Source organism: Schistocerca piceifrons, chromosome 8, assembly GCF_021461385.2.
Source record: "Schistocerca piceifrons isolate TAMUIC-IGC-003096 chromosome 8, iqSchPice1.1, whole genome shotgun sequence".
NCBI lineage: Eukaryota > Metazoa > Arthropoda > Insecta > Orthoptera > Acrididae > Schistocerca > Schistocerca piceifrons.
Genome location: NC_060145.1, coordinates 494,202,337 through 494,346,515, shown reverse-complemented (window position 1 = coordinate 494,346,515; position 144,179 = coordinate 494,202,337). Strand labels below are relative to the sequence as shown.

General features: G+C 44.4%; 1 protein-coding gene across 1 annotated transcript; it reads left to right on the top strand.

Annotated features, from left to right (window-relative positions):
* The first annotated feature begins 53,070 nt into the window (after positions 1-53,070).
* LOC124711216 (dual specificity protein phosphatase 14-like) lies at positions 53,071-131,627 on the top strand. Its single transcript, XM_047241172.1, has 3 exons — positions 53,071-53,600; positions 103,864-104,104; positions 128,434-131,627. The coding sequence occupies exons 1-3, from the start codon at positions 53,485-53,487 to the stop codon at positions 128,758-128,760; spliced, it is 684 nt and encodes a 227-aa protein (XP_047097128.1). The 5' UTR covers positions 53,071-53,484; the 3' UTR covers positions 128,761-131,627.
* The last annotated feature ends 12,552 nt before the right edge of the window (positions 131,628-144,179 follow it).

Sequence of the window (144,179 nt, the reverse complement as noted above, 5' to 3'; positions counted from 1 at the left end):
CCTCATGTCAGCACGTTGTAGGTGTCGCCACCGGCCCCAACCTTGTGTGAATGCTCTGAAAAGCTAATCATTTGCATATACATCATCTTCTTCCTGTCGGTTAAATTTCGCGTCTGTAGCAAGTCATCTTCATGGTGTAGCAATTTTAATGGCCAGTAGTGTAGAAAGAGGTCGGTCCGTGTGCTTCTTCACAGCCCTCTCTGCTCTAACGTTGCCTACAGGCGTGCCGGTGGTTGACTTCTACGCCGGAACAGATTCCAACTTTTCCAGCAGTTTCCGTCACAGATCGGGTAGTCTCGGGTTTTGTTCCACCTTTTGATCGGCCTGCTATCTAGTGTGTTTCGCTGGTACTATGATAATGACCTGTCTCGGCCTTTTTAATGCAGTGTGGACTTTAACAATAAAAATAACTGAAACGCGGATTGAAATAGCTTCTTGCGTGCAGGTTACGCGTAGCAATCACAATTACTTAATAAATAAAAGATGGAAATCGTTATTCTGTGCGATGCTCGAGCTTTTGCTCGTTCCACGGGCTTTTTAGTTGTGTCGGTACTATGTGGAAGACGGGTGAATCCGCTGCAATTTATTCTCTCGACAGAAAGTAGTCAGTTTATTACGGTACATTTTCTATCTTCCGCATTTAATTCTTGAGTAATTGTCTCAACTGTTTCACGTGAATGTTGCCTTCTTGTTTTCAGACTGATTAAAATCCGGTAAAGATTTTATCAAATATGTGAGCAGGGATTGAATTGCTCAGTAACCACCGACTTCGTAAAGCCTGTCTTAAACGAACGAAATATTATACTGAGTTCAGGTGAGCAATATTCTTTGGACGAAATTTTTGTCTTTGTCTGTTACCTCCACTTACAATTCAGCATAAACGTTTATACATCGATACATAACGGTACTGTGTGAGAACTCGCAAATTTGCTTAACGGCAACAGTATTTGCTGTGTTAGGATTTAATGCTGTTTCCTCCACAGTTTCACCAAATCGTCAAAGTTATGCAGCGCCATAGCGTATCGTTGTGGCTAGTACGTAGTTGCTTGCGCATCCTTTGCACACGTGCTACCCAAGTCAAACGTTTGATGATTGTTCGAATACGCTCTATGCTGTATCGAACGCAGTGGCGTTTCGAGAAATCTTGGGCTATGTCGAAAGCGCGTATCGTTTACGCAGCCCCAATAAAAACTGGTCACTCTGTGATGTACAACAGAACCGACGTACTTAGCCAGTCTTGCAGCTTCTGGGATTCCGTGATTATTAAAGACGCCATTGAAATTTCGACCCATGACGGTGCAACTAAGGAAGACGGCGGCCTTCCAAGCACCCAGACCAGGAGCCCTTCACGCAACCGAGAAAGAGCGCAGAGTTCCCGTGCAGTGAGGCCCGCGCTCACCGGCGATATCGAGGCGACTGGGCTCTCACCCCCACCACCACCCAGGGCCACGGCAGCCGACAGACGGGGGGCTAGCGGTCCATGTGTATAGGACGCAGTCATCAGGAACCATTGCCAACTGGGACTTAAAGAACTTTTTTCATCTTGGCAACACATTAAACCAAATTGTATCCCAACAGAGTAAACTAGTTATAGCCTTTGGGTGAAGCACTGAAATAGCCTGCCTTCCTCCTTTAGCGGAAGGAATAAACCGAGGCAAAAAAAGGGAACCACCAGAAGATGGCAATGAGTGTGCTTGCCGAGATATCGCGAGCAGCTTACGAAGTGACCCCGGTGGACATTTGACAATACTCAATTAGAAATGCGCCAGAAAAACATTAAGTTATTTTTTTAATCGAACTGTTAATATGTTTGATTTCGCAAATTGTTCGAGGTAGATATGACGCTATTGTATTAAGTTGATATCCTGTTGGGGAAAACCATTTTAGTTGGCCAAGTGAATGGTTTCGGACGTTTAATCAGTGATTTATCAGTGTAGCTCATGCACCACATACTGATAGCCTCATGCTATCAACAGTCCCACACCTCCATTGCCCAATTTTTTTTTGTAACATTAATTGTTTGTGCTTTCTAATCCAAACGAATGATACGGTTTAGTTACTTGACCAGCTTATAGAGCATTGTTACTTTCAGCTCTTCCCCCGTTTCTGCTAGGACAGTCATATCGTCAACGTATTTGATAGTTTTTATTCTTTCTCCTCCCATTGTAAGCCGTCTTTATTTTTCAAGGCGTAACTGACTACGTTTTCAGTATTTATAACGAAATATGCTTGTCACATACGCCGATACTTTCTCACACCCCTCCCTATACCCCACGCTTCAGTTTCATCGTTTTATACACTAACTGTCACTTTCTGCTCCATATAGAGTGGATGTATGAGCGCTGAAATGTAGCTCTGGATTAGTGTTGTAATGTTTTCATGATATTATTGCTAGTAATCGGGAACACTAGTCCAGCCCATAAGGGCCCAGATGACACCGGATAACCACATCCTGATTTGTGCCTCACCAGCAGACCGGCACACTGGAGTGACCTGTGACAGAATCGAGACGAAACTCGCCCCCACGGTCTGACGGTCATCAGTTCTATTACAAGACCTACTAAAAACAGCCACTCAACACGAGTGACATTTAACTATGTACTTGTTAAACAGTGGTTTTGGTTGAAGTGTAAAGAGTTAAAAAATCAGTTGCAACACGTCGTTTTCGTCTTGAATGACGTTTATTATATTGATATGATGATTAATTGGTCAAAAAACGAAGAGCGTAGCATCTACTAGTACTTGAACTACACTAGCTTAGGTCAGGTCAGATTAGTTCGCATGGGTTAAGTTAGCACAACGTACAGATGTAAAGTAATGCGTGTTAGAAAACACGAGTATGTGCATGACCCTGGAGCTCGTCCGTTGTGCCACACTAAACCGACCAGTTCCCCGTAACGGCAGATCCGGCCGCGGAAGCGGTGGAGAGTTTAGCGTCCTGCAGGCGTTCCCCTGAATGTCCCGTTGTTTCCTCCACCTACCATGTCATCTTGGATAACGAACACTTTCAACTAAATAAATTACCTTAAGCTGCATTTCACTTTTTCTTTACGAGCGGCTGGTTCCGGTGTTAAGGTGTTACAAATTACAATTTCCACAATTTATAAAAGCCGTGGGACTTTCCGTAAATTTTGGGAAAATGCACTATTTTCAGTTCTGTACGAAAGAACAGAATTATACCGATAACTGATGTAGCATACCAACAGCAGTCAGCAAACAGTCGAATGCTGTAAATTTCTTGGTTTTCGATACTGAAGAAAATTGGAAGAAGCATATTACTGAACCGCTGAAACATTTACGTTAAGCTACTTTTAATCCTCGTATAGGCCCGCCCGGTTGGCCGTGCGATCTAAAGCACGGCTTTCCGGGCGGAAAGGAGCGCCTGGTCCCCGGCACGAATCCACCCGGCGGATTTGTGTCGAGGTCCGGTGAACCGGCAGGTCTGTCGATGGTTTTTAGGCGGTTTTCCATCTCCTTCGGCGAATGCGGACTGGTTCCCCTTATTCTGCCTCAGTTACACTATGTCGGCGATTGCTGCGCAAACAAGTTCTCCACGTACGCGTACACCACCATTACTCTACCACGCAAACATAGGGGTCACACTCGTCTGGTGTGAGACGTTCCCTGAAGTGGACCACTGCGGCTGCAGCGGGGACGGAGCCTTTCCGTCGTTTCTAGGTCCCCGGTTAACATACGGTACAATACAATCCTCGTATAATTCCCATTCTTGGAAAAAAGTGAATGAACCTCCTTCAATATTTCCACTCGATAATTTCTTATATAATAATCTTCTGGGATAATAAATCACTTTTTCAGAACGTGCTGATTGCAAAAAAGCGGCAGTAAGAATAATATGGAAAATCCCCCTTGTGTGAGATAAGTGAAGTTAACTGAACTAGACCTTATCATAACGCAGACAGACCCGTAAGATTCCGTACTGCTAAAAAGGCGCATAGTGGAATTAAACGCTGTGAAAGTCGCATCTGTAGCAGTGAGGCTTTAGATGGGGGAGCACGTTGTTATTAAACAAAAGCATAAAATAGAAGTGAGGAGGTGCCTATGAACATCATTTCAAAAGCAAGTTAAATGAAGTAGTTGGTTTAGCACAAAATCTGCATCACATAAGAGAACATGCAAATCAACATAACATTCGAGTAATGTCGATCTGCAAAACAAGCACCTGAAATCATTAATGAAGCTACCGATTGACAAAGTAATTGGAGGGAATTGGAATTTTACTGCTCATTACGAATTTAAAATGTGAACGTTGCTAGTGTCCCATACACATTGTTACAGTGATTGGAAGACCGCTATAAAAAGCTATCAATGATTAATTCGCATAGGTATTAGATCTTTATTACATAAAATCCCCATCGACGTGAAAGTCGCCAAAGTCGACCTAGCGAACGGTCTACCCTAGTCACATGACATTTACATTGGGCGGCTGGTTAAATCAACATTTCTGGGGTGGGGGGGGGGGGGGGAGAGGGTGCTGAACTGTGTCTTCCTGGAGGCGTGGCGCTGGCCGCTCTTTCCATTGGCGCCCGGGTCTGGGTCTTCTTGATGCCGTTTCGCGGCGCTGCGCTGGTCAATAAGCAGTCAGTGCATTAGGACTGCACATAATGAAATCATGTGATGTTATCTACAGGAAAAGACAATGCACGTCTACTTTGCACATGCTGAAGTTTTCTCATATTGTGCAGATAACAGTGGAGTATCTAGCACACAAACTGAGTCCATCCAGCAGGAAGAACATGTGAGTCTCAACCTTCCTGTATAACAATGTGAGCTGCAGTGGGTGGAGCAACTGACTGCAGAGAACAACTAACTCCGATCGGTCTGTAAAGAACCTGTCGTCGACGAAACACTAAACCTCGACCTTCCACTACTTTTTAGAGCGTAAGTTGAAATATTCCCTGTCGAGCAGTGACATCGATTTCGATGTATTTTGTCTTATATTTTCCCAGTGTGTAACTTGTTGCTGAACAAGAATTCCTTTTTCAGCGAAATCCAAATACATCTCTGACACCGTTTCCATCTGCTCTGCAGTCGATCAACCCTAACATCTGATCTTCCCTCAATGACAGTGCCTCATACCTTTGTCCCCTTTCATCTTGTCCTTATGATGCAGTGGGTTAAGATATTCTAACAAGACCAAACTGCGGTAGTACGCTCTCAGAATAAATTTGGCACACCTAATTGGAGACCATACGTAACAGTAAGCAAGACCAACTCTAACATCTCCACCTGAACAGCGGACGTGCAGTCATTTCTTTGTCTCCTGCACACAGCTGACGCCACAAAACCCTCGCTTCTTCCCAACCACCCTTGCACTCACCTTCCATTCATGCCGATTATTCATCCAGTACTAGATCAACATTGCAACACCTCAAGTAGCCAAAGGTACTTTTCCATCAGCCCGGCACAAATACAAAGACTGTAGCATGCACCATCTACCTATACATTCCATCTCCAAGATCTTCGTCTAACAGTACACAACAGTCCACTCCACACGACTGGAGAAACTACACTGGGACAAAAACTAACTTCTAATTACCACTTAACAATTATTCAAAGGAACCCGAATGATACAGTGGAATGGAAGATGGCAAACAACAAATAAATAAAATAATTACCAATCTACTGTAATCCCCTATGGTGTCACATGCATTTCCATAGGACTCACTGGACTAAAAATATTTTCCAAATATAAATTTATTTAAATTAAAAATGTACCTCTTTTTAAAAATTGTAAGCCCTTGCTGCCAACTCTTGTGAAGCAATTGCCCATTTATAATTTACTGTGAATCATTCAACGTTAGGCCTGTCTCTACTATACAGTTTAACTCCCGTCTTGTAGGGATTCCCCTTCTTGACCGTATTAAGGAGGTTTGGGATCGACTGCCGAGATAACCCTGAAAATCGTAATAAGATATCCCATTTCACTCTGTTCTCCTTGATGTGGATACGTCGCCCAACATATGTACAAGGCTAATACCGAATCATGGTGGAATGAAAGACTGAGCCCTAGTTTGATCTTTGTGACAAAAGTACACAATGTAAAACCATGTGATGACATATGACCATATGGTGACGAGCTATTCAGCTAATATTCATTACAAATATCTGAATTTAGTGCATCTTTCGGATGGTTCTACAATCTGGCTGCCTTTCATGGGTTGACCCAAACTAATGATTAATTCGCATAGGTATTAGATCTTTATTACATAAAATTTGAGTTCAAAATAAAAGAACTATCTTAACATTGGGGGTAAGCTTTAAGTTACTATGGTTCCTGATACACACGAAAAAGTCAAAAATTAAGTTGATTAAATGGATTACCGCAAACACCTTATAAGGTGTCAACGGTATTCCCCCTTAAATAAGTCCATTTAACGTGACTATGATCACTTTGCAAGCACTTTAGGTGAATAAAAACGACTGCAGCGGCGCAATCGCGTTGTAGATAAATAGTTGTTGTTTGTTGGAGTTATACTTTCGACTACGGTGTATGAAATAACTATGGAAACGCATCGGCACGCTGGCTATGTAATACAGGCAGAATTACGCGATTCTGTAATTATCACATTTTGCGTCAATACATTATATGCGAGGCACCGCGGACAGCACTCGGCCAGCAGCCTGACGGCACGTCTGCAGGTGAGTAGCCTGAAGTGTTTACAAAACAGAGCAGTGGCTTGCCGGGCGTGCTCTCGCCTACATTCCACTAATTTTAGGCCCTCGAGTAATTGAAGTGGGGCAGGCCAGGAGTCCCTTAGGAATTAAAGATACTGGGAAAATTGTAATTGCCCGCAGCAGTGGGCCGAGTTTTCTCATGAGATTTGGTAGAAACGGAAGAATTGTGGAAAATAGTTCGATTCCCAGGCCGTACATTTGTCGGCACTGGGAAACTGGGTATTTTGAGCGTTTCTAGGGATGTGATTCGCTGGGTAATGTTTTGGTGGGGAAAACAGAGGCGAAGAGCGATCTTGCTCGATACTCTGTCGAGGTCTTCCATCTTAGGCTTTCGTTCTGAGAGGACGTGAGCCGTATCAGCTCTTTGCTGATGGGAAGATTGTCGCAATTTGAGAAGTCTACGGACAGCAGTCTGTTGTCCAAGTGTTGTAGGAGTGTTATTTTCGAGGCGCCACACCCGGATTCCTCGGCCACTCCGCCGCCCGCCAGAGACGGCAGCCCCAGCAGCAGTAGTTCGGCGAGATCGCTCCCGCTTCGGCCTGCGTTGGGGGTAGCGTTAAATAGCTGGATCACGTGCAGTTGCTGTTTCCACTGAGGTTTCACGATACTTTGGGGTGTAGTGATTCTTCTTATCTCCGTTTTGTGTCGATGTCAGCCAGTCAGCCAGTTTATAAGAGATCGCGTTTGTACCGATTTTGACACAGTTCACTGCCAATCTCAGCTAGGAGGGTAATTTGTACATAGTTCATTTGTGTTTTATTCAGCATTGGTCTGAAGTTGGTAATAAATTTTATTGATTCAGTATAGCTTTTACTTTCAGTAATTTGATCCTGAACTCACCATTTGCTATATTTTATTTCTCTGTAATTATCTGATATAATTGAACCGCCTAAGTGTACGTTATGGTTCATGTTTGGAATTAAAAATAGGTGTGATTTATCGCGAAACCACTGGAGATTAATTATGGTTGACAGGGCGACATTTAAATCTGGCGTTATCCATTCGTGCGTATATTTCCACCCCTGATTTCTCTGTAAGTTGTTTGACACGGGCGAACGCAAAATCAAGACTAGCAACAGCTGGGATGTTACTACCTCTCGATAAGACGTGACATAAGATGTCATTCATACGAGGGTATAGAATATTCCAAGTTTAACAAACCATTTAATAATTTAGTTATGCTGATAACACCAGTTCAGGGAAAGTATCACCACGAATGTGAGGGTTCATTCCACTCCGGATACCTAGTGTTGTGTAGCCAGGTTGTAGGGTATGTGTGGATAAAGAAAGCAGGGTCAGTTTATGGTAGTAAGGTTCATTAAATACAATAGTTTTCATTATAAGAGTTTGATATTATTGATATGGATATTCATTATGCTCTTAGATTCGAGTTCTCTCTGGTAGAGGGAGTTGTTAATCGTAAAACACAAGACTTCTTGCCAAGTTGTGTGCAGTACCACACAAAGGATGGACACGATTCTACCAGACATTTCGCCTCAACAAATAAAATTTACAGCTCGCATTTGAATTGTAATGGTAAAGCTCGTTGAAGGCAATGGGCAGAAGGAATAATAAATGGAACCCAATATTACAAAAAAAACGTATGTGTGTGTGTGTCATTCATGAAAGACACCAAGTCCGCTCCAACACCAGAATTTTGGTCAGTTAACTCTCCGCTAAGCTAAGGGCAGTGGACAAGCAAAGCAAGACGTGGAATGTGAAAGTACGACAAGGTGGATTGATACCATGGAAGAACAATACATGAACACAAGATCTTACGTTGCACGTGAAACTATTTGCTGATACATTCAAATCTAACAAGATCCAATCTCAGACAACACAATCCGACCAATACTAAGTCTATGTTCCAAGCGAACAACCATACGCACACCCCGGTGTCTGCAGGAAGAATGTTATGATAAATCAGTCTCTGCTCATGAGACCCCAGTTTCTACTGGTGTATACAACTTACGGATGACGTCGTTGAGAACTGCAGATATCTGGACAGCTAGCAGTTCACGCCATGCTGTTTCACTGGATGAGCAGAACTAGCAGAAAGGCTCGGGATTCACTACATGCTATATTACTGGACATCTCTGTAGCTCAGACAAAGAGGAGAGGGAGCATATATCGGTAGGTTGGTACAGCTGTTTCTGACGACCAAAAGATTCTCTGATCTACTCTGAACATTCGAAAATTCGCATCCGTGTTTCTGTGTCACACACATACCAAGAGATCAAGATCTCAAGAGAAGGTCAAGATCACAAGAGAAGAATAGGTCAAACCGCCCCCTTGTAATATTCTCTCAACTATTGGTATAAGTTGAAGATACGAAACTGAGAGCAATAAAATTGTGCCATTAGCAAGTCACGGAATCATTAAGTTATGGATGGGGGGTGGCAAGAGATGTACCGCTTCCAAAATGAGAGTAGAGGTGAAAGAAGGCGACAGATCGAGCGAGTATGCTGTATTTTCCAGTAATGTGTACTTCAAGTATCTCCTTTTTCCTGTTGTTGAGCACTTTCTTGAATGTGCATTGTGATAGGCAACACCCTTTTAGACTAGATAAAAATGATTGAGAATGTATGCAAAATTTAGTTTGGTAACATTTATTTTCCCAAAACAAAGACAGACATAAATAATGCTAAACAGGTTTTTATTGTATACCGTAAACAACTAACAGTAGGTTTAAAACCGCAGTGGACAAGGATGCTGGGTGGCAGAAGTGAGTCAAGTACCCTGGTCCTAAATATGCGGATAACGCGATCTGAATTGATCTTACACTGAGCAGACTGCTTCATAATCTACAGAAGTTTCTCAATATAGGTGCAGCTGAGAGCAAGTGACAATTGAGATCCATATGCTCTGACAAGGCCCTGTTTGCTTCGTGCAGCGATGTAACTTGCAGCTGGAAAGATGCGTGCAGTGGACACGAGACATGAGGCCGCACCTGTGAATCGATCGCGGCCACAAACTAAATGTACAAATCTCACGGTCTAGCGATCAGGCAGATGGATCGCAATTTACTCTCTACCAGAGCACTGAAATCATGGTATACTTCAGCGTGTGACACACCCGTTTACTGTTCATACCAAAGACCAACTTGGCTCACTTATACAACAGAGCGCACAAAGATACCAAACGTCAAGACTGGTAAACCAAAAACGAATAACTGTGCCGTCGGCAAACGAGTAGGCCGAGACGTTCGAAGTCACACTGTCACCACAGGCTCCCTAGTCTAAACTACTTACAAGTGAAGTCAGTCTCAAAACATGTCCCAAGCACCAACCCCACATGTCAGAGCATCGACCAGTAGCCCCCCTTCCCAGACAAAGTCCAGCAACCCAGTGCCTCACCCCTCTTCAGAAAAAAAATCCGTTTTCCCGCAAAGTGCACGAACGACACTGCCTTCTCGCCATCTTGAGCCAATCATAGGGCTATAGAGGCGCTAAATCTCCCCTCCCACATTGCAACCGAACTCACGCTCGTTTACTACCTATTTTTCACGTGGCTCATCTGCAAAGAGGGTTGGTAGTAAACGGTTGCATTTACGCCCCTATTATTGAGTCAGATATTGGCTGCCTTTTGAACAGCAGTGAATTGAACTATACACGTTCAGATTGAAACTTAATTATTCAAAAGAAACACTTTAACGTTGGGGCCATGCATTTTTAAGTTCACAAATAATAATCGGTACAATTCGTACACTGTTTGTCCCACACCCATACACTTTCACTTTGTTCCTTCGCATACACTGGCGTCCATGCTTGCACTCGCGGCACTTTGCCGCTCCCAACTAGCCACCACAACGGACAACGAACAAAGACCCCGATTTTCCCGCTCGTATCCACAGTCCTGAGTCGGGTCACATGACACCACAGTAGTCAAAATAATCGCTAAACATGGCCACAATTCTTTTACAATATTTTATAATATTTAAATACTTAAATTTAATACATTATATAATTTTACAAGTTATCACCACACTTTTATAATTCGTTGCAATTAATAGAAAACCAAAACACTATGCAACGGAAATAAAACGCCCATCAAAACACAAAACAAGTATTTTCCGGTATATTTTGCCCAGCATATTATATCTGTTGCCTTACATACCCCCACTTCATGGAGACATTACCTTAGTAATGGTAACATGAAGTAGCACCAAATGGAGCGAACCCATATTACTTTATATATTAAACACTTTAATTATAACAATAGTGGCACCAAAACATGAACAGTGTTATAGTGGTGAGTTAATCAGTGTAAGTACTGTCATCAGAAAACATACAAACATTATCCATCAATGCATCCAACTCAAATATACAATTATATAGCCTCCTATTGAGTCTGATTGGGCAAGCAAAATGCAAAGAAACTTATATAAATGCCCATGTTAGTCTATATGTAGGTTGCACACTCGCTGCGCATTAACACTTTTACTTTTTACACAGTTGTTTCTGTAAGTTGCACGAGGTTGTTGTAACCAGATCCTTGTGTTCATAGGTTTATGCATTGAAATGCAGGCTTTCCAAACTTGTGAGCCAGCAGTACTGTGCTTCCTCTTGTTAGCCAAGCCATCCTATCAACATTTAATCAAATCCTCATAAAATCTTGCCTAGACATGCTGACTCACATTTCCCAGGCGTCAGGCTATTCAAATCCTCCCTGGAACATCCTGTGTTCACTGATCAGTTCTTATTGAGGTTTGTACAAATGACAAACATGCACACAAATCAAACACAAACATGGCATAGTTAAATATATTCTATTTCACCCTTCAAATGTTCCCAGATCAGGAGCTCCGACACTTCTGCCCCCCACACCAAGAGAATTTATTCCCAGATGCAGATTCTTATTTTTTTAAGCATCCATACAGCAATATCACTGTACATAAATACGCTCAACTTTTTTCATGAATTCCTACATAAATTTTCACATAATATTTGGCAATATCTTGAAACTCATTCTTTTATGCCATTTCCATGGCTAACTAGATTCAATCATAAATGGCAAACAAACTCACCAAGGTCAAACTTTTACGAGCATCCACTTAGCCATTAGTGTTCTTTCCCTCACTACCCTCATGAACATCTTATAATAAGCAAGTTAATTATTTCCCATATGCCTCTACAATTTGCATATTTAGTGATTGCCCTACATGACTGTCCCAGCAACAATCCTACCCCCACACACCAGTATCAACACCAGGTGCCACAGATACATTAGAAATTTTTATAAAATGTCAACTATTTTTTTAAACAAACTATTTGCAGATTTCCTCCCTCCTATACTCTCCACACATTTGTACAGAAATAGAGACCATATATATATACAGTAGGTTTCAGTTCCCATATGACTTTCAACAAGGCTTCTATCACACCCACACCAGTTGTGCATATCCATTGGACAACAGATTCCCTTATTGCAAATACATACAGTAATGAAGTTTGTTGACCACCAACAGTGGCATCACAACATGCACAGTAACACAAATAATACTCCAATTATAAATACACCCCCCAATAAATTTTTTTTATAGCTGCATACAATAGTCATACCACACTTTTTTTAACTAGACAATAGTATACATGAGAATCTCACTTCCATACCCTTTATTCTTTCACCACATATTTCTTCAACTCCGTTACATTTCTCAGTCCAAATGGCGTTTTGGACACTGGATATACCAACCTATATGAATTAGGGAGTGGACAACACGTTATCTCAAAGGGTCCATGGTATAATTCAAATAACTTTTTGATTTCGCCATCAATGTCACTGGATTTTTCCTTGTTCCTCACCAGTACCTTATCTCCCTCCTTGAACTTTGTTGTCTTATACCTTTCTCCATGCCTCCTCTGTCTCTCATGCCCTTTCTTTAACATTTGCTGTCTGGCCATCTGCATCTTCTCTTGACTTGTCAAGCCTTGAGATGGACGAAAATCTATGTGTTCTGCTATTCGATTGTCTGGCTTGATATCTTTCATGAGCTCATAGGGTGAGAATCCTGTCGCACAATTCTTCACTGTGTTCATAAGATCCTCAAACACAGTTATGTATTCTGCCCAAGTACTATGCTTTTTACTGCAATGTGTCCTACATAGCCTACCCAGCTTCCTCATATACCTCGCAGCTGGGTTTCCCACAGGGTGATACACTGAAATCCTTGTATGCTTTATCCCAGATCTTTGCATAAACTTCCCCCACACACTAGATACAAATTGTGCTCCATTATCAGACAGAACATTCTCAGGTTTTATAACATTCACAAAGTAATCTTTCTCTAGCTTGTTAATTATATTCTGGCTAGTGGCCTTTTTCAGTGGATACAGCCTTACAAACTTTGAGAATACATCAACAGCTAAAAGTACATACTTTACACCCCCTCGACCTGTTGGCAGCCTCCCAAATAAATCAGTAGCCAGCAGTTCTGAGCCCCATAATGCCCATGACTAAGGTGGATGTAACTGATTAATTTTTCCACATCCTCATCTGGAAAACATACCTTCCACTCCTCTTTGTCCAAATTTCTTCGTCTAAATAAAATACCCTTACATATTCTATAATATATAGCTATTTTTTCATGTTCTTTACTTACAAAGTTTGTTTTGATAAACTTCAAGGTTCGGTCCCCATTCTGAAGTCTCCTCATGTCCTTACAGATGGATCTCATTTCCTTCTCTCCACCCACTCATTTCATATACAATATCTGTAGTTCTTTCTCGTCTCCATTCCCTTCATGTTCTTCTCCAATGAAAGGTAACTTTGATAAGGCATCAGCCACATTGTTGTTTGCGCCTTTAACATATTTTATCTCATAGTTAAACTGCTGCAGAAACATGGCCCATCTCTTGAGTCTATTATTTAACAGCTTACATTCTTGCAAATAGCTCAGAGCCTTATGGTATGTGTAAACAATCACTTCCCTACCTTCCACATATATCCTGAACTTCTGAAACCCAAAAACTATGGCTAAATGTTCCTTCTCTGAGGTATCATACATTAATTCATGTTTGGACAGCATTCTGGTTGCAAAAGCGATTTCCCTGTGATCAGTCTTCCCATCTACTACCCTCTCCTGAAATACCACTGCCCCTATCCCATAATCTGAGCTGTCTGTCCCAATACAGAAAGGCAAAGACTAATCAGGATAGAACAAAATTTTGCTATTTTTTAAGCTAGTCTTGATGGCTTTAAATTCCCTGCCACACTCAGATGTCCAGCATCAGGTTGCACTTTTCTTTAATAGTCTACCTAAGTTAGGTGAATTCGGGCTATAATCACGCATATACTTCCTGTAGAATGAACATAGTCCTATAAATGATTTCAATTGCTTCCTATTCGTTGGCACCTTGCAGCCAACAATAGCCTTGAGTTTCTCTTTATTGGGCAGAATGCCATCACGAGCTAACTGATGACCGAGAAATAGTAATGTTGCTTGAAAAAATTCACACTTACTTAACTTAAGGGTCATCCTCCAACAGCTGACAGTGCTCTTGCCAATTGCTACTCATAATCAAAATGTCATCTACATACACTATCAATTTCCTCATTAGTTCATCACCCAACACGTGACTTAAAGCCCTTACAAAATCTGCTACAGATATTTATAAACCAAATGGCACAACTGTAAACGTATAAGTCCTGCCCTCAAATAAGAAAGCAGTGTACGTTCTGCTCTCTTCAGCCAATTGCACCTGCCAGAACCCTGAAGTCAATTCAACACTTGACAGAATTTTAACATTATAAAATTTTTGCAACAGCTCATCCATGTTCTTTGGCTGATCATTTTCTTTGACTATTATTTTATTTAGCTTTCTTCCATCTAATACTATTCTTATAGAACCATCCCTCTTTTCACCACTACTATTGGATTACAATACTCACTCCTCCCCATTTCCAGAATGCCCCACTTCAACATCATCTGTATCCTCGCCCTTACAGCCTCTGTATTAGCTATTGCTATAGGATAAGGTTTGGCCCTTATCATGTGGCAATACCATCAAAACATAACTGAAATCTACGACTTTTCTGGGTCTGTCAGAGAACACATGCTTATGTTTACACAATAAATCTGTAAGCTGCACCTTTTGTTCCTCATTTAAATGTCCCAATTCATTTACTTTGTCATATATCTGCTCTTCAGTGCGCATTTCATCACCTACCTCATTTATCCTTTGTAAATGAGTAATTGTCTTACCTCCTTTTAATTCTTCTTTAAATTTTATTCTTCGTCTGTTTCCACCAGCATCAAATTCTACCACTCTGTCCTTTACAAAAATGCTACAGTCATACTTGTACAAGAAGTCCATACCCAAAATTACATTCAATGCCAAACCCTTCACTACAAAGCAACTAATATCAAAACAATACTCATTACTATTAAATTCCAGTAATACTTCTCGATTGATGGGCTTGCTACATGTCCCAGTTGCTGTCTTCATTTTGACTCCTGTAACTCGTAATTCTATTAATCCTAAACCTTTAATTTGCTGCCAGAAAGATTCAGAGATCGCAGATAAACTTGAGCCAGAGTCTAATAATGCTATATCTGTAACTCCTACCACATTGATATCAATTATTGGCTGTATCACCTCTATTTCTACTCTGTTCAGCCCTGATTCCTGTATTAAATCTCTTTCTACTTCACTCCTGCTTTCCTCTTGCATAATGCAAATATCTTCAGGTCTTTCTCCAAAACATACATCAGTATCCCCTTCAAACAGATCCTTAATAGCAAACTCAACATTCTCTTCTTCACTTAATTCTTCCGATTTCCTGGCAATTTTAAATTTTATTTTACCCCACTCTTCAGGCATCAAAGCTTTATGTAATTTTGCATAGGACACCCAATCACTCGAATAATAGTCAGCCTCCTCCTTTCCTAACCCTCTAGAATTAACATCTTTCAGGCTTGCATCATCAGTTAAGAAAACATAGGTTTCAGTTTCATCTTCTGGGCAACCTACAGCAACATTGTCCATATCATTACACATTTCCATATCCACATTGAAGTCATTATCACTACCACAGTTAACACCTGCTCCCACAAGCACAGTAACATTATGAGTAGGTAATTTACCAGCATTTTCTACATTGTCAAATACACCACTCATATTAGCCTTTACATCACTCTGAATAACCCTCTCCTCACCTTTTCCACAATTATCCACACTATTTCCAACAGACATCTCTATTCCTTTCATCACATCCATTATTACTGTGAACATTGCCCCTTAATTCCATATCCCCTTTTGATGAAATTACCTCCGTCTCTGCTACTGCTGTGCGGATTAGCAGCGACAGCAGGTAAAGCACCTACTTGGGCATCATTATTTGTTGCAGGTCGTGGTTGACGCTTCACATGTGGCTGAACATTTCCTCTCTCCTTAAATAACGTAACTATCCGGCGAACAATCCGGACGCTTGGATGATGTCGTCCAGGATACCGAGCAGCATTCATATCACACGCCCGTTGAGCATTTTGATCACAATAGCCATACATAAACAAGATATCGACCTTTTCCGCAATTGGTAAACGGTCCATTTTAACACGGGTAATGTATCACGAAGCAAATACCGTCCGCACTGGCGGAATGTTACGTGATACGTACTTAAACGTTTGTGACTATTACAACGCCATCTATCACAAAGCGAAAAAAGTGGTCCAACTATAACATTCATATTTCTTTACTTACTACACGAATATGTAATAAAAATGGTGTTTCCTATTTTAAAAAACGCAGTTGATATCCGTTTGGCCTATGGCAGCCCCATCTAGCGGTCCAACCATAGCGCCATCTGGTTTCCCCCTTCAAGGTAGACAAGTTTCGTTCTTTGTAGTTTTTTCGTTTGATGCTTATTTCGTGAGATATTTGGCCCGGTCACTATCACTGGACCACCCTATTGAAAGGGTCCTGTAGCCACCTTTCATTAGTCCGGTAGCCCATTTTCATTACCATTTCTCTTTCTTTTCCTCGTTTCTCTATTCTCTTTACTCTCATAGTAATGTGATTGAATGAATGTGGTTGTGTGTCACGTTGCTTGACGGTGGCGTAGTCTGCTGCAGAAAGTCTGCGATAGTCGTACAGATTCAGCAGCAGTTGCAGAGAATAGCCAACTCTCGCAGTGGTCAAGTCGGCAAAGAGGTTTCCGCTACTTGTGAGAAATCCACCTGCGTTAGGTTGGTGGCGGAAATGGCATCTATGGGTTTTCCGGGCCATGCGGAGCGTGGAAGAGGCTGGAGGAGCGGAAGGCAGTCTGCCGCCGGTACGGGAAGCGTCCACAGCTGTGCTCGAGTCGAAGAAGGGTGAGTTAGACTGACCGCGTGGCGCGTTGTTACTTGGCGAGGGGAGAGCTGTTAGCCTTTGGTCTCGCTTTTCAAATCTGGAAGATTGCTTTGCCTTGTCGCAGCAAGGAATGCAAACTTTGGCAGATTTTTCTTTTAGCAAATTTCTGTAGCAGACTTGGATCCGCCGGAAGAGCGCCACACAAAGGTGTCGATAAGAAGTGAGCACTCGCTTCTGTATGAATGTCTGTTTGCCTCCAGCTGTGCCTGCATAAGCTTTCACCTTTCTAAATATTTAGAGCCTTGCCTTATCGTAAATTTTCCTTGCTTTATGTGTCATTCGTCCGTGGGGAGCCAACCACGTGGTAGAACATTATAGTTGTTGGGCTACCGGCATCACTAACTGTCCGATCGCATGTTTGTTTTAGATAATGTTAACATGATTGTGTGATGTGATATTGTTGGAATTTGACACTATAACTAGAAATTGTGTCTCCACAAACCACGTGCTATCAGGAATCGTGTACATTCCTCACATCCTTATCTTAGGAATAAATGATTTTATCTACAATTTTGTCTTGTGTTCCGAGATTACGTTCTTGCGCCTAAGCCACTCACCTCGTAGCCTTCCCGTTAGCACATCCAATGCATTTCCTTATGCACAGGTCCAGTGATTAGTCTCCCATTTTATTTTATAACAAATGCTGTAGATTAAGTCTTATTTTCAGGTGTGTTGCTGGGAGCTGATCTTCTGCACAGTGTTTTTGCATGTGCTATTTTATTTTAAATGTTTGATTGTCGTGAACAGTGCACAGGGAACACTATTAATTACATCGTATCCCCTATGCGCGACATAACAACGTATGCAAGTTTGTGAGTTTTTGGTCTGTGATCAAATTAATTTATTTTCCGACTCGACCAAATCTTTGATTAGTTGTATGGTTTGAGTCGGTGGCGACCCTATTCTTCTCACGTTGATTTCATAAGCAATAAGTATTTCCATTCCCAATAATAAGGAATAACCGGTTAGTTACACTATATATGTGCATGAGTAGGAAAATCCGTCTCTTGTTGAGAAGAATATTTCTTGTGGCACTGCAGCAAAGTCAGAGAGACGAGACGGGTGGACTCGGAGCAGGTGGCTGCGGTCTGCATTTTGAACGTGCAGCCGTCCCCTGGCCGGACAGTGGACAGTGGCACCCAAGTGTCGGCCGTGTGGCGTGGTGGCTGCGAACTCCTGCATCCGTCGGCAGTATCTTTAAGGGTCTGATGCCTGCAGTCACGGCGCCTCGGACAATAGCCTTCCATTCACACTGCAGACGCTGTGAAACCGCGGCTTGTGTTAAAGAAGTGCAATGGGGAACGCCGCTCGAGTCGGCGAGGTACAGTGGTACGAGTTCAAGGAAGTCCGTCTCACGCGGCCACGTGTCGCACGGAGCGTTCAAGGGAAGTGTCCCGCGCGCGCTTCCAGCTCACGTCGATATTGGCCCCTCTGACTTACATGACAGTTCTAGAACCGGGCCGCCGGCGCGAAAGGCGGGAAGAGGTTCCATCGGTAGAAAATTTGTTGCAGAACACCTCTCTTGGGAAAAAAAAACAAACAAACAAAAGAAACAAAAAATAAATAAAAACCACCACCAGAGAAGCTGCTCGTTGTGCGGAGATTTATCGTGGTCGTCACAGGAGACGATCGTTTTAGGCAGTCTTTTGCACTTTGCGTAAGAATTTGCGTTTTCGGTTTTGTTTCGGTAAAGTCGGGATCGCTCATCAGCTGTCGCCGTGTATGGAAGCGGCAGCACGCAGAAATCAACGTCGCAGCTTCGTCTGGGAACGGTAATATACGCTGCACGGTCTTGCAGGCGTTTCCATCACGATTCCAACCTGCCGTCGCATAGCTCACGTGAAGCAGCAGACCTCCAGAGTAGCACCTTGTAGTCACAACAGACCGTAGAGGAGCCTTCGATCACTTCACTATCACTGCCAGTTGCTAACTGTCCGTTTAGATTAATAGTATGGTGTGTTAGCACCTTACCGAGCACTCGTGATGTTCATACTCGCCCAAGTAGCAATACTGCCAGTGTATTTGAGGTCTCAAAGTGTCATTATTTAATAAATTGTCATTCTAGAAAGTATTCGAATCATAACCGACTTTATGTACAGCTTGTGGAAAAACGTCGTTTCGTCAATAAATCACTGTTTATTAATGAATTATAGAATTTCTGCAATCTGCATCTGCTATTCGCTGACACTCCCACTCACCACTTTCTTTTTGGAGGCGAGAATCAATCAGGTAGGCAGTACGTAAATTAAATAACTCATACTTGTTTTGTTAAGTTAGCCAGCTCACCCAGAACTGTACTGGGAGTTAGCTGACAGTCCACATCACCGTGTGCAATAGAGGTTGTAACATTATGTGATTGCCTTATCATTTTAAATCATTCACTACTCGAGCAGTCGCTCGGCAACAGCTACAGTTAGCAAATAATGTTGCGAGAATGTAAAAGGTGAACGACCTGTGACGTAACTTGTTTATTGTCGAAGCGCCGTCAGAGATGCTGTGAGTTATTGACTTTGAAAACAGCGGCGCGAAAAACGGACAGTAGAGGAACACTTTTTTTACACATTTTTTTTGATGTACGAGATATTCTCGATGAACAGTTACTCATTCTTCTCTTGTCTCTTGTAACTTGTGTCGGACGCGCATGTCTTGCCGCCGTATTATTATCGTTAAAAATAATATTGTTTTAGTGTAAAGTAAATGTGTAATACTAAAAGTGCCTAGCAGTAGATTTATTGTGCGACGTGTATGTGAAAACGTCGAAGGAATTGTTTTCATTACGAGAAGTGCCAGTCAAAACGGCATCCATGTTAAATCCTTCATTGCAGTGTAAGTTCGTCTATTAATTGCCATAAATTCAGACTGAAATGGAACTGGTGTATGGACTATTTATTTAATATAGAATCTATGTCTCACTCCTTCATGAAGTTATTTAATTTTCTTTATGTTTCTTCCAAATAGAGAGTTCACAGTCACGAATTCTTTCGTCGAGTTCGGACGGAAGTTGCATGCGGCGAAATATTTTCTCCGCGCCATATTCTTCTGGTAAATGCATGATAAACTACGGTCCCTTAGGAAATTCATGTTGAGCTATCCAAAAATAATTATATTTTGAATAGGCATTTACTCTCTTCCGCAATGCAACTTCCGACTGATCAGACGATCCAACAAGAAACAGCCGCACACGGTCGGCGTTCGCAAATATGTTTCCACCGCTGATTATAGCTATAAGTTACAGCACAAAAGTAAACATATTGTTATAATTAGCGGCTACGAACGGGGACATTTATAACTGTATGTTTATGTATACACATTACGTAAACATATCGTTATAAGGTGCACTCTGAGTGAGTGTGGAAGGTGGCCTACAATAGCTTATACCAACAATATGCTGCATCACACCGTGGCAGGAGAGAGGGACATCCCATCCCAGCGATCGTACCGGGCACACGAGGCTCTGTCTTAGAAAACTCTGTGACTATACGTTTGGATAAGATAACGCGAGACCACATGTTGCCCGTGCTGACGTGACCTGCCTCAGTACACACGGCGTTCGACTCTTTCCATGGCCAGCACATTGTCCAGATCTCTCAAAACTACCACTCGCTTCAAGCCACTACCTGCCAACCAGACTACGACTGACGAACTCCAGCACAGAGAGGAAACAGCTAACTTATGTGTCATCCAAAGTCTGGTCGACTCTATGATAAGCCTGATTAGAGCAATATTTGCTGTCAGAGATGGTGGCTCCATGTACTGAATTTCACAATATGTACATCCCCAAATCACTTTGAAAGTTAATCAATTAAACTTCCTACTTTACTGCATCTGCACGGGTAAAATTTCGTTATTTGCTAACCTTCCTGGTGCTCCAGTTCTAATGTCCCCAGAAGGAGTCATTCACTGTACAGTGGAGTACGTGGTGTCGTGAAACTTGAGGAGTGATGAAAGCTCTGTTCCGAACCACGACGCAGGGAGAATGAAACACTGTCATTCGCCAGAACTTCTCATTCATACTCAGCTGCCCAAGCACAATTCACGACATATCTTCACCGCTGTGAAGCAGGTAGGACATATAATTCTCCACTATCAAGAGCAGGAGTGAAAATATGATAACTGCACAGAATATTCGCCAGTACGATGTTTCTTTATGTTTATCAAACGGCAAACAGCACTCTTATCACTTGTTTCTTATATACAGCTAATCATGGATAAATAAACAGAAGCGAGCTCAGTTTTGTCTCCTAGGAAGAGAGCGTCTAGGTTTTTGTAGTGCAGCAGAGACTTTTATAAATACATTTAAAAGGGTTTAACAACAACTGGAAGATCCTACCAATGTTTGCTGTATGAAATTGATGGGAATAAACTAGAAGAAGCTTGGATTCTAAAAGAAAACAATTTATCTTCCACCTGGACAAATGAGAGGGGACAAGCTACTCTCTCACCTGTTTTTCAGATACGGGAAATTTTTAAAGATTTTGTTAGAACCTGACGCACCTCGAGCAAGACTCTAGAAAAATAACGACCTGAGCCGATGTTGATGAAGCCCGGTAGGGCGCTAAAAGCATGAGGTATTTTTATGGTTCTTAGCTCGTAGAAACAGCAAGTTGGAAGTTGGAAGCAATTGCCGGTGAGCCCATCCCTCAGTAAATCTTGCCGGACAGGCATACAGCCATACAGGGCAGACAGAGCAGCTCTGTGCTGAGACAGGTCTCCAGCAGAACAATGCCGCTATACCTGCATTGGCGTCAGCTGAAGGCTGGGCTGGAAGCGACGGACTGAAGGGACGTGTCTACACAGTGGAGTCATAAGCCAGGCATTGTGTGCAGAGCCATGCATGATAAAAATTCATAAGTTTCGTGTTCACCGATACTGCAAATAGGACTGTGACCCCCTTCCATTGGCTGCTTTGGTTGTGTAAGAAACTCCGGCATCTGAGAAGCTTTACAATCTTTATTACACCTCATAGCTAGGACTAACAAGCTACAAAGCACAGACGATTTAGATAAATATCTTTAAGATTATATCTGTTCGCTTGTTGCCATGGGAAGCGATGCGACTTCAGAGAAAAACATCTTCCCCCTCTGCGAAAGTTTAAAAACAGCCAGTAATTGGCGATTTCTTCTTTTCCCAGACGTAGGTTTCATAACTCTTGCCTTCGTTCGACAGGAGTATGTGCTGTCATGTTGTAAGGCAACAGATATAAAATGCTGGGCAAAATAGACCGGAAAATACTTGTTTTGTGTTTTGATGGGCGTTTTATTTCCGTTGCATAGTGTTTTGGTTTTCTATTAATTGCAACGAATTATAAAAGTGTGGTGATAATTTGTAAAATTATATAATGTATTAAATTTAAGTATTTAAATATTATAAAATATTGTAAACGAATTGTGGCCATGTTTAGCGATTATTTTGACTACTGTGGTGTCATGTGACCCGACTCAGGACTGTGGATACGAGCGGGAAAATCGGGGTCTTTGGTCGTTGTCCGTTGTGGTGGCTAGTTGGGAGCGGCAAAGTGCCGCGAGTGCAAGCATGGACGCCAGTGTATGCGAAGGAACAAAGTGAAAGTGTATGGGTGTGAGACAAACAGTGTACGAATTGTACCGATTATTATTTGTGAACTTAAAAATGCATGGCTACAACGTTAAAGTGTTTCTTTTGAATAATTAAGTTTCAATCTGAACGTGTATAGTTCAATTCACTGCTGTTCAAAAGGCAGCCAATATCTAACTCAATAATAGGGGCGCAAATGCAACCGTTTACTACCAACCCCCGTTGCAGATGAGCTACGTGAAAAATAGGTAGTAAACGAGCCCGAGTTCGGTTGCAATTGGGGGATCGTCCGGGATAGGACTTTCTTCCATGTTCCACAGTATTTCGGAATCGGATGTCCGTCTGATGTTAGGCATTTCAACAGTCAATGTGGGGGCTCTGAGCTAAATCGGTGCATTAGCAGTGGCGGAGTGTTTCTGCTGGACAAGATACGCGCTGACCCTTTGTTACGCCGATATAAGGCCACCACGATTGTGAGGCAGTCAGTTACACAGTCTGATGAGTCGACCACGGGTTGCTGCGGGTAAAACCGCCGTGCGTGCCGTGTCAACGTGTTGCGAGAATCGGGTATATCAAAAACGTCGCTGTTGAGAGTGCTACATCAACATCGATTGCACCCTTATCATATTTCTATGCACCAGCAATTGCATGGCGACGACTTTGAACGTCGTGTACAGGTCTGCCACTGGGCACAAGAGATATTACGGGACGATGACGGATTTTTTGCACGCGTTCTATTTAGCGACGATGCGTCATTCACCAACAGCGGTAACGTAAACCGGCATAATATGCACTATTGGGCAGCGGAAAATCCACGATGGCTGCGACAAGTGGAACATCAGCGACCTTGGCGGGTAAATGTCTGGTGCGGCATTATGGGAGGAAGCATAATTGGCCCCCATTTCATCGATGGCAATCTAAATGATGCAGTGTATGCTGATTTCCTACGTAATGTTCTACAAGATGTTACTACAAGATGTTTCACTGCATGACAGAATGGCGATGTACTTCCAACATGATGGATGTCCGGCACGTAGCTCGCGTGCGGTTGAAGCGGTATTGAATAGCATATTTCATGACAGGTGGATTGGTCGTCGAAGCACCATACCATTGGCCGAACGTTCACCGGATCTGACGTACCCGGATTTCTTTCTGTGGGGAAAGTTGAATTATATTTGCTATCGTGATCCGCCGACAACACCTGACAACATGCGTCAGCGCATTGTCAATGAATGTGCGAACATTACGGAAGGCGAACTACTTGATGTTGAGAAGAATGTCGTTACACGCATTGCAGAAATGTATTGAGGCTGACGAACATAATTTTGATCATTTATTGCATTCATGTGCCATTTACAGATAATCACGCTGTAGCAGCATGCGTCCTCAGAAATGGTCAGAAAGGTACATGTATCACACTGGAACAACCGAAATAGTGTTCAAACGTACCTACATTCTGTATTTTACTTTAAAAAAAGCTACCTGTTACCAACTATTCGTCTAAAATTGTGAGCCATATGTCTGTGACTATTACAGCGCCATCTATCACAAAGCGAAAAAAGTGGTCCAACTAAAACATTCACTTTTCTTTACGTACTACACGAATACGTAATAAAAAATCGGGGTTCCTATTTAAAAAAAAACGCAGTTATGTCCGTTTGACCTATGGCAGTGTCATCTAGCGGGCCATCCATAGCGGCATCTGATTTCCCCCTTCAATCTAGACAAGTTTCGTTCTTTGTAGTTCTTTCGTTTGACGCTTATTTCGTGAGATATTTGGCCCGGTCACTATCAATGGACCACCCTGTATATCCCTGACATGCAAATTCGTAGCGTTCACTATCAATGGACCACCCTGTATATCCCTCACATGCAAATTCGTAACATTCGCTCACTGCTACTACCCTATTAGACTGACCTGATCGCATTGTGCAAATCGTAGTTTGATATAAAAAGAAATTCGTTTATCGATAAATGTAGAAGAGGGATCAGCCTGTATGGCTGTAGAAGAGTTAGAAGGGCTGCCATCTTTCAACGTCAAAGGAGACTTCAACGGAGATCCCCATGGTGCCGCAAATGTTGTCGCGCTGTGTATGTGGATATCCGTGCCGATGGGTCTCTGCTGAATAAGTTGTCACACTGTGTTGGTTCGCATCTGTCCTGACAGTGCATGTCGCTGTAAATGTCGTCGCACGGTGGAGTTCAGTATCCGAGCTGACCATGTGGTCTGCTGCAAATGTCGTCGCACTGTGCGGGTGGGATCTGTGCTGACAGTGTGGGCTGCTGCATGTGTCGTCGTACAGTGGGGGGGTGGATAATTGCCTTGCTGTGAACAAGCCCATTTCCTGACCTGCCTGCATCTCGTGGCTGTACGATCCAGCACGGCTGAGTGAGTGATATGTCTGTCCCCTAGGGTGCTAACCTAGTGGCGCCTTTGACATCCTAAAAGATATTAAGTGCAATCTAAATTATCTAATTACTTCCTTATTTGTGTGATTCCCGCGGATCTAAAAAAAAGAAAAAGAAAAAGACGCAACCAACAATATGGCGGAATCATTTTCTGCAGAGTCGATAGACAAAGATCGTTCCGCTGTCGAATACGGACATGTGCTAGTGGGTGTGTTTGTTTCTTATACGAAGCATAAGACGATCGCCACACAAACAACAACGGTTTTGATTTAAAAACCCACTGCACACAATTTCCTTATACAGTGCAAAATCCGCCCTTTGTTGTTTTATGTCCCCTACCCAGAAAATTGCTGTGAGCTTGCCACTTCTCAAAGAGCTACTCTCTGAATTTACATACATACAATTTCAGGTGCTTAACGAGAAATGAGGTCATAGTTATAGGCCCTGAAGCGGGAGATTTGCATAATAATTAATGTGACAGTATGCTACCTGTCAAAAACAACCTTTCATTTGAACATTAGTTTATTTCATTAAAACACTGATTAATGTACTCATGAAAAAGAGACAGGGAAACAATTGATAAATTTTATCTGTATTAACTTTGTGATTATTGTGAATAGCAGTGTTATTGTGTCACCTCACAAAAATACATCCAGTTAACTCAAATCGCAATATGAGACTGTAATTTAACCTCAGAAATTCCTACTGAAAAAGACTACGATTCCAAGCTTTGTGACTGAGTAAACCGATTGCATATTCAACATATGAGCACTGAACCTGAGACAGCAATCGTATGGATTTCCCGCCTGTTTTGTTTGGTTCAAATGCTGACCATTTGTATAGTCCAAAAAGCACTTACTACACTCCACGCGAATCTGAAGTTCGTTGTATGCTGGCTCCACGGTAATGCAATATCGATAGTCACCAGTATATACGAGTCACTGCTGACGGTCGGAGAAACCTACAGTGTCACACTTAATCGGTTGTTTGCTTATCCGACGTTTCATCGGATCGGCTGCTGAGGTGGGTTGGTGCCGTAGTGCGCGATTAGTCGCGACCGCCCACACAGATGGCCGCACTTAATCGTGTGGAGGCTCGGCCAGTGGAACGAGGAAGCTACGTGCGGCCGAGCACGGGCCCGGCCCCCCATCTGGGAGCAGTTTGTAACAGGGGGGCGTAGCCGGGGGCGGAGGAGCGGCTGGAGAGCGGCCAGAGCCCACCCGGCGCGACCGCCGCCGCTCAGCCGCCGACAAGTGGCCCGCGGCAACCTGCGGCTGCGGCTGCGGCTGCGGCCACGGACATTGTCTCGTCACAAAGCAATAGCAATTAATCACACCGGACAAAAAATTAATCCCACCGCGTAACACTGCCCCTAGCCTCTTCTGTCCCGTGGTACCACATATGATTCCTGCCGGTTTTAATTTTTTTCTTAGGTTGTAAGACGTGTATATTTCTGTTGCCTATTGTCAAACCACAATTTATGAAAGATGTTTATATTTTATTAATAGGATTAAGTAGGAATATTTAATATCCGTCATGTTGGAAATAATTGTGATAGCAGGGAATATCTGCACCAAAGTATTGTTGATATAATTTTAAAAAGGGCGGGAGAAACCGCGTACGGATACATTTTAAGAAAAGAGCGGGAAAGACCGCGCATTGATACATTTTGTAATGGTAGCAGGGATTGTCTGCACCAGAAAGCATTGTTGGCGGTAGAATCGGCACTTTAGCGTTCGTAGGAAGTCAGTAGTAAGCGAGAAGTGAAGCGAGTCGGTAGCAGGTCTGAAGCGAGAGGTTGAGAGGAGCTGTGTGCCTGCCAGCCACCAACTATGATTTGCAAGAGATTATAAACGGATGTACAGAGACATCAGCTAACTATTATAATAAGAGGAACTAACATTATTGAATTAATTTTTTGAGAAACTCAAGACTACTGAAGGTATGTTTGTGCATTGCTAGTTGTAAGATTATTGTAAAAAGTAAGTCCCATTTGAACGTTAGTAAAATAATTTCATTACCAACAGTAAATATTTGAAGCGTTTTCAGAATACAATTAATTTTTGCCAGTAATGTTGCATTACTGATTATAATCCATCCCAAAAACCATCAACATAAAACTTTGCAAAAATTTTATTGTTGTCAAGAAAATGTTTAACTATGAACTACGTAACTTCAGTCAAATTAATTAAAGAATAACGTCAGCTTTGCTATTAAAGAATAACGTCAGTTTTGGTAATAAATACAGCCACTTATTATGAAAGTCCACCAGCAGCTGATATAGTAAACCAGAGTAAGTATATTCATGTCGCAGTTCGATGTAGCAGTCAGATGGCGATCCGGTAACAGTAAAAAAAGGGTAAGGAACAGTTTTGGGTTATTGCAGATAACAACTGAGGGCCACGACGGCGACACATGCTATGTTTCATCGAAATAATCAGAAAATCACTTTTAATAAGCAGCAATTAAATTTGTATGCGAAGATTGAGAAAGAGAATAAATTTTGAAAGGGAAGATTTCATTTGTTATTATCAAGCAAGAGATAGAAATCCTAAGGGAAGGTTACATAGGTTATTGTAAAAGGGAAGGTTATCATTAACAAAAGAGATATAGAGGAGACGGTTATTGCGTAATAAGAAAAGAGATATAGAGGAGGAGACGGGAAGGTTTGAAGGTGCGTTCGGAGGTGAACTTTTTCTGTCCTGTGCCGTAGGCATCGGGCCTGCTGCAGCTCGCATGTTCGTTCTTCTTCCGAGGACCATCGCGTGTCGGCACTGATTGCAAATTTCGGATTATGCAACTGCACGGCATGTCTCGTCGAAATAACGGTCAAAACGCCTTTTTATAATTACGTGTGTTTTTCTAATTATGTATTTAAACTGCACAAATATCCTCAGTTAATAGTGAACTATAAATTAACGTTATGACGTATTTATAACATTCAAACTTTTAGGTATCACTTAAGATACCTCGCGACTCAATGCCGACTTTTTTACGTCAGGTAAAGTATGGTCATATCTTTTTCCTCTTGACTTCCAGACTTGGCTGATGACGAGTTCATTGAGTCGTCAAGAGAACTAATCCAGGTGAGACTCACATAGAGTTTGATGAATCTGGTGATGAAAATGAGGCTTTAAAGGAGAGAGATTAAAGTGAATAAAGTGCATCAGAAGAGGGAACTGTGCCTCTTGCTCAAATCGAGAAATGAATGAGTTAGATAGTTTACTTAGAAGACTTATTTGCCATTTTTACTTTTCAGGTGAGTGTCACTTCCAGTAAACACCAATGTAACACTGCTGCCGGCAATTGAGCAGCTACTGACGTATGCAGGAAGTCGTTAGAATATTTTTCCAAACACTTTGTAGTTCATATTTTCATGATAATTAGGCACGTCAGTAGAACAGGAATATGGCTGCAGTCTACTGTAGGAGAAACGTATAACTTTTAAGGAGTCAGTATTTTTGTAGCTCGTTTAGGTGTACCACGACAAATAAGGTGCTGGAGGACGAAAGCTAAGCACCCAATAATTCCAGGCAATGTTTCAATGGGCGAGCTTTACCTTCTGAGGAATTATCTAAACTTATTTGACGACTTACGTTTCTTGACAGTTTACATACCAAATTTGTAGTTTTGACTTAGCTCAAAATCTACAGCAAATTTGAACAATATGGGTAATATCAATGACTGATTTTTTGGAAACAAAGCAACATGAAATTGTACAGTTTCGTGTACGATTGCCCGGCTCAAATCTCGATGTATCATATATGATACAATCTACAAAAACTTCACTATGGTTTCAAATTTTTTTTGATAGTGATTAGCTGTTAACTACCATTAATTCAAAGCAGTTAACAAAAATGTAGCTCACTTAAACTTTTAATAAGTGCTCAGTAGTGAAGACGCTAGGAACAGAGTCCGTAAGTCTCGTCAGGTATGGCTCTGCTGAAACTGTAGCTTATGAGCCGGCCGCTGTGGCTGAGCGGTTCTAGGCGCTTCAGTCCGGAACCGCGCTGCTGCTACGGTGGCAGGTTCGAATCCTGCCTCGGGAATGGATCTGTGTAATGTCCTTAGGTTAGTTAGGTTTAAGTAGTTCTAAGTGTAGGGGACTCATGACCTCACATGTTAAGTCCCATAGTGCTTCGAGCCATTTGAACCATTTTGCAGCCGATGACTGGAGCCCAGAGAGCCACCAAATTCCGGTGATGTTGACTGCTATCTTTCGCCTGCTGTTCCAAACAGTGCCACAGTCTTTACGTGGGCTTCTGACCGGATGGTTTGGCAGACAAATCGTAGTGCGGTAGTGCGTCTGAGTGTTCGTCAAAACCAGGAACAAGTGCGTACAGCCTCGTACACTGGAGTGTCGACAGAATGCTCATCACCAACGTGCAGAAGAAATAGAAACACTTTGTCACTGAGGATTTTGAGATTACGATCCTGGCTAACGGTCACCGCAATCTGAACGTGTGGACCCAAGTCATAGTATGAAGAACAACGAATCACCACTTGTGGTCTGGAGCGCACTTTCCTTTCTCTACGGACTGAATGTCGTATTGGCTTTTAGCTGCGCTCTACAACTTGAATCATTTGAAAAGAGGGGAAAAAAAACAATTCGTCGCAGTGCGCAATTTCATTCAGATGCTGTCCAGTCTCGGCGCTGTTTTTCCCCTGGAGGACGCGCAGTTTGTGTGTCACTGTGAGAAATAGCGAACTACGAAGCACATAATTCAAATGTCCATTGTACGCAATTTCCTGTACTTTGTTTGACAGGAAACTGGTTGAGATGGATCTACATTCACTCATAGCAGCAATTTTTGTTGGGTTGGAAACCAATTGTCGCTAACAAACCTCTATATCCCTCTATGACCTTCTCGGTTGAGAGCTTTTTCATTCTTACAGCCTACTGCACGACCGTGAGTGGTGCACCATTCGTTGTAGACACGATGGACAGTCCCCGCTGACACATCATCAAATTGGCCAACCTCATTCACGGTGGAGTCGTGGGCTTCTTTAAACACGGTAGCTGCTTTTCACTATTCTGTCGGGTCTCCACGTCGAACCATCTTACTTTGATGCTTCCCTACCACCGATTGGTACACACACACACGCGCACACGCACACACACACACACACACACACACACACACACACACACACACACACACTACCACCACCACACCGTCATCACTTAGAGCAGCTGACCGCTTGGTATTGTCTCCTCCTTTGAAGGGTTACTAACATTCTGTCCACTTGGTTAAAATAGTTTGAAATAATTGTATAAAATTAGAATAAAATGGCCCGAACTTCTGAGATTTTCGAAACGTATTCGGCACCTCTGATATATTAATTGATTTGTTGGCATGCCTTGCATGTCAGTCGTTATAAATTCTGCTGGTGAGCTGAAGCTGATCTCGATGAGGCCCTGCGAGGTAAAGACAGTCGTGCTGACTGACGAGCACATCAGCGTTAAAGAAGGCTTTTTCTAAACACGGTAAGGAATCCATAACATTGGGTTACTCTCTCGCTCACACTATCCATTCTGACACCACCGTATTCGGACTGTACGGCTTGGTTGCAGTTGTCAACACGTCTTCATTATCCGATCTGCCGAACCGTGCCCCAGTCAGAATGACAGGTCCCTGGAAATTTCTTGAATTTTCACAATGGTACAAGCTTCCAACCCTTTGTACGACCAGTGCCATCGTTCTAATCTGAGCCTGCATCTAAATATCCACAACCAGCAACTGAAAGAAACGACCGAGCTACAGCAGTTGACGCTCATTCGGGAGGATGACAGTTCAAATACCCGTCTGATCATCCAGACTTACGTTTTCTGTAATTTCTCTAAATTGCTCCATTAGCAAGATTTTAGATGAGGATGGTTTAAGCCCGCATAACTGTTTTTAAAAGGCAGAAAATACAAGGGGAACTCTATAATCAGATATCTTGCATCTATAAAAGTAATGAGCAAGATAGTGACGCACGTGTATGAAAACATGTCTGTGGATGTCTAAAATAAATCAAGGAAGTTTATTAACACGAGTAGCACATGTGTCAACAGCCGAGTTTAATTTGCTGTATGTTTTAAAAGTCGTCGTGTATGAGTCATCGCATTTGGAAGCCAGCACTTACACGGCGGGACGCAAGTACGCTTGTCTCATTTTTCGTTGGTGGTCCATTTTTAAGTCGTGTTTGTGCAGCCCCGCACACGAAATGCGTAGGACCAGAGCGCGTGAAAATGAAGATAAATTCTGCCCCACTGAACGCGGGCCAAGTGTTTGTTGCGCAGCGACATATTAAATGAAAGGGACCTCAATCACAGGCCGTCGCTCTCCTCCCCAACCTCTTGCAGTTGCTACAAGTTTAACAGCACTGTTGCTCTACAATTTTTGTATTTGCATGCAACATAAGAGTGATTACACAAACATAAGAGTGTTTTGTAAAGCCCTTATATTATAAATTCGGTAGTTTTCTCACAGAAGGTAAATTATACTAAGTACGCAAGACTGTCGAAACGAGATCAGCGCGAAAGTGCATGGCCGAAAATGGAGTTATTCAGGTTCGCAGACTTCTCCGTTTAGTGACTGAACAAGGAAAACAATATTCTTCACACCAAAACAGCTGTACAATATCACCTGCTGAAACGAAACAGTTTCTTTTAAATCATATGCTGTCAACCTCCAGTTGCAGCACGTACGCGCACATAAGCTCAGACACACACACACACACACACACACACACACACACAATGAACAGACAAAAGAAAACGATGATACATCGACCCTAAGAATCAGAAATCGTGCAACTCTGGGCGAGAGCCATATTGCCAAATACATTAGCATTACCATCGGAAGGATAGTACTGATAATGATATCAATGTTTTCGATAGTACTTTTATCTATACTGACTCTTCAAAAGGACCGAGACCTGAAACTCTCTCTAAAATCAGAACGGGCGAGGTAGTTCGAATGGCTCTGAGCACTATGGGACTTAACATCTGAGGTCATCAGTCCCCTATAACTTAGAACCACTTAAACCTAACTAAACTAAGGACATCACACACATCCATGCCCGAGGCAGGATTCGAAACTGCGACCGTAGCGGCCGCACGGTACCAGACTGAAGCCCCTAGAACCGCTCGGTCACATCTGCCGGCGGCGAGGTGGTAACCGCCCGTTTACAATCTGCAAATATGAGCTGTCATACTGGGCCACTTCTCCATAGACGAGATTTGAACGGTGGTTCTGGGTTGTTTGTAGACTCCTTTAAAACAAAGGAACCCTTGTCATTCAGTAACTCCTTAAAAAAAAAGTTCGGTTTGTTACGCCAGTCAGCCTTGTCACCAAGTTACACTGGTTGTGAGAATATCTGCTCGCAAGAGTGTACATCCGTTTAAAATAAAATGTATGCCGTTTCTACAATGGCAACACTTCCACTGACTCTTGCGGCTCATTGGTAAGGCTGCAAAAGTTCGATACCGTCTTCACTGGGGAACAGCTCTCAAGACTGAAGACACAACCACGCTGCTGTGCGTGGAAGGATGGTAGAAGAAAAACAGAAGAAAAAAGTGTAACACGTTGAGCCTGTGAATGTTCAGGACTGCAAACAGCAATATATAGCCGCCCACGAACAGACATACAGAAAACAGAGCAAACGCTCTCCGAATGAGGAGGAGATTGGATACAGTCGAGTACAGTGCAGTACTACGCCTCCCGATAAGTGCATTTCGGCTAGGTGTTGGCAGATGTTCTACATTTACAAGCAAATATAGAACGCAGAAAGAGAGGTTATGTCATGATCGCATGGATGGAACTCACACAAAAAAATCGATAGAATTGCGAAAAATTACGGGGGGATAGGTATCAATAGACCGAATATACACCGAAATGCGGGGAAATTGAGGAAGTGCTTACGAATCTTTTGCTTGACGCACAACAATTTGTACATGGGAACAAGCATCCGACAGCAAGAGGAATCCGAGAAAACATCGACATGGAACCGAAGGGAACCAGGTAAACAGTCACTTTTTTTTCCCGTCGAGGCAGCATTCTACTGCATGTCTATTGAGGTAACAGTAATACACGCGAGTTGACTACTGTATTTGACGCTTTTCAGGAAGACAGAGAACCACCTGCCTCTAAACTAACTTGCATCTGCGTTAAAGAACGACATAGAGAGGATGGATTGGTCGGTTGATATGGAGTTGTAACAAGGTGCGATTTAATGGTAGACTGATGATGCATTCTAGAGAGAGAGAAGGGAGGGGGAGGGGAAGTTGCTGCAGGTCATTTGACCATTTCTTCCCTGATGTTCCGTCAGGATGCATTAGATGTGTAACATAGCCTGCGTTCGACTCGTATACAACCGCTTGTTCTGTGTGGGTCTTAGAGCAGTGTCTACTTGCTATCGTTAACATTAAACCTCTCGGTAATCAGAGGACTTCTATCTCACGTGTGATAAAACGTGACACATTCCTCTAAACGAACGAAGATTTATACGATGTACTCCATTCAACTGTCGCAGGTGTAAAATCGATACTTCACTTTTATAACTAAGTTAGCGATAGGTGTTTGTTCAAAAAATGTTCAAATGTGTGTGAAACATTATGGGACTTAACTGATAAGGTCATCAGTCTCTAAACTTACATACTACTTAACCTAAATTATCCTAAGGACAAACACACACACCCATGCCCGAGGGAGGACTCGAACCTCTGGCGGGACCAGCTGCACAGTCTATGACTGCAGCGCCTCAGACCGCTCGGCTAATACCGCGCGGCTAGGTGTTTGTGAGACACTGAAATCCCCTGTTTATACATCTGCTTGACAGATATGCTGTTTACTAAGTTAGTGGCGACATGACATGTAATTTCACATGTCGGAAGCCGGTGCTATGCGTTTATTTGTTTCCATAAAAGAGGTATTCTCCGTTACTGATGATCTATTCATATAGAACTGATGTGGGCATGGCATCCGTCCACTGGTACGCTGTAGGTTACCACATAATGATTGACTGGCATCGCTTGTTTGAGTTGAAGAAAGAGATTTGGTGGAGGGACAACACTTTCTGGGGATGGATAGCACCGAAACAGCGGTCGCGTACATGTCTGCAATGTGAGGAATCAGTCGAAACGGAACACACAGCCATCAGCTATTCCGTCAGTGTGACAGATGAGTTTAAATGTAGAGGTCGTCAATTATTTTCGGAAAGCAGTTTGGAAACTCTCCACAAAGCCGCCAAACTCTTCCAGTTTCCTTAATTGTCTTTTACTTAAAATCATCCAGTGTGTTTGGAGTGTTTTGGTAACTGGAGTAACAAGATGATTTACACCGTCCGACGTCTAGTTTTCTCTGAGGAGCAATATATCATAACGTGTTAATGTCAGTTTAGAACCTGATACAGACCTCGAAGTCATGATGGAAAAACAAAATATATGGCAGTGTAAAAAGCGTGATACAGCAGAAAAAAAACAATGTTTCAGACAACGACACAGGCTCACAGTGAGCGTCTCTTGCGACTTACAGTGTGGTCTGTGGGATACGGTCATCCTCCTACAGTACAGGTGATGAAAGTTTAAACTGGTCTGTGCAGTGGATCAACACATGTACATTTAATAGGATCGTCACATGTGTTCGATGCCAGCACACTTGCGGTATTTGTTTTCTATATATGGGAGGAGAGAGAGATGTGGTAAAAATCTTGTCGAGTTCCCTATCGAATGATGTTAGTGAATCTTTCATAGTTCGTAATTTTTCTCTGGTAGATGGAATAGAATAACTATGATAGAATGTTGGAGTGATAGACGTGAATGGGCCCTGAGGGATTTGGATCTATGGTACCTGCTTGTAGTTTGGAGAAGCACCACAATGCAGTAGCAAACTCCAAGTCCTTCCCCCAGTTCCCGTACTGTCCTCGTGTTGCAGGAGCAGGCTTCGTTTCCGTCGAATGGTCAAAACACACTTCTGTCGCAGTAAGTCAGCTTCGCCTGTATCTACGCGGGTTGCAGGAGGTGGTAGATAGAGTTTCCTCTGACCCCGCATCGAGACAGAATGCGTTACAAGTACTTTTGAAATATCTATCTGTTGTGGCGTGACGGAGTAGGAAATACCGGTTTCATACTACGTTCCTCAACTGAATCACTTTCTAAATTGGGTAATTTTATGCAAGGTTGTACCGTCGGCGACGTGTAACCGCACTGCTGGTCTGATACTAATACTCCAGCGATCACCGTCTATATTCAGTATCACGGTATTTGTCTGGACAAAAACTACCTCATTCAGAGCTAGTGTCGTACATCCATTTATAAAGCCAGTATAGCTTTCAACATGGATACTTGTGAGCACCTGTAGAACCAAGAGCTCTTGTGACAGTAACATGGGGTAGATGTTGCTATCGCGTTTCTCAGCATCTGGCCTCTCTTTCTAAGACACAGTGGTACCACTCGCAAGAAAACTTATGAGACCTGTCCCCCCTCCCCAATCACTCATTTTCGGTCAGTATTATTTTGTGTCGTCTGCAATCAGTGAAATGTTATACTTAGTAGTAGGCAATGCGTGGTAGGTTTACCTTGAGAATGATGCTTAATAAGTATGTGTATGTGTTCCGACATGTGCAAAGGAAATGATTGTGGAATATTGTGATAGCAAAGGGGAGAGTATGTCAAGTCATAAGAATGGTAAATCCACAGCTATTTTCAGAGGTACAGCTGTAAACAGGATGTATTTCCGATACTTCACTCGTAGTCGAATGTCGTTCAATTGAGACCGCGAATGTAACTTTTAACTGTAAGTATAGCGATCAAATATATATGAGGCCGGTTTCTTTCCTAGGATGATTCTGTCTATGCATGGCCTGTGGTGGGAATGATTCACGTTTCCCGCTAACGGCAGGGAGCGTCCGAATCGAGAGGGCTGTTGATGTGCAGGAATGTAGTTGAATTAACCATGTAGTCCTCTAGACGACCGAACAGTCTGTGTGTTGGACAGCTTTCATGATCGTGTGGAAATTTGAGAAGATTCAATATGGATGTAAATTAATTGGTTGACTGCTTCTTCACATTTCGCATCTTTATTTAGAAGCGTTCTACGGATCGGAGCGTGGAATGTCAGATCCCTTAATCGGGCAGGTAGGTTATAAAATTTAAAAAGGAAAATGGATAGGTTAAAGTTAGATATAGTGGGAATTAGTGAAGTTCGATGGCAGGAGGAACAAGACTTTTGATCAGGTGATTACAGGGTTATAAATACAAAATCAAATAAGGGTAATGCAGGAGTAGGTTTAATAATGAATAAAAAAATAGGAGTGCTGGTTAGCTACTACAAACAGCATAGTGAACGCATTATTGTGGCCAAGATAGACACAAAGCCCATGCCTACTACAGTAGTACAAGTTTATATGCCAACTAACTCTGCAGATGATGAAGAAATAGATGAAATGTATGATGAGATAAAAGAAATTATTCAGGTAGTGAAGGGAGACGAAAATTTAATACCATAAATATCATTTCATCAATCCTAGTTAAACAAGATAACTCTTCCAAATTTCAAACGATATTTCTACAATTATTTCTGGTGCGGCAACAAAGTGCTGGGTACCAGCTACTTTAGAATGTGTACAACAAATCACACTTCAAATAGAAGGTAAATTGACTTATTTCTTCTAACAACCTTTTACAAAGCTACAAAGGAAAAAATCAGATGTCGTGACGCCATGTGAACGTGGAGACCAACGGAAAACAGCTCTGTCGTATTGACCACCACGGCCAAACTGGTGTCTGGGACTTGACCGCTCGACAACTCTTCTACAGAAAGACGGTTATGAGTAAGGGCTCCATCTTGGGTCAAAATAGAGTTTCAGGTGGCACTTTTGAATGGGGAAAGAGCCTTCTTGCAACATATCCCGATAAGTCACCTCTGTTACAGTAACTTTGGCGAAAAAATTATTCCGTACGCTTGACGTCTGTACTCAGCGCAGAAAACGTTTAATTAAAGTTCATGAGAAAGTCCTGACCCCGGGATACGAACGTTGTGTTACATCCCACTTAAACGAAGATTTCCCTCGTGACCGAATGCCACACAATCAAGTAACTCATCTTCGCGCTGCAACATTTCAATTGCAGAGTTGCAACGTACACTACGCTCATCTACCTTTATGTCATGTACCGACTGTAACCGGTACGGACACATGGTTAAACGTTTTCGTGAAACCCTCCACACTCGCAGCTGAAGTTGAAGACCTGCTTTCCGAACGGACTTCTTAGGGCCACGGAGGTAGGATGCTCTCACACAGTCAACATCCTCTTCACGCGCTTTGGGCGTTCCGTGATTTTACACACACATCCAGTAGTTGTGAACTGACTGTATCATTAGCGGATGTTTTTGCCACATGGTAGATTTCAATTAAACTTTAAACAAAACGCACAATAAAATGAAATTACAGATTCACTGCTGAACACTTCACGCTTTACACCCAGGAATCACCGTTTTTGGGTATGCAAGCGCGAAAACAACAATACAGAAAGCAGTACTCGCGCATGCTGTTATCTAAAAGTGCTCGAGTGACTCTTCAGTTGTAACATCGAAGCAACACTCTACAACGCTTGCAGTTGATCTGAAATTTATAGCTGGGACCTTCCTTTTATGGACACCCTGTGTATTGAAAACCTTGAAAGCAATGCAATTCGGTTATTCTTCCGTGGCTCAAACATTGTGCAGATTTAGGTGTTGAAAAATAATCGAAATATTTGCAACGACTTACAACATACGACATTCAGTTGAGAAAAGCAGAATCAGAGATTTAAGAAGACCGAAACGCGGATGGATAGAAAACTCTGTGTAACCACCGAGCGGAAGTGACACAATTTAACGGATAGCGATGGCCGTGGAAGCAGTGCTGGCGACAGTTGACCTGCTACTCAGACTGGTCTTTCTTTTTTAACCCAGAATGTAATGGGTGTGACAAAGGGAACGAGATTTAATTTTGTAGTGTTCGGCAACGTGTACACTGAATTTCAGACTGTCAATCAGTTATACAGCTGGAGGAGCTACCTTGTGATTGAATACGAAGTTTAGCACATGCCTGATCTGGTTGTTACTAGAGAAAACTGTGCAGGGAGCTAGAACAAGTACGCGACATAATATACGCCCAAGCGTTACATTATCCGGACGGAGAGAGAAAGAGGGTTGCCACGAGCTTCAATAATTTGCCTGTGGCGAATTTTCGCCTCATGAACTGTACCAAACATGAATCCTTGAACGTCTGTGTATAGTGAATATGATAAATGGAAAATGCATCTTGTGGCTACCGATGAAATGTCTTTTAAACTTTATCTAGTTGCTATATTTTTAAAAAAGGATGTTTTTCGCAAGATAAATACATATGATTTAATAGAGTACATATTCGACTCCTACTGAGAAACCGCCAGCAGCTAACCAGCAGTACAAGGTCTTCGGAAATTCCCATTACAAACTTCTAGGACTTGTAGAGGGGAGTAAGTACGTAATATTCTGAATGAGAACCTACGTCAGGAAACGTACAGCTTCCGTGCTACAGCCGATGTTCGCTAAGTAGGCACGCAACAAGGTAGTTGTGGTGAGTGGTCATTTCGTAGGATCGGCTGATGTCATCTACAGTATGTATACTACCCCTCTTACCTGGTTTGAGCCTCATTGATGTACGTGTGAGTGTCAGAGCAAACGGTTAAGTACGTGTTTGCAGAATACAACGACATGACAGTTGTGAATGGGGGAGCTAGTAAGTGGGCAAGGCAGTTTGTGGCGCATTTTGTTAGTCAGGGGCAGGTATGCAGTCAGGAGCAAACCAATTGTCTTCGTTTGATTGACAGGTACTTAACCTATTGTTCTCCTTAGATTGACAGGTACTTAACCTATTGTTCTGTTAAGTGCTTTTCCATGTCACCACCATTTCCTTTTCACTGACAGGCACTTATCCTATTGTCCCCCTGTCCCACTGCAACCCCCCTCACTGCTACAAGTACACTTTCAGGTCTGAGTTATTGGAATAGACCCCCTCTCACTATTATCAATTTGATTGACTACTTAATTAAATTGATCAATTCTCTCTGGTGGGAAAGTGCCAAGCCCCCCTGCCACTTCCCACTGACGGGAAGTTCAAATTCCATCAGGACAATGCAACCACTAGTAACCTAAGAAAATAGCGGGAAAATAGGTTACTTTGGCTACCTCCACTGACCTAAGTCATCTGACTTCCATATCTTCCTAGGGATTGGAGGGAAATTTGAATTTTGGTGGTAAAGAAAGGCCACTTGGGGTATCTCTACTAACCTAAGAAAATGGCAGGAAAGAAAGAGCACTTGGGCTACCTCCATTAACCTAAGTCATCCAACCACCACCTCTACCTAGGAAATGGTGGGAAGAGGACTCGACCTGTGCTGGACATAAGTCTTTATTTTCAGTCTTCATTTAAACAATTAGAAGCAGCACCTCCATCCCATGTGTTAACCACAAGATCTGGAGTCCAACTGACATAGTACACAGTACTGACACCAGAGGGGTCTGTCATCCATTCTGTGATGTAATCCTAGATGGTGGGCTGGTGGTGCAGAGGAAGGGTCTCATAACAGGTAATTCAAGGGTATATTGTTTATTTATAAAAAAATCAGTTTGTGGGGGTTGGATTTCTCTTGCTCATCATTCTCCGCTGTTTGGAAACATGTAGGTCTTGTAAGAAGTAATTACATGGAGCAAACATGTTGCATAACCGAATGTTTGGCACTGTATTTTGTGTGTCTTAACCTGATATTTTCCCCTTTGCCAACACTTAACCTATCGTTCTGTTAAGTGGTTTTCCATGTCATCCCCATTTTCTTAAAATATTGTACAGCCGTTCATACCAAATTAAGTAATTAGTTATGTCCTCCCACCATTTTCTGGTACACTTTTCAAATTTCACATACTTTTGAACGCCATTTCTGGCACATTCTTCTTTATCACGCATCCCCTTAAACTACTGTACTGCATTTTAAATAAAAGTTATGCAAATTAACGTAGAGCTCTGCACATAACCTGCTGTTCTGCTCTATGTCATCCGCTCACACACAACCTCCCCTTAACTGTTGTACCACTAACACCATGTTGATATAAAAAAATTATGCAAATTAATTATATCGATATTTTTCACATGTATGGGATATTTTCTTTAATTTGCAGCGTCCTATTGCTCGGTGAGATCGATGGAATACAGTTTAAACAAAAGATCGCTGATAAAAAACATATCCTGCCACTCGATGCCCGACGCTGCCCCCGCCGCCTCCGCTGCAGCTGCCGCTGCCCCTGGCCTCGACCCTGCCCTGGCCATGGCTGCCACAGCATTGCTCTGGCGCCCATGGGCCGCCCTTCCTCAGGCTAGCAGGTTAGAGCTGCAGCAACCAGGCTACTCGCAGCAGCCCGATTCCGAAGTGTCTCCTTCTCCGCCGTCACGTCCTCGCCGATCACGTGAGGTACAGCACACACCCCTGTCAATCTCGCCAGAGAACTCCAAGGTGCACTCATACGCCAATGCCAGACGTGAAACACCTCCAGGCAGCACATGTGTTAACCATTGCTGACGCTCTACCTGTGGATACTGACGTCACAGATCGCGCTATAGAAATCTGTTCCAGAATAGCACAGGCTGCTTTCTCCCTAGCGATCCTAACGGGACATATGAGCTGCGTCCAGCCATGCTTACTTGCCCCAGCGCGAGTGACGCCTCGATGCGGAACGGCCGTGTGGCGACTTTCCATGTAAAAGGTTCTCAGTGTTATACTAACATCATATGGCTACGTAAAATGAGAGCCAAGTCGACCTCTCGGAAATTGTATAGTGTCCCAGAAATAGTTAACGCTTGCTTTTATGACGTCTAATGTTGTCCACATGGAAATTCTTGGCCTAACAGAACCTTTTTACGAAAATAGCGCGGAATAACGCCGATGCATTCCCCCTGATGGTCCTTACGTGGCACCACGTCCATCACTTCTTACCCTTCCTGCTTTCAACATACACATACGGATTTCACCACTATGTAGAGACTTCTACATCCCAGCACAAAGGTTGTCTTGTGAATGAATGTGGGATTATGATTGGCTCCTATCGAATTTACCCGCAGAATTACTGATGCCACAGGTGTGGCAGCACCATCCGCCTATTTTTTCCTTTCTGCAGATGAGACTTTCAACTGCAAAAAGCTATCTTATACAGACAACCATATTGCACCAACAGTAATACCTTGCAAAGTGCCCTACATATTGTCAAATACAGAAGAACTCTCGCTCAATTACACTGCTATCCGGCTGAGGACAGGAGCTTGATTATTAGAGTGCAAAACCGATCTCCAACCCAGCAATGTATCACCACATACCGTATCGATGTAATAAACATACAGATCGTACTTTGAGTCATACAAAATCACCCCTTTTACATCATTCTTACATATACAGTGAAGACAGACAGCACAAGCACAGGGACCATAGGTATACTCATAGCAATAGATATTTCCTGTGAGGTCGGGCAGTCATTCAATCCCAAAGTGAGACCAGAGCACACTCAGTGGATCTAGGTCACTCTCAGAACTGTTGCCCAAAGACTGACTCGCTTCCCCAATGGCACAAACGCGTTACTGTTTCTGGTCTGGACCTGCTTGCTTGCTCGCTTTTCTATGCACATTTACAGACTCGTTGATTGCAAGAACACATGTATTTTCGCATGCTTTGTCATTATATCATATCATTTTCGCGGTACTTCTTGATATCAAACACGTATCTATATCACTGGCATAGCAGTATCATTCGCAAAATATAATTCCGAAGATATTGGCTGGAAATTATTTCTCAAGAAAACTGGAACTTTAGCTATGTGGAGCGTGCTGTAAGCCACAGAGTAATTAGAAACGTATCCCATCCGTAAGACCTTTATGCGAAGAAGCCCGACAAAAGAATAATAGATTAAACTGATATTTCCACTCGCTAATAACGATGTCGGTGATGTAACAGATTCCAAATCATCCCTATAATTTACAAAGAACGTGTTTCTCATGTCTAGAGAACCAGCAAACATGTCTTCCACCTGCTAGATGCACACACCACAATCGATGTACTCGCTTCTAAATGTTGATGTTGTGGTCTTCAGTCCTGAGACTGGTTTGATGCAGCTCTCCATGCTACTTTTTCCTGTGCAAGCTCCTTCATATCCCAGTACCTACTGCAACCTACACCCTTCTGAATCTGCTTAGTGTATTCATCTCTTGGTCTCCCTCTACGATTTTTACCCTCCACGGTGACCTCCAATGGTAAATTTGTGATCCCTTGATGCCTCAAAACATGTCCTACCAACCGATCCCTTCTTCTAGTCAAGTTGTGCCACAAACTTCTCTTCTCCCCAATTCTATTCAATGCCTCCTCATTAGTTACGTGATCTACCCACCTTATCTTCAGCATTCTTCTGTAGCACTACATTTCGAAAGCTTCTATTCTCTTCTTGTCTAAACTAGTTATTGTCCATGTTTCACTTCCATACATGGCTACACTCCATACAAATACTTTCAGAAACGACTTCCTGACGCTTAAATCTATACTCGATGTTAACAAATTTCTCTTCTTCAGCATTCTTCTGTAGCACTACATTTCGAAAGCTTCTATTCTCTTCTTGTCTAAACTAGTTATTGTGCATGTTTCACTTCCATACATGGCTACACTCCATACAAATACTTTCAGAAACGACTTCCTAACGCTTAAATCTATACTCGATGTTAACAAATTTCTCTTCTTCAGAAACGCTTTCCATGCCATTGCCAGTCTACATTTTATATCCTCTGTACTTCGACCATCATCAGTTATTTTGCTCCCTAAATTGCAAAACTCCTCTACTACTTTAAGTGTCTCATTTCCTAATCTAATTCCCTCAGCATCACCTGATTTAATTTGAATACATTCCATTATCCTCGTTTTGTTTTTGTTGATGTTCATCTTATATCCTCCTTTCAAGACGCTGTCCATTCCGTTCAACTGCTCTTCCAAGTCCTTTGCTGTCTCTGACAGAATTACAATGTCATCGGCGAACCTCAAAGTTTTTACTTCTTCTCCATGAATTTTAATACCTACTCCGAATTTTTCTTTTGTTTCCTTTACTGCTTGCTCAATATACAGATTGAATAACATCGGGGAGAGGCTACAACCCTGTCTCACTCCTTTCCCAACCACTGCTTCCCTTTCATGCCCCTCGACTCTTATAACTGCCATCTGATTTCTGTACAAATTGTAAATAGCCTTTCGCTCCCTGTATTTTACCCCTGCCACCTTCAGAATTTGAAAGAGAGTATTCCAGTTGACATTGTCAAAAGCTTTCTCTAAGTCTACAAATGCTAGAAACGTAGGTTTGCCTTTTCTTAATCTTTCTTCTAAGATAAGTCTTAAGGTTAGTATTGCCTCACGTGTTCCAACATTTCTACGGAATCCAAACTGATCTTCCCCGAGGTCCGCTTCTACCAGTTTTTCCATTCGTCTGTAAAGAATTCGCGTTAGTATTTTGCAGCTGTGACTTATTAAACTGATAGTTCGGTAATTTTCACATCTGTCAACGCCTGCTTTCTTTGGGATTGGAATTATTATATTCTTCTTGAAGTCTGAGGGTATTTCGCCTGTCTCATACATCTTCCTCACCAGATGGTAGAGTTTTGTCATGAATGGCTCTCCCAAGGCCATCAGTAGTTCTAATGGAATGTTATCTACTCCCGGGGCCTTGATTCGACTCAGGTCTTTCAGTGCTCTGTCAAACTCTTCATGCAGTATCTTATCTCCCATTTCGTCTTCATCTACATCCTCTTCCATTTCCATAATATTGTCCTCAAGTACATCGCCCTTGTATAAACCCTCTATATACTCCTTCCACCTTTCTGCCTTCCCTTCTTTGCTTAGAACTGGGTTTCCATCTGAGCTCTTGATATTCATACAAGTGGTTCTCTTCTCTCCAAAGGTCTCTTTAATTTTCCTGTAAGCAGTATCTATCTTACCCCTAGTGAGACAAGCCTCTACATCCTTACATTTGTCCTCTAGCCATCCCTGCTTAGCCATTTTGCACTTCCTGTCGATATCATTTTTCAGACGTTTGTATTCCTTTTTTCCTGCCTCATTTACTGCATTTTTATATTTTCTTCTTTCATCAATTAAATTCAATATTTCTTCTGTTACCCAAGGATTTCTATCAGCCCTCATCTTTTTACCTACTTGATCGTCTGCTGCCTTCACTATTTCATCCCTCAGAGCTGCCCATTCTTCTTCTACTGTATTTCTTTCCCCCCTTCCTGTCAATTGTTCCCTTATTTTCTCCCTGAAACTCTCTACAACCTCTGGTTCTTTCAGTTTATCCAGGTCCCATCTCCTTAAATTCCCACCTTTTTGCAGTTTCTTCAGTTTCAATCTGCAGTTCATAACCAATAGATTGTGGTCAGAATCCACATCTGCCCCTGGAAATGTCTTACAGTTTAAAACCTGGTTCCTAAATCTCTGTCTTACCATTGTATAATCTATGTGATACCTTTTGGTATCTCCAGGATTCTTCCAGGTATACAACCTTCTTTTATGATTCTTGAACCAAGTGTTAGTTATGATTAAGTTATGCTCTGTGAAAAATTCTACAAGGCGGCTTCCTCTTTCATTTCTTCCCCCCCCCCCCCCCCCAATCCATATTCACCTACTATGTTTCCTTCTCTCCCTTTTCCTACTGACGAATTGCAGTCACCCATGACTATTAAATTTTCGTCTCCCTTCACTACCTGAATAATTTCTTTTATCTCATCATACATTTCATCTATTTCTTCATCATCTGCAGAGTTAGTTGGCATATAAACTTGTACTACTGTAGTAGGCATGGGCTTTGTGTCTATCTTGGCCACAATAATGCATTCACTATGCTGTTTGTAGTAGCTAACCAGCACTCCTATTTTTTTATTCATTATTAAACCTACTCCTGCATTACCCTTATTTGATTTTGTATTTATAACCCTGTAATCACCTGATCAAAAGTCTTGTCCCTCCTGCCATCGAACTTCACTAATTCCCACTATATCTAACTTTAACCTATCCATTTTCCTTTTTAAATTTTATAACCTACCTGCCCGATTAAGGGATCTGACATTCCACGCTCCGATCCGTAGAACGCTTCTAAATAAAGATGCGAAATGTGAAGAAGCAGTCAACCAATTAATTTACATCCATATTGAATCTTCTCAAATTTCCACACGATCATGAAAGCTGTCCAACACACAGACTGTTCGGTCGTCTAGAGGACTACATGGTTAATTCAACTACATCCCTGCACATCAACAGCCCTCTCGATTCGGACGCTCCCTGCCGTTAGCGGGAAACGTGAATCATTCCCATGATCACACTGACAGAACCACAGGCACATAGACACAGGCAACAGAGCATGCACAATGTCGGCACTGGTACAGTGTATATCCACCTTTCGCAGCAATGCAGGCTGCTATTCTCCCATGGAGACGATCGTAGAGATGCTGCATGTAGTCCTGTGGAACGGCTTGCCATGCCATTTCCACCTGGCGCCTCAGTTGGACCAGCGTTCGTGCTGGACGTACAGACCGCGTGAGACGACGCTTCATCCAGTCCCAAACATGTTCAATGGGGGACAGATCCGGAGAACTTGCTGGCCAGGGTACTTGACTTACACCTTCTAGAGCACGTTGGTTGGCACGGGATACATGCGGACGTGCATTGTCCTGTTGGAACAGCAAGTTCCCTTGCCGGTCTAGGAATGGTAGAACGATGGGTTCGATGACGGTTTGGATGTACCGTGCACTATTCAGTGTCCCCTCGACGATCACCAGTGGTGTACGGCCAGTGTAGGAGATCGCTCCCCACACCATGATGCCGGGTGTTGGCCCTGTGTGCCTCGGTCGTATGCAGTCCTGATTGTGGCGCTCACCTGCACGGCGCCAAACACGCATACGACCATCATTGGCACCAAGGCAGAAGCGACTCTCATCACTGAAGACAACACGTCTCCATTCGTCCCTCCATTCACGCCTGTCGCGACACCACTGGAGGCGGGCTGCACGATGTTGCGTGAGCGGAAGACGGCCTAACGGTGTGCGGGACCGTAGCCCAGCTTCATGGAGACGGTTGCGAATGGTCCTCGCCGATACCCCAGGAGCAACAGTGTCCCTAATTTGCTGGGAAGTGGCGGTGCGGTCCCCTACGGCACTGCGTAGGATCCTACGGTCTTGGCGTGCATCCGTGCGTCGCTGCGGTCCGGTCCCAGGTCGACATGCACGTGCACCGTCCGCCGACCACTGGCGACAACATCGATGTACTGTGGAGACCTCACGCCCCACGTGTTGAGCAATTCGGCGATACGTCCACCCGGCCTCCCGCATGCCCACTATACGCCCTCGCTCAAAGTCCGTCAACTGCACATACGGTTCACGTCCACGCTGTCGCGGCATGCTACCAGTGTTAAAGACTGCGATGGAGCTCCGTATGCCACGGCAAACTGGTTGACACTGACGGCGGCGGTGCACAAATGCTGCGCAGCTAGCGCCATTCGACGGCCAACACCGCGGTTCCTGGTGTGTCCGCTGTGCCGTGGGTGTGATCATTGCTTGTACAGCCCTCTCGCAGTGTCCGGAGCAAGTATGGTGGGTCTGACACACCGGTGTCAATGTGTTCTTTTTTCCATTTCCAGGAGTGTATTTACTGAAATTGAATGATGTACAACGGAGAAGTATAAATGATATTAATTTTATTTTATTGACTTTATATTCAAGTGTTTTATGGTGGGCAATACTTTTTTTCTGTCTTCAGCAAAAGGAAATAAATTTCTTGGTTGCCCGACTCTTGAGCATGCAACATACGACTCGCCATGTGCAAAACATGGATTTCCTAAATTCAATCCGCAGACTTGAAGTGATTGACAGTGTGGCATGTTAATAGTCATTGAGAATGGAAGTCGAATGGCGAACAACAGTCGTTTGAAATCAAATGGCATGTCAATTGGAATGATGGGAATGCGTCGAATGAGCGCACCTCCTCCTTTCCACTTTCCGTTCAGAACAGTTGCCTCGGTGACACTCAGCATCAGTTTCTTCACAGTGAGTCTTGTCTCATCACACAATCGGGGTGAATCAATGCTCCGCAAGAGAATAATTGGCAGGTCGACTTCGAGTGGCAATTTGTGCGGTGGAACACTAGGAAGAACCAATGAATTTAGAAACTCGATTTTATAATTAATAAATTCGTCCGCATTCATTAGGTTGTCAATCGATTTGTTGCTAACAGAAATGCCTGCATTTTGTTCTTGAATTGCGTGCTCGATCGCATTGACGTCTCTCTTTTTTGCTGCCGAAATAACACGCTCGCAAATCGATGACGATTCACGGAAAAACTTTCTGAATGAGTTTTTCGATAGATGACACAATAACGCAAAAGTTCGATGGAAATTAAATTAAATACTTTTCCTTCAGTAATGTTCCATTTGATGTTTTAAAATTTGGCTACCGACGCATCGCGCTGCAGATGCACTCGCGCATTGGTCTTCAGTGTGAGATTTCGCATGTGTCTCCAAAGATGCTGTGTTTTGAGCCAAACATGGAGCTCATCAGCTGGTGTTGATATGGGTAAATAAGACACAATAAAACGCTGATCTGTTTGTTTCGTCACATTCAAAAACGTCATTTAAATACATTTGCCACTACCACATACGCGCCACCAACTAAAAGTTAACTGCACTATGCCTATAACCTTTGCACAAGTCCAAGCAATAAATTTACAAAGTTTTATCGCAATAGCATTAACGCATGGCAGCACATAAACTACGAATGAATAGATAAACAAACATTAATTTTCATATACCAGATTAAACTGTTATAATGTACTGTTGAAGCTGGGACATTTTTTGATGGATAGCATATAAACGGGGTAGTATGTCACACGAAAACTGAGAAAGAGGACCAAAAACCGATTTTATTTTCGAACTCACCACATACAACGTAGCAAAGAACACCATTCACATTTTTTGTACGAAAAGTACTATAGACCGGTGATGTTAGTATTATAATGTTGCTGGTTCCTGGCAAGCCCGGTATCCCCCCTGTCTACAGGGAGACACAACAACGCCTTAGTTTAATCTGTCTAGGAAATTACCCTTATTTATTTACTTACGGCCTGCGAGACGCGCTAGCCTTCTAGGACATAGCGTTGACTCAACGCTGTCTCCTAGATTACCCGAAACGCTTGCGGCACACCAGTCAGCGATAGTGTTGCGAAAGGCCTTTATTTTTATATTTTCTGTAGTTTTCTGCCGGTCCCGTTCCGTCGCTGTTGCGACAGCCGCACAGCCAGAGGCAAGGTCGGCGGGCGCGCGCAACCTGCGCCGGCCGGGCCGTGTTTTCGCGCACTTGGACGCCGGCCGCGGAGGGGAAGTCGTCCGCGTTCCGGAGGCGCCGTATTTTTGCCGCCGTTGGTTTCCCAACAGCCAGTAGGGGGCGACGTGGCGGCTTACGCAATATCGACACATTCCAGAGGCAGGTGCCGCCGCCGCCGCCGCCGCCTCTCTCACTGTCAACTCCAGGCGTCGAAATTCGATTCTTCTGGATCCGTGGGCGGGCACAGACTTCTCCAGGCAATAGTCTGATGCAAACGTGGGTCCACGGCCGCAGCGAATTTATTGACGGAATTCATTTTCCTGAATTTATTGAAATAATTCATGCTTTAGCTATTTGTTAATATCGTCACCTTGGGCATTTTGAAAGTGCCTCTCTTGCTAGAGTCGCACAGAAAAACTGTGATCGTATAACACCTTACATTCTACACATATGTGTGAATAAAGAAGCATCTGTGGTGACCTTAATGAAAGGTTATTACGATTTCTACAACCTCTTCAGAAAAAGTCTTCCCTCAAGAAGATCTGCAGGTGAGGTGTGGAACTGTTAGTTTGATATGACCTCAGCTAAATCTTTCTACGTATATGTTCTATGGTGATCTCTGGTCGGTAGTCTTCTTCTTTCCCTGCTGCCTTTTGCCGTTTCGTTAACACAGCAAAGCTAGTAGTATTTGGTAGCCGGATGCCCCTCCGTCCAGTGTTAGAGCTCAAGCGTGGTTATCTTTTTTAAGTGTTTGGGAATCGTGTAACTGAGGCAGAACGTGGCTACCAGCGCGTTATTCGCCTAGTGGGATGTGAAAGAACGCCTAAAAACCACGCCCTGGCTACCAGACTCACCAGCCTTCCTCGTTAATCGGTAGGACGGACGCCTCGCCGAGTCCTGCATTTTTTTGTTCCGTTTTTCTCGTATTTCGCGTTAGCGAGCTCAGCTATCTCTGGTGGGAGTCAGTTAGTAGTTTAGAACGCGTTAACCTCAAGGAGAGAGGTTAAATTTTGAAAATATTGCGATAACATAAAGAATGATTACCATTAGTGGCCAAGTCAAAGGAACCAGCACAGCATTCAGCCCTAATGATTTAGCGCAGAAGAAAAACATTGTTCACCGTTGCAACTCACAGAATCATGTGATTAGCGAATGGTCAAAGGGGCTGTCCCTGCATTCATCACGAATAATTTTGGTTAACGAAGGGAAAGCTACATCGCAATGCCTCATCTATAGCGACGTGAACTGAGCTTCAGCATGCTGTGCAGTACACATATATCTCGATGTGTTAGACAGCAAACATTTAATTTTAAACAATAAAATATCTCGCTCACAAACCTAGGATACAGAGGAGGGTCCGATCTCAACCTTTTTTTCAACATCGATCAAAAAATGGTTCAAATGGCTCTGAGCACTATGGGACTTAACATCTATGGTCATCAGTCCCCTAAACTTAGAACTACTTAAACCTAAGTAACTTAAGGACATCACACAACACCCAGTCATCACGCGGCAGAGAAAATCCCTGACCCCGCCGGGAATCGAACCCGGGAACCCGGACGCGGGAAGCGAGAACGCTACCGCACGACCACCAGCTGCGGACCAACATCGATCTTCTGACTGGTTTGATGCTGCCTGCCACGAATTACCCTTCTGTGCCAACCTCATCTCGACTATCCACTTTAATAACGTTCTAAGCTCCAACAAGTAATTTATCAATATAATTATTTATTCATTATTAAAGTGTGGATTTTTTTTATAACGATGTCCTTCTGATCCACTGGGTTACAGATATCTTGTCATAAATTTCGTTCAACCCACCTGGATTTGTTATGTTTCATGGTTGAGCTACCATCAGGTAGAGCAACTTTTCATAGATTGTGACAACACCATCGATGAGAGTGTGGAAGGCATGGAGTGTGATTTAGGAAAGTGCACAAAAACATTATAGTGAGTGAGGGGTAGGACAGACAGGCACTGGCTCACCCAAGTGGCGAGCATTGCCTGGATAGTTAACGTGGTGAGGGCTCTTCTCAAGCAAGGCAAGGGTCTGGGGCTGGGTCTGGGCATGAGACCCGCAACAGCGCAGGGTTTTAATCTGTTGAGAAGTTTCTCTACGGCTGTTACTTCACTGTAAAGCTGCACAGGGAGAACCCGAAGGCTGACGACAACATTTCGATGGCTTTTCATAAACATTTTCTGATTATCTTGGTGTGACAGACACGTTGTCACCTGTCGGTCGTTACAGGGCAATTCCGTTACGTCTGATTTCTTAGAGTCATTTATTTTTGTATACGTCAGTGGAATGCGCAGTACGTCCTTTTTGGAAACTGACTTGTTCCATTCACTGAGGTTACTTGCTGTTGGCAACAGAATGGCCACTGTACTCTTCTTATTTAAGCTTACATTAGCGACTGCTCTGTTCTGTCTCGGTTTTCTTTATCCGACAATGCGGGTGCTAGGTTTATGTTTATACGCACCAGCATGGTTAATTTCGTATTGACCAGTTGACGGAAGCGCACCTCGTACACTTTTGGTTGCCTTCATGAAATGAAATGCCAGCTGTTCCTGGAAAGCAGGGCAACCACACCACAGCATCAGTCTGTGTCTTGAATAGTACGTTTTTCTGATTGCGTATTACGCATTTTTTGGCTGTTGTGAAGCTGTTTTCACAGAAACAGAAGTAGTGGGGGTAACAAACAAAACAAATCATTACATTATTACCCTGCAAGGAGCCACAAGAGCTCTCAGGTCCCTAATAGAAGATTATTCAAAACTGTCCCTGATGCCCGCATCTCGTGGTCGTGCGGTAGCGTTCTCGCTTCCCACGTCCGGGTTCCCGGGTTCGATTCCCGGCGGGGTGAGGGATTTTCTCTGCCTCGTGATGGCTGGGTGTTGTGTGCTGTCCTTAGGCTAGTTAGGTTTAAGTAGTTCTAAGTTCTAGGGGACTGATGACCATAGATGTTAAGTCCCATAGTGCTCAGAGCCCTTTTTGAACTATCCCTGAAAAACTTCGATGTTATTGATGGAATGCGGCTCCACATTGTACATTCGTTTTATTTAGTCGTTTTTGACATATCAAAGCAGTTGTTCATCTCATTGTATACGCCACAGTCCACGGACTGTATCACTTATCATATTATTACTCTTGCCATAAGGTTTACAACTGATCGGCACTGCTTTACCAGCTGAGACTCCACTACGGGGTGTGGGTACTTGCTTGTTGTCTGCCAACCTTTGCACTGACTCGCCGAGCCAGTTACAGTAGGACCTACAGCTCAAGGTTAACAGACATTGCTAGCGCTGAAAGAAGCGGTACGTGACACGTATAATGTCAGGCCACACTGTGAGTCAATCACTTCAGCCTTTAGATTTTCAGTGTTGCATTTACCTATTGACTGTCGCGGCACACTCTCGCCATAGATAACGGAATCATTTATTGTTTCGTTGTGTTCATATTAAACAACGTATTTAGCTTAACATTCTGAAAACGAGAATGTGACAAAGAGCAGAAATCAGAAACACAGTGAAGCATAACTCATTGCTGAGTTAGTTATAGTAATCTAGAACGGCAGCTATGAAAAATTTAATAAATATAATAATCTAATATACGTAGGTTCACCATTCAGTTAAAGATTCTGGTCATGAACCATGAATCATGGTAAGTTTCAAAATGGTTCAAATGGCTCTGAGCACTATGGGACTCAACTTCTGAGGTCATTAGTCCCCTAGAACTTAGATCTAGTCAAACCTAACTAACCTAAGGACATCACACACATCCATGCCCGAGGCAGGATTCGAACCTGCGACCGTCGCGGTCTCACGGTTCCAGACTGCAGCGCCGAGAACCGCACGGCCACTTCGGCCGGCCATGGTAAGTTCAGTCATATTATACAAACAGTCAATAAATAGGCTGTTTAAACAAAAGCGTAATAGTATTTCCTGAAAGTGCAGAACAGAATACCTCCAGAATATAAGCAATATTTTTCAAAATTAATACAAGAAAATCGCAACCCAATTTTTAATTCCAGTATTTACAGATTGTTGTTCCTTTCCTGCTCAGTTTATCATGCCATAGACAACATAATTTCTGTTGGCAGATGGTTTGCTCCGAATCGAAGATAATGGAAAAATTTTGCTTCCGATATTTTGTTACCAACAGATCTTTTATCATAAGATTCCCTTAATTGTTGGTGATATTAACAAATCCTAAACACAGAATAGTGTACACCGGCTGTACAGAAAGAGAATGCTGGCCAACTGTGCCACGTGATTACGTCACAGTTGTTTACGCGTGTTATTTCGCAAACGTGTACAAGAAAAGATGATGCGCATTCCAGTCGGGAGAGCACTAGCACGGCACCAAATGTTTCTCGTCGCCGGCCGACAACGCCGTGCCAGAATAGCCACGCTTCCGAAAGCCGTCTTCGTCGAGAGATGTTTACGCAGCAGAGAGTCTGCGCAATCGGAACGAGGGACAGCCGGAAAGACCTGGACCCCATGGCTGCCGCAAACCGACTGACTGCTCGCGGCTGTGTGACATCGCGGGCGGGTTTTGGGTGGGGGGGGGGGGGGGCGGCTGTGGTTAGCTGGGCGGCGCGGCCGCGGTGGAGGGGGAAAGGAATCCCCGCGTCAGCGAGAAAACAGGTGAGCGCCGCAATGACTGAGTCAGACGCCCCCCAGTCGCGAAGCGAACGGCAGCCAGCGTGAGACGCCACAGAGCTCGTGCTAGCTGCGTCCACGTGTTCAGGGAGCCGCAGTCCCCCGCAGCGGTCCTGGCGCTTCTAACAAGTACTCGCTCTGCTCAGTCCAGGGTTCCTCGACGTTGCGGGAACGCGTACAGCTGAAACACCAGGAGCTGCGGATGGTTTCTGTCTAGAGAGCACGGCGGTAAAGTCACGGTTTCCATCAGTCCGCAGTGCCGTAAACACTTAATTCACCATCGGGTATAACTGAATTAACTAGTTGCTACACCCTCGCCATCGCTGGATCTGGGATTATAGCCCAGTCCAGTCGCCGGGGTCTCGAGAACAGTTGGGCTAACGGTGTACTCCCCAGGCTAAAGTGAGCGTCGTTGTCCGCCACGATGAAAGTACTACAGGAGGACGTGCTGAAGATAGAAGATGCAGACGCCTGCATCATCGCCAAGGACCAGAACGGCCTGCTGCGGCTCGGCGTGTCCGCAGCTGGCGAGTCTGACAAGTAAGTTGCGCCAGCTTTAAGAGACGCCGGACACTTCGGCAACCCAGCTCTCTGAGTTTCTACCTTTCGTTTCAATCCCATAAGCGGTTCTAGCCGCAGAATAGTCTTTCTGATTCGAATACTTCGTCACGTGTTGTAACATATGGCCTACTGGTACAGCAATCTTCGTGTTGTGCCTGTCATTGATTTCTATGTAGAATTAAAGTGGTCTGAAAGTAATGCTTAAACCAAAATATCAGAATCGCGCTGCTTCCATATTGAAAAGAGCTTACTGCCTCCAACCAATACACGCCCAGCGTGTTCTGGGGCAATTTTCACTTAAACAATTACGGGCACACTGTACGAAATATAGCTAAACTCGTTACGAATGCTGTCTTGTTTTTGATAACATCTACGTATATATTATGGGTTTCACGTCGTAAAACAATATTTGTCTATGTGTTTGAAAGTAATATTACGAGTTCAGAATGCCTTATTTTTTCTTGATATCTGATCGATCAACAATCACATACAGAAAAAGTTGCGGTTGCCAGTGGAAAATGTACATAGATGTGGCGCTTCATTACATGGTTACCTCCGTAACATATGTGCCGTGTTGCTACCTGTCCAGAGGACTACTTTCTTCCCTAACTTGTAGTATTACATTATTTCAAAAGTATGCCTGCAGGTCACATTAAATTGAGGCTGTTTTGTCTGTCTTATTTAGTTCGCACTTTGTGGTGGCAAGTGTTTCTTATTAGACTGACAATAGTGGCTCAATCTGCGTAGAGGTAGTGTAGAAAAACGGTCGATACGTATTTTTTACAAACAAGTTTCCCATGACAATGTCTTGCCTCGCGTGTTCTGTTTATAAACGTGATACTTTGAACAGAAATGACTTTCATGCTGAATGCTGATGTATGAAAAGAAGTTACGTGTGGCATTGCTGAATTTAGAGCGCAGTCGTGAGTGGTCAGTGGTAATGAAAACACCTCACGGTTTTTACATTGTAATCAGACAGTACACTAAACAGTAAATTACACATAGCGTCAAATTCCAACAAGCTGCGAAAACTCGCAGCAAATTGTCTAGGGCACGGTTGTGAAGCCCTCCTACATGTAGGCTTAGCTGCATTACGCATTACGCAGGCAAGCAGAGCAATGTCCGTGTAGACAAATTCCTGTGCGCAGGTCGAGCAATATGTTTGGGCCCTACCTGTAATATGTGTATCGTACGGCCGTGCTACAGTGCCCACGCAATTGTATCACGCACACTGACTCAGACTTCGCACTGGACGCACAGCTGGTGATTACAGTGCGAGCGAAGCCTGAGAACCGGCGCTCACGTGTAGGCACGCCCGCGTCGCGTTGTTACGTCGGCTGCTACCGCCGCGCCATCGGCAATCGATATCCTCGCTACACAGTGCGCCACGCTCAGGCGCTCGCTTTTCCCAGGCGCGCAAATCGGCTTTCCCTTTCATTCCGATTTCCCTCTCTCTGTGTTCCACAACGTGCGCTTCTAACGTAGGGGAACAGTACAAGCTCCCATCGCTTCCTGAGATAAACTGTGTCCAAGTGGGGTCCCACAACGTTTCAAAATTTCATGAAGTAGCTCTTCTTTAGGAGTCAACTCATTTGACTCTCTCTGGGAGGACGGTGGTTCACATCTTAGTCTGGTTACTCATATTTCGATTTGCTGTGGTTTCCCTGAATTGCTTAAGGCCGATACTGGGACGGTTCATTTGAATTGGACGCGGCCGGTTACCTGTCCCGTCCGTCCCCAATCCGAGATTGCGTTTTGCCGCTAGTGACCTCGTCATCGACAGGATCTCAATCTTGGTCTTCTTTCATTAGAGGGTTTAGATTGAGTAAATCGTCTGGCAGTAGCTGCTCAGCACTCAGATGGAGAAAAAACGCGAAAATAAAGCATTTGCAGTTTACACACACACACACACACAGAGAGAGAGAGAGACATACATACGTTGGTAGTACATGAATGGCGAAAGACTGGAAACTGTTGGGAATAATGTCAAGGAAGTCTTTTAACATAGATTAAGTTTCCATGGTTTGTTTACAAATTTGACATTTCAGTTGGACGCCTTTGTTAAATGTAATCCGTACAACTGCGTACAGTCCTGTCCAATAAGGTTTTATAAACCTCGTTAAGAAAAAATAATGTGAAGCAGTTAGCTGAGGCCAGCCGCAGTGGCCGAGCGATTCTAGGCGCTTCACTCTGGAATCGCGCGACCGCTACGGACGCAGGTTCGAATCCTGCCTCGGGCATGGATGTGTGTGGTGTCCTTAGGTCAGTTAGGTTTAAGAAGTTCTAAGTCCATGGGACTGATGACCTCAGACGTTAAGTCCCGCCGGCCGGAGTGGCCGAGCGCTTCTAGCCACTACAGTCTGGAACCGCGCGACCGCTACGGTCGCAGGTTCGAATCCTGCCTCGGGCATGGATGTGTGTGATGTCCTTAGATTAGTTAGGTTTAAGTAGTTCTAAGTTCTAGGGGACTGATGACCTCAGAAGTTAAGTCCCATAGTGCTCAGAGCCATTTGTTCCATAGTGCTCAGAGCCATTTGAACCAGTCAGCTGAGTTGACGCTTGCCAGTGTTGGTCTTGAGAACGGCACAGCACCAGATATGTCTTAAAATTTCTGGTAAAGTACGGTGCAGGAAATGTTTTAGCCGTATCGAAAATTTATTGCTGAGTTGTACCAACAAGTCACTAAGGATACTGCGTCTATTCCACCAGTCAGCTAAAATATTTACCTCACAAGTAGAGAAATATTAACTTTTCCTTCAGTAATATTTATGTATGTAGAAACACTGTGAGTGGTTGGTTTCGAAACTACCGCGCATCATTCAGGCGAGGACCGCACTGTCGCACATCTAGGTCTGCATCGCCACTTCAGTCCTCCAGCTAACGAACTGTGACTGGCACCGAACGGCTCCTCGAGTCTCGTAGCAGATTCTGTATACCTGCCATGATCTATTACGCTGTCTGACAGTGGCTGTACGCTTGAGTACCAGCAGTATAAGAGTAGTAGTCGCACAAAACATTTGATAAATTGCTGAGAAGCAAAACATTATTTTTCGTAAATCCTTGTACCGGACTTAAACGTCTTTTGCGGGCAGTGAGATACAAATTAGAACATTTCTTTTCTCTTCTCTTTTTAATGATGGATACGTTTTCTACATTGTAAACAATATCGTACAAGGTAGATTGAAAAAAGGCGAACCTTAGTTTATAGCATTTGTAGCTTAGAGAAAGCTTTGATGACTGGAATATTTTAACTGAAACTCGGAAGGCAGCTGGAATAAAGTATAGGAAGTAAAAAATTAACTACAGCTGTATAGAAACTGGCAACGGCCTTGCCGCAGTGGATACACCGGTTCCCGTCAGATCACCGAAGTTAAGCGCTGTCGGGCGTGGCCGGCACTTGCTGTTGCCATTTTTCGGGGTGCACTCAGCCTCATGATGCCAATTGAGGAGCTACTCGACCGAATAGTAGCGGCTCCGATCAAAGAAAACCATCGTAACGACCGGGAGAGCAGTGTGCTGACCACACGCCCCTCCTATCCGCATCCTCAGCTGAGGATGATACGGAGGTCGGATGGTCCCGATGGGCCACTTGTGGCCTGAAGACGAAGTGCTTTCTTTTTTTTTTGTGTAGAAACTAAACTGCAGTTGTATGAGTCGAAGTCCACGAAAGAGGAGCAGTAGTCCAGGACGGTAAGGTGTGACTGTATCTTTGTCCCCGTGTTATTCAGTCTGTACCATGGTCCAGCGGTAAAGGGAACCAAGGAGAACTTAGGAAACTGGACTAGTGTTTAAATAAATACACTGAGTTTTGATGATGGCATTACAATTCCGTCAGAGTAGGCGAAGGACATGGAATATCAGTTCATCTTAATGGGCAGTACCTTGGGAATGGGCTACATGATAAACATCAGCAAAAGTAAAACGTGGGTAACGGCATGTAGTCGAATTAAATCGGATGTTGCTGACAGAACTAGATTAGGAAATGAGACACTACAATCCATTGAAGAGTTTTGCTGTTTCGGCATGAAAATAACTGAAGATGGCTAAAGTAAAATGGACATAAAATGCAGAATGGCAGTAGCAAGAAAAATTTTTCCGAGAAAGAGGAGTTCTTTAACATCTAGTGCAAATTTAAATCTTGGAGAGAACCTTGGCAGAATTTGTTTTTGATGGTTTCTGCGTCCAGAAGTGAGATGTCAACACGAAGAGACTACAAGCTTTTAGAATGTGGTGCTACAGATGAATGTTGAAGATGGTTAGATCGAATAACTAATACTGAATCGAATTGGGGAAAATACATTAATAGAACTTGACTGAAAGAAGGGGTCGGTTGACAGGAAACATCGTGAGGCATCATGCTACCGTCAGATTGGTAATGGATGAAAGTGTGGGCCTAAACATTTTAGATGGAGACCCGGATTTCGCTGCGTTGAGCAGGTCAAAATGGAATGCAGAGGATGCGGATAGGAGGGGCGTGTGGTCAGCACACCGCTCTCCCGGTCGTTACGATGGTTTTCTTTGATCGGATCCGCTACTATTCGGTCGAGTAGCTCCTCAATTGGCATCACGAGGCTGAGTGCACCCCGAAAAATGGCAACAGCAATTTGGATACAATACTTCACTAGTCTCTGCAGTTGGGTTAGCAATACTTTCAGATTGCCCCAGATGATCTCGCAAATGTTGTCAAGACTGTACAATTCGGTGCTCCAGTTCTTCAATCTAACCAATGGACGTGCTGTAGACTTCCTTTCCAGGCAGAAAAATCCAGAGAACTGAGTTTGTGCGACGTAGGAGGCCGAGGTACAGTCGCTGCTCAAGCCGTACATCATTGACCACACTGACTGACTCTCTGTATGTCCCTCAGCAGGAGACCTGGGCTCAGCCGAGACCCTGCTGGTATTGCGTAACATGATGGAGGATAACATGCAAAATTGGAATTTGCTGTAAAGTACTTACGCACTTTACAACAACAAGAAGAGAATGACATCGTAATTTCATTGCGGCTCTCCAGCACCAGGAACAAAAGGATATTCGTACTACTTTTGCTATACTAGACAGTGAAAATGGTTATTAGGGGACTCCATAAAATAAATCACACATTACTGTTGCGGGCAAAGTAGCTTTTATTGAAAGCTGCACTACAGTTGAAAGTGACAGAGATACGTGACACCAAAAATTAGACATAGTCACGAAATGTCTGTAAGGAATGGTCGAAAATTTCTGTTAATCGTCCAATTCCTCGATGATAGAAATCCTCTGCTTCCTTACAGACCTTTTCGACTGTAGCGCCTAGAACCGCACGGCCACGCCGGCCGGCCGCAGATTTATGCCTCAGTCGGTGCCGACAACATTCACCGTATGTCGTCCCCATCGACTACATCTGGTTTGTCACTGACGGTCAGCTTGAAGCTCACAAATCGCCTTCTCCTAATCTGCTAGATTTTGGTGTTTTGAGAGCAGACGTCTGATTTTTTATTTCTGGATACACCTGCTAACCTATACCGAGAAAATGTAGAATATTTCTTCCGTGAACAGCATCTGTTATGTGTGGAAGCGACTAACTTTGGTCGATGGCCATAATGCTTCCCCTGATAATTTTCTCTTTGGAAATAATTATTTTACTCTATGCAGAGTATCTGCGCCTGTGATTGTAAGCTCACCAGTTGAAATATTAGCTGGGAGACGCTGTAGATAGAGCAGAACTGGTCACGTGGCCCTCCGATAGTGACGGCAATGAAGTGGTGTGTTCGTTCAGACAACCGTAGTGAACCAATGCCGAAAGACTGATTGATGCAGAGAGCCAGAGTCAGCTGCTCGGAACGCGTGCACCGTGGTCGCCGAGTCATTTTTCTGAGAAACGTAGAGAACGAAGGATGAATGAAAATGAACTGCTGCGAGGAGTGACTGCAAAAAGGATGCGTAAGAGAAATTCTAAAATTTTTGTGGTCAAACTAATAAACCAATTCTGTCGTAGTTGAAAGCATTAAGATCCCTTTAGCCATCATCTGGCAATCCAGATTTAGGTTTTCCATGGTTTCCCTAAACCTCTCCGAGAAAATGCTTGTAAAATCCGGCAAAGATTTACAGAAGCTTGAAACTTACACACAAACTTACCACTATGTCTCTAAATCCTGCAAAATACCAAAGACATTCTTCCTGTACGCAAAGTACACCAGCAGTAAGATGCAATCGATGCCTTCACTGTGTGATAACAATGAATTGTTACTGATGCCAGCGGCTCTAAAGATGAGTTACTTGACAGAATTTTCCGAAATTCCTTCAGCAAAGAAGACGAAGTAACTGTTCCAGAATACGAAGCAAGAACAACTGCCAACATGAGTAACTTAGGTGGAGACGTCCACTGTTCAATGAAGCAGCTTAAATCATTTAATAAAGGCAAGGCGGCCATTCCAGATGCTGTATGAGATACGCTGGTACAATAGATAAATGCTTAGCAATCACATACAGCCACTTGCACGTCGAATGATCCCTTCGTAAAGACCGGAAACTTACAAGTGTCACACCAATACTTACGATAGGAAATAGGAGTAATCCACTCAATTGCAGACCCTTTTGATAGCGTCGATTTGGAGTAATATTTGGAAGAATATACTTGTTCGCACATTATCACCTATCTCGGAGAAGACGATTTATTGACAAATAGCAAATAGTCAACACAGATCCCCCCCCCCCCCCCTGCCATGAACCATAGACCTTGCCGTTGGTAGGTGGTAGGGAGGCTTGCGTGCCTCAGCGATACAGATAGCAGTACCGTAGGTGCTAAGGTGCAACCACAACGGAGGGGCATCTGTTGAGAGGCCAGACAAACGTTTGGTTCCTGAAGAGGGGCAGCAGCCTTTTCAGTAGTTGCAGGGGCAACAGTCTGGATGATTGACTGATCTGGCCTTCTAACACTAACCAAAATGGCCTTCCTGTTGTGGTACTGCGAACGGCTGAAAGCAAGGGGAAACTACGGCCGTAATTTTTCCCAAGGGCATGCAGCTTTACTGTATGGTTAAATGATGATGGCGTCCTCTTGGGTAAAATATTTCGGAGGTAAAATAAGCCCCCATTCGGATCTCCGGGCGGGGACTACTCAGGAGGACGTCGTTATGAGAAGAAACAAAACTGGCGTTCTACGGATCGGAGAATAGAATATCAGATCCCTTAATCGGGCAGGTAGGTTAGAAAATTTAAAAAGGGAAATGGATAGGTTAGAGTTAGATATAGTGGGAATTAGCAAAGTTCGGTGGCAGGAGGAACAAGACTTTTGGTCAGGTGAATACTGGGTTATAAATACAAAATCAAATAGGGGTAATGCAGGAGTAGGTTTAATAATGAAAAAAATAGGAATGCGGGTAAGCTACTACAAACAGCATAGCGAACGCATTATTGTGGCCAAGATAGATACGAAGTCCATGCCTACCACAGTAGTACAAGTTTATATGCCAACTAGGTCTACTGATGACGAAGAGATTGATGAGATGTATGATGAGATAAAATAAATTATCAGATAGTGAAGGGAGACGGAAATTTAATGGTTAATTGGAATTCGATAGTAGGAAAAGGAAGAGAAAGAAACGTAGTAGGTGAATATGGAATGGAGGTAAGGATTGAAAGAGGAAGCCGCCTGGTAGAATTTGGCACAGAGCTTAACTTAATCATAGCTAACACTTGGTTCAGTCATAAAAGAAGGTTGTATACATGAAAGAAGCCTGGAGATACTGAAAGGTTTCAGATAGACTACATAATGGTAAGATAGAGATTTAGCAACCAGGTTTTAAATCGTAAGACATTTCCAGGGGCAGATGTGGACTCTGACCACAATCTATTGGTTATGAATTGTAGATTAAAACTGAAGAAATTGCAAAAAGGTGAGAATTTAAGGAGATGAGACCTGAATAAACTGACAGAACCAGAGGTTGTACAGAGTTTCAGGGAGAGCATTAGGGAACGATTGACAGGAATGGGGGAAAGAAATACAGTAGAAGAAGAATGGGTAGCTTTGAGAGATGAAATAGTGAAGGCAGCAGAGAATCAAGTCGGTAAAAAGACGAAGGCTGATAGAAATCCTTGGATAATAGAAGAGATACTGGATTTGATTGATGCATGGACAAAATACAAAAATGCAACAAATGAAGCAGGCGAAAAGGAATACAAACGTCTCAAAAATGAGATCGACAGGAAGCGCAAAATGGCTAAGCAGGGATGGCTAGAGAACAAATGTAAGGATGTAGAGGCTTATCTCACTAGGGGTAAGATAGATACTGCCTACAGGAAAATTAGAGAGACCATCGGAGAAAAGAGAACGACTGGTATGAATATTAATAGCTGAGATGGAAACCCAGTTCTAATCAAAGAAGGGAAAGCAGAAAGGTGGAAGGAGTACGTAGAGGGTCTATACAAGGGCGATGTACTTGAGGACAATATTATGGAAATGGAAGAGGACGTGGACGAAGATGGAATGGGAGCTATGATACTGCGGGAAGAGTTTGACAGAGCACTGAAAGATCTAAATCGAAACAAGGCCCCGGGAGTAGACAACATTCCATTAGAACTACTGACATCTTCGGGAGAGCCAGCCCTGACAAAGCTCTACCATCTGGTGAGCAAGATGCACGAGACAGGCGAAATGACCTCAGACTTCAAGAAGAATATACTAATTCCAATTCCAAAGACAGCAGGTGTTGACAGATGTGAAAATTACCGAACTGTCAGTTTAATAAGTCACAGCTGCAAAACACTAACACGAATTCTTTACAGACGAATGGAAAAACTGGTAGAAGCCGACCTCGGGGAAGATCTGTTTGGATCCCGTAGAAATGTTGGAACACGTGAGGCAATACTGACCCTACGACTTATCTTAGAAGAAAGATTAAGGAAAGGAAAACCTATGTTTCTAGCATTTGTAGACTTAGAGAAAGCTTAGGGCAATGTTGACTGGAATACTCTGTTTCAAATTCTGAAGGTGGCGCGGGTAAAATACAGGGAGCGAAAGGCTATTTACAATTTGTACAGAAGCCAGATGGCAGTTGTAAGAGTCGAGGGGCATGAAAGGGAAGCAGTGCCTGGGAAGGGAGTGAGACAGGGTTGTAGCCTATCCCCGATGTTATTCAATCTATATATTCAGCAAGCAGTAAAGGAAAAAAAAGAAAAATTCGGAGTAGGAATTAAAAATCCATGGAGAAGAATTAAAAAGTTTGAGGTTCGCCTATGACATTGTAATTAAGTCAGAGACAGCAAAGGACCTGGAAGAGCAGCTGAACGGAATGGACAATGTCTTGAAAGGAGGATATAAGATGAACATCAACAAAAGCAAAACGAGGATAATGGAATGTAGTCGAATTATATCAGGTGATGCTGAGGGTATCAGATTAGGGAATGAGACCCATAAAGTAGTAAATGCGTTTTGCTGTTTGGGGAGAAAAACAACTGATGATGGTCGAAGTAGAGAGGATATAAAATGTAGACTGGCAATAGCAAAGAACGCGTTTTTGAAGAAGAGAAATTTGTTAATATCGAGTATAGATTTAAGCATCAGGAAGTCTTTTCTGAAAGTATTTGTATGGAGTGTGGCCATGTATGGAAGCGAAACGTGGACAATAAACAGTTTAGACAAGAAGGGAATAGAAGCTTTCGAAATGTGGTGCTACAGAAGATTGCTGAAGATTAGGTGGGTAGATCACATAACTAATGAGGAGGTTAATGAATAGAATTGGGGAGAAGAGAAAATTGTGGCACAACTTGACTAGAAGAACAGATCGATTGGGAGGACATATCTGAGGCATCAAGGGATCACCAATTTAGTATTGGAGCGCAGTATGAAGGGTAAAAATAGTAAAGGGAGACCAAGAGGTGAATACACAAACCAAATTCAGAACGATGTAGGTTGCAGTAGGTACGGGGATATGAAGAAGCTTGCACAGTATAGAGTTGCATGGAGAGCTGCACCAAACCAGTCTCTGGACTGAAGACCACAATAATAACAACATCTTCAGGCCTCATAGGCATCTCTGAAAAATAAATGATATTGGCATACTGGGCCATATGGTACTGAATTTATTTTTGAGGGATGTAATTGGGGTCTGAATACGGCGTAATGGAATATCGAAACTGATAGCAAAAGTAACATGAAATAACATCTCAACTGCATAGCTGTTGGCGCATTGCATTGTTAAATACTTGACCAGTCGCTGTCCCATGTCCACAATGGATCAACAGAGATCTGACGTCCTGTCCTGAATCACATACTATCCCATAATTTCCGGAGGAATTAAGTTTACATCAGGGATTACAACAAACACTGGACTACTGGTGCATTGTGACATGCCTGACTCAGAATCAACAGGCTTCGTTCAAGACATTCTCCCCATGCCCTTGCACACTGTCTCACTGAGGTTAAAGTGTGGGAATTACTTTTTCCACTAATAATACCACACGTTCACTGGCCACTTCACCGTCCATCACCTTGTCTTACTGGGGTTTCAATAGAATCTGCTGTCGACTAAATGTTCTGGGCATTGTTATGACAGTCTGTGGTCTTTAGTTTCAGTTATCAGTATAACTGTACGTGTTTACGTTATCAGATCTTATTCGGGGAGGAAATACTACAGACAATGGAATGAATAGAAAACCTAATCGAGTCAAGCAAACAGCAGCACATTATCAGCAATATATTTACAAACTTAAATGAAACCTGCAGAATAACAAAAGGTTCCAGAAATAAATTAAATCCAAATGTGAATTTTCGCTCTCTTGATACTCTGCCACTTAGTGGACAGTAATTAAAAGGTTCACATCAAAGACATAGGGAAAAAAATGAAGTTTATGAAGAAGAGAGAGCAAGAGAAAAGTTGAACTAGGTCCGAAATGGCAGAGACAAGACATTCTTCGGGGATGTCAGCCGCAAAGAAACCCATTTTCTAGTTCAAAACATGTGACGAACGAATAGCATGCGTGTCCTTTCGGGCGCTAGTCGCGAGGGGCCGTTGAGATCCTGTATGGCGTTGTGGCCGTCCTGAATTCATTGGTTCCGTATTGACGCGACGGTCGTCGGAAAGTGACTACCGTGAGGACAATGCCGCGGAACCACAACCAGCCGTGTCAGTGGAACACACGAGCCGGCAGACGCTTCTCCTCGTTACACGAGGCCTTCCATGATTGTCTCGCAAAAAATCAGCATCCAGATGCGATTCCTGAATGAGAAACCGGCTGTTGTGTATTGAATGTGGTTGGTGTTTCCCGTATCTACTTTGTGCTGGCATATCCGAGCAAGTCAGACACTTACTAGGAGAGGTCCCAAGCGGTGGGATAGACTTTTCAGAATAGTCCATACAGTGATGTAGGTTAAGGTCCTGGTATTACTCACTGCAATCATTCGCCCTGGTCGGGCACCGCTTGCGAGTAATTGACGAAAAAATAGTTTGGAATTTTGCGTGATGCTTGAAAATAGGAATTAGTCGCAAGGTGAAAGCGTAGTGTAATGGTTGTAGTACGAGACTCGTCTGCAGGAGGCGTTATGGGTTCGAATCTCATTAGGTAGTTTGAAATCGTTTATTTTTAAAATGTAGAAATGACTTCGATAGTTATTTTTATTCAGTTAATTGGTTTAAATGTGGTTTTTTATCTTTATTGCTTTGTCATGTAATTTTGATCACCGTATTAAATTATTCAGTTGCTTTCATTTTTAATTACCATCATTCGTTTTCCAGGGAGGGGGGGGGACTTTGTGTACGTGATTTTAACGATAACTATGTACTAACGTCGATTTAATTTCCACTGTTTCGTCATGCTGTGTTTTCATTCATGTTATTGCATTCATTATTTATACTCCTCGTTTTGCTTGAATTTCGCTGTAAGTATAATCCCTTCTTTCATTTAAATCTTCATCTGTGTTATTTTGTCCGCTGTCCAATAAGCATTTACGTTTTAAATGCTTGCATGATGATTACCATCCATGAAAATTTACACACATCACTGCCCATACAAATACGTTACGTCGACTTTTGTTTCTTAACCGACAGTTTGGCATTTTCAAATGTTTAGATAATGTCATAGATGAATAACAATATTTAAATAATTAACTTCACATGCACGAACAATCTAAAGGGAAAACGAATGATGGGAATTATCAATCAGAGCAAATGGAAAAGTTAATACTGTGATTTAAATAACTTGACAAAGAAACAGAAATTTAGAAAATTGCATTTAAACCAATCAACTCAATGAAACAAATTATAAGAAACGTTTCGATAAAGATTTAGAACCAACTTCCTCTAGCACTACAATCAGATCAGCCCAATTTTAAAACTTAAAGTATCACCGAAAATTCCGAAATTATTTTCGACAGTTACTCGCAAACCATGTTTGCAGGGACCTTAACTTACATCAGCATACAGACAGTTTCAAGAAGCGGACCCCGGTGCTGGGGACCTCTGGTGGTTAGCCAGCGCACTCGGCGCTGGCAAGTCGGTCCCAGACACCGGCCACGTTTCGGCAGCGGCCGGCCTTGCCGCTGGCAGCCCGCCAGCCGCCCTCAGGAGGACCTTCGCCGGCCCGTCTCCGCCTGTTGGCGAGCTGATTTGTACCGCCGTCTAATTGGTCACGGCTGCCTATCTCTGCACCGCTAAAAGCGCGCGCGCGAAATCAGAGAGCCTATCGATACGGCGGCCAAGTTCCCGACGCACGCCGGGCACGGAGAGTCGCAAAGGACGCCGGCTGCATTTAGAGCCAGAGCTGCACTCCCCGTTCTGAACTACCTACCTTGTGTCCGTTTGTATTCCTCTTTGCTCTGTCTTCTTTAAGAAATTGCTGCAAATTTCAATGCTGGGCCATCAACTAGTGTCAGCGTGCGAACCAGTCAACGAAACATCATCGATATGGGCTTTCGAAGCCGAAGGCCCATTCATATGCCGTTGATGACTGCACTACACAAAGCTTTACGTCTCACCTTGGTCCGTCAACACTGACATTGGACTGTTGCGTATTGGAAACACGTTGCCTGGTGATCGAGTCTCGTTTCAAATTGTATCGAGCGGATGGATGTGCACGGGTATGGAGACAACCTCATGGATCCATGGACCCTGCATGTCAACAGCGGACTGTTAAAGCTGGTGGAGGGCCTATAATGGTTGTGCAATTGGAGTATAATGAGGCCCCTTATACGTCTAGATACGACTCTGACAGGTGACACATTCGTAAGCATCCTGTCTCATCACCTGCATCCATTCATGTCAATTGCGCATTCCGACAGGCTTGGGAATTTCCAGCAGGACGATGCGGCATCCCACACGTCTCCAGAATTGCTGCCGAGTGGCTCCACGAGCACTCTTTTGAGTTTAAACACTTCCGCTCGCCACAAAACTCCTCAGACATGTACATTATTGATTATATCTGGGATGCCTTGCGACCTCGTCGTACTCTTACGGATTTATGGACACCCCTGCAGGATTCATGGTGTCATTTCCAGTCCATGTCACGTCGTGTTGGCCCACTAAGTGTATTATTACTGCAAAAAATTAGCAGAACCTTTTCGTAGGAGATTTAATGTAGCTAACATTTGCCCCTTGCATACGTTTTCGCTGGAGGTCCAGTTTTCGAGTTATTCAATAAAACCTCGTTTGGAGGTCACTTTTGTCTGTTTTTCTTCGATAATTCGACAACTACAGTCTCTAGCGAAAACATACCACTCTACAAAATTCACCTGCATTAGATTTCATACAAAAAGGTATTGTTTATTTTCTTCTGCAGGACTAACAGTGCACATAGTGAGCGAGAGAATATGAAAATCTTGCTTATGGCGTTTGAAGGCCTTGAGGGTTGCATAAAACCTAGGGGTAGGGGCGCGCGAATCACTCTGTACAAGCAGAGCAGGGAGGAATCGGCAATAATTCCAGTATAATACGAGGCCCGTGCGCGAAAATCCACTTTGAGTGGAAACGCTGTATGTCCAAGCGCCAGGGACTGAGCATTTTGGAAACCTAGAAGCGGGTCGGCCATTTGCGTGATGATGTGGTATCGATGAAAATTGGTTGAAGGACATCATAACTACGAATAGGCGACAGTCTTGGAATTCCACGCCTAATCACAGAACTTAGAGGTCGGAGGTTTACACGCTCTGTGGAGGAAGACAGGAGATGTTTGCGGCAGACCTGACGACAGAGAATATTGCTGGTGTAGACACGTGTCTTTCGGAGCAGACTGTTCGGCTGAGTCACTGAACGTGGGGATTCCACAGCAAAGACTCCTAGCCTATACGTTCTTATGTTGACCTGGAACTTGGAGAATTCCGACTGCAGTGGACGAGGAATTATAGAGATTTTACCGTGGATCAGTGTTAACTTGACGCCTGATGGGAGGACTCAGGTTTCTTGTAACACTACTTTGACCATCGTGTCCGGGCACGCCGTCATCCTGACGCACAGTTTATCGAAACGTGCACTGCGCTACGGACGCACGCTGGTGGAGGCAGTATTAGGCTGCTGGGGGACATTCGTTTGGGCTTCAGTAGGACTGTGATAATAATCAAAAGTACTGTGATGCTTGTGGACGACACGAACACTATTCCGGACCACCTGCATCCATCCATGCTTGATGACTTCCCCCAGTGGCAACTACATTCCAGCAGCATAACTGACTGTGCTACATGGCCACCTTCTGCACTAAAGTCTCTTCACTATGCCCATGTTTTTTGAGACGGTTGCGGGACTCGGCTGTTCGATACACGATGTAAAATTAAACTTATTTTATTTGGCTATCAGTTTCAGCGTTTTACTACGCCATCTTCAGGCCCCTGCCCGACGTGTAGGAAGATGCTACCTCGGTTGTGATCAAAACAGGGGCCGTAAAACCTGTATTAGTAGACTTCTGCTTCCTATAGCGATCATCCGCAGTAAAGGGTGAGGAGCTTGATACTCAACACAGGTTGGTATCTTGGACACCAAATTCGCCTGAACTGAACCAGATGCACCACGTCTGCGATGCTACAGACCAGCGGTCCGTAATTTACGGGAATTGCGTAACCTGAGGACTTGTCAAATCCTTGCCACGCGGAATCCCTCCTGTAATGTGTTCCTTAGGTGGACCAGCATACTATTCTAGCAGGTGGTCCAAGGGATCATTGATGTAAGTGACTGTGGAGTATGTGCTATCATATTTGTGTTGTATGTTGATGAGAGAAGGAAGAGAATAAAACTCGGTCCCAATACATTGCGTATTTTTCTTCATAGCACGAAGGAAGTAGCCTAGCTTTAAAGACCCCTATCTGATGTGCACAATAGTATCAACAGGATCACGTGCTAACCCACTATGACACACTGTAGAGAAGTTTGGCACTAAGTCTTATGATTGTCCTCCACTTTCTGTGTCCTCCACTATCCGGCCAAGTGCTGGATGTGAAAATACCATAGAGCAGCTGGATTTCAACCGCTTCCCTCCTAGCCCATCTCCACTGCATAGGCGTCCGTTACGGATCTCCGCTATGGAGGAGAGTGGCATGCTGATTACGTAGAGAAGCAATAAAACTTATTAAGCACACGGAAAGCGGCACAACGTTCTTCTATTTTCAGATAATTGTGTTTTGAACAACGTTGACACGGAATTGATAGACAAGAATGAATTTTATGGAGAAGTATGCACGTCGTTGACACGCCCAGAAACGCTACTCTTTTGGGAGTAATAAGCTAAAGGTCGATCACATTCTGTCTGCCTCACACTACTCAGGAACAAATGAGCGTAGTCAAAAAACCGGAGTATACTTACTGCGTGACATATCAGAAGAGCTATGCAGCAATCTAAAGCTTATTCAGAAAATCATAGAAAAAGGTTATCAAGGACTGACAGTGAAGAAACTTATTTCATATTAATAAACAAACATCAAAAATTTAACAAGTAAATGGTAAAATATTGATAAGGGGGACCGTAATTGTCACACAGACTTTAGTGTGATGCTGCATCCTCTCCATGACGCAGTTCAACAACTCATTTTTCAATCATATTATGAGTTAGCATGATAACATTCTTATACAGATGTTTCTTCTACTCGTCATCTCAGTAACTTCATTCCTACGTTTGAGTTTTATTTGTATGTCATTCTGTTATTTGCAACGTCAGCATCTTCCATCTGTTACTGTACATAATCGCCGCTCCATCTTAGACATTTGCCGTACTGTGGTAACAGCTTTCCACTACCCTCGTCGTAGAAGACAGCCGACTACGATTATGGGCAATTCCCTTCACTGGTCTGCATGTCGTTTATCGGTGCCAAAATGTTGTCCTCATAGCCAGGGGTTCATGTGATCGACAGGTGAAAATCAGAGGGAACCAGTTTCGACCTGTATGGTGAGTGATGAAGACTTCCCGTCGAAAGCATTGCACCTGCAGTGTGCTGCCGAAAATTATCGCGAAGCAGAAAACGTGCGGCAGTTACGTTATGCATACTGCATGAAATCAAACGAAACATCTAAGCAGGAACTCATACTTAGTGCGAGATGTTATTTTCTAGGCATCTTTATGTGTGCACTGTCCACTCACGTGACCCACTGTGGACTCACGTGACGCGACAGACAAACATACACTCCTGGAAATGGAAAAAAGAACACATTGACACCGGTGTGTCGGACCCACCATACTTGCTCCGGACACTGCGAGAGGGCTGTACAAGCAATGATCACACGCACGGCACAGCGGACACACCAGGAACCGCGGTGTTGGCCGTCGAATGGCGCTAGCTGCGCAGCATTTGTGCACCGCCGCCGTCAGTGTCAGCCAGTTTGCCGTGGCATACGGAGCTCCATCGCAGTCTTTAACACTGGTAGCATGCCGCGACAGCGTGGACGTGAACCGTATGTGCAGTTGACGGACTTTGGGCGAGGGCGTATAGTGGGCATGCGGGAGGCCGGGTGGACGTACCGCCGAATTGCTCAACACGTGGGGCGTGAGGTCTCCACGGTACATCGATGTTGTCGCCAGTGGTCGGCGGAAGGTGCACGTGCCCGTCGACCTGGGACCGGACCGCAGCGACGCACGGATGCACGCCAAGACCGTAGGATCCTACGCAGTGCCGTAGGGGACCGCACCGCCACTTCCCAGCAAATTAGGGACACTGTTGCTCCTGGGGTATCGGCGAGGACCATTCGCAACCGTCTCCATGAAGCTGGGCTACGGTCCCGCACACCGTTAGGCCGTCTTCCGCTCACGCCCCAACATCGTGCAGCCCGCCTCCAGTGGTGTCGCGACAGGCGTGAATGGAGGGACGAATGGAGACGTGTCGTCTTCAGCGATGAGAGTCGCTTCTGCCTTGGTGCCAATGATGGTCGTATGCGTGTTTGGCGCCGTGCAGGTGAGCGCCACAATCAGGACTGCATACGACCGAGGCACACAGGGCCAACACCCGGCATCATGGTGTGGGGAGCGATCTCCTACACTGGCCGTACACCACTGGTGATCGTCGAGGGGACACTGAATAGTGCACGGTACATCCAAACCGTCATCGAACCCATCGTTCTACCATTCCTAGACCGGCAAGGGAACTTGCTGTTCCAACAGGACAATGCACGTCCGCATGTATCCCGTGCCACCCAACGTGCTCTAGAAGGTGTAAGTCAACTACCCTGGCCAGCAAGATCTCCGGATCTGTCCCCCATTGAGCATGTTTGGGACTGGATGAAGCGTCGTCTCACGCGGTCTGCACGTCCAGCACGAACGCTGGTCCAACTGAGGCGCCAGGTGGAAATGGCATGGCAAGCCGTTCCACAGGACTACATGCAGCATCTCTACGATCGTCTTCATGGGAGAGTAGCAGCCTGCATTGCTGCGAAAGGTGGATATACACTGTAGTAGTGCCGACATTGTGCATGCTCTGTTGCCTGTGTCTATGTGCCTGTGGTTCTGTCAGTGTGATCATGTGATGTATCTGACCCCAGGAATGTGTCAATAAAGTTTCCCCTTCCTGGGACAATGAATTCATGGTGTTCTTATTTCAGTTTCCAGGAGTGTATTAGGGGCACTGTGCTACACGTCCATGCAAAGCTTCACCATATTTTCAATGTGGTTTTAACTTCGTGACTCATAAGAGGTGGAAAAAAATAGCCCACATATCCACACATCAAAAAAAGTTTTGCATCAACTCAGTTCTGAGAGTTTCGGAACCTATACAGAAAATTGGAATACAGATAAGCACAAACATCATTTCCACCCTTTTTATTGCTCAAGAAAACCACACATTACATGTTGTACCACTATACAGTGAGACCTTCAGAGGTGGCAATCGAGACTGCTGCAAACACCAGTAGTGGAGCTAGACCAGTGTGAGCACATTTCGTTAGTGCGGGTTGCCTACATGAGGGGCATGTATACACTCAGGGGCAAACCTATTGCTCTCCTTTGATTGACAGGTACTTAACCTATTGTTCTCCTTTGATTGACAGGTACTTAACCTATTGTTCTGTTAAGTGCTTTTTCATGTCACCGCATTTCCTTTTGATTGACAGGCACTTAATCTATTATCCCCCAATCCCCTCCCCTCCTCCAAATCCTTCCCCCTGTCGCTGCTACAAGTACACTTTCAGCTCTCAGTTATTGGAATAGGCCCCCTCTCATTCTTATGAATTTGATTAACTACTTAATTAAATTGATCAATTATTTAAACTCTCTATCGGGAAAGTGACACACCACCCTGCCACACCCCTACTCCTGGCGAGAAGTTCAAACTCCATCAGGATAATGCAACAGATTTCTACAACCTAAGAAAAATGGCGGGAAGATAGATCAATTGGGGTACATCCACTAACCTAAGTCATCTGACCACCACCTCTTCCTAGGGATTGGCGGAAAGTGTGAATTTTCGAGGGAAGATAGGTAACTTGGGCTATCTCTATGAACCTAAGAAAATAGCTGGAAAGACAGGACGCTTCACCACAAGGTCCAGTCCTAGTACACAGTACCACCACTAGAGGGCATGTCAGATCTTCCGTGATGTAACCCAAGACAGTGGGTGAAAATGGTAGAAAACAGTGTGGTTGCCACAAGGTCTACACAGTACTGCCACCAGAGAGCACTTCCATCTGTTCCATTACATAAACCAAGATAGCTGTTTGGAGGGGAAATGGCTCAGCCAGTGGTGGGCTGCTAGAGTGAGGAAGGAGTGTACTTTATTTATTATGGAACCTATTATTTAGGGATGGATTTTGAAGGACAGTAGTATCACACTGATACAAAACACATGCTCTGACATGCTTGGGGTCATGCCACATAACCCATGGACCTGTGAACTACTCCTAAATAACGCACTACAAACAACTCCTAAATTACCAAAATAATTTCGGTACAGACCTGGAAACTGCTTCTATATAATGCAGCACACTGATGTGTAGACACACTCAGTACTTGTAACCTGTCCAAATAACACATAGTGCAGCCTACAGACCAGCTCGCAAAATAATGCAACAGTCACCCACAGGCACCGCCTGCCGCCCAATGTCCACTGGACCACACACACTCCCAGAATTCGAGATGCACTAGCAGCCACTGTGAAATTATGCACAGGAGCTGCGAACATGAGGCGGTGGCACCCTTTTCGTACTTGACACCCCAGAAATCACTCTCGAAATACGTGATCACCTAGGCAACGTTGCTGACGTGACTTCACGCGAGCGAGGACATATTTGCAGAGCAGAGATGACCCAAGGGCGTGTGCACCTCCACTCCATCTAAAAGACTCCCCAAACATGCTTGCTAATTGTCTACTTTCGAAATCATTCACTGCACACCCGTTCACTAAATAATGCAACAAACACCAAAACAACTACTAAATCCTCAAACCATATTTCATGTCTAATGCTCACAGCATTTAAACAGCAGGGAAAAAGTCCAGTGCACAAACATTCAGTGCCTGTAAAGAACGCTTTAGAACTATCATCAATTGCAGCTATCAGGGCCAGCCAGCGTGAGCCACCACAGGAGCACTGCCGACGGCATGTGAAAGTCCTTAGACTGTTATACTGATATTTCGCAGCGAAGTGTTTGTCCTCGTCAATATACATCTCAGAAACGTTAAACGTTGACACTGCTAAAAAGCCTGTGCAGTCATGCGAACCTGAAAGTGTACCTGTAGCAACAAGGGGGTAAGAGGATTGTGGGAGGGGGATGGGGTGGGGGGGAGACAGGTTAAATGCCTGTCAATGAAAAGGAAATGGGTATGACAAGGAAAAGCACTTCACAGAACAATAATTGAAGTACCTGTCAATCAAAAGAGAACAATAGGTTAAGTACCTGTCAATGAAAGGAGAACTTAGGCAATCCACATTAACAAAATGCGCTCGCAACAGCCTAGCTCCACTACTCACACCGGTATCTCTAATACACAGTAGCACGTCCTCTTATATTGATGCAAGCCTGTATTTGTCATGGCATGCTATCGAGGCACTGTACAGCAATTCAGTGCAGATCCCTCTGAGTGGTTGGTGGGTCACATCGTCCATAAACAGCCCTTGTCAATCTATCCCAGGCATGTTCGACTGGAGAACGTGCTGGCCACAAGAGACGTCGTTATCCTGAAGGAAGTCATACACAAGATGTGCATGATGGGGGTGCGAATTGTCGTCCATGAAGACGGATGCCTCGCCAATATGCTACCGATATGGTTGCACTATCGGAGGATGCCATTCACGTGTCGTACAGCCATTACAGCGCCTTCCATAACCCCGAGTGGCGTACGTCGGCCCCACATAATGCCACCCCAAAACAGCAGGGAACCTCCACCTTGCTGCACTCGCTGGACAGTGTGTCCAAGGCGTTCAGCCTAACCGGGTTGGTTCCAAACACGTCTCCGACGTTTGTCTGGTTGAAGACATATGCGACACTCATCGGTGAAGAGAACGTGATACCAATCCTGATCGGTCCAGTCACCATGTAGTTAGCCCCATCTGTACCACGCTGCATGGTGTCGTGGTTGCAAAGACGGACCTCGCCATGGACGCCAGGAGTGAAGTTTTGCATCATGCAGTCTATTGAACACAGTTTCCGTCGGAACACGACGTCCTCTGGCTGCACGAAAAGCATTATTCAACATGGTGGTGTTGCTGCCAGGTTTCCTCTGAGCCATAATCCGAAGGTAGCAGTCATCCACTGCAGTAGTAGCCCTTGGGCAGCCTGAGCGAGGCAAGTCATCGACAGTTCCTGTCTCTTTGTATCTCCTCCGTGTCCGAACAACATCGCTTTGTTTCACTCTGAGACGCCTTCCCTTGTTGAGAGCTCTTTATGGTACAAAGTCACGATGCGCATGTGATCGAACCGCGGTATTGACCGTCTAGGCATGGTTGAACTACAGACAACACGAGCCGTGTACCTCCTTCCTGGTGGAATGACTGGAACTGATCAGCTGTTGGACCCCCTCCATCTAGTAGGCGCTGCTCATGCATGGTTGTTTACATCTATGGGCGGGTTTAGTGACATCTCTTAACAGTCAAAGGGACTATGTCTGTGATACAATATCCAGAGTCAACATCTGTCTTCAGGAGTTCTGGGAACAAGGGTGACGCAAAACTTCTTTTGATGTGTGTATCATAAATTTTAGACAGAATTCGTTGCCTTGTCGGGTCGCAGTAACTATTAGGCTGCAGGCCCGTGTGGTGAGGCTCGACATGATGGTGGCTAGTTCGAATCCTGGTGGCAAAGATGTTTCCACAACTAGGAGGAGAGGTGCAGCCGCAAAGTTCATCACCACACTTTGAGCCAACGCCTTGGATTAAATTCCAAACCGCTCCACTGCATCACATGATGTAAGGGCGTGGGACACTGTTGATGGTGACTCGCCCGTCAGATAAGCTTGCAGGCACCCTTGTTTCTGCTCGACAGAATTATCCTGTGTGGCAACCCCCGGGTTTCATCCGTATCCTAACAACACAAACATCACACCACACTATACACTCATCTACAATCAACAGATACGTTCAAGACGCAACTCAGCCCACCTTACCGTGTGCGGAGGAAGAAAAATCTTTATGACTAGGCTAGTAAATGACCGGTCGGGACTGCCAGCAAACACTGTTCACTTACGACCGTTTGTATCTTGCTTCGATTCATTTACTTCGTCCTACAGCCGTCCCTCTCCCCTTCCCACAACCAGTGCTTCACTTTCAGTAGCGTGCTCAATTTACTATTTACTCTTTTACACACTGCATAATCTGGTAACTATGTGGATTACTCACGCAACGCAAAATATGACTTGAAAAACGTGCTTAAAAAACCAAAAAATTAATGGCATTCCATGGTTTAGATTAAAATCTTCTACACATGTAGTGTTTTACTGCACATGTCTGGATTTCGCTAGAATTCGTGTGTGCGCCCGCGCTCCCGTGTGTGTGCGGTGGGGGGGGGGGGGGTGAGTGCAGTTTTAGTTTGGCCATGGCAAAAAACTGCAATATCGTCTCCACTGAGTTAGTCTTTTGTATGCATGGTTTTGTATGTATGGTTTTGTATGTATGGTTTTGTATGTATGGTTTTTATAGGCATGAACATCGCATTTATTCCAGGACTGTTTGACTTTATTGACTTTTGATAATTATTTTTTTCTAATAATGTTGTTCGCTGATAACTGCCGGATTGTAATAGAGTCTTACTGACATAAACGAAAAATCAGGATCGGTAGATGTAGCTCTGGACAGCTATTATTTCTGCAGACGGTGTTATGCTAAAGTACAGCATGTAGAGACAAATACGTGTTACATTTGTGTGTACTTACTTCATCATGAAAGAAGACTCGAATGAGCACAGGGTCCACAGACCGAAAATACAGTACGATATTATCTCCTCTGTTGCTCTGCAATAGCTTTCCTACGATATTTACGTGGCAATTCAGACACGACCTGAGGAGTGTCGTAAACTTGTCTAGGGTATCGACTTGTGGCTGTAATTTTCATCATCTGGAATAACAAGCAAGAACTATAAAGTGGAACACTACAAAGGCGAGAATGAATGGAGTTACAACCACATTAAAACAAAGCGTGTCGAGGGAATTACGTTAGTGCTATTTTTTCTGTCATTTCCTACCAGTGTTGGGCATGTGTCAGGTTTTCGGCTGAGTTCACGAGGAAACGAATTGGTTTACACAGGCGACTTGAAGGAGCTAATTGAGGAATAGGTTCTCGCCAGAAGACATCAAAGGCGGCGCGACGGCGGCTGGCGTCGGTTTGCCGGCGCCCCCCGCCAAGAGGTGCTGCGTGCTGGCTGGCTGACTCCAGCCACCTCCTGCCAGTCCGCCGTCTCGCAGGGCAGAACAGCGCCACACAGTGGGGGGAACTGGAGGTGGGAATCGCAGTGGAAGCTTCGGAGAGCATCTAGCTGTGTTCCTCGTGTGTGTCAGTCATTTTCAGCCTCTACGAAAGTGGAATTTGTAGGAAATTTGCTCCACTTCCAATGCATGGCTGAGTGTCTGGATGGACGTTCTTGCTTACTTTTGTTTCCAGCAGATCAAATTTCTCAAGGGATGTACCCTCTTGTATCTTTAAAAGTTCTTTGCTTGCAGCAAATGCAATTTTTCTCAAACATATGTCTCTAGATTGCTGTCATTCCATTCATACACTCCTGGAAATTGAAATAAGAACACCGTGAATTCATTGTCCCAGGAAGAGGAAACTTTATTGACACATTCCTGGGGTCAGATACATCACATGATCACACTGACAGAACCACAGGCACATAGACACAGGCAACAGAGCATGCACAATGTCGGCACTAGTACAGTGTATATCCACCTTTCGCAGCAACGCAGGCTGATATCCTCCCATGGAGACGATCGTAGAGATGCTGGATGTAGTCCTGTGGAACGGCTTGCCATGCCATTTCCACCTGGCGCCTCAGTTGGACCAGCGTTCGTGTTGGACGTGCAGACCGCGTGAGACGACGCTTCATCCAGTCCCAAACATGCTCAATGGGGGACAGATCCGGAGATCTTGCTGGCCAGGGTAGTTGACTTACACCTTCTAGAGCACGTTGGGTGGCACGGGATACATGCGGACGTGCATTGTCCTGTTGGAACAGCAAGTTCCCTTGCCGGTCTAGGAATGGTAGAACGATGGGTTCGATGACGGTTTGGATGTACCGTGCACTATTCAGTGTCCCCTCGACGATCACCAGTGGTGTACGGCCAGTGTAGGAGATCGCTCCCCACACCATGATGCCGGGTGTTGGCCCTGTGTGCCTCGGTCGTATGCAGTCCTGATTGTGGCGCTCACCTGCACGGCGCCAAACACGCATACGACCATCATTGGCACCAAGGCAGAAGCGACTCTCATCGCTGAAGACGACACGTCTCCATTCGTCCCTCCATTCACGCCTGTCGCGACACCACTGGAGGCGGGCTGCACGATGTTGGGGCGTGAGCGGAAGACGGCCTAACGGTGTGCGGGACCGTAGCCCAGCTTCATGGAGACGGTTGCGAATCGTCCTCGCCGATACCCCAGGAGCAACAGTATCCCTAATTTGCTGGGAAGTGGCGGTGCGGTCCCCTACGGCACTGCGTAGGATCCTACGGTCTTGGCGTGCATCCGTGCGTCGCTGCGTTCCGGTCCCAGGTCGACGGGCACGTGCACCTTCCGCCGACCACTGGCGACAACATCGATGTACTGTGGAGACCTCACGCCCCACGTGTTGAGCAATTCGGCGGTACGTCCACCCGGCCTCCCGCATGCCCACTATACGCCCTCGCTCAAAGTCCGTCAACTGCACATACGGTTCACGTCCACGCTGTCGCGGCATGCTACCAGTGTTAAAGACTGCGATGGAGCTCCGTATGCCACGGCAAACTGGCTGACACTGACGGCGGCGGTGCACAAATGCTGCGCAGCTAGCGCCATTCGACGGCCAACACCGCGGTTCCTGGTGTGTCCGCTGTGCCGTGCGTGTGATCATTGCTTGTACAGCCCTCTCGCAGTGTCCGGAGCAAGTATGGTGGGTCTGACACACCGGTGTCAATGTGTTCTATTTTCCATTTCCAGGAGTGTACATCCAAAATCTCTTAACATATAGTTCTACAGTCCCATTCAGTCCTTATATTTACAATACCTGCACTGTTTTCCAAGCTGTCGAGAAGAATCATGAAGTAGCAATAATTCTGAAAGATATGTGGGGTGAACATTAATAAAACTGACAAGCTCCAGGGACGGATTCAAGACCGGAAATGTAAGGAAAAATGTGCTACGGTCTTCCGGGAATGCATCGTTGCCGCAGGAGATGGCGCTCAGGAATGAAATTTCCTGTGACCAAGTGCCGTGTGTTCTTTGTTTGCTACAGGTTGTGTAACTGACACATCGTACTGTAAGCAGCAAGAAGGTCCGGCGTTCATGGTGGGAACTAGCCGAGATGGTGTTTGTGTGTGGTCAAGCAGAAGGAAACGTTCGAGAAACAGCACTGCTATACAAAAACAAGGTCCGTCACAGACTCCAACCAACACATTTAAAGCCCTTTTTGGGCGTTTGTGTGAGATCATGGATCCTTTCAGACAGACAGACTGTGCGTACACCGGATTCGAGGACAGGGTCCATGGCATATTGAGACGAACACTAGTATAAGCCCTGGGAAGGCGGCCCGCAGCGCGGTGTGTGCCAAAGTACGATTATGTGCATCCAGCATGAGAACTGCTACTATCACTTTCACCTGCAACAAGGATTACAAACAGTGGATTTCCCTCTACGGGAAGAATTTTGTCGAGGCTTTCGCATCAAACTGACACATTTATGATATTTCTGTCATCAGACTTCTTCACCAAAAAGTAACCTTTACCAGAAATGGCATCATCAGTTTGCTTGATCGTCATCCGTGGGCTACAGACACGGCACGTTGTCTGAGGAACTTTCATTCGCCAGCGTCATCTACCGTGGCAACAATGCATTTCCGGACACATGTTCATACAACATTTTTCCTCCATTTCCAGTCCGAAATCCGTCTCTGCAGTTTGTCGGTCGTAATAATATTTACCCAGTATACGTTCTGTAAATTTTACGGTAGGAAAAAAAATGAGTTGCGAAGAGTAATGCTCAAGTAACATCTGATCAGTTTGTACACCTCGCTCGGTGTAGCACAAACAGTTACAGTAATTCTACGTGACACTCTGCTGTTCTTCTATAATTAATTTACGTCGCATTTTACTTCGCTGTGGACGACAGCATGTGGGTACACCTGTGAGGTGTTAGGCGGCTGATTCAATGGTTAGACAATGGACTGGCCATTCGTCGTTTTGTTAGATCTCACAAGGCAAATGTGCGGATGTTTCCTTTGAAGAAGTGTCATTTCCTTTCCCATCATTCCCAACTTCATCTTCTGCTCCACCTCTAATGACTTTGTCGTCAAGGGGTTATTAAAACCTAGCCTTGCTACCTTCCTTACTGTAAAGATTTTTGTTTTGTGTCTCGTAGTTTTCATTCTCCAAAAGAATGCGATTACGACCAGTCGAAATCTTGTGAACGCAGTTTTCAATAGTTTTTCAAACTTTAAAGTAAACACACAAAAAGGCCTTGCAAGCCTGACACCTCACTGTAGACTGGTGGAATTAGGCGTTACAGTCGGTGATACCTTATCCTGGAGATCGCCACGTGCGTCCTGGGGACACATACGCCTCTTTGAGGACACGTGGCCGTTTTAGACAATGAATGAACGAGCTTCAAATTTGCGAGCTAAAATGAGAATAATAGAAAAAGAAGAACTTGAAGAAAACAAGAAGAACATCACTTTAATTCTGAACAAGTACAGCTACCAGAAAAATAAATTACAAAAATTTTAAGCTTTCTATAAAGATGGAATGACACAATTTGCTCCACTTAAAACAATCGACACATGACAGCGACAGTGGTGAGAAATCTGCAACAGCTACATAAATCAAAAATGGAATTAGTTAGCTGAAAAAATTACGTGCTTATTTATTTTTTAAATAACTATGAAAGAGAGGATTACACATTTTTGTAACGCTTATTTGTATTTTGAGCTGAAGGAGAAGTACGAAGAAGGAAAGAAATTTTCAGACAGTGATATGAGGGTAATAAATCCAATTTTTGAGATTCGAAGACAATATACTCCTTTCGGCGATAAATAACAACTGATAACTGGTATGGACAACATGCATCTACATCTACAATACGCAAGTCACTGTAGATTGCGTAGGGGACAGCACTTAGAACCAGTATGAACTATTTTTTATTCTACTTTATTCGCGTATTGTTCTAAGGGATTATTCTGTAGTCATCTAATTTTATTTTCATTATTTTTCGTGACATGTACGATCTTCAATCAGAATCGTCGCTCAGTGTTTTTTTGAATATACCAGTGGTTTCTGGAAATTTACCCAACAGGGTTTCATAAGCATCATCGTCAGGTTTATTCCAAAGATTCTCATCTCAGCTCCACGAGCATCTGTGCTACACTTTCGTATGGGCTGCCGCGATCCGTTTCGACCCCAACAGCGCGTCTCTCACTTCGCTGGATATCTTTTCTCATGCCTTCTTGATAAGAACTGCATATGCTGGAGCTATACTGTATGACTGGTTCTCCCCCGCCTTGTGTATTACTGTACAGTCCAGTACGCTTTCCCGCCTTCCCAGAATCCCTCGCAACAAACTATGTCTTCCATTCACCTTTCTTTCTATACATTTGATGTGATCGTCCCATTTCACATCGCCTCTCACTTTTACTGCTAAACTACTGGATTTCGGGTCTTCCTCTTAAAACAGTTGTTTGCATGACAGACGAACCTGAAATCCAGTAATTTTGTCTGCAATCAGAGCTACGTTAATATGTGCAAAGTCAAATACTCCTAAATGTTGATACGACGTGATGTCCTCCAGGTATTCACCGATAATCTTGAAATCGGACTCTTTCGATTTATTTCCATTTGTTTTGGAGCTTACATTCCTTCATCAATTTGTCATTCATTATTCCAACCGTAATTTATGTCCAATTCCGTCTGCATTTGCTCACGATCGTTCGGCGAAATATTGGTCAGTAAAAATCTGATACTACTGTTGACCCTCCCTGATACATCTTTCATGTATACTGTGGTACATAGATGTGGCAGCACCACTGTAAAACCGAAATTTGAAGCGGTATGAGACTGGAAAGGAGAGGGGGGGGGGGGGGGGCATGATGGGGACCATTTTGGAAGCCGCCATCTTGGCTACAATTCGTGATTTTCAAATGGAAAGGGGATTTTATGACATATGATATTGGTAGAGAATTACAAGAGAAAAATAATGCTGGTTTTCAGTATACATAGAAAAAAATGAAAAGTAATGTGGCCATTGTGTTAAAAATCATATAAGGGTCGCCTTTATACAGTTACGGGAGTGTTGCAGTGCATTACATTTATCAGCAAGTGGTTACGTTAAGTCAAGTCAGTGGCGGCTGTGGCACTGCGTGGGCGTCGACAGCACTCTGTGGCGCGCCAGCAGCCTGGACTGGGCCGACCCTATGGCGCCGGCAGCAGTCATTACCCGTGTTCTTACAGCAGTCACTGAGGTGCCTTATGTACGGCTCCGCACCACTGGTAGTACGAGTCTTTGCTGGTATTCTGAGGTTATTTCTGTCTGCGTGTGTCCCTATACCTCGTTATACAGTTAAAATTCTTTATCCCATTAACAGCATTATTTTTAACAAATTTTCTTGCTGTTGTTTGTCGTCCTTCTTTCGCGATACTGTAAGAATCTTGAGTAATTTATAGTTTCTCGATATCTAAAATGTTCCATGTCATGTCAGGTCATAATGCACGGCCTGAGAAAAAAAATTGATGCACCTAGGAGACATGGCCAGATGTTAATACAACATGGTACACGTACGCACCATCGACGGATATGTAAATAACTAGTCTTGCAATCCTGTGTGTGACGTAGAATTGGCTGGAGAGTACATTAGGGTTCGTCGCGTTACTGTTGTTACCACGCTTGGTAAGTTACATACGGGACGTGAACAGCGTCAGATGTTGAATGATCAGTGTGAATGACACAGAGATGCCGTGTACTCGTGTGAGACACTGTTATCAGGACCTCACAGAGTCTGAAAGGGACCTCGCTGCACGTCTTCATTTGGCCATCTGGTCGAATCGTTCAATGTCCAGATTTACGCGCCATTCAGATGCGACAGTAGCCAAATGTTGGACTGCATGGAAACGTGAGGGCAGGGATGTGCGTCGTCAAGGTTCCAGTCGACTCTATCTTACCGCCACAGCGGAGAGTCGCAAAATTTCGCATCTGGACGAGTCATCTGAGAACAAGAACTCCCTGCAACATTCTTTATCATCCTACATCACTGGTCAGAGATTGTCGGCAACCAGACTAAAGAATTACCGCTGCGCGTGTAAGCTACCGTTAAAATTACAACACAAATGGATTCGTCTGGGAAGCATGGAACGACGACGAGCGGCGAAGCGTTGTGCACAGCGGTTAACCGCTCTCCTGTCCGCCCTACTCGGTTGGCCACTGTTGGCGAATATAGTGGCGACCTGGCAGAGGTCTCCGACTTCCAGTTTCAGCTTACGACTGGCTGGAATTGAGTAAATTCTGACGGAACACGCGTTAACGTTGTGACCCTCCAGTGCCTAATAGGATTCCCAGATCTGTGCCCGAGAGAACACAAGTGGGGCCAGCTCGGACGAAACGTTCAGCCCAGTGCTGGTATTCAGGATATCAAAGACCAGTTGTGGACGAGCTTGCTCCCGAACAATGATTGCAAAGTGCGGAGGTGCGCCATCTTGTTGGAAAACAACACAGTCTTTTATCCCATACAGTTCCAGTTGTAATTGCAGATAGTGTTGAAGAGTGCCTGGATAATTTGTCCCTGTAATTGTCTTTTTGGCTAACATGAAAGACCCGTTTATCTTTCTTTTGGTGTTCCCATAGATTCACTTTAGGTGTCTCACTTTCCCAGTCCAGCTGGTCGTTGTGGCCGAGCGGTTCTAGGCGCTTCAGTCCGGAACCGCGCTGGTGCTACGGTCACAGGTTCGAATCCTGCCGTGGGCATGGATGCTTGTGTGGTGTCTTTAGGTTAGTTAGGTTTAAGTAGTTCTAAGTCTAGGGGACTGATGTCCTCAGATGTTAAGTCCCATAGTGCTTAGAGCCATTTGAACGATTTTTTTTCCCAGTCCTGAACTGCATTTGGCTGTTCATCCCACAATTCACATGCCACACGTGTGAAATGTGAATTGCACACTGAATAGAACATTTTTTATTAAATTTTTGTCCCCAATTGCTTGTAGCAGGTCTGCACACATGGCAACACGAGCAGCACTTTCAGGGTCAATTCAACGTCGATTTCACTGTCTGCCACAGAGTCGTTCACGGGACATTTAACCCCCTACTGATCCGTCTTGTTGAGGCGGTTGGTGCCGCACAGGATTAGCCGAGTGGTCAAAGGCGCTGCAGTCATGGACTGTGCGGCTGGTCTCGGTGGAGGTTGGAATCCTCCGTCGGGCATGGGAGTGTGTTTTTGTCCTTAGGATAATTTAGGTTAAGTAGTGTGTAAGTTTAGGGACTGTTGACCTTAGCAGTTAAGTCCCATAAGATTTCACACACATTTGAACATGTTTTTCGAGGCAGTTGGACTGTGGTTGTTAGGATTCTGTATGGCGTCTGTGGACTCTGGTGATGTTACTGGCCTCCCAGAACATACTCGATCAGCAACAGTGCCTGTTCTTTTGAACTTATTCGCAAAATCTCTGACAGCTTGTCTAGATGGACCTGACTTTCCGAACTCCCTCAGCAGTCCCATTGGGCCTCTCGGTATGTCAACCGCTCTCAGTCGAGACGAAACAACGGCTATTCTTTCTCCAATTGTGAGCATTCTTCAGGAGTATCTGCAAAAAAATTAGAAGCATCGGTTAGCAGTTTTGAAGGAAACGTTAAGGGATTTTTCAGTGATCCTGCATTTAGTGAAATAATCGCCACACACCTGGGAAGTGGGAGAACGGATAACGGTTCTTCACTCCGAGTGGATTAGCGTGGTAGGATCCCCCTCGGTACCGGCGCACCGCCTCTGCGCTGTAGCTGGCGCCGCTCAGGAGCGACGCTGGGCTAACATTAGCGACAGCGGGCACGCCAGGGCGGCGGGTGGCGGCCGCGGCAGTTGAGGGTCGACGCGCGCGCCGCCGCCATGTGCCCCAGGAGCCGCCGCGCGCAGCAGCACAGCCCCGCCCTCAGCGCGGCTGGGCTGGCGGCCGGCCTGGTGCTCGCCGTCGCCGCCTTCTCGCTGCTCTACCTGTCGCTGCTGCACCTCCGCCGATGAGCGCGCGGCCCGCCAGCCGGTGGCAGGTCGGTGGGCCCTCGGCTCTCACTGCTGCACCACACTAACCTAACCTTCGCAAGTTGTCAGTACTGCTGGTGCGTTTGCTACGTTATTCGAGCTGAGATGCTAAATTGTGTATTGGTATGCCTCGGAGAGCACTAATACACTGACGGAAAAATCGGAACTCCAAAAAACAATTAATGTACAGTAGTGAAATTTCGGGAATACATTTGTCTCGGTAACATTGCAAGATTACAGGTTAATGTAAGCGTGAAATAGGCCATTGCAAAAGCGAAATCCTGCTACATCAATAATCGGCTTAACCGCCAGAATGCTGAACGCAAGAATGCAAACGTGCAAGCATTGTACAGGCGCTGGATGTCAGGTTGTAGGATGGAATTCCATCCCTGTTGAACTTGGTCAGTCAGTACAGGGACGTTTAATGCCGTTTGTGGATGACGCTGGAGATGCCGTCCAACGATGTTCCACGAGTGCTGAATTAGAGACAGACCTGATGATCGAGCTGGACGAGCAAAATGACAACACTCTCTAGACCACGTTGGTTTGCAACAGTGGTACATAGGCGAGCGTTATCCTGCTGGAAAACGCTCCCTGTTCATAAATGGCAGCACGGGTCGAATCACCAGATCGACGTGCAAATTTGGAGATGCGGTACATAGCATAACCAAGAGAGTCCTCCTGCTGTCGTACGAAATCGAACCCCAGACCATAACTCCAGGTGCAGGTTCAGTGTGTCTAGCACGCAGACAGGTCGGTTGCTGGCCCCCAGCTGGCCTCCTACAAACCAACACAAGCCGTCACTGGGACCGATAGAGAACCAGCTTTCCTTAGAAAACACTACATATCTCCAATCAGCTCTCATTTGACACCATTGAAGTCGCGAATGGGAGTAGTTTGGGGTCGCCGAATGCACGCTACAGGGCGTCTGGCTCGAAGCTGCCCTTGAAGTAACCAATTTGTAACAATTCGTTGCGTCACTGTGGTTGCTACTGCTGCTCAGAGTATTGCTGCAGATGGAGTATTATGCGCCACAGCCATATGCCGAACACGGCGGTCTTCCCTCTCCCTAGTGCCACGTGGCCCTCCGGAGCTCTGTCTTCTTGCGACCTTACATTCTCGTGACTACCGCCGCCAGCTATCATGTACGGCGGCTGCGTTCCTGCCAAGTCTTTGTGCAGTATGGCAGAGGGAACGTCCAGCTACCAGTAGGCCTATTACACGTCGCAGTTAAAACTCAGTGAGATGTTGACAGTGGTGTCTTTGTCACCTTAAAGGCACTCCTAACATCACATCACGAGCGTTACAACGTGTACTTAAGGCAAACCTGCTCCGCATGCTCGTACTAGCACTTCTAGGACCACTCTTATGCACCTGGAGCGAAATTTATACAGCCATCATCTTTCAGATGTAGAAAAACGCCTACTAGCATTCGGTTATGTCGCACAACTTCTTGGTGTGGCGATATTTTTCCGTCAGTGTATGCTCCAGAATACCGTGCATAAAAACGTTATTTTCCGGTGCTCATACTTCAGGTTCTGTTGTGACTTGGCAAAACAGCCAAGTCACTATGAGAGGAAGCCGAAAGGCACGCGTTTAAGCTCACGCAGGCTGGCGTGAGGTCTGGAACAGTTAAAGGATTTAAGTCTAGCAAATAAAGTACGTAGCTGTTGGAATACTCAACTTTAATCCATAAGTGGTGAACATAGCTCTTGACGGTACATGCATCACAAGATAAATAGCAAATGATAATGGCGCCTTGCTAGGTCGTAGCAAATGACGTAGCTGAAGACTATGCTAACTATCGTCTCGGCAAATGAGAGCGTAATTTGTCAGTAAACCATCGCTAGCAAAGTCGGCTGTGCAACTGGGGCAAGTGCTAGGAAGTCTCTCTAGACCTGCCGTGTGGCGGCGCTCGGTCTGCAATCACTGATAGTGGCGACACGCGGGTCCGACGTATACTAACGGACCGCGGCCGATTTAGAGGCTACCACCTAGCAAGTGTGGTGTCCGGCGGTGACACCACAGGTTCTATTGGTGATTAAGAGGTAGGGTCACGTGTTTTGGATAGCCCTTGGACTAGGGACCATTTGCATATCGGACAGAACGATTGTCTCTGTGTCACCACGCTAAAGTACATGGTCAAGTTATGACGATTACAACCTCCTCCTACATAGGCAAATATAGGAAACCGGTGGATTCTCTTTCCATTTCATGTGGTCCATGGTGGTCTTGATAGAACCTATAGGGTACCATCAGATCATGGGCAGTTCCTCGGAAAAATTCATAAAAACGTTTTTGCCATTTTTACATCAGCAGTGCACCAGAACGCAGCCGAAGATTCCAAGACGGCTGTGCACAGCAAATGAATGACATTTTTACAATAGATGTATTTCTAAGTTTCCGATCTCGAACTACCTTAAAAATTTTCTTGATATCTTTATCTGTTTCCAAGATACAGGGATTTAAACATACCCTACTTCTACACGTAAAATCAGGTCTGAGCCAAGATTTAAATAATAAATAACCAGATCAAATTGCTCAAATTTAAACGGTATATTCTCTAGGCATTTATCTAGAAGAATCGTTTCCCCCTTTTGAAATATCTTCACCCTTTTCTAGAAACATCCCAAAAACATGTTGTTTTGGTATCAAAGTTCAATCGCGGGTTCCGAGATGGCTATGTACAGCAAATGGCTGTAATTTTTAATATGTGTTTCTAAGATCGCGACATCGAGCTATTTTGAAAACATATTTTCATATCCTATTCGTTTCCGAGATACAGAAGTTCAAAACTACCCTACTTCTACACGTAAAATACACTTAAAATTCGGTGTGAGGCGAAAACGTAGTTTATGAAGTGGCGTAGTACGGAGACATATGCTGTAAAGTGTGAAAAAAAGAGGAGCACATTGTCACTGGAACATAGTTGAGAGTGACAGAATAGTGCTAGGAAAAGGATGAAGGAGACGGGAGGAGGAATAAAGAGTGAGAGAACGAGAAAGTGGAAGTAGGCCAGAGCGGTTGACAACGACATATATAGTGCAATGAGGAAGAGAGAAGAAGTGACAGCGAGAAGAGACAGCAGCATTAGGAAGAGAGGAATGAGATAGTAACAGTAAGAGAGAGCAAGAGAGAGCGACAAGAGATTGTAGTAGTAGGTCAGGTTCAAATGGCTCTGAGCACTATGGGACTTAACATCTGTCTTTAGCCCCCCAGAACTACTTAAACCAACTAACCTAAGGACATCATACACATCCATGCCCGAGGCAGGATTCGAACCTGTGACCGTAGCAGTAGGTCAGGATGAAGGGGACTGTGCTTGTGACACAGGAGACAAGGACAGGGAGAGACAGAGATATAATTACAATGAGTTGGGCCGAATGAGTGTGTGAGAAAGGGCAACTTGCTTGGAGGGACGGGTGTGAACTACTTACAGCTACGGGCTAGTGCCTGTGCACAGCCAGGGCAGGTCGCTAGTAATGAAAAAGTTTACACTCTTCATCCTATTCAGCAAAGTTATTTCGTAATCTTCTACAATGTCTGCGTCTGATGAAAGCGGGGAGGTATTTGCAGTATTTTTCCTTTTTAGATTCTTCATTGTATTTTTCTCTTCACTAATATTTCCTGTTGGTGCTCTTTTCGTGCACTTTTTGTTTCCTGTCTTCTTACGGCTCTTTTTCTTTATAGCCTCAGTATTTTCAGCAGAGTGTAGCCATTTAGATACAACTGCTGCCTTCCCTTATAAAATTTTGGTTTTATCAACAAAAGAAACAGGTGATATTTTATCCAAAAGTTTTGGGTAAATTGGAATACGAGCAGTTAGTCTTGAGATGGTAATCAGGAGTTTTACGTTTAGAAGAAGCGGAGTCAGAATTTGTGTCAGTGAAGGAATTTGACTTGTACAGGTAATTCTGCTCGTTTGATGTGCTCGTGCTTAGTAGGTCTTCTGATGAGGTTGGAGTGGTTGTTCAGCCAGTGTATGAGATTCTGCTCTCCATTTCCTTGGCAGAGACGTATCTTCCAACAAATAAGCATAGTATGTTGTTGCGACCATCTTCAGTGGGATTATCACACATGCCTTGAAGTTAAATTTAATTGTGGTCGATCTCTGCCGATTGTCTCGGAGAGATGGACCACTCCGACTTCTATACGTAGACAAATCGGTGGCCATTTTAGGTTACATTCATGCCTATACACTTGTCAAGCTCGTAGTAAAAATACTCCATCAGTGTTGTACAAACTAGGTGTTAATACTAAAATTATGAAACTACATGATAAAACTTTTCGGCCTACCAGAACAGAGAAAGTGACTTTTCTGCAGAACTCTAAAATGACAGCAACACTCCTGTAATATATTTGTTCACGAAAGAGCTTCCTCGCAAGTAGAGGGAGCTGCTCTCTAGCGGTGCATTTGTGAAAAACGCCACTGGTCCGTCTGTGCTCTCCCGGACCTACCCTGGTTGTTGAAAGTATTGCGTACAGCAAGAGTCAGGAAAGCAGCCAAAACCTGTTAGCGCTTGACTGTGTCACCTTCGCCTCGACTAACTCCAAACAGCGCTAACTGTACCAGGCGGTCGTAACGGAGCGACACTGTGAAGTGGTCTGCTTCCTACAGGTCCTACCGTGAAACGTGGTAAACACTGCGGAGGCTCAGTCCTGGGGCACACACACGTGCTCAGTCGGCTGGTGGCTGGCTCCACAGTGGCCGGAATGCAGGCGCCGAGGCTCGACGCCCGCCCCGGGCAGTCAGAGGGGAGACGCCGGCGCGGCGCTGCTGGCAGGTGTAGGCGCACTAAATCCCGTCCCGCCGCAGGTGGGCGTAATTGACCGCAATTAGCAGCAGCAGATTAGCGGGACAGCTGCAGCGCGCCGTGCCGTCCATTGTGCGGTACTTTTTAAGCCGTATACGACAATAGGGCCGCTTCGCTGTGAGCGACGTTCTGGCCGCTCAGCCGCCGTAACGTCTTCTCTCCTGGCAGCGACAGGTGCGCGGCCCGAAATACTCCCATAGCTTGTGGCAATTTCCTCAGGTTAAAAGGAGCTCTGCAGCTGCCTTTCGGAATGTTGTGGCTGAGTAATGGAGTAATTTCGGCTTCTTCTGACACGACTAACAGTCGAGAGACAGCAGTGTTCAGACGAGTATCCAAGTGGGGGGAGTAGGACGTGGTCACTGCTGCAGCGCTTAGTGCGTACATTACAGGACTGGATGCGTAAGGGTCTCTTCCCGATTAGGGACAAGGGTTATTATGCACCCACCGAAGGCATTTGCTGCTCTATGTGCACAAATGAAGGATGCCGCATTTATTTACACTGATGGCTCGAAAACATCGTTAGGTGTAGGGAGTGCCTATATTGTTGGCGACATCCCAAATCAATTTCGGCTCCCCGACCAGTGTTCGGTTTATACTGCGGAGCTTTACACTGTTCTCCAGGCTGTCCACTACATCCGCCGCCATCAGCGGATACAGTATGTTATCTGCTCAGATTCTCTCAGCTCTCTCCTCAGTCTCCAAGCTCTTTACCCTGTCCACCCTCTGGCCCACCGGATTCCGGACTGTCTGCGCTTGCTCCACCTGGGGTGCGTCTCGGTGGCGTTCCTCTGGCTCTCGGGACACGTTGGTATCTGTGGGAATGAGGCCGCCGATATAGCGGCCAAGGCTGCAGTCTCTCCCCTTCGGCCAGCTGTTCAATCGATTCCCTTCACCGATCTACGGAGCGTTTTATGTCGTCGAGTTGTTCTTTTTTGACACGCACATTGGTCGACACTTCCCCATAATAAATTGCGGGACGTGAAAGCTCTTCCTCGTGCTTGGACCTCTTCCTCCCGAACGCGTCGTCGGGAGGAGGTAATTATAACTAGACTCCGGATAGGGCACTGTCTTTTTAGCCATCGACATCTTTTAAGCGGCGATCCTTTCCCACTCTGTCCCCACTGCTCTCAGTTGTGGACGGTAAGACACCTTTTAATTGAGTGCCCCTATTTTACTCCGTTACGCACCCGTTGGTGCTCCTGCTGGGACCTACATCGAACGCGCTCGTCTGTTTGGTGTGCGTAACCTGATGGTCTGGATAATTGCGCTATATGTGTGCGTTATGTAAGGGCTGCTTTCGCTCGGGTAATCAGTCTCGGATCTCGAAAAGATACTGACGCTGTCCTCAGTTGTCAGGTATCCAAAAGCAAAATACTAGTAAGACTAATAAATGTGTCGAGCCTTTGATCAATGTTAAATAGATTGAGACCATCCATATGTGAAACGTCCACTGCTTTTTCTAACATGTAAAAGAATTCCCCAGGCATTTGTTAAGCCAACACCCTTGCTGCAGTGGTAATACCGGTTCATTCCACATCGCCGAAATTCAGCACTGTCGGGACTGACTAGCACTTGGATGGGTGACCGTTCTGGTCGGCAGAACTGGGTGCACTCAACCCTTTTGATGTCAATTGAGGAGCTACCTGACTGACAAGTAGAAACTCCGGTCTCGAAAGCTGGCAACGGCAGGGAGAGCGATATGCTGTCCACATGCTCCCCCATATCCGCATCTAGTGATGCCTATCATCTGAAGATGAGACGGCGGTCGGTCGGTAGCGTTGGGCTTTCCGAAACCCGTTCGGGTGGAGTTTAATTTAGGCATTTGTTGAAACGTGCATCTGGAAAGTTGACTGGAAAATCTCACAGACTAAAGAGAACAAGATTCAAGAACAAAATACCTTTACTGGCCTTCGCAGAAATCAGCATTAGCTACAACACAGATGTGGCATTGGTTCTAAAGTTGTTGGAAAGTGCCAGCAACGGCTTCCTGTGGAATCGCTCGAAACACTGTCGTCACGTGTAATGTCTGCGAACTGTGAGCCCCTCAGGGGTAATTTAAGGCGAGGAAACAAAAAGATGCCTCCAGTGCCAAATCTGGAGAATGTGAAAAGTGCTAAATAACACTCAACTTGCGCTGAGTGAGATAGTTGAGCACGCAGACTTTCCGGGTACGTCAGCGCGTGACCACGGGCCTCGAACGATTCCACAAGAAGCGGCTGCCGACAGTTTACAGCCGATGTCAGGACTGTGTTGGAGGGAACTTTAATGTAAGTGGTGCACCAGTAGATAACTAGCAACGAAGACTTCATTGCCATTTACGAGATCTCTAAGAAAAGAATGTCACTGTTATCACAATTTTCAGGAATGTCGTGTGGTGCCAACAGTGGCACATTTCGACATCAAGTAACAATACATATCGAGTTTGACATCCCGTCGACGCGGGGACAACACAGGGCAAACTATGTCCGTACGAGGAAGGAAGCTGTGGTCACGATGGAAAAAAAAAAGAAAAATTCGGACCACTCTACGTTCTACACAATTGACTTAGGGAAACCTTGTTTCATTACCCTGGAATCCCGGTCCTAAATTTCAACAACTCTGTAACCTCAACTGATCACATCAAAACGGAATACAACATATTACGACCTACGCACATCCTACACATTTAGACAGTAGACGCTTTTTAGGTCACCATAATTTTACCTCTTAAGACGAAGAAACATAACAATGAAAGACAAGATTTCAACTTTGTCCCAGATGCTCATTCCGGCACAAGTATATATTATTCCGAGGCTTCTGTCAAAAGAGTTAGTCCGTAAATTTACAGCGTGAGAGAAACTGTTCAATAAATTACAGTATGAGTCAGATCAGAGTAGTCGACGATCACGTTCATAACTGAGAATCACGCAGAGCAGCCTATGCTATGCAGATACAAACCTTCGCCAAAATGCATAGAACGTTTCACTAGTGATATATTCACTGAACGACCACTACAGGCAGACCTGTTATGTTCGGTGAAATACAGCTAGAATTATATACTTGAAAACTTTTTCGCCTCAAATTATTTTAACCCATTAAAGACATGTGACGAAAGGACAAATATTCAAATGTTCAGTGTACTTTTACGCCGTGTTTGTCCCATCGACAGGTGTCCAGAAAAGCGTAGAAGCTCTCTGATATTGAAAATTAATGGCGCAAAATGATATACCTTTACAATTCGTGCACGGGGCGAGGTTATCTTATGTTTTCAAAGAGACCCCCCATTACCAGTCAAAAAATGCCGCTGAACTGCGGCTGTCAGTTTTGCCGGTGCAATTGCCGCACAAGACGCCTCGGTGGTTTCTCGTAGCACGTTCAGTGTAGACGATGATAATCTTCATTTTTCAAAGTCCCCAATAGATAGAAGTGAGGAGTTGTTAGGTCTGGAGACCGTGGTGGGTACTCAACAGACCCCCCTGCGACCTGTCCATCGTCAAGGTACGCTGTGACATTTATGTGGTAGTGAAGCGAAGTGCAATCCTGTTGCAGATAAAATCTTTGATCTGCAAACGTCTCTCGGATGGCAGGTTAAATCGATGTTTGCAGCATATGAAGGTACACCTGACCAGTTCAGTACCTTAAAAGCAGAATGGGCCACTCAAACTGCACGATGACAGACTACACCACACATTAACATTCGGTAGATAAACGCGTTCGTCCACGTGAAAGTGAGGTTTTTCGGGAGCCCATTACACGCATTTGTGATGGTTTACAGTACCGTTCAGTTCGAATTGCGCCTCGTCGGACTAGCCATCCGTACAAACCGTCCATCCTCGTGAAGCATGTTTTCAAGACACTCGCAGTACTCCGTCCTTCGCTCCAGGTCGTTGTTTTTCATGGCGCGCAGCGATCTTGAAATGTACATTTTCCACGGTGCAGCCTTCAAATTATGCTACCGCACAAAATTGCAACTATATGTCATTTTGTTCCAAAGGGTATTCAAGTGGTTCAAATAGTTCTGAGCACTATGGGACTTAACATCTGAGGTCATCAGTCCCCTAGAACTAACCTAAGGACATCACACACATGCGTGCCCGAGGAAGGACTAGAACCTGCGACCGTAGATGTCGCGCGGTTCCAGACTGAAGCGCCTAGAACCGATCGGGCACACCGGCCGGCCTCCAAAGAGTGTCTACATTTCTCTGGACCCTTCTGTAGTTCCATAAAAAAAAGCGGATGCCTGTTTCTAGGTCATTAATGAAGTTGCAAGAATGCACTGATGCTTAAATTTTTATAGGTGCAACGACAGAAAGAAAAATACGCTCAAGATGCATTGTTACTTGTTTCGTGAGCTACTGGTTGCTGTACGTTTAGATTACAAATGTGCTTAACGATTTTAAAGTAATTTCAGGTGGAAACGTGACTCAAATTTTTATTGCCCCTGGAAGCTGTTAGACAGACAACGTGCAGCTGACGAACGTAGCAGTTTTGTAACAAAGTTGTACGACGTGCAGCTAAGCTGTCCCTGTGCGAATGTCAGCAGGCAGACGGCTGCAGCAGTGCATGGTGGAAGCTCGGCCGTCGTTCCGGCTGGCCTACGCCAACGTTTCGTGGGCCGGCGAAGCTGTGCCGCGAGATGCCGCTCCGATACGGCCGCCTCTGGACGCCGTCCAGTCCGCCTCTGTCACTAGGCGAGGGACGCGCCGTCTGAATGGGGACGCCAAGCGATGCGACTAGAGATGGGTAGTTCGCGAACGAACGGGTCCAAAGGAACGGTTCACCAAGACGAACGAAAGGACCGAGGAACGAATTCCAAGGAACGATCGGTTCGTAGTTCACTTCGGTCGCGGCGGTCTACTTATAGTTCCCGGGAAGGAGGGACGATCGGTTCATAGTTCACTAGTTCACTTCGGTGGCGGCGGTCACTTGGGCAGTTCTCGTTCCAGCCTCGGTCGCGTGCTCCTCTCAGTCTCGGTCTCCCGCGGCCGCACTCGCCGTTCTTCGCATGACCACCTGTCTCAGTTCCACTGCCGACTGCTCCTAGTTAGTTCAGTATCCAGTTGTTCGTTTCGTTCACTGCGCTCGCCTATTTTACATGTGTTCCAAACTGTTCTTGCCCTTCGTTCTTTTATAGTTACGTAAATTACATAGAAATTACGTTGTATGTAACGGGTACGTCTTTTCAGGTAACAAAAGGGCATATCAGCTCATTTCATTATATCGATGAACAGCAGAAGACATAACGAGGCAAGTTTTTTTTTGTTATTCATATATTTTTTGGATTCATCGACTTGATTTAGCAATTAACTTTCAATAATTTGCTGAATTTCGTGTGTAAGAAAATTCATATAAAACGGTTTTCGTGTATCTTTCATATACAAAACATTACATTTAGGAAGGCTCTAATTATTTTTAAGTTTGGTTGTTTCCAATTTGCATTACCTCCTAGTTTTGTTTCTTTGAAAAAAAAAGTTGAGTTGTGGGTCATTTTGGCTCAGTAGGAAAAGCGGTGCCTCTCCATCTGAAAAGACATAGATTGCCATAAAATCGAATTTACTCATTTTCTCAAAAACATTTGTTCAGAAGGAGCTTTCAAACCAAAAACTTTATTACTGCGAACTTAATTATTACTATTATTGCTGCATTAACTTCAATAGTGCAACATAAAAACCTAATTTTTACTAAGCGTGTGACGCAAGTATGAGAAAACCACACTTTATTTTATGCTTCCATAAAGTATCTACTTCACCTACGAACTCAGACACAACGTGAAGTATATATAGGATGTAAACGATTATTGTTTACAACGTAGCATAGCTATGTAGTGGAAGTCGAAACGAAGAATTTTATAACAGACACTTGTGATCTATTATGTTGGGAAACAGCCACCAACAGCTTTACAACACTACATAAGCTATAGCCCATGCGTTTCGCGTGAGATTTTCATGATCTCTTCTCCAGCTCTACACATCGCCATCGATTGTTTCGCAATTGTTGCTTGCATTAGCCTTTTATTTCTTCACTGCCTAATTGTTATATGTTTGTCTGTTTGTTGTATCTGCTCGTAACGGGCAACACATCGTCCGTAATTGGCGAGCAGCCTGTACTCGGGGCCGGTTTTCCGTGCGCCACCCTATATTATTTCCCTGGGATCAGCCACACAAGACTACAGTTGGCTAAACGAGAGGTTCTGCAGAATCACAGAAATTACTTCTAAAAGTGTGTAAGAATTCTGTAATGAATAAAAACTCTGTACTGCAGGGGGAAGGCAAGTGCTCCCTCTTGATGCCCTCCATCCTTCAGTCACCTACACTACCAGTTTTCAGTTTTTCATAAGAACCATATACCAAGCACAAATGGTTAACGAGGAAAAATGAACGGTTCCCAAAAAAGAACGATCAGCAGTGAACTAGTTCCCAAGAATGAACGAGTATGCCCATGTCCAGATGCGCTGCATTTAAGTCTACCAGTTGTCCCCTACGGTGTCAACGGATTCGTGCATTATCGCGGTGCGTTGAGTGAAATATAGTGGCAATGATGCAATTTTTATTGGTGTATAGAACTACACTGATGCCTCAGAACCATTATCAAAGTCTGCTTAATCGCGTTTTGACCCACCTTTAGAACGAACGGGGGGCGTACAATAAGTAATGTAACACATTTTTTTCTGAAACGATGTTGTTTTTACTCGGGATTCCAGCACACCAAATCATTCCCTACTATTTTCCCTGAAATATCCTATTTTTTTGACATAATCCCCGTTCCCTTCTCTTTTGCCTAAAAAATCCTAATTTTCAATGTAAACTCCGTTAAATACGACGGCCTATTGTTTTTTTTTTTTTTTTTTTTTTTTTTTTTTTGCGCCTCCTAACCGGGAGATGCATTGTGTGCCTAACTGGGAGATGCATTGTGTGCCCTCATGGTACCACTCTACTGGCTGACGTCGGAGGCAACGCCTTGCTGCACCATGGACGTACTTCTCCCCGTCGAGTGAGTGTGCATCCCTCGTGGGACCAAACAGATGGAGGTAGAACAGTGCGAAATGAGGGCTGTAAGGTAAATGAGGAAGAAGAGTCCAATGAAGTTTTGTGTTCTCCCGTCGGGGGTATATACTGGCGAAAGATCTTGGGTTGTCATGAAGAAGGCCGGCCTTGGTGGCCGAGCGGTTCTAGGCGCATCAGTCTGGAACCACGCGGCTGCTACGGTTGGAGGTTCGAATCCTGCGTCTTGCACGGATGTGTGTGCTGCCCTTAGGTTAGTTAGGTTTAAGTAGTTCTAAGTCTAGGGGACTGATGACCTCAGATGTTAAGTCCCATAGTGCTTAGAGCCATTTGAACCATTTTTCTGTCATGAAGAAGGAGAAGTTCATATGCATTTCTATGGCGACAAACACAATTTCCTGAGGGTAGCACAATACTCTTCAGAGTTGATGGTTGCGCCATGAGGAGGACGTCAGACAGAGCAACCCCTTCAGAGTCCCAGAAGACCGTCACCATGACTTCACCGGCTCAGGATGCAAATTCGACTATTTCTTTGGAGGACTGCCGTTTTGTTTCCCGTTCAAAGTGATGGCCGCATATTCCATCGCCTGTGACGATGTTGGATAAAAGGCTGTTACGACCAGCCTCGTAACAGTCGAGCAACGCCGCACAGATAGCCCTTCGTTGCTCTCTATGGTCTTCTGTTAGGAGGCGAGGAGTTGAGCGCCTCAACTGGTGGACGAGTGCGTCAGCCCTACCAACAGGGACGTCCGGTCGAGCAGTGGGGTGACTGATTGTGATCCGTCGATCACCTCGGATGAGGCTGTGTGCACAGTCACAGCTGTGTGCGGCCGACCGGCACGCGGAAGATCGGACAGAGTTGCGCGACCTGGTTGCGATGATGGCACACGCATCGTCCTACGACTCACCGTGCTTTTGTTCACCACCAGTTCTCCGTCGACATTCTGGAAGCGCCTACGAATATTTGCGATGCTCTAGTTTTTCGCCAAAACTAATTCAGTGGATAGCTCTCTGCTTCGGACGCACCCCCTTTATAGACGTCATTTTGAAAGCTACCTATAGCGCCACCACCTATCAGAACTTCATGATGCTTTTGGGCTGAAGTGCGAATGTTCCACGACGTCGCAGAACAAATTCCGCATTGTTTCCAACAGAAGTTGGCCGAGATAAGAAAGTGTTGCACTACTTAATGAAAGCCCCTCGCAATACAGGGCCTATTCCGCATGGCCTGGATTCTCCTAGTGCTTGGTAAGTGTACTTAATGAACGCCCCTCGCAATACAGGGCCTATTCCGCATGGTCTGGATTCTCCTAGTGCTTGGTAAGTGGTCAGAGGTAGGTGGCCGCGACTACTTACAGGCCAAAAAATTCGCAGAAATTACGGGCCGGTGGTTTGCGGGCGCAGAGACGGCACCAAACAGCGTCACACTTGCCCATCGGGGTCCTATCGGGCGAATTTGATGACGAGTCCACTATCACTTTCTTCAAACCAATGTATCACGATTCTAGTCTTGTGTGACATGGGCAGTTATCCTGTTGGTAGATGCCATCGCCGTCGCTACACAAATCAGCCGGGAAGGTGGCCTGAACTAACAGTCGTGTAGTACACAGGTGCCACAGTGCCTTCGATTAGTTCCTTATGCCCCGTGGAAGCCAGGTGAATTCCCTCTGTAGCACAGTAATGCCCCCACCATCCTGCCTCCGTGCAGCGCAATAAATGTGATTCATTCGACCAGGTGATACGATTCTATTCACCCTCATTCCAATCCCGGGGATCCCCACGCTGATTACTACCGTAACTGATAGTGTAGGGGTCAACATACGAGTCGTCTTCTGTGGAGCTCCATGTTCGACAATGTGCACTGAACGGTCAGCTCCGAAAGAGTCATCCTAGCACCGACGTTCGTCGTCGCATCTGCCACAGATAGTCGCCCGTCCTGTTTTACACAGCATGCCTCCGATCTCCACGTTGTTTAACGTGTAGCCTACTTCTGCTTTCATCGCCCTTCAACCACTTTCCATACATGTTCACGACTGTTGTACGCGAACACCTGACTAACTTCGCCGTTCCAGACAGGCTCCTTCCCATATGCAGCGTCATAACGAAGTGTCGTCTATTAGTGGATTTCCGCATTCGCTGGACCTATCATCGTTAAAAAGATTCCCCATTCGCACTGCTCCGCTATGTCTTGGTGTTAAAAACTTTTTTCCTTGCTTGTTGGATACCACCGCCTCCCAAAATATTCGACACTTTTTTTAAACACCCTGTACATCTCCTTTAGCCAACGGTCTTGCCGCAGTGGATACACCGGTTGCCGTCAGATCACCGAAGTTAAGCACTGTTGGGCGTATTCGGCACTTGGATGGGTGACCGTTCGGGCCGCCAAGCGCTGTTTCCATTTTTCGGGGTGCACTCAGCTTCGTGATGCCAATTGATGAGCTCTCCACCGAATAGTAGGGGCTCCGGTCATAGAAAACCATCATAACGACCGGGAGAGCGGTGTGCTGACCACACGCCCGTCCTATTCGCATCCTCCGATGAGGATGATACGGCGGTCGGCTGCTCCCGATGGGCCACTCGTGGCCTGAAGACGGAGTGCTGTACACCTCCTTTATAGCAGCGCGAGCCTGCACCGCTAGAAGGTCGCATTCAACATCGCGGCGTGGAATCGTCACAACTATTTAGTTCAACACTCTACGACACTACCGCCCACTCGCTAAATGCAAATAAGTCTTTTGGTATTTATTAAACTTCAAACGGTGTGAGGAGCGTAATATTTTAGTATGAGTAGCAACTTAAGGATATTAGGGTCACGTAACAAAAATATCATTGCGCATGGGAGAAAATGAAACAGTCCACCTTCCGCGTCAGAGATACATTAATCAGTGCATGTCTGAAAGAATGGAGTGGAGTAGGAAATCAGCCAAAATATACAACTCTTTGTTTCTGTTTTTGCATTGGTCCTGAGAAATATTGTTCTAGGGTCGCATGCTGCGTTACGTGAGAAGATGAAAACGCAGGTACGTGGTTATCTGTTTTACGTCTTTCACAACTGAGTTCCATTCGCACTATCGGAATTCGATCACACATTCTTCGAATTGTTGGGTGCACAGCGCTGCATCAGTGTAGCGGACATGGATGCTGATGTCCAGCGATAAGACCGGGGAGGCAGCCTGTTGGAATGAGATTTGTGGCGACGGCAGCTGTCCCATGCTGGCAACGGCTACTGGCCCAGATCTTCCCCCGGATAGCATCGACTGCGGCCCTTTCACGACTCCATCCACCTGCTGTTTAAGCTGGTTTGATGATTGTAAACAGGACTTGTATACATTGCAGCAACTAATTTCCACAGACTTCCAACGTGAAAATGTAAATCACGGTACGTTTTCCTCTTTGTACTGCACGTCTAATTGCCTAATTATCCCAGAGCTTTAACCATGCGCTCGGCCTTTTATCATCGCATTTGCTGGCTCTTGTACGCAGAGAATTTTAGGAGGTGCTCCGTAATGAATTTTACTACCGTTTCAAACGTGTGAAAATCAACAATACATGAAAAATCTACGATTATTGTATAGCACACAATCAAGGTAGCAGAATTTCTGTGTTATTAACTTTAAATTCTCCTTGAACTGAATTATTTGCCTATTTCCACTGCCTAACAATAATACTTGTACTTCTGAAACGCTTAACACAGTATCATAGCGTTCAGAGAAAATGGAGAGAAACCAATTTCTTTGTGGCTCACTTTTGTATGAATTGAATAATTATTCATGGAAAAATATCAGCTCCCTTTTGTCATTTATAAATTTCACATGGAATCTGCAATTATTTTGTTTCGTAAAGATCCACTGCCTTACAAAAGAATGTGAAGCACCCGAAAGAATTGGTCTGGCTGAATGTAGCTTAATACGCATATACAGCAACGACAAGATCTGAATATGATTAGTGTTGAAATTCTCTGTGACATAGAACGCCCGTCAGAGTGCTTTAGAGTTGTTACCGGGTTGGCGGGGCACGTAAGGGCCGTGAGTAGCGTCAGATGTACAGTGATGTCGGTGACGGGCGCGGCGATGCCCCGTACTCGTGTGAGAAAGCGATGTCAGCACCTGCCAGAGTTTGAAAGAAGCCTCGTTGTGAGTCTCCATATGTTGTGCAATATCGAGATTTATGGTGCGTCCTAATATGACAGTGGCCGAATGCAGGACCGAATGGGAAAGTGAGAGTGGTCATAATCGTCGTCGAGGTTGTGATCGATCACCTATGAACACCACAAGCTACGTTCGCCGTACTGTGCCCGAAGCACATCCTAACCACTCCTTCACATCCGATCCTCCCTCACCGGAACAACTAACTAACTCCCTGAGACACTCTATCATTCCTCAGCACTAGTCAGAGAATAGACTGGCACGAGCTGAGTTAGGGAATTACTGCCATTGCGGAGGCTGCCGTTAATGCCACAAACCCAAACGGCTGCGTCTGAACTGGCTCTGTTACCAGGGAGCGTGGACAGTTGACGAATGGCAACGCATTGTGATCGGCAATCAGTCGCGTTTCTGGTCCCATTCTTCCACTCTTTTGGAGAGGCACAGTGGTGTTAGCCTTGGCGTCACTGTATCTTGCCATGAGGCATGATTAATTGAAGAGATAAAGTCTTTAAATGCTATGGCACTTTGTTTGCAAAGGTCCGTCTCGATCACACAAATTTGGCAATTCGTAATTATCGTTTTCGGCTAATGCCACCTTCAGATCTGTTGTTGTTGTCGTGGTCTTCAGTCCAGAGACTGGTTTGAGGCACCTCTCCGTGCTACTCTATCCTGTGCAAGCTTCTTCATCTCCAAGTAACTACAGCAACGTACATCCTCCTGAAAGTGTTACAAATAAGAAAGCAGTGGTGTAAGCAACTAAGTTCAATTGTCTCAAGAAAAATCTATAACTGGACTAGTGCAACATAAGAAAAGTGAAAAAAATATTTACGTGATTAACAGCCTTGCATGTCAGCCATGTATACCATAAAATATTCTGATGTAGTATGAACGTAAAAATCTACACATGTATATACATACTAAGTGTTCCTAATGGCCTGGGTGAGTCGAGTATCTACGGAAGTAACTGAGGCCAGCAGGGCTAGAGTATATGAGTAACCAATTTCGTAAATTTAATAATTAAAATGCAACATGCGTGGTCATTACTTAAAATTACTACGTGAGTCGCAATGATCGTATGACAATAAAACATGAACTGACATACAATATGTGGAATGAGATCCGTACGTAAAATCCACAAAAAAGCGTAAAGAGTAGTAATGGGAAGCTCTTGGCCTGGCAAAGTAAATAACACAATTCTTCAAAAGCAATAATAAAAAGTTTAGAAGTAACATATCTATAAATCGAAAACTTTCAGCTTGTCAAAACAGTTAAACATAACCGCCAGTGTAAGATAATCAACAAAACAGAGACTATTAATGGAAATCTCGATAGTCGACTACAGCGACGAGAAAAGTGGGACTTACCACTTCGGTCACAGGTTTGAATCCTGCCTCGGGCATGGATGTGTGTGATGTCCTTAGGTTAGTTAGGTTTAAGTAGTGCTAAGTTCTAGGGGACTGATGACCTGAGATGTTATGTCCCATAGTGCTCAGAGCCATTTGAACCATTTGAAAGTGGGGCTTCCTCTTCCAGCTCCGCCACAGGAAAACAAAAAACTCATACAGAGGAGCCGCGAGGCTGCGCCACTGAGATCCCACTCAGGATGTGTTATCGACTAGGGAGTTTATAATTAATAGTCACTGTTTTATTAGTTGCCTTAGAGTTAAGGTTTTGGTTTAATTGTTTTGTCATGGTGAAAAGTTTCGATTTATATATGTAATGTTATTTTTAAAGTTTCTATTCTGGATTTTACTCAATCTTTGCGTGGCTAAGAGGTTCCCATTACTGCTCATTACACTTTTTATGTAGGTTTTAAGTATGGATGTAATTAAACATATTGTATCCATTTCACGTTTTATTGTCAGACGCTCATTGTGCCATACGTAGCAACTTTAATTAAGAACTCATACTGCATTTTAGGTGTCAATTAAGAATACTGGTTAGTCTCGTGTCACAGCTACAGTGCCCTTTGCTGGCCTCAGTTATTTGCATAAATAGCAGATGTATCAAATGGTTCAAATGGCTCTGAGCACTATGGGACTTAACATCTGAGTTCATCAGTCCCCTGGACTTAGAACTACTTAAACCTAACTAACCTAAGGACAACACACACATCCATGCCTGAGGCAGGATTCGAACCTCCGACCTTAGCAGCTGCGCGGTCCCGGACTGAAGTGGCTAGAACTGCTCGGCAAGAGCGGCCGGCAGCAGATGTATCCATCCAGCACTGACTATGTACCTATATGCATGGATTTTGACGATATCTACATCAGAATATTTTATGGTATATATGGCTAGTATGCATGACTGTCAATAATGTAAATACTTTTTTATTTTTCTTACGTATCAGTAGGCCTATTAGAGGTTTTCCTTGAGATGATTGAACTTCGCCGGTTACACCACCATTTTTGTACATGTAATAGATCTGAAGATGGCAGTAGCCGATATTGGTAATTACGAACGGTAAAATTTGTGTGTTCAAGATGGAGCTTTACGAACAAAGCATCGGCGTGGAAGCAGTGGAAACGTATACGATGGAACAACAGTACGTGAAGGAAATACTGCGTCCTCGTGTATTTCGTCACAGACGACAGCATTGTGGTGGCATTTTGCGAGAGTACAATTGTCCTCCACAAGTGACCCGTGTCTCTACGGACTGTCCGTGGGATGCTGAGGTGTCCTCGGTGCGAGCAAAGAACCTGAGACGTGTCCGCGGTAGGTGTGTGGTACCAGCTCGGACGTCAAACCTCAGCGCTAGTCACCACGATATGGAGGGCCGTTCACAACAGTTGTGGGTCAACTTGAGTGAGAAGAGGATGCGACCGTATCAGTGCGTGTATCGTACTGGGCTCACACTGACAAGCTCTTTGCAAATTTGATTCTGTTCCGTAACCACAAAAATAGCGCTACGTACACCGTCAACGTGGGAGGCTCCATGTCCCTTCCGGACGTTTCACTCCCTGTGTGCGGCAGCGGTGGTCGCGACGCCAGTCTTTGCGGCGACCTCACGCGCTCTTGTTGTCTGCAGCGCGGCGGCGGGCGTCAGCGAGGTGCTGCCCTGGCTGCTGGTGGCGGCGGCGGCGGCCGTGCGCCCGGAGCGCGTGCGCGGCCTCGGCGTGACGCGCGTGCTCAGCGCCGCGCCCGAGCTGCCCGACACGCCGCTGCCCGCCGGCGTCGCCTTCCAGCGCGTCGCGCTGCTCGACGCCCCCTCCGAGGACCTGGCGCCGCACCTCGACGCCGCCGCCGACGCCATCGAGCAGGTGCGCTCCGCTGCCGCTGCCGCTCCTACCTGCCCCGGCACTCCTCTCTAGCCAGGTTGCGGCAAATCGACTAGTTGCCGTCTTCAGGTGTTTCCTGATGACTGCCGCTCTGCTCTGCGCCCTCCGTGGCTCCGCCCCTGTCGCTGTCAGTGCAGCGGCAGCTGTTTGTGTGTGTGTGTGTGTGTGTGTGTGTGTGTGTGTGTGTCCGCGTCGGTGGGTGTGGCGACGCCCGGTTGCTAACTGCGGTCCCCAGTACCCGCTCTATCGCCGTCGGGAGCGGACCTCACTGCACGGAACGCTTTTAGTTTTCTAGGCTTAGATGGATGGATGTATTTTCTGAGAAGAGACCAAACAGCGATGTCATTGGTCTCATCGGATTAGGGAAGCATCGGATTAAGGAAGCATGGGAAAGGAAATCGGCAGTGCCCTTTCAAAGGAACCATCCCGGCATTTTCCTGATTTAGGGAAATCATGGAAAACCTAAATCAGGATGGCCGGACGCGGGATTGAACCGTCGTCCTCCCGAATGCGCTAGGCTTAGAGCTGGACTTCACACCTGACTGAGCTCTAGGCCGCCGTCGTTGTTAATTAGACCTTCTCGGACCATTGTGCCAATGTGTACAGTGTGAAATTGTAAAGGTGCCGTAAAAATAGATGCCAGAGCAGCCGCGCCCGACTTTAGTAAAAAAATTAGGGCTGTATTTGAAGACGATATTGTTGTGCCCTGCCCACCCGTCAAATATGGAATTCCTACTGAAATTAAATGACAATAATTTTGGAAAATTTACAACGATGTGTCGCAAGCAAATGGTGAGACACAAGTAAGAACTCTCTCCAGTGTATACAATTCCTAATACAAGAGAAGAAATACCGTCCCTAAGTCGGTGTTAGACAAGTGCCTGTTCTTGATCCCGCTATGGAAGTCGGCCAATTGCTAGTCTTCAACTGGGCGCCGACCAACCTGCCCGGCGCATATGTCCTCCTCGTGTCGAGTGCGTTGCCGTCAGGTTCTCGTCCTACACTACTGGCAATTAAAACTGCTACACCAAGAAGAAATGCAGATGATAAACGAGTATTCATGGGACAAATATATCATACTAGAACTGACATAGGATTATATTTTCACGCAATTTGGCTGCATAGATCCTGAGAATTCAGTACCCATGACAACCACCTCCGGCCGCAACAACGGCCTTGATACGACTAGATATTGAGTCAAACAGAGCTGTGATGGCGTGTACAGGTACAGCTGCCCATGCAGCTTCAACACGACACCGCAGTTCATCAAGAGTAGTGACAGGCGTATTGTGACGAGCCAGTTGCTCGGCCACCATTGAGCAGACGTTTTCAGTTGGTGAGAGATATGGAGAATGTGCTGGCCAGGGCAGCAGTCGAACATATTCTGTATCCAGAAAGACCCGTACAGAAACTCCAGCATGCGGTCGTGCATTATCCTGCTGAAATGTAGGGTTTCGCAGGGATCGAATGAAGGGTAGAGCCACGGGTCGTAACACATCTGAAATGTAACGTCGAATGTTCAAACTGCCGTCAATGCGAACAAGAGGTGACCGAGACGCGTAACCAATGGCACCCCACATCATCACGCCGGGTGATACGCCGGTATGGCGATGACGAATACACGCTTCCAATGTGCGTCCAGCGCCGTGTCGCCAAACACGGATGCGAGCATCATGATGCTGTAAACAGAACCCGGATTCATCCGAAAAAATGACGTTTTGCCATTCGTCCACCCAGGTCCGTCGTTGAGTACACCATCGCAGGCGCTCCTGTGTGTGATGTAGCGTCAACGGTAACCTCAGCCATGGTCTCCTAGCTGATAGGCCATGCTGCTGCAAACGTCGTCGAACTATTTGTGCATATGGTTGTTGTCTTGCAAACGTCCCCATCTGTTGACTCAGGGATCGAGACGTGGCTGCACGATCCGTTACAGCCACGTGGATAAGATGCCTGTCATCTCGACTGCTAGTGATACGAGGCTGTTGGGATCCAGCACGGCGTTCCGTATTAGCGTCCTGAACCCACCGATTCCATATTCTGCTAACAGTCATTGGATCTCGACCAACGCGAGCAGTAATGTCACGATACGATAAACCGACCTTTATCAAAGTCGGCTTTAATCCGACCTTTATCAAAGTCGGAAACGTGATGGTACGCATTTCTCCTCCTTACACGAGGTATCACAACAACGTTTCACCAGGCAAGGCCGGCCAACTGCTCTTTGTGTATGAGAAATCGGTTGGAAACTTTCCTCATGTCAGCACGTTGTAGGTGTCGCCACCGGCCCCAACCTTGTGTGAATGCTCTGAAAAGCTAATCATTTGCATATACATCATCTTCTTCCTGTCGGTTAAATTTCGCGTCTGTAGCAAGTCATCTTCATGGTGTAGCAATTTTAATGGCCAGTAGTGTAGAAAGAGGTCGGTCCGTGTGCTTCTTCACAGCCCTCTCTGCTCTAACGTTGCCTACAGGCGTGCCGGTGGTTGACTTCTACGCCGGAACAGATTCCAACTTTTCCAGCAGTTTCCGTCACAGATCGGGTAGTCTCGGGTTTTGTTCCACCTTTTGATCGGCCTGCTATCTAGTGTGTTTCGCTGGTACTATGATAATGACCTGTCTCGGCCTTTTTAATGCAGTGTGGACTTTAACAATAAAAATAACTGAAACGCGGATTGAAATAGCTTCTTGCGTGCAGGTTACGCGTAGCAATCACAATTACTTAATAAATAAAAGATGGAAATCGTTATTCTGTGCGATGCTCGAGCTTTTGCTCGTTCCACGGGCTTTTTAGTTGTGTCGGTACTATGTGGAAGACGGGTGAATCCGCTGCAATTTATTCTCTCGACAGAAAGTAGTCAGTTTATTACGGTACATTTTCTATCTTCCGCATTTAATTCTTGAGTAATTGTCTCAACTGTTTCACGTGAATGTTGCCTTCTTGTTTTCAGACTGATTAAAATCCGGTAAAGATTTTATCAAATATGTGAGCAGGGATTGAATTGCTCAGTAACCACCGACTTCGTAAAGCCTGTCTTAAACGAACGAAATATTATACTGAGTTCAGGTGAGCAATATTCTTTGGACGAAATTTTTGTCTTTGTCTGTTACCTCCACTTACAATTCAGCATAAACGTTTATACATCGATACATAACGGTACTGTGTGAGAACTCGCAAATTTGCTTAACGGCAACAGTATTTGCTGTGTTAGGATTTAATGCTGTTTCCTCCACAGTTTCACCAAATCGTCAAAGTTATGCAGCGCCATAGCGTATCGTTGTGGCTAGTACGTAGTTGCTTGCGCATCCTTTGCACACGTACTACCCAAGTCAAACGTTTGATCATTGTTCGAATACGCTCTATGCTGTATCGAACGCAGTGGCGTTTCGAGAAATCTTGGGCTATGTCGAAAGCGCGTATCGTTTACGCAGCCCCAATAAAAACTGGTCACTCTGTGATGTACAACAGAACCGACGTACTTAGCCAGTCTTGCAGCTTCTGGGATTCCGTGATTATTAAAGACGCCATTGAAATTTCGACCCATGACGGTGCAACTAAGGAAGACGGCGGCCTTCCAAGCACCCAGACCAGGAGCCCTTCACGCAACCGAGAAAGAGCGCAGAGTTCCCGTGCAGTGAGGCCCGCGCTCACCGGCGATATCGAGGCGACTGGGCTCTCACCCCCACCACCACCCAGGGCCACGGCAGCCGACAGACGGGGGGCTAGCGGTCCATGTGTATAGGACGCAGTCATCAGGAACCATTGCCAACTGGGACTTAAAGAACTTTTTTCATCTTGGCAACACATTAAACCAAATTGTATCCCAACAGAGTAAACTAGTTATAGCCTTTGGGTGAAGCACTGAAATAGCCTGCCTTCCTCCTTTAGCGGAAGGAATAAACCGAGGCAAAAAAAGGGAACCACCAGAAGATGGCAATGAGTGTGCTTGCCGAGATATCGCGAGCAGCTTACGAAGTGACCCCGGTGGACATTTGACAATACTCAATTAGAAATGCGCCAGAAAAACATTAAGTTATTTTTTTAATCGAACTGTTAATATGTTTGATTTCGCAAATTGTTCGAGGTAGATATGACGCTATTGTATTAAGTTGATATCCTGTTGGGGAAAACCATTTTAGTTGGCCAAGTGAATGGTTTCGGACGTTTAATCAGTGATTTATCAGTGTAGCTCATGCACCACATACTGATAGCCTCATGCTATCAACAGTCCCACACCTCCATTGCCCAATTTTTTTTTGTAACATTAATTGTTTGTGCTTTCTAATCCAAACGAATGATACGGTTTAGTTACTTGACCAGCTTATAGAGCATTGTTACTTTCAGCTCTTCCCCCGTTTCTGCTAGGACAGTCATATCGTCAAAGTATTTGATAGTTTTTATTCTTTCTCCTCCCATTGTAAGCCATCTTTATTTTTCAAGGCGTAACTGACTACGTTTTCAGTATTTATAACGAAATATGCTTGTCACATACGCCGATACTTTCTCACACCCCTCCCTATACCCCACGCTTCAGTTTCATCGTTTTATACACTAACTGTCACTTTCTGCTCCATATAGAGTGGATGTATGAGCGCTGAAATGTAGCTCTGGATTAGTGTTGTAATGTTTTCATGATATTATTGCTAGTAATCGGGAACACTAGTCCAGCCCATAAGGGCCCAGATGACACCGGATAACCACATCCTGATTTGTGCCTCACCAGCAGACCGGCACACTGGAGTGACCTGTGACAGAATCGAGACGAAACTCGCCCCCACGGTCTGACGGTCATCAGTTCTATTACAAGACCTACTAAAAACAGCCACTCAACACGAGTGACATTTAACTATGTACTTGTTAAACAGTGGTTTTGGTTGAAGTGTAAAGAGTTAAAAAATCAGTTGCAACACGTCGTTTTCGTCTTGAATGACGTTTATTGTATTGATATGATGATTAATTGGTCAAAAAACGAAGAGCGTAGCATCTAATAGTACTTGAAATATTGGAATAAAATTTTAGCAGACATTAACAGGTTGGATTAGATTAGGTTAGGTTACTGTTACATTAGCTTAGGTCAGGTCAGATTAGTTCGCATGGGTTAAGTTAGCACAACGTACAGATGTAAAGTAATGCGTGTTAGAAAACACGAGTATGTGCATGACCCTGGAGCTCGTCCGTTGTGCCACACTAAACCGACTAGTTCCCCGTAACGGCAGATCCGGCCGCGGAAGCGGTGGAGAGTTTAGCGTCCTGCAGGCGTTCCCCTGAATGTCCCGTTGTTTCCTCCACCTACCATGTCATCTTGGATAACGAACACTTTCAACTAAATAAATTACCTTAAGCTGCATTTCACTTTTTCTTTACGAGCGGCTGGTTCCGGTGTTAAGGTGTTACAAATTACAATTTCCACAATTTATAAAAGCCGTGGGACTTTCCGTAAATTTTGGGAAAATGCACTATTTTCAGTTCTGTACGAAAGAACAGAATTATACCGATAACTGATGTAGCATACCAACAGCAGTCAGCAAACAGTCGAATGCTGTAAATTTCTTGGTTTTCGATACTGAAGAAAATTGGAAGAAGCATATTACTGAACCGCTGAAACATTTACGTTAAGCTACTTTTAATCCTCGTATAGGCCCGCCCGGTTGGCCGTGCGATCTAAAGCACGGCTTTCCGGGCGGGAAGGAGCGCCTGGTCCCCGGCACGAATCCACCCGGCGGATTTGTGTCGAGGTCCGGTGAACCGGCAGGTCTGTCGATGGTTTTTAGGCGGTTTTCCATCTCCTTCGGCGAATGCGGACTGGTTCCCCTTATTCTGCCTCAGTTACACTATGTCGGCGATTGCTGCGCAAACAAGTTCTCCACGTACGCGTACACCACCATTACTCTACCACGCAAACATAGAGGTCACACTCGTCTGGTGTGAGACGTTCCCTGAAGTGGACCACTGCGGCTGCGGCGGGGACGGAGCCTTTCCGTCGTTTCTAGGTCCCCGGTTAACATACGATACAATACAATCCTCGTATAATTCCCATTCTTGGAAAAAAGTGAATGAACCTCCTTCAATATTTCCACTCGATAATTTCTTATATAATAATCTTCTGGGATAATAAATCACTTTTTCAGAACGTGCTGATTGCAAAAAAGCGGCAGTAAGAATAATATGGAAAATCCCCCTTGTGTGAGATAAGTGAAGTTAACTGAACTAGACCTTATCATAACGCAGACAGACCCGTAAGATTCCGTGCTGCTAAAAAGGCGCATAGTGGAATTAAACGCTGTGAAAGTCGCATCTGTAGCAGTGAGGCTTTAGATGGGGGAGCACGTTGTTATTAAACAAAAGCATAAAATAGAAGTGAGGAGGTGGCTATGAACATCATTTCAAAAGCAAGTTAAATGAAGTAGTTGGTTTAGCACAAAATCTGCATCACATAAGAGAACATGCAAATCAACATAACATTCGAGTAATGTCGATCTGCAAAACAAGCACCTGAAATCATTAATGAAGCTACCGATTGACAAAGTAATTGGAGGGAATTGGAATTTTACTGCTCATTACGAATTTAAAATGTGAACGTTGCTAGTGTCCCATACACATTGTTACAGTGATTGGAAGACCGCTATAAAAAGTTATCAATGAGCCCATGGGTTTGAGTACGTGCTGATACACTGAAATTAGCATCCTACGATGTCTGAGGAAACTTTAATTCCTGCCTTCTTTAACACGCAGATGCTGGACTAATCCTCACCCTCATATGATCTGACTGGCGTCGCCGTGACTGGTTGTGATCGAGTACGGCACTGAAGGAGACTGCAGTTGAAACAGTAGCCGTCGCACAAAGACCCGTGCTCTCGCGCCTGACAGAGCTGTAGGCGAGGCTGGCACGCCGTGCTGCAGTCTGCACGCCTAGCACTGACTGCCCCGCAGGCTGGCCGGGCAGTCTTCTCCTTGACGGACCAGCGAGGCCCTTCCTCTCTAACCCTCCATGGAACTCACCGCGAGTCCAGCACTCGCCTCTACAAACAAAAGAAATGTCTACAACGAAGTTCTAGTGTGTTAATTAGAAACAATAAAAATGAGATGTCCGACCAGAGTAATGCGAATAAATAATTTCTCTGCTACCTGTGCAACATACTGATTACCAGTTTCGCAGTGAATCTGGATAACTATAAATACTTTGTCAAATGAGAGAAGCCGTACGGCCTGGCACCTTTCAGATACGTAGTGATCACTTGCGTACGAAATGAAGGTACCTCTTCTGGAGTTGGGCATTTTAATTGCATCATCACAATACATATCTTCGCTGTAAAATCCGTCATAAACAATCCATCACAATTTAAAAAGATAATGATGTCCATATGCACAAAACTAGAGGGAAAAATTGGCCTTTATCACCCCCCTGTCGCCGGCTTAGAAAGGAGTTCAGTGTATAGCAACAAAAATTTCTGATCATAACATGTAAGCTTTCACGGCCGGCGTCTTCATTAATTATAACTTCCGGGTTGAATTGCCGTGGTCCATATAGGATGTTACCCGCAGTTGGCAACGAAACGTCAGTTTTATATATGGACCACGGCAATTCAGCCCGGAAGTTTTAATTAATAAATTTTTTTGACCATATGTCCAGTGTCTGCTAGGTAGCAAAACCAGTTTTAAATCTAACCTCAAATCATTTCATTTGACAGATCTTTACAAACCGTGGACAAATTTGTATTTCAAGACAGGATGCGTGTAAAAACAAATCGCTAGTTTCTATGTGTAGTTCCATGAGTAGCACTAAAAAATAATACGTTCTCTGACGGTTATAATAATGATACATACGAATCCCCTAAACAGACTCGTTCCTTAACGCTTAGATAAAAGAATCATTCACATGGCCTGTGGAACACGGTATCAAATAACGGATGGCTAAGCGAGCAGCTCCGTTAGGAGATCGCCAGCCCCAACTATTATTAACGCCACATGAGAACGTCTGTATATTTTTGCCGATTGTGATATTTTTATCGGAACGTTTTTTATGTCCCACAAAATACAAAATATAAAATTCGATTTAGAGCGGCATTATAACATAAATCACACGGGAGACTTTCGGAATATGTCAGTGACATTTCTTGACCTCAAAATAAGCCTCTCAAACAAAGGGTAAGTGAGCACTAAACTTAAACATATTTTCTGGTTCTCAAGCCGGGAGCTTGAAATACGTCCATTTCACCTCCAATATCACTCACGATTTTAGATCGCTAAGCTTATTGATATGGTTTGATAAAAGTTGCCGCCCTTTATGCAGTAACAGATCACCTGGGAATAGAATCTGCTGTGAGAATCTGCTAAACTGCTCATCATACTACAGGGTGTTCAATAAATAACTATGTAACTCGTAACTTGCCATATTAAAGTCATGGAAGTGACCCCCTTGAACTTGAAGACATACTTACACAAGCTTCTGCATGTTCTTGAAGACGCTGTGCAGAACATCGGGAGTCATGTCCCGGACGTGACGTGTGAGTGCAGCCTGGAGTTCTTGTATGGTGTGCAGATTGCCTTCATAGGCCTTTCTCTTCAACAGACCCAATAATAAGTAATCCGGTGGAGACAAGTCGAACGAACGCGGAGGCCAGAGTCGTCGAGAGATGATGCGGTCACCGAAGATGTCCTTCAGAAAGTTCATCGCCTTGTGGGCGGTATGTGCAGTTGTGCAGTTGCCCCATCCTTCTGGAACCAGCCATTCTCAATTTCGTCCTCATTCAGTTCACCTAGGAACGGCTCGATTGCAAATGCGGTACCGTTCTGCATTGAAGGTGTTTTGAAAGAAGATCGGACCAATGATGCGTTTACGAGTCACGGCGCACCAAACACGAACCTTTTGATCATGCAGTGGGAACACCTTGAATTTATGCACATTGTCCGTAGTCAGCACACGACTATTCTGGCTATTCACGTAAATGGAGAGGTGAAATCATGCCGCATGCGTGGAAAACGTTGTGTCGAGAATCCCCTCACTATTGTCCTGCAGGAAGGACAGAAACCAGATGAAAAAGTTCACACGCGCCTTGCGATTGGTGTGTCCCAGTTCAAGCACGACCGACGTTTTGTACGGATACACGGACTGTGAATTCCGGAGAATCTTGTGAGCGGAACCGACGGACACGTGGTCCTGCTTTTCTTTGGACTTTGCAGCATCTTCTCCTCGGATGTCGATGTGGATGGCCTGCCTGATTTTGGACCATTATGAATGCTTCCGGCCTTTAGAAACCTGGTGATGAGATTCCGCACAGCATTGCGGTTAGGCATCTTCACTCCTGGGAACATTGCTGCAAATGCAGCTTCTACTGCTGACGTAAACTTGTCTCCATTGAGGAACCCATGCCCTCGAGAAACACTCTCCGTTCAATGGTCAGCATGATGACCTGGATCACAATGTTATCAATGATGTCAATCAAACCGCACTTGCGAACAAATACAAATGGTTCAAATGGCTCTGAGCACTATGGGACGTAACTTCTGAGGTCATCAGTCCCCTAGAACTTAGAACTACTTAAACATAACTAAACTGAAGACATCACACACATCCATGCCCGAGGCAGGATTCGAACCTACGACCGTAGCGGTCGCGCGGTTCCAGACTGTAGCGCCTAGAACCGCTCGGCCATCCCGGCCGGCCAAATACAAATACCTCGTCAATTATTGTTGAAATATGTTAAACAATGGAAAATGTTGTATTAATAATTCAAATCATGTCAGTCATTACTTAGCACACCATAACATGGAAATGTATGGTTACTTTTTGTGGTGTGCGTAATGTAAGACGTTCAGTACACACACCATCAGATTATTTGACTTGTCGCTGTAACGAAGTAGGCGAGTGTCAGCAATATGTCTCGTGGTCTTATCGTGGCGTGTTTATCTTTTGCCGTTAGGTCAGACGATAGAAATGCCACTTTCACGCTTAGAGTAGCAGATTGACGGTGACCAGCTTTAAACAGAACTCGATTAATTTTCACACACATTTATTACAGTAATAACAAGCATAAAAATTACTTAACTTGGTTCTGGATGCTATTTACAATTGACAATCTGAAGTTCCTTTGGTATTGGTACGTTAATCTTATTCACACATATACCTCTGATACTTGACAAAAGTGTTTATACATTGATCTTCATGGCTATGTACAGGAATATGGTAATCTTATTAGGCGCAGACTGAAACTTGACTATAGACTGGTACAGACAAATGTAGAACTCGTACAGACTGGTGCAGACTAATACAGGCAAATGCAGACTGGTGCAGACAAATGCAGACTGACTAATCGGAGGTCTGTCCACTCCTTATAATACCTCGCGCGTTCATGTATCACTGCGCGAGTGTCATCAGCGAGGAGAAAAGGTTCTACGTTAGCAGCAATCTCATTGGCTGCGTTACATATTAATACGCGGATCGGCGGAAGCAGAATTTGGTCCGTCTCTAAGACAGCGCCGTCTCGTAGTGCGGAGACGGACGAGCGCTGCGCCTGCGCTGTTGTGCTTAGCGGGGCGCGCTCTAGTGGGAAAGTTGTGTACGCGCTGACTACGCGGAACTATGTAGGCGACACTTTCTAAACACCTGGTACAAGTGTCATTACGAAACGTTATTCCTAGTGAAACTTGCTCAAAGGCAGTGGCGTGCTGCCGTGCCCCTGCTGACAAGGCCATCGCCCCCGGAATCGACGGCCAAATGTCGGTTCGGTGTACAGCGACAGTGACAACCGCCTCGATTTCACTTTGAAACTCCGTGCGGGCTTTTCTCGGCAGCTGACTCACTGGACAAGAACGAGAACCGTGCCACCGCCGTGCGGCACATGTGGATGCCGAACGCAGATGGGTAAACTGTTTCAGATTTGAATGCCGATGGGAGACAGCTGATGAGTAGGACTGTTTGCAGAAACGGCGGGCGCTTCCGGTCGGCGGTTTAACGACCTGGAAGCCGACCAACAGCTCGTGTAGTGGGCACGCAGAGAAGGAGGGGTGCAGTGGAGCGACGCGGCGCGCGGCTATTTCGGAGCCGCTGATGCATCCAGGTTGGCCGAGGTCGCGGGTGACGGACGGCGCGGCCAAACACACGCCTGCCTGTCCAGCCCGCCTTCGCGCTGTTGGGCAGTACTCTGCTGTGGGTGGGGCTGCATCGCGCACCTGCTGCCGACAGCCGGCCAGGGGGGGGGGGGGGGGGAGGAACGTACCTTACTACACAACTTAGCGATTAGCAAGTTTCGCCATCTTCGCCATGGCCAAGCTACCTTGCAATAAAAACAATACTTCAATACCAAAGCTTACGGTACTTTCAAGGGGGAGACAAACGGACAAGTTGAAGTAGATGTGGCTCCATAATACATATAGATGTAAATTCATAAAATTCTCTTGGAAATATGGAGTATAGAGAAAATTCCACGGGAATGGAGATGCGCACTGATTCACCCACTCCACAAAAAGGGAGACAGACCAACCCTAATAAATAAAGAGGGATCTCATTATTACCGGTCACTTTCCAAATTCTGTCCAAGATGTCACTGAACAGACGGGAACCACAAGTGGATACAAAGATAGGTGAATAGCAGGCAGGGTTCAGAAAGGGAATATCCTGTATTGAACAAATTTGGAACCTGCGAACACCCTTGGAAGTCAGACAAGAGAACAACACTGTAGTTACACTTGTGGGCCTTAAGAATGCCTATTACTCCATTGATAGGCAGATTCTCTTTGACACACTAGAACAATATGAAATAGACAGAAAAACTAGGAAGCTGATAGGACAGACGCTCACTGATACCACATCCAAAAAAAATTTATTGGGGAAATCTCAGAGCCATTTGATATACATACAGGGGTCAGACAAGGAGATGGTCTCTCACCACTTCTATTCAACATAGTGCTAGACAAAATTATCGAGCAGTGGGAAGAAAAAGTAAAAGTAATTCAGTTACGAAGGACATGTGCAAAGAAGACAATCATAAAACGCATATCATTTGCAGATGACTTGGCAACAGTCAGCAACAATTGAGAAGACGCCCTGAAATACTCGTATTTACATGAAGTCTCTGCTAAAACGAGAAAACACAATGTGTGGAAAAAAAGAACAACAGTACATAAGACATGCACTCAAAATACAGATTGGTTAACAGAGTGGAAAAATGCAAGTATCTTGGAGAATACATACAAACAGGAGGATCAAATAAGGCATCCAATACGGAACGAACAGAAAAACTTCAGAAAGCGTACAAATTTACATGGACGCACCACAATAAAAGAAGCATCTTAAGACAGGCGAAACTCAGGCAGTACAATACAGTTGTACTACCTGAAGCCCTCTGTGCATCACAGACACAGACAAGATAGAACGTAAAATCTTTCGAAAAATTTTTGGAGCAGTACATACAGATATATCGATGAAGAGGCCAACCAAAGAACTATATGAACATACAGACAAACTCAGAGACATAATCAGAAAACGTCGATTAACATTTTTTGGGGAGATACACAGATTGAACAACACTAGACTCACAAAGAGGAATTTTTATGTATTCAACAGCTCAATCAAAAAACCAACTGGTTTCATGAAATAGAAGAAGACCTAGAAAAAGCAGGAATCAATAAAGAAATGATAGATGAAAGAGAGAAATTCAGAAACAACATTATGAACATTAAATTTGAAGTAAAAGGAAGGAAGAGAGCAGGAAAAATATGGACAGAACAAAGGAAACACAAAGAGGTTTTCGGAAGATAAAAAGAAGAAGAAGGCGAAAAAGGGGAAAATTGAATAAACATGTAATATTCAACATCACTGTCTTAAGGGTAAAATGTATTGTAATAGCAATAATACACGGAGTGAACATTAATAAAACCCAAAAACTGCAGGGAAGGATTCCTGACTGGAAATTGAGGAAAATGGTCCTATGAACATGTGACCGGAAATGTGTGCAACAACAACAAATCTTCTCGGCACGGGGTACAGAGCTGCATCGCATCCACGTCACAACAGATGATTAAGGTGACCTCCATTGGATGCGATTGTCGTGCATGATACACGTAATCGTAATTCGACTTATACCACGTTAGCTGTCCACTCATATGGAGCTTGTGCTAGGGTTCGTCTCAATATCCTGTCGAAGCCGGTCCTCCACATCTGGTGCACTCATAGTCCACCGCATCCGCGCACGTTCACCTGCCAGAGAGGACCCACGATCACACAACGCCCAAAAACGTCTTGCAATGTTGTGTGACGTGCCTGTCGATGAGGGCACTTGTTTTGGTATAGCCGTACCGCCTCTCGATCGTTACCATCTGCTTTGCAGTACACAAACATCATCTCGACTTGGTGCCGACATCAATACCGGACAGTTCTGCTCCTTACAGTACGATGCGTCAATCACACAACCTGCAACACACAAGGAACAAATGGCACATGGTCATAGGAACTTTCATCCGTCAGCGCCATCTACCGTGGCAACGAAGCGTCTCTCAAACCACAACAGTGCTCTACGGCCACACTCGTAAACACGGTCGTCATCGTAAACATGTTCCTGCAGATGCTGCTCGCTGACCGTGGCCCGTGTTTGTTACAACACGCAACTGAACGTGGGAGGTTTCAAGCGTCAGCTTTAGGTTACAATATCTCCGGATGTGATTAACATTTTACAATGCAACAAACGGCACTGATTACGTGTTTGTTTATATGTTCAGATGTGCTAACAAAACTAACGTGGTTCCATTTAAAAAAAAAACGTAGGTTTGTGTTAAAAAACATACTTCCGTGCATTTTTGTATGGTTGGTATTAAACAATTACACTAGCCCCTCTCCTCACGTTCGGTCTGTGGAATCGGTTCGTCAGTATTTGATGTGGTTTACGAAATATATCCAATGGTAACGTTAGGTGACACACCCAATATATATATACACTCATGGAAATTGAAATAAGAACACCGTGAGTTCATTGTCCCAGGAAGGGGAAACTTTATTGACACATTCCTGGGGTCAGATACATCACATGATCACACTGACAGAACCACAGGCACACAGACACAGGCAACAGAGCATGCACAATGTCGGCACTAGTACAGTGTATATCCACCTTTCGCAGCAATGCAGGCTGCTATTCTCCCATGGAGACGATCGTAGAGATGCTGGATGTAGTCCTGTGGAACGGCTTGCCATGCCATTTCCACCTGGCGCCTCAGTTGGACCAGCGTTCGTGCTGGACGTGCAGACCGCGTGAGACGACGCTTCATCCGGTCCCAAACATGCTCAATGGGGGACAGATCCGGAGATCTTGCTGGCCAGGGTAGTTGACTTACACCTTCTAGAGCACGTTGGGTGGCACGGGATACATGCGGACGTGCATTGTCCTGTTGCAACAGCAAGTTCCCTTGCCGGTCTAGGAATGGTAGAACGATGGGTTCGATGACGGTTTGGATGTGCCGTGCACTATTCAGTGTCCCCTCGACGATCACCAGTGGTGTACGGCCAGTGTAGGAGATCGCTCCCCACACCATGATGCCGGGTGTTGGCCCTGTGTGCCTCGATCGTATGCGGTCCTGATTAAGGCGCTCACCTGCACGGCGCCAAACACGCATACGACCATCATTGGCACCAAGGCAGAAGCGACTCTCATCGTTGAAGACGACACGTCTCCATTCGTCCCTCCATTCACGCCTGTCGCGACACCACTGGAGGCGGGCTGCACGATGTTGGGGCGTGAGCGGAAGACGGCCTAACGGTGTGCGGGACCGTAGCCCAGCTTCATGGAGACGGTTGCGAATGGTCCTCGCCGATACCCCAGGAGCAACAGTGTCCCTAATTTGCTGGGAAGTGGCGGTGCGGTCCCCTACGGCACTGCGTAGGATCCTACGGTCTTGGCGTGCATCCGTGCGTCGCTGCGGTCCGGTCCCAGGTCGACGGGCACGTGCACCTTCCGCCGACCACTGGCGACAACATCGATGTACTGTGGAGACCTCACGCCCCACGTGTTGAGCAATTCGGCGGTACGTCCACCCGGCCTCCCGCATGCCCACTATACGCCCTCGCTCAAAGTCCGTCAACTGCACATACGGTTCAAGTCCACGCTGTCGCGGCATGCTACCAGTGTTAAAGACTGCGATGGAGCTCCGTATGCCACGGCAAACTGGCTGACACTGACGGCGGCGGTGCACAAATGCTGCGCAGCTAGCGCCATTCGACGGCCAACACCGCGGTTCCTGGTGTGTCCGCTGTGCCGTGCGTGTGATCATTGCTTGTACAGCCCTCTCGCAGTGTCCGTAACAAGTATGGTGGGTCTGACACACCGGTGTCAATGTGTTCTTTTTTCCATTTCCAGGAGTGTATATATATATATATATATATACCTCAAAGTAGCTTTTGGCGAAAAATTAGTTAGTAAGATGACGTACTCATAATGATCCTATAAGGGTTGCGTTTTTACCAATTCAAATACGGAACACTAAAAAATAAGTCAATATAGTGGCGACGCTTCGTATCTGTGACAGAACGTCTTGTCTGGGGGTAACGGTATTATGTTACACGCACGTACCTTCCTCGTGAATCATTCTATTAGTGTAACCGTGTCAAATTACCTACAGTAGTTCCAACGGTAATCTTCCACATACTGACAAAAAAAAATGCGGCAGAGGCTTTAATTTATAATGTGTAGAGAAGATATGAGTTGATGCTGGTCTTGTTTGGTTGCTGTTTGGAGCTGAGGCGCCTGTTTAGTTTCCTGTTTTCCCATGATTGCCACGAGGTGTCACTCCAAGTGCCAATTAAATATGGAACAGATAACATTAGTTAGTTACGTGTCTCATAACCTGACAATATATACAATACACACCCATCATTACAGTAATTACAAACTATACACGCTGTTTAAAAAGTGTCACATATTCTTGCAGGATGTAGTATTAATCAAACCTGGAAAGGAAGTTTCTGTAGTGATACGCCCGGGAAACAGTACCTGTTGAGGTACAGGCCGTCTTACTTGCGACAAGAAATGTGTAGTATTCGGTGGTGTAGGCAGCATTCACAAGAGACGGCATAGTAAACTACCACAACACGCACGTGTGGGCCCATGGAGATCACTGAGACGAGACATCAGGTTTGCTTGACTACCAGTATATGGGTTGGAACTGTCGATGGCAGATTCATACTGCCATCCACTTTACAAAACAGATTGAGAAGGTGCTGTGTACCATGATTTGTGCGCGATGAGTGTTTTCCTGGCAGAGAGACAACGACTGTGCTTTGGGCACGACGGGCCACCACCCCACCCACACCCTGCGGCAGTACAGAACCTCACCGCAAAGTTTCGTGGGCGATGGATTGGCCGAAGATGTCCTGTACCGCTGCCGCCCCCGTTCATTAGAGCTGAATCCGTTGGATTTATAGCTATGGCGACATTTAAAGGCGTTCGTATATTCTAAGCCCATAGGCAGTATGCACATGTAGGAGGGACGTGCGAGTAATATATGTAACACAATCCGAATAGAGCCAGGTGTATTTGACAGAGAGCGTGATTCACTGCTGAGAAAGGTTGAAGGATGTGGCAGGATGGGTCGTAGCCACATGTATAGTGTCTACTACTGTGTAGCAGACAGGTATAAGAGGACAGATTCGCCCATAGACGAACAGGTATTTGTTTACGGACATGTCATTAAAGGAACTTTTCTTCTAGTTTGACCAGTGCTACCTCCTGTAGGAATATGTGACACTTTTTTAAACACCTTTATAGTACGTGTGTCTGCGCGCGCGTGTGTGTGTGGGGAGGGGGGGAGGTGTTTGTTTGTGTGTTTGTGTGTGTGTGTGTGTGTGTGTGTGTGTGTGTGTGTGTGTGTGTGTGTGTGTGCGTGCGCGCGCGCGCGCCCGCGTGTGTGTGTGTTTTAGTGGGTGAGAGAGAGAGAGAGAGAGAGAGAATGAGTGAGAGAGGGAGAGAGAGCGAGAGAGAAAACGAGAGAGACAGAGGCAGGCATTGGATACACGAGGGTTGACTGATGAAAAGTAACACCGCCACAAGCCCGCCTGGTTAGTCGAGGGGTCTGACGCATGGCTGTGCGTCGTTGGGGGAGTAAGTTTAAAGATGTTGAAGCACGAACGTCTGACCTACGTGACAAGGAGTTGGACGTCCTGCTGTGACAGCAACCTCCGAGTTCCACAGACAGAATGTTGACAGATTCATTCAGGACGATGGTGGTATCACTCAGAGAGAAATTGCAAGCACAATCGGCATTTCACAGGAACGTGTGGGTGACATTATTGCTTTGCTTGGCTATCGGAAGATCTGTGCAGGACGGGTACCCCAGATGCTGACTCCTGAAATGAAAGCGCACAGACTTGAAATTTGCCAGGAACTCCTCTTGCGTTACGAGAATAAAGACGCAGTACTTACATCAACACAATCACCATAAACTGCTTTCATTCTTTGATGAATCTCCTTTGGGGTTACACATTCTGCTCTCAAGAACTCAATGACTGCACGTTGCTTTAATCCCATTGACCGACCGTCTGGGCATGGCTCCATACTTTACACTGTAACATATTCCTACCGTTCAATGGTAAGGCTTCTCGCCAACTGGAGATGTAGAGATGGGGCTACGGAACAACCCAGTACCTGTCGCATACCAATGCTGCCAATTGTTGAACAGTTATGAACGTGGAGGGATTACTTTTCAGTCAACCCTCGTAATATAAATCACCATCCTGAAAAAGAAAATTAATCGTAGATGAAGGTAAAAACACAATCATATAATTACGATATTGCAGTATCACAGTTATTCTGAATACGATGCAATGTTTCTTCGGATATGCATACATTTAATGTAATTATGTAATTGACGGTTGCCATATGTTCTACTGAGGAAGTGTTACACAGTAGTACGAGTAAACTGAGGCAGTCCATTTCATTTTTGGTGTGTAGAAAAGGCAAATAGCCAAAGTGAACAGATTCGTATGGCAACAGTTCCTTCCAGAGTGTTGGTACGAGCGCGGGGAGATGCCACCGGCGACGGCCGTGCTGGAACAGAAGTAGAGTAGCTGCGCACTGCAGTGTGAGGGCAGCGCAAGGCCAGATAAATGACTGCCGGCAAATTACTGAAAGGCCGCCGTTTGCCCCGCTGACGCAACCCGCCGCTTTGTGGCACCGGCACAGCGTTACGTCGCCTCTGATGACGCCACTCAGCGGAAGTGTCGAAACAACTGCGTTGCCTGCACTTCACTGGCGAGCAAAGCTCTTGTTATTTAACTCTCTGTCGATCTGATTTTGCGGAATTGCTTCTCTGTCCTTTTTGAACACCCATAGTCAACTCCTTTGGCAGCAATAAAGATATTTTAATTGCAAAATAGTGGGCCTACAGCTCATAAGATACACGGCTGGTCGAAGCAGGACGGAAGAGCGTTCTGTTGAGGGAAAACCAAAATCAGTAGACCTCACTGATGAAGGCTCGTCAGAATAAATAGAATCTTCGATTCGTTTCCGGAAACAAGGTTGTTACGCCCACTCTGTTAATTAACATACCTACTGAATGTCCCAGAAATGTTGCGACGCAGTTCGAGAGGTTTTAGAGGGTGTCCTGAGGAACAAATAGAGGATAGGAACTGATGTCCAGAAACGCCATGCAAGACAGCACAGAGCGTCGACGTTATAGGCGCCGGCGCTTGCCGCTAAGCCGCCCGTTCCGCAACAAACGTGACTTTGTACGCTGACGAACCGTAGACGGAACGTCTCTCAATGTTGTTTGTTATTCAGTGATCGCTACCGATTGCCACGATGGAGCTAGCTGCTGTGTAGAAAGCCCTCGTCTCCTATGAATACGCTTGCTGACAAATGTATAGCCTAGTGGCAGGCGCAGGCGCATATACGTCTACGTTATGTAGCGTCGTTACATGATGTTTCCGGACACCGGTTCCTATCCTCGTTTTGATCCTCAAGACATCCCCTACAACTACTCGAAATTTGCCACAACGTTTCTGGGACACCCTATATACTGACACGGTGTTTCATACGTAACACAGGTGTTGTAGCTGGAGTTGCGCAGTATCCCATAGTGGCCGTGAAGGTTCCGTTTGCTGGACACAATCTAACCCATTCCTTAAACGTTAGTTATCAAGGTTTCAATCTGAGTTTGGGTGCAGCTCTGTGAACAGACGAAGATGCCTAAAGTGCTAAATGGTGCATCGGTTTCCTTGGAGTTCTTTCCTAGGTTACATTTAACTCCCATATATCAGCACAAAATGTTGTAGCCCAAGCTGTGTTAATGAATATACATTGTCTTCCTTATACAATGTACCAGATGCTGATCCGATCAGTGTTAGGAAAGCAAATTTCCAGAAACGAAAAGCGAAACAGATGCAATACACCTGAAAAATATCACTTCAAATAGTACAGTGGTTTGTCGTGAGATAAGACAAAACTCATAAGCTAATTGCAAGTAGATGACGTATTATCACAAGCTGTATCACTAGTTGTTAATGTTCATAAAGGAACAGATAGTTACTAGTTTATCAAATTAAATATTCGGTGAAATGAAGATAAACTTAAAAAAAATAACAAGAACCAATGAAAATAAATAATAGTATAGGCTGCATCAATGCACTGCCTGATGGTTCCCACCACGGAATGATCACCACCAGCTGTAGCTCGATACAGAAAACACATTCCGTTCAGTCAAAGTTTGGCGTTCCCATCCTGCACTCGTGGCAAATCAGCCAGAGATTATCTAGCTATAATGTGACTTGTGGTTGTCAAAGATCTTCACGGCCACAACTGATATAACACTTATCCAGTGTAGCTGAGAGACAGAGAACAGTCATATTAAAAACAGAAACCGAGTGGAGTCTAAAGATTCCTGAAGATGATGAAATAAAACAGAGACATTTGTGTTGTTATAAGACGTAAGTTGGTTGAGTAAATAAGAAACTAAATCTTGACTTCTCACTAGAACGCGTGGGTCCTCTAAAATTTGTTTAATATTAAAGGACTCTGAATAGCGTGTTATTCTTTTATCCTCGTTCTGACCAACTGGGACCAAAATGGATCAAATGGCTGTGAGCACTATACGACTTAACTTCTGGGGTCATCAACGCCTAGAACTTAGAACTAATTAAACCCAACTAACCTAAGGACATCACACACATCCATGCCCGAGGCAGGATTCGAACCTGCGACCGTATCGGTCGCTCGGCTCCAGGCTGTAGCGCCCAGAACCGCACGGCCACTCCGGCCGACAACTGGGATCACGCAACAGCTTCAATTTTTGTTCTTTCCCTGTTATTGTTTCCAGTTTCTCCAGCACTCTCTCACTTTCTCACCATGTTGTGTTTCTCTTTCTTGTGTCCTTGTTGTTCCCGATTCCTTATCTCGTCTATCTTGAAAGCCTTGCAAGTTTAGTGTTTTAGTCTTAAAATGGTTGCTTGAGCCTGATTCTACGTTGTTGTTTCTTTCTAGTTCTATTCTTATTTCTTTAATCCATGCTATTTTCGATTTCTTATCCCAGGAATACAGAAATATTTGTATCGTTAGCCTGCTGACATTCACCGTTAGAATTAACCAAAGAAGATTAATCTTCGCTTTGTCATTTCTTCTGCTATCTTCTCTATATTTTCGCAGACCTCCTCCAAATTTCTCATTTTCAAACTATCTGTGGTTTATATTGCGCCAGTAATTTTCTAATAATCCGTCACTAAAGCACCTCTATTATGTCCGGCATATGGTTCATCGTTAAGTATCACACCACTTAAAAAATCCTGGTCTTAACACAGTGGTATAATATTTTAGTTCTGTTTTCGGAATACGCATTTCTTGCTGCAGATATTTTTTATCAAACTATATGCTCTTGCTGCTGTATAAACTCTTGCATCTATTGCTCATTTTCCTGTTCCGTCTAGTTTCACCAAGGTGTAAATTAACTAACCCATTCCAGTTTGTTTATTTTTGTCACGAATTTTACTTTCTCAGCTGGTTTTCAGAACAGTTGTATTTGTTGTTTTCCTTGAAGATTTCTTTGAGTAACTATTTGTGTAGTATTTTCTGAAAGTAGCGCAAAATCATCTGAAAAAGCGACGCAGTTTACATTAGTTTCATTTGGTTTCCTCGCCAGAGTTACTGGTGCAGTTCTATGACTTCTTAGTTCCAAATGTCAGAGGCATGCAATATTTTTATAAAAGAGAGTTAAATAGTAAATACAAAGTTTTTTGTAAAGCAGAGTTAAAGAGTAAAGATGATAATGAGACGTCCATTAACTATGTGCGAGGTTTTCTTAGAATCTGGAGCGCCCCTCCCCCGTTGATGAGGTGTGGTGGTACTCCCCACCCATCCCCTTCATGTGAGGTATACCCGTAGGTGGGTAAAGACACGTAAGAATAAAATTTTTAAAATTTGTTCCAAGCATTTATTAAGACACTTTAATAAAACTACGCAGTGTATTACCAGTGTTTTTAACACGTGATTCAAAATAGCATTTTAAACATGCCACTCCTGAGTAATATTCATACAGACAGGCGGATCGACAGTCAAGAAGGCTGTACGAAAAAAAGTTTTAACCTTTCGACGGATTCCCTAAACAGTTGAGCTTTTATTGGTATATTATATACATTACATGTCACTGATTCATTACTTACTTTACAGACGAAAAACAACACAGTTTGTACCTTGCTTTGAACTGTATGATTATGTAGGTTTCCAGTCCCTTAATTTGTATAATGACTAAGAGAATTCTTGTGGGTGAACTTCACTTCGCTTCTTTCACAAATGACGAAGTTCTTGTTTGCACGTGTGCGCGCCAAGCGGCTTAACAGACGCGTTGTGAAAGTTTTGACACAAATTGGTGTTGAGCATTACAACATCGGCATTACATGCTTTGCAGAATGTCACGAATAGCTGGTTGACTGACACGCGCTGAGTTCGATCAGTGCGGGAGAGAATTCCACGAATGAATTCGAAAGATGCTTGTTTCAAATCGTTGAATCCGAGGCATGCGCGTTTGTGAAGAGCTCAGTCCAGTCCAGAGAGGCCATAAAGAGTTCCATACTGTGTATGCTCGGGATTAATTACATAAAACCAAGTGATATGCTGTACCCTATATTCCGTGAATTGATGTGTGATTTTCATTGTCTCCTTCCGTTTTAAATGAGATTTGGTGAGATTTTGCCTTATACCACCTCCCTTCCCCGCATTCTCAAGTAGCGTAATTAATGGACGTCCCCTATGCTGAATGATCGTTTAACGCGTTTTTATTTCAAATGGTTGAGATGATTGTCCCTTATATTTAACTTTAAGTATCGTATTGGTAAGTGTTTCGTGTTATACGTTTTTTAAATGTGCTTTAACACCCAGTTATCTTACTATTTAACTGTTGTTTCTCCGAGTAGCAAACCAAGTAGTTCCGACAGAAGTGGCTCGTACGGCGCTTGCTCGCCCCATTCTTGAGTATTGATCATGTATCTGGGATTCCTATCAGATAGGACTGATAGAGGGGAGAGACAAGATCCAACGAAGAGCGGCGCGTTTCGTCACGGGATAGTTTAGCTGCCGAGAGCGCGTTACGGAGATGCTAAACAAACTCCACTGGCAGACGTTACAAGAGAAGACTTGTGCATCACGGAGATACACTACTGCCGGCCGGGGTGGCCGAGCGGTTCTAGGCGCTGCAGTCTGGAACCGCGCGACCGCTGCGGTCGCAGGTTCGAATCCTGCCTCGGGCATGGATGTGTATGATGTCCTTAGGTTAGTTAGGCTTAAGCAATTCTAAATTCTAGGGGATTGATGACCTTAGAAGTTAAGTCCCATAGTGCTCAGAGCAATTTGAACCATTTTTGATACACTACTGGACATTAAAATTGCTACACCACGAGGATAACGTGCTACAGACGCGAAATTTAACCGACAGGAAGAAGATGCTGTGATATGCAAATGATTAGCTTTTCATAGCATTCACACAAGGTTGGCGCCGTTGGCGACACCTACAACCTGCTGACATGGGGAAAGTTTCCAACAGATTTCTCATACACAAACAGCAGTTGATCAGCGTTGCCTGGTGTGATGCCTCGTATAAGGAGATGAAATGCTTACCATCACGTTAACGACATTGATAAAGGTCGGATTGTAGCCTATCGCGATTGCGGTTTATCGTATCGCGACATTACTGCTCGCGTTGGTCGAGATCCAATGACTGTTAGCAGAATATGGAATCAGTGGGTTCAGGAGGGTAATACGGAACGCCGTGCTGGATCCCAACGGCCTCGTATCACTAGCAGTCGAGATGACAGGCATCTTATCTGGATGGCTGTAACGGATCGTGCAGCCACGTCTCTATCCTTGAGTCAACAGATGGGAACATTTGCAAGATAACAACCATCTGCACGAACAGTTCGACGACGTTTGCAGCAGCACGGACAATCAGCTCGGAGACCACGGCTGCGGTTACCATTGACGCTGCATCACAGACAGGAGCGCCTGCGATGGTGTACTCAACGACGAACCTGAGTGCACGAATGGCAAAACGTCATTTTTTCGGAGGAATCCAGGTTGTGTTTACGGCATCATGAACACACTTTGGAATCGTGTATTCGTCATCGCCATAATGGCGTAACACCCGGTGTTATGGTATGGGGTGCCATTGGTTACACGTCTCGGTCACCTCTTGTCCGCATCGACGGCCCTTTGAACAGTGGACGTTACATTTCAGATGTGTTACGACCCGTGGCTCTACCCTTCATTCGATGCCTGCAAAACCCTACATTTCAGGAGGATAATGCACTACCAAATGTTGCAGGTCCTGTACGGACCTTCCTGGATACAGAAAATGTTCGACTGCTGCCCTGGCCAGCACATTCTCCATGTCTCTGAGAAACTGAAAAGGTCTGGTCAATGGTGACCGAGCAACTGGCTCGTCACAATAAGCCAGTCACTGCTCTTGATGAACTATGGTATCGTGTTGAAGCTGCATGAGCTGTACTTGTAGACGCCATCCAAGCTCTGTTTGACTCAATGGCCAGGCGTATAAAGGCCGTTATTATCGCCGGAGGTGGTTGTTGTGGGTACTGATTTCTCAGGATCTATGCAGCCAAATTGCGGGAAAATGTAATCACATGTGAGTTCTAGTATGATACATTTGTCCAACGTGTAGCCGTTTATCATCTGCATTTCTTCTTGGTGTTGCAATTTTAATGGCCAGTAGTGTATTTGGTATTGAAATTTCAGGAACGTGGTACCGGAAATACCCTCGGCCACACAGGATTAGGTGTATTGCGGAGTATGTTGTAGTTGTAGTTTCGCTGGACGCGCCGCTCTTGTGCCCGCAGGAGCGGCAGTCGGGCGGGCGCACGCTGGTGCACTGCGTGGCGGGCGTGAGCCGGTCTGCGGCGCTGTGCCTGGCGCACCTGGTCAAGCACTGCGGGCTGCCGCTGCGCGCCGCCTTCGCGCACCTGCGCGCCCGCCGGCCCGCCGCGCGGCCCAGCGCCGCCTTCTTCCGCCAGCTCATCGACTTCGAGCGCGCCGCGCTCGGCGCCGCCTCCGTCGCCATGGTGCGCCACCCGGCCGCGCCCGGCGCCCTCATCCCCGACGTCTACGAGCCCGACTACCGCCACACCGTCTGGTTCCAGCAGCACTGCGCCGGCCGCGCTTTCGGCAGGCACTGACGCCGAGCGCGCAGCACAGCCGCGCCGGAGCCTCTCCGTAGGCGTGGCAGACACTTGCAGGTGTCGCCGGCGCCTCTACTCTGACTGTCCGAGAGGCCTAGTGTCGTCGTCAGCTGAAGCAGTGCCCACCGACAACACCCGGAGGGTGTGTCGAGAACTGAGGGCTACCTGTCTGTACCTCCAGTACCCGCCATGACGGGGCCTATGACTTCCTTAAACATTACTTTCCGTCAGGGAGGACTTACTCAATATCTGAGGGATCTACAGCAGTCTCCTGATCGAGTATCAGCGGTGCAATGCCAACGAAGTACAATGAAATCGTTGGAGACCGAACCTTAACTGAATACCAATTCTGCTTTGGTTATTCTGTCCAGGAATACTGGTACTATGATACCAACATACAGTGTGCACGGTTGAAATTGTTGTATTTATTCTTTAAGCTCACTGTACCTAACATATTGTTACTATTTAGACTGAGTACTGTACTAGCCACTGACAAGTCAACTCTGTTCCCTAGGCAGTGTTTATTCTGATCATCCGTGGTACCTAACATCTATAGTAGAGCCCTGTTCGTTGCCGTATTAGGCACCACGAGCAATGGGTATTGATGAGAACGTGCTACTTATGTTCACTATTGACGACAATGTAATATGTTCCCATAACCCAGTCGCACTAGTGAACGACTCACTGTGCACGATGAATCCGGTTGGGATGGGAACTCTTATTCTGAGTGGGTCTGCCACGGCTCCGCCAGCACTCTCACCAAAGTATTACCCACAATGCGCCTATTCTGGCAACTGAAGATATCTACAATGTCCTCTCAGTCAAGTAACGCCTCAGTAGTGGCAAACTCCAGCACTCGAATCAATGGAGAGGAAGTGCTTTCTCTGTCCATAATGTCTATTAATGTAATGTTGTGTTCATCCCAGCCGGGTGAAATCGTTTCCACTTAGCACCAACTTCATGGTTTGTGTGCTTGTAATACAAGGGTAACGGGAATAAGTGCTGGTATTTCTGTTGGATACTGAAGCAAATATCTGTATTGACCTCATTTGAAGTCTTACAGCTATAGCCATTACAAGTCGTGTGTTTTTAGTTTCGTTAGTACCACCATGTACGTGAGGCAAGAGCCAACCATTAACGCTTATTTTTCCCTGCACAGTGGACGCAAAATGGTTAGTCTATACTGACAAGCGTAATCCACTTACAGGCTCAGTTACGACCGTGCAGAAAACATCAGGTCGTAAAGTTTGCAAACATGCTTGTGGGAAGACTGATCGATGCAAAAAAAAAAAAAAAAAATCACACAGCCGACACGCTGATATTAAGACGGCACATGTAAACAATCGGCACTTATATACTCATTACATCCTGTATATGCAGAAAGCTTTCATTCCGACCCACGAGGTTCAGTGAATGTCTTTTAGACCTTTGCATCCCGTAAAATTCACTGGAAAGTGAAATACTACATATCAGAAACCATCGACAAAATCACGGGGAAAGGCGTAAAATAATATTGTCGTCTGATCCATCTTACAGGATCACGATCAGCCACGTACATCGGAGTCGTGTGACAGAGAAATACTACGCAAATTAGTCATAAGATCTTGTTAAAATAATCACTTTATTTCAGATGACTGAATTACTGTCAGCAGGTAGCACTGATTACAGACGCTACCCACGGCAATATACCTTTGAGCTATACCTTGTACTCATTTTTTCAGCTTTTGTTCTCTTAGGGTGATGCTAGGCCTCCTATTTACAACACTAAACTACGACACCAATATTAAAATGCTATGAAGACAGTGAAAAAAGATTAGTCACGTAAAAGACATTTCTAGCGAAGTGTGTCACCATTTTCAGTGTAACATCTGAGAGGCATTGTCTCCCCTGATCCGCGTTATTAGGCAATCGGTTTTATCAACCAAATGAAAGTTATAATGTGCATTTTTTTAGCAGAATGTGCCTTCATTTTTCTGCTTGTTCGAATTTTTAATATAGACTAAGAAATATATATATATATATATACACAATTTCTGTGAAACGTGTTGTTGAATCATTGACAAATGTATTATCAAACTGAATGTAGATTCACGATGTCCAATATTTTTTAATTGGTTGAGCCAAATCATTAATAGCGTTTAGAATGTATGACGTGAAATTCAGCCTAGTTAACACCATTGGATCTAAAAGACAGTGAGTTCTGTCGTCATAAACATGCATCTAAAGATTGACAATAACAAAATACAAAAGGTCGAAAGAGAAATATAATAAATCTCCTGTTACTTTACACATTTTATGTGATCTACATAAAGCATTTTGATATCATTTTACCAGAGTAAGTCAACCACAGAATCTTTTTGTCCGTGCAAAACAGACTGATTCATTTGCTACTACTTTATCTGATGGGCAACCATCTTTAGCGAAACATTTCTGCCTGTGATGGGAGTAATCAAGGATACTCTCATAAACGATTGACCTTCAGTGAATATTTGAGCGAAACTGAAACTGGCTTTAGTGAAACATCTGCACTCCAGTAAGCAAGAGTGGTGTGTTATTTTTATAACTCAAAAAGAATTCCAGAGGTGTTCCTTCACAGATTTTCTGAAATTCTTTCACTAATGGCCTCTGTGGGCACACTGTAGCTTTTTTTTTATCTTATACAAGTGATTTGCCAATATTTGGCAGAAGCACATTCCGAGGTATCTACTTCATGATGTAGTTATTATAAGACACTAATAATATTTGGTATTCCAGTTGTAGAAGTTTTTTCACATTTGTTTGTATTCTAACAAAAAATACAAATTAATTTCTGTTTAGTTTATAAGTGATGTTAATTACAATAAATTAATACTTTCTTCAAGCTGCTTATTGTCATGGTGTTGATTTATTTATGCAAGAAACCTCCAGAAACACTGAAGTGCTGCTGCTCCTTGATGCAGTACACAATCGTAGTGATCCCAGAAACGAGAATGTCGAATGAATAAAAATATCCAGCCTCAAATTCTCGTGATGTATCATTTCAGAAGACAGAATGTAGCTTACGAAATATATTGACTTTTTCTTGTAGTGAAATAATGTTTGTGTACTGAATAATTATTAAATTTCTAACATTCTCAATGAGACAGTGAAGATACGGTAATGGTATACAGGTTCAGATAATGAAAACAAACTTTCCTTTGTTGCTTGGTAGTTACCAGTATAAGGATACTCGTCACAGAGATCATCAGCGATAATACTAAGGTGATTCGAGACTGTGGAGAAGCAAAAAAGGAAAATGTAGAGATCTGACGCTCATTTCTTTTTCCACTACTTACACCCCTACTTCCCCACAGAAACATACAACACATAAGATTTAGTACGTAACGATTCTGAAAAATTTAGTGTTAAAATATACAGACTATAACTACACAATAGCTAAAAATCTAACAGGAAATTACATTAATTTATTTAATCGTATGGCTAGGACCCCCCATCGGGCAGACCTTTCACCGGGTGCCCGTCTTTCAATTTGACGCCACTACGGCGACCTTCAGTCGATGAGGATGGTAGGTTGATGATGAGGACAGCACAACACCCAGTCCCTAGGCTGAGAAAATTCCCCCATCCAGCCGGAAATCGAACCCGGGCCCAGAGGATTGACTATCCGTCACGCTGACCAGTGCTACCGCGGTGGGGGGAGGGCGGGGGGTTGGGGGAGGGGCCGGACAACTAAGTCATTAATTACAGACAAAAAACTAAGATGCGGCAGTGACACTGAAGAGACAGTAAAATGTTCTACCTAATAAACTACGCAGAAGAACAGACATTCGTTTAACCATCTCCTAATATAGAGGACTGATCAACTGGAAAGCTGGTTGCAGCCCTTATACCTTAACATACCCTATTAAGATGTGCAGGACACAGTAATTGTTGCACACTGGCGGGTCCCCGCGCGTCAGGGGACAGGAGCCTCTCAGAAGCCACTTCCTCCGCCTCAGCAACCGTAAGGAGGAACGATACAGCCGTGTCGTTTGTTTGAGAGATCACAGGTCTCTGTTCCTCAACCTCAGCCACACCACCTCCGTCCGATGTATGATCCTACATCTCGACACCGAGGTTGCTGCAAGTACGGGGGCAGCGCATTATGAAGTCGCATGCGGGCACCCTTTGGTGCTTCATTACCCTTCATAACAAGGAATTCAAAGTTGTAACGTAAGAAATATCTAATTACTTCGTTTAGCACGATGGCGCGGTGTTTGATGCGCAGGGTTATGTACAGAAAGAACAAATATCAGATACCAGTCTGGTCAGCGTCTTGGCTAAACAGCAGGCAAACTGATGCTGAGACAGTTCCTCGAAAAAATAAAAAAATTCGTCGTTCTCCTTTCTTCCTGGTCCAGCCGAGAAATTGCTCGTCCAGTAATGATATCAATATCGACAACTTATTAACCTTTTTCAGATAATAGAGACCAGGTCACTTAGTCATTTCTCTTTTGTTACATTATTTCATAATGTGTTGCCGCACCTGTAATCATCAGACCCTGTAATAAAGTCAAAAGTCATATTAGAAAATATACATTATACTAAACATCCGTGAGATTTACCCCATCAGACTTAGATATTCTCAGAGCTTCTGGAGTACGTAAAGCGTCAACTGCCAACTCTCCTCGAAAGCTTACGTGAATACTACAAGTTCTAACAGAGAGATGTCGCCACTGAGGAATGCCCTGCTATCTTTCCTTACATTTTTCTTGTGCCACACATTTAGAAATACCATAGGAAGCCTTTAATTACATTTACTGACGATACTTCTCTAAGTGCGACGTCAGAGTATCGGTTCAAATGACAGTAACATATATATACATCTACGTAAATTTAACAGTAAGTGTCCACCATATTAATTTTGTACATGTTAATTAGAAATTTATACTTATTATAACCAAGTGAATGTATACGCAATGAACTGGCATTAAAATGAATAAGTTATGCACAATTCCTGTTCAGCATGTCACCCAGCATGAAAAGGAAGAGACAGTCAGAGAGTTCGTGATCAGAGAAAACCTTGAACTTACATCGTTGTTTATATTCACGCAACTTACTGGGAGATTAAAAGGAATCCGAAATTAAAGTTGTGAACAATCGCAGCTCATTTCAAATCTGTACAGCTTGGTTACTTTTGAACGTAACACTGAAATTTTCTCCAACTATGCAAAAGAAACAAACCAATACAGAAAGCAGAAAACTGCAGCAAAAACCCAATTTTCTGTGTGGAACGGTGATCAACATTTCATCATCCGGTTTGGAAAAAATCCCGGCTATATAGGTTTAAGTACTTGGCGAGAGGCAGCGATACACTTTTCATCAATGACGCAAAACATCGAGCTGCGACCGAGGAAGTTGGTGATTGTGCTAGCTGTCCTTTACATAGTCAATCTTCAATGCGACACACTTTCCCAGCGCTGGATAACTTGCTGTTGACATTGCTTGTGGAAGTCTGCATTTTGGCGGTTCACGAAACTCTCCACCTCGTCATTTTGGCAATTCCCGCTATGCAATCTTCATCCGAAGAAAGACGAAGATGGCACTGAGTACTCTGCTAGGTTAGTACAGAGGGTGAGGCAAAAATTTGATAACTCATAGAAACAGTATGCGCCCTGCGACGTTTGCCGTGGCAGCCGCTTGCAACCTCGTCAAGACTTTTCGGCATCATACTCCTGCGTCGGCTCCTGTGTCTGTTAACACTACACCGTGGCAGTCCCTAAACAGCGCCATCTCGCCTGATGGTGATCGTGGCTCCGCCTTTTTCGGCGGTGGTGTATCATCGTCTTTCCGCTGCTTGTTTTGCCCGTCAGTGTATGGACACGGTAACACACCCACTCTTCCATAGTCATTAGGAGATTAATGAAATCACCCGTACTGGTCTGATACAGTTACAACATTTTCGCTGATGTTTCGGTTTTTTTGGGCTTCTTGAATGTATGTGAGCAGTCGCGAAACCAAGCGGGGGGCAAAATTTGTCGTGTTCAGAACGTCGTGCAAGGTGTGGACGATCGACCCGTCTCTAATTTTCATATTTTCTAAACGTCGGCCCGAATGCGATGCACCACAGAACCGCCATTTTCCTTGCGGTTCTCAATCTTTCACAAAGAGGTGTTCTACACTTCACCCTTTTTCAGTTAGACTTCTTTTATCATACTGTAACCATATCAGCTCACGTATGGGAAAAGTCTCTCGCTTTGAGATTTGGGAGTAGTAGTAGTAGTAGTAGTAGTAGTAGTAGTAGATGGTGGAGGAGAAGGAGAATGCTGTGGCAGTGCTGGTGGTGTGATTTCGCAAAAGGCCGTGTAGGCTTGGGGTACATGGCAATGAGCGTGCGGGGAGGCCGCGTTTGCAGCAGCACGACAATTCCATTTCCCGCATCGCTGCAGTGGTGTAACCGGGCGGTACATTCTTCCTGGGAGCCTGGCATTTCATGTAGGTGTGTTTACGACTTCGTTCACGGGTCGTGAAGATACCGGAAGATTTCACGTCGATGAGTCACTAAACAGTTGGACGACATTGTGAAAGGCAAGCGAATGTTTGCCTGGACAACAAGGTTACGTCCCACGACAATTTAAGGCCACATGTGGCTATCGGAACCGCCTAAAAGCTCTGGTCATTTCACTGGGAGAGTCCGGATCACCTACCATAGGGTCCGGACCTCGCTCCTATTGGTTTCCACGTTTTCGCTCTGCTGAGAAAGTTCCTACCCGGACAGCTACTCATGTGCAAGAAAGCAGTCCGACGGTGGTTCCGCTGTCAGCCGGACACTTTCAACACAGGGGGATCTCAAATTTAGCGCTGATATGGGACAAATGTCTGAACCGGTGCTGGGGGTATATGGAATAATAGTGTAAGGTAAGTAAAATATTACATAATTTCTAATTACGTATATGTACCGTATTTCGGCTAGTAAAAGATAGAACCAAAAGACTTTCGATTCGCCCTCGTAAACACTTTCATGGAGCAGATACAACAATTCGAACTAACATTAAACGAAAAAAAAGTGTAATACAATTATGTAGTTGTCTAACCAGCTTTTTACATCTCTAAAGGTTTGGCAGTCGCAAACAAATAGCAAATAAACCGAAAGACGGAAAAGTAATATCAGAGTTATCTAATACACTGAAAGTTGACGAAACATAAAGGGCAATAAATCAGATAGCGACGATTTTGCACCCTATTATATTTAATTGAGAAGAACACACTCACGAAGGAAATTTTAAACCTTGACTTACTCGTGTAAATGAGTAACAGAAGTTAATGGGGACTTACAAGAAATTTGGGTCCACAAAAAGCGATCAAGACAGTTAAAATTAAGACTACTTATTGAGGAATACAAATTTGTTTAGAAATAGTCTCGACAGACCATATGTTATAGAGAAGTACATAAAAGGTACCCAGTCATTTAATGAACGGGTGGTGCGGGCAGAAGACAATTAGGTTGTAATACACTCCTCTTTTATTTTTTACACGTCAAGTTCCGTAGGACCAAATGGAGGAGCAAAGGTCATAGAACGTGTCAGTACATGAATTTACATAAAATTCTTATGAGCCCGGAAAAAGTCAATACATAAGTTTAAGTAAACGCAGTCAACAATACAAAAAAAAATCAATTAATTTTTCAAGGAACTCTTCGACAGAATAGAAAGAGTGACCCATGAGGAAACTCTTCCGTTTCGATTTGAAAGCACGTGGATTACTGCTAAGATATTTTAATTCGAGTGGTAGCTTATTGTATACCACACATTTCCCTGCACAAGACTTAAGGAAGTCCGATCCAACTGCAGGTTTGATTTCTGCCGAGTATTAACTGAGTGAAAGACGCGTATTCTTGGGAATAAGCTAATATTGTTAACAAGAAATGACTGTAAGGAATAAATATATTGAAAGGGCAATGTCAAAATACCCAGACTCGCGAACAGGGGTCGACAAGAGGTTCGTGAACGTACACCGGTTATTGCTCGAACCGACCGCTTCTGAGCCAAAAATATACTTTTAGAATGGGAAGAGTTACCCCAAAATATAATATCAAAAGACACAAGCGAATAAAAATAAGCAAAGTAGACTAATTTTCGTGTTGAACGATCATTCACTTCAGATACCGTTCGAATAGTAAAAATGGCAGCATTAAGTCTTTGAACAAAATCCCGAACGTGGCTTTCCACGAAAGATTACCAACAGCTAGAAATTTGAACTGTCCAGTTTCGCTAATCATAGGCCAATTCTGTGAAATTAAAGCGACCGGTTTTGTTGAACTGTGTGTTAGAAAATGTAAAAACTGAGTCTTACTGTGATTTAGCATTAGTTTATTTTCCACAATCCATGAACTTAGTTCATGAACTGCACTATTTGAAACTGAACCAATATTGCACACAACATCCTTTACTACGAAGCTAGCGTCATCAAGAAACAGAAATATTTTAGAGTTACTTGTAATACTAGAGGGCATATCATTTACATAAATAAGGAACAAGAGTGGCCCCAACACTGATCCCTGGGGCACCCCTCCCCCCCCCCCCCCCCACCCTAATTGACCATACTCACTCAGACCCCACATCACGGCCATTCTCAACAATGTGAATAATGACCCTTTGCTGTCTGTTACTAAAGTAAGAGGTGAGTCAATTGTGAGCTACTCCCAGTAGTCCGTAATGGTCCAACTTCTGGAGCAGTATTTTGTGATCAACACAATGAAACACCTTAGTTACATCAAAAAATATGCCTAGCGTTCGAAACCTTTTGTTTAACACATCTAGCACCTCGTAGAGAAAAGAGAATATAGCACTATCATTTGTTCAACGACTTCTAAAGCCGAACTGTACATTTGATAGGAAATCGTGTAAAACAAAATGATAAATTTTCCTTACATACACAGCCTTTTCAATAACTTCAGCAAACATTAACGGCATAGAGATAAGTATAAAATTATCTACATTATCCCTTTCTCCATTTTTATAAAGCGGCTTTACTAATGAGTACTTTAATCGTTGAGGAAGCTGACTATTCCTAAAGGAAAAATTACAAATATGGTTAAATACAGGGCTAACATGTGCAGCACAGTACTTTAATATTCCGGTAGGCACCCCATCATAATCATGAGAGACCTAAGTCTTCAGTGAGTTAATTACTGACTCAATCTCCCTCTTGCCTGTATCACAGAGGAGTTTTACCGACACCAATCTCGGAAAAGTATTTGCCAAGTACGTTATATTATTCCTTGCAGAAACTAAATTTTTATTTAATTCACCAGCGATGCTCAGAAAATGATTGTTAAACACTGTACATATATCTGATTAATCAGTAACAGAAATATTTTTACTACGAACTGACATTATATCGACGACCTTGTGCTGCTGACCAGACACTTCCTTCACAACTGACCATATGGTTTTAATTTTACCCCTGGTGAATTAGCTGTTCATTTGCATACCACATACTCTTTGCTTCGTCATAACCTTTTTAAGCACCTTACAATACTGTCTGTAATGGGCTAGTGTAGCTTGATTGTGACAACTTCTTACATTTTGATATAATTCCTGTTTTGTTCCACATGATATTATCTGTCAGCCACCGAGGCTTCCTGTTGCTGATAGTATCCTGTTTAGAACGTTCTAGTGGAAAGCTACTCTCAAAGAGCACGAGAAATATGTTGAGAAAGGCAGTATATTTATATTTATCACCTGTGTTATCAGCACTATAAACATCCTGACAGTCTTGTTCCTTGACAAGATTAAAAAAAAACTCTCTATTACTGTTGGATTAACTTTCCTGTATAGGACATTTGTTTGAGTAAAAAGTCTTTTAGTGTTAACATTTGTGCATCATGGCCTGAAAGGCCATTCACCCATTTTCCAACAGAATGCCCATCTAGTAATGTAACAGAGACGTTGGTATACTAGATAATTCATACATGAAGCAGTCCTTTAAATCATCCGGTGAATGAAACGCGCATGATCCTTGAAAAGCAGCATCAAAGTAGATATCTTGAATGTGGCCTCTTTTTCGAACAGAGGAGGTGTTCGACACTAATTTAGCATAGCAATCTTGATGGTAACAGGCTTCTGCAGCTAGTAAGCACAAAACAATGTTGATGCGTTCGGCAGCCTTTCTACTCAAATCACCATCACGTTTCTCTGCTTTCTCAAGCAGCGTTTATTTAACAGTTAAGAAGCGAACTTCAAACACACCATGGCGTTTGTGGAGTGTTTTTTTGTTTCCGCCTCCATGTCACACTTTTCAGCTCATAAGAAACAGTCTTTTTTGAAACTGAATGGATAAGAGGAAGAGGATCTCAAACTTTCATTAACAGCTTGTGGAAGATTCTGATTAATTAGTTTCCTTATATTACGTTCCTTATCCTTGTCGACGAGTATCAGAGTTTTCAAGCCCTTTGTCGCTATTAACATCTCTCCTTCCGAAGCAGATTTACCACAAATTAAACAGGTAGTAGGGCCAGCATTATTCCAGACAAAAGAAATGAGACTAAGAAGAAGCACTTCATAAAACCACAAACTGGTAAATGCTGTCACAAAAACAGAACTTTCTGGCACTAATTTCACAGTTCAGAAAATTAACTCAACTGAACTCGGCACTGGGTAGAAAGAAACGGCAGCGACAATAATGGTAGGGGAGAGCTGAGTGAATGGGGAAGGGAACTTGACATTTCCGTTGTTGGCACTTACTCCTGGTTTCAACAAGACTGATCGCAAAAGAAATATCATTAAGTAGAATATATAGGCTACGGAATATTTCCATACACTTAATTATGCTTTTCGTTTGAATACTTTGCTAAATAATTAAAACTGCAAACTATTACGTTAACATAATTCTGTTCCAATTCTTATACTTCAAATACCACTCATATAAATGAAAATATGCACAAGATTCTTTTCGTGTACAATTTTGTGATGAATATACTTACTAATAAGTGCTCTGTTCGAAAAATGAGCCTTTTTCTGTATAAATGCGAAATATGGTACAAATTAACTTTTGGAGGGGATAGAGAGGGGACGCACCCCTCTTACAAAGTGGGATTTTCTCTTTCTTATTATTACACCACATAAGAGTATTTTCTCGAAGCTTCAAGCTTTATACATTTTCCACCATTTGCTGATTTTCTTATTAATTTGCCTGGGGTAAGTCTGTCTGATGTGGTAATGGAGATGATAAAACTTATTTTCAGAGACTTAGCAGCATCTGAACTGTTGAAAAAGTGTGTTCATGGAAAATCTCAAAACCTCAATGAAAGTATAAATAATGTTACATGGTCAAGAATCCCCAAGACTATGTATGTTGGAATAGAAACACTTCACTCACTTTGCTGTTGCTACTTTCAATGATGGCAACGTTATAAGGTGGAAATTATTTAGAAATATGGAAATGATGATAGGTTTCAACATGGTACAAACTATTCTTGGTTTAGACAAGGAATGTCTTCATGTTGCTGACAGGGCTGTAAATATCCTATAAATACAATCCTGAGTGCACAAGAGGACGACAAAGAGGTATCTGGAGGAGGAGTTTGCAGAAGATGAAGATAATTCATCCTATGGACCTGGAACTCACTAAAAAGGTAGCCCAAAGTTTGTCACTCGATTCCCAAAAGTTTTATTTTTTCAAACAAATTTCTCAGTATCTATCAAATTAATTTGCTTCATAATTTCAGGAAATGCCACGCAGTCCCTTCTGCGTAGCTTAACAAGGCCTTTTTTCCAAAAACCTGTATATTGTTGAATTTAGAAGCAAAAAGGCACAAAAAAGTAGTGAATTTTCATTACAATAGGAAAAATTAATGTCTAACAAGTGCATTCCATTTTTTTTACAATCCCCGTGCAATACCCCAATATATAACCTGAAAAATGTCAAATTCCTAACACAAATACTTTCTGAAAAAACATGTCATTAATAAGGGCTATTTTAACGTTCGGAAGATAGAGCTTTCTGGAGCCCCTCAAGTCATCGTCCAGGTCTATTGAACTGGGTGTCCCAGTATGTAAATAAGCACAAAATCACCAAAATGTATGGCAGATAGATATCAAACTTGTTTTTCAGCCATAGAACAACTGAGTCACCGAATGAACATCAATACAATCGGTATATGTGTAGTAAACATGGTCTGAAAATATACTTTGGAAGTTACTCGTTGACTAATAGTCAAAGATTAACAGCGTAAGTTGTAAGTCTGCTTTGCATAATCCATGAAAGATATTAGGTACAGTACTGAGTTATCTGTGGATACAGGATGTACACAATACGCCTATAGCACGAAAATTTGAGGTCATCCCAAAAGATCAATGTCAAACGAGCAAGACCCACACATCAAAGAATTGCAGAACAATTGTAACCACAACAGAACACAACCATCTGTAGAATCTTATTATAAAGTAACTTTATGTGTCGTACATAATCATGGTACAGAAAATTACTGAACTTTTCCATTAAAATATTATGTAGCGTAACCAATATGTTGTAGAAGATATATACTGCATGAAATATAAGGTATTAAATGCACGATTCAAATAATTATTGGATGTTTATAAATGTGGAGCAGAGTTGTGTGGCAGGGTGGGCAGGGAAGGGGGTGGAATGGAATCAGGAATAAAGCATGTGGGACTTGTGCTAGGAAAGTGCTGGAAAAGTTGTCAAGGATAACTATAACAAGTAAAAGGAGGGAGTGGGACGTGGTAAGGGGATGACATGGAATCAGAGATGAAGTGGTGGAGAAGATACCAGGTAAGTATTGGAAAAGCTGTCACAGTAACGGAACCAAGCGTCTGGGGAGGCGGGTGGAGGAGGTGAAGTGGGGGGAGGGGTGCCCAAAAGCGCCACGGGCTATAAAAGGAATACTGTAATTACAGGAGGTGGAATGGGCAAGTGCAACACTCTATTCACGATGTGGGGAGGAAAATAGAGGTGAGGCTAAGACAGGTAAGGAAGGTAACATAAGACTATATCACGTGTGCTTGTGTATAAGCGAATATAATATACCAAATGCCATGTGACAAAGAAATAGCGCATACAGCAATTTCTTTAGTTAAATTCCACATTTATTGAGGGCATAAAATAAGTAAAGGAACAAAACTTACTTCAATTAAACTGATTGTCTAGGTTACATACCTGATGAAGAGAACGAACTTGCATTATAGAGACCAAGAAATAGTGGTGGAGGTGCAACTGCAGGCAGGTGCTGTGTCCACTTACCAGTGAGAGGCTGTAAGGGAGCACTTGTGACACCTCTGCAGTATCCATGTAAGGGATGGAGGCAGTGGGGAAGATGGCGGCAGCATCCGGGGCTGCAGAGATAGAAGTGGTCCAGCACTGACTATTCTGACGGCAGCAACAGCACCCGGAGAAAAGACAGTGCACGAATGAAATTAGGCCTTCACTGTGTTGCAGGGCCAGCGCCCTTAACAGAGGTGGCTGTGGGTCAGAGGACTCTCCAGTATGCTGTCGATCATATTTGGATGGATTTAGTGGAGCTGGTCATAGTTTCCTCACACCAAGCAATTGTATGTGCACATGATGCAGAGGTAGTGGCCTCTATTGCTACAGACGACTACTGGTATACCCTTAGGGCGATGGCCAATCTTCGAGGCCATACGGTGGAGTGCAGGTGGAACCATTGTGAGATGGGCGGCAGTGGGTGACTGAGCATCGTCCAGAGCAGATGAAGCAACGTACAGGGCCTGCATTCATGAAACAGCTTCGTTTGCTGACTGGAGTGAACCTGTATGAACTCGAGAATCTATCAAGGGCTTCCTCAGGATAAGATTGAGTGATATATTTTTTCATCTTGGTTTTCAATGTATGGATCAGCTGCTCCACTTCTCCATTGGACAGGGGATTAAAGGGAAGGGCCGTAACATGCCAGATGCCACTCTTTGTACAAAAATCTTGAAAATCTTGAGACATAACTTGTGGGCCATTGTCCATCAAAAGTGTATATGGCAATCCTTCTAAGAAAAAACACTTTGAGAAGGCATGACCATAGCGAACATGCATGTGAATGGTCAACAAACCATATAAAGAAATTTTAAGAAAGAATGAACTTCTACAAGCCAAAAGGAGTTAAGAAACCGACCCACAATATCAACATGAATTACGTTCAAGATGCTAGTTTGCATTTTTAACGAAATTCAATGCACAGCAACATTAGCAAAAAAAAAGAAAAAATTAAAAGAGCAAAAATTATTGCTATCAAAAAGCCAGGGAAAGAGGGAACAGCTGCAGAACACTTCCGCCCAATATCTCTACTTAGCTGTGCTTACAAGCTATTGGAAAGAATGATTCTAAACCGAATCCAAGGTCAAATTAATGCTATGATACCAACTGAACAAGCTGGATTCAAACCTTATAGAAGCTGCTGCGAACAAGTGCTCTCCTTGACTACACATATAGAATCTGGATACCAAAAGAAACTTAAAACTGGAGTAGTGTTCATTGACCTGTCAGCAGCTTATGACAAGGTGTGGTGCTATTATTGAAATTTTTAAGAGCAGGACCTTCCAAAACTCTAGGCAGACTTCTTAAGTAACATGTTAAGCAATAGGCGGTTTAAAGCACATCAAGGAGAAGAGAAAACAGATGGCATGTACTCAACGACGGATTACCTCAGGGCTCTGTTCTTGCTCCTGTGTTATTCAACCTCTACACAGCTGACCTGCCGAATTTGACCTGCCGAAAATTTCAATATGCAGATGACCTGGCAATTTCATATCAGAGTGAAGACCTTTCTGAACGTGAAGAACACCTAACGACCAACCTTACTACACTTTATGAGTATTTTGAGACGGCGACTGATACCAAGTGTTTCTAAAACCGAGGTAAGCCTTTTCCACTTCTCTAATCGCCTTTCATCAGCAAGGATCAGTCCACAGTTCGGCCCTCTTGGCACAGTCAGATAAAACGAAAGTCCAAGATACCTGGGAGTCACTCTGGACAGAACTTTAACATACAAAATACACAACTTGGCCAAGAAGATACGAACACGAGAGAACCTTGTGAAAAAGCTGACAGGCAGTACATGGCTAGCAACCACATCAGTCCTCCGAGCAGCATCCCTTGCACTAGTATACCCTGCAGCAGAATAATGCACACCAGTTTGGCTCCGAAGCGCCCACACAGTGAAATTAGACGTCCAACTGAACTCAGTTATGAGAGCAATTGGTGGTACAGTCCGGTCTACACCTACTTGCTGGCTACCAGTGCTTTCAAATATCTGTCCACCCGACCTCCGTCGAAAGACTGCTCTTTACAACTTCTGTCAGCAAGTTTCTGAAAACAACTCCATCCCTCTTCATGACAATTTGCTATCACTGCCCAGGAATCGCCTCAAATCTAGAAGACGAGCATATAAAATGGGAGTCCAGATGCTATCCACAGGATTCGACCAGGAC

Excerpts from the sequence above, each read along its gene's own strand:
- LOC124711216 (XM_047241172.1), top strand. The coding sequence starts at position 53,485 with ATGAAAGTACTACAGGAGGACGTGCTGAAGATAGAAGATGCAGACGCC. Across the intron at positions 53,601-103,863 it reads GCAGCTGGCGAGTCTGACAA|CGCGGCGGCGGGCGTCAGCG; the intron begins GTAAGTTGCGCC and ends TGTTGTCTGCAG. Across the intron at positions 104,105-128,433 it reads CCATCGAGCAGGTGCGCTCC|TCGGGCGGGCGCACGCTGGT; the intron begins GCTGCCGCTGCC and ends CAGGAGCGGCAG.